General features: G+C 38.3%; 3 protein-coding genes and 4 long non-coding RNA genes across 25 annotated transcripts; all 7 read right to left on the reverse strand.

Annotated features, from left to right (window-relative positions):
* Positions 1 to 14777: 14777 nt before the first annotated feature.
* LOC110938089 lies at positions 14778 to 24673 on the reverse strand. Of its 4 annotated transcripts, none has more exons than XM_035988816.1 (12): positions 24550 to 24673; positions 24352 to 24442; positions 22708 to 22756; positions 22588 to 22634; positions 17359 to 17518; positions 17001 to 17268; positions 16840 to 16924; positions 16582 to 16773; positions 16380 to 16473; positions 16056 to 16210; positions 15675 to 15979; positions 14778 to 15101 (listed from the first exon to the last, which is right to left on the reverse strand). In XM_035988816.1, the coding sequence occupies exons 1-12, from the start codon at positions 24665 to 24667 to the stop codon at positions 15070 to 15072; spliced, it is 1596 nt and encodes a 531-aa protein (XP_035844709.1). In that variant the 5' UTR covers positions 24668 to 24673; the 3' UTR covers positions 14778 to 15069. The 4 variants fall into 4 exon arrangements, with proteins under 4 accessions (XP_035844709.1, XP_035844708.1, XP_035844710.1 ...); XM_035988815.1 differs by having other exon boundaries at positions 16056 to 16213; XM_035988817.1 differs by having other exon boundaries at positions 16056 to 16213; positions 24393 to 24442; positions 24550 to 24615.
* Positions 24674 to 28624: 3951 nt separating this feature from the next.
* Positions 28625 to 32993, reverse strand: LOC110938090 (germacrene A acid 8-beta-hydroxylase-like). Its single transcript, XM_022180562.2, has 2 exons — positions 32085 to 32993; positions 28625 to 29483 (listed from the first exon to the last, which is right to left on the reverse strand). The coding sequence occupies exons 1-2, from the start codon at positions 32952 to 32954 to the stop codon at positions 28872 to 28874; spliced, it is 1482 nt and encodes a 493-aa protein (XP_022036254.1). The 5' UTR covers positions 32955 to 32993; the 3' UTR covers positions 28625 to 28871.
* Positions 32994 to 44728: 11735 nt separating this feature from the next.
* On the reverse strand, positions 44729 to 49588 carry LOC118491231. Of its 16 annotated transcripts, XR_004890905.1 has the most exons (12): positions 49343 to 49588; positions 49184 to 49268; positions 48920 to 49089; positions 47760 to 47827; positions 47611 to 47654; positions 47404 to 47460; positions 47222 to 47322; positions 46796 to 47137; positions 46539 to 46614; positions 45508 to 46474; positions 45338 to 45424; positions 44729 to 44958 (listed from the first exon to the last, which is right to left on the reverse strand). It is a non-coding gene; the product is annotated as an uncharacterized LOC118491231 (long non-coding RNA). The 16 variants fall into 16 exon arrangements; XR_004890898.1 differs by having other exon boundaries at positions 48920 to 49268; XR_004890895.1 differs by having other exon boundaries at positions 49184 to 49588.
* A 12728-nt stretch (positions 49589 to 62316) lies between these two features.
* LOC110934208 lies at positions 62317 to 79889 on the reverse strand. Its single transcript, XM_035989535.1, has 6 exons — positions 79393 to 79889; positions 74713 to 75723; positions 73341 to 73502; positions 64385 to 65395; positions 63013 to 63174; positions 62317 to 62356 (listed from the first exon to the last, which is right to left on the reverse strand). The coding sequence occupies exons 1-6, from the start codon at positions 79887 to 79889 to the stop codon at positions 62317 to 62319; spliced, it is 2883 nt and encodes a 960-aa protein (XP_035845428.1).
* Positions 79890 to 93935: 14046 nt separating this feature from the next.
* LOC118491232 lies at positions 93936 to 95090 on the reverse strand. Its single transcript, XR_004890906.1, has 3 exons — positions 94733 to 95090; positions 94531 to 94652; positions 93936 to 93999 (listed from the first exon to the last, which is right to left on the reverse strand). It is a non-coding gene; the product is annotated as an uncharacterized LOC118491232 (long non-coding RNA).
* A 5855-nt stretch (positions 95091 to 100945) lies between these two features.
* LOC118491233 lies at positions 100946 to 102104 on the reverse strand. The gene is made up of 3 exons (XR_004890907.1): positions 101748 to 102104; positions 101546 to 101667; positions 100946 to 101009 (listed from the first exon to the last, which is right to left on the reverse strand). It is a non-coding gene; the product is annotated as an uncharacterized LOC118491233 (long non-coding RNA).
* Positions 102105 to 107959: 5855 nt separating this feature from the next.
* LOC118491234 lies at positions 107960 to 109361 on the reverse strand. The gene is made up of 4 exons (XR_004890908.1): positions 109113 to 109361; positions 108762 to 109026; positions 108560 to 108681; positions 107960 to 108023 (listed from the first exon to the last, which is right to left on the reverse strand). It is a non-coding gene; the product is annotated as an uncharacterized LOC118491234 (long non-coding RNA).
* Between the last annotated feature and the right edge of the window lie 34818 nt (positions 109362 to 144179).

The raw sequence follows: 144179 nt of genomic DNA on the forward strand, positions 1-144179 counted from the left end.
AACGCTTTGTTTAATTAAAGCGTCAATTATTATATTATATACTAATAAAAACAAAACTCAATGAACAGTAATTGAGTAAATTATATATATATTAATTAAATAAATAGTTATTTCAATTAATTAAAACAAACTAAATCAATAGTGATCTAGGAAATATAAGAATATGGGGTATAGGGCGGGGTTGTGATGTGGGTTGAGTACAAACGCCCAAGTCACCATCCCGGGTGGGCTTGTGTTTCGGCGTAGCCCTTTGAGCAGGGGTTTCAGCCAGGGTGATGGGCGGGGCTATCAAGATGACATGGCGGGATCTCATTGGCCAAGACAAGACAAGTAGCCGTTTGGGCTAGCCATTGGCCAACGGCTATGTGTTAAAAAAAAAGATCTAGGAAATATTATAATATGGGGTATGGGGCGGAGGTTGTGGCGTGGGTTTCGGCGTGGCCCCTTGGGCGGGGGTTTCAGCCCGGGCGTTGGGCGGGGCTATCAAGATGACATGGCGGGATCTCATTGGCCAAGACAAGTAGCCGTTTGGGCTAGCCGTTGGCCAACGGCTATGTGTTAAAAAAGATCTAAGAATTATTAGAATATGGGGTATGGGGCGGGGGTTGTGGCGTGGGTTGGGTATAAACGTCCAAATAACCACCCCGGGTGGGCTTGGGTTTCGGCGTGGCCTCTTGGGCGGGGGTTTTAGCCCGGGCGTTGGGCGGGGCTATCAAGATGACATGACGGGATCTCATTGGCCAAGACAAGTAGCCGTTTGGGCTAGCCGTTGGCCAACGGCTATGTGTTAAAAAAAAGATCTAGGAAATATTAGAATATGGGGTATGGGGCGGGGGTTGTGGCGTGGGTTGGGTACAGACGCCCAAATCACCACCCCGGGTGGGCTTGGGTTTCGGCGTGGCCTCTTGGGCGGGGTTTTCAGCCCGGGCGTTGGGCGGGGCTATCAAGATGACATGGTGGGATCTCATTGGCCAAGACAAGTAGCCGTTTGGGCTAGCCGTTGGCCAACGGCTATGTGTTTAAAAAAATATCTATTCACTATAAATACTCACACTTCTATTCATTTTTTACCACAACTACTCCACCTCTTCTATAGTGATCTCTATCTTATTTTTAAAAAAAATTCTCATCCAACCACAATACGAAAAAATGAATCCTCATAATCGAGGTTTTGACCCGAAAAATCCGTGGGCATTCCAAGAAACACCTAGCCCAGCATCCAATCGTCCAATTGCTCCCTTTTTAATGCACTCCACGATGCCGGATATGACTGGTTACGCATCGTTTATCTCGAATCGTTTGAAGAATGATGTCAGTCAGTTTACTTACTGTGTGTATAAAAGGTAATCTAAACTGTGCAATTACTTGTATTGCTACGTTGTTACAGGATTTTATGAGCTCGGTACCAATCGGTACCGAAAATACCGTTACCGAAATCCCCAAAAGTATGTATCGGTACCGAATATACCTGGTACGGTACGGTTCGGTACCGGTTGGTACTGGTACAACACCGGTATTTGAGGGTAAAAATCGGTGAACACCGGTACCGAAAATACGTTACGTTTTAGTTCGAGCTACTTTTTGTTATTTGACATGTTTTGTCATTCTTATAGAACGATTTGGTTTAGCGCGCCGCAACGCACGCGCATGGTAAACAACTAGTTACTAATAAAATATATAAATCTATGACCAAACCCCACCAAATTTATCATATAGTTCCAAATAATACACTACATAGGACACACACATCATTAAATTTGTCAAGGACCGATAACTGAATGATGGATATTGATTTGGACTGGGAACTGAATGACCGTCTCATATATAATTTTTTTTTTAATAGCAAACGGGACTTTATTCCAACCAAAATAAAATCGAAAATTTTCAGCTAAGAACTGAGAGCCACCAATTATTAATAAAGAACAAAGGAAAACAAAACAAAACAAATTACATCAAGAGTACTATGCAATAAAATTGAAATCCCACCACTGTTGTCGCGAAATAGCTTTAAAACTTGATCTTTCTTTCACATATTGGTATGATTCTTCCTTTATACCTTCTATCACATTTTGAATTTCGCCCGATTTGCCATTGAATATCTTATCTTTTCTAACTTTCCATAATCTCCATATTGTTTGTAAAACGACTGCGTGAATTATTTTCCTTTAGTTTCGGCCCCTTTGTAAATCGTTTACTCCGTGTAACATTTGCTTCAGAGATTCTCCCAAGTTTAAATCACTGCACTTCACCCACTCGAGGACTGCTTCCCATATCTGTTTTGCGAACCTGCACAGCAGCAACACATGGTCGGCCGTTTCTTCCTCTGTATCACACATTCTGCATCTATTATTCTGTAAATTCAGCCCCCTTCCCCCTAAAGCTGTCGCTGTCGGTATATTGTTGTCGATTGCGCTCCATGTAAACATATTGCTTTTGCTGGACGCCCAATTATTCCAAACAAAGTCGCCACCTTGTATATTTAAGTCCAATTGTTGTGCTAACGTTTCTCTTACCGCTTTTAACCGTAAAAGACAGTTGGTCCACATCCTTCCAATACCACATGTCGCTTATTTCCCGTATCGGATACTGCCTAAGATGATCGTTCAGCCCCTCCATCTCCAATTTTTCGCTCTCGGTTTCTGGTGCTCTCAACCATGCCCATTCCCACATATGGCCTCCATTATGTACCTTATAACATTCCTTTACGAGTGCCCCTTTTTCTACAGCTAGTTGGTATATCTCCTGGTATTGAGTCTTCAGTGGTTCGTTTCCCAGCCATGTATCTTCCCAGAACATAGTCTTATCCCCGATTCCCACTTTGCTTTTTAAGCATGAATTTATGTTAATGTTGTTTTTTGCAAACTCGGTATCGATCTCCCCAATATTCTTCCATACCCCCGTGTGTGTTTTTTTTCACCGGAATTGACATAATCTTTCTTCTACTCCAATGTATTGCTTTTACAACTCTTACCCATATTTGATTTGGCTCCATTTTAAGTCGCCACCACCATTTTAATAATAATGCCAAGTTTAAGTCTTTGATGTTTCCAATCCCGAGCCCCCCGAAGTCCTTTGATGCTACTATTCTTTCCCATCTAACCCATCTGATTTTGTTCTTCATGTTGCTTCCCCCCCCCCACACACAAAAACTTCCTTCTGATTCCTTCCAGGGTTTTTATTACTGCTTTCGGACATTTATACAATGACAAGTAGTAATTTGGTAGGCTACCCAAAACTGAATTTATTAGTATTACCCGACCCGCAAATGATAGGTTTTTTGCTTTCCAATTAGATAATCTTCTATTGAATGTATCGATCACTTCTTTCCAATTTGCTATTCTGTTCATGTTCGCACCTACTTTTAACCCAAGATAAGTAAATGGAAACTTACTTGGTTTGCACTTGAAAATCCCGACCATATTCTCCACTTCTATTTCAGAACAGCGTACTCCAAACAATTGACTCTTTCTTGGATTAACTTTCAAACCCGAAGCCAAATAGAAGATTCTAAGTATCCTTTTCAGATTCTTTATATTCTCCTCTTTCCATTCCCTAATAAAAACTGAATCGTCTGCAAATAGCATATGAGTTACGATTGGACCATTACCTGGTAATTTCACACCCGAGAATATACTTGCATTCTTTGCCCTCTCCATCAGAATATGTAAACCTTCCATTGCTATTATGAACAGAAACGGTGACAACGGATCGCCCTGTCGTAATCCTCTTTTGTATTGAAACTCCCCCGTTGGAGATCCGTTTACTAGTACCGAGCCTCTTCCTGCAAATAAGATCCCCATAACCCAGTTCCTCCATTTTGCTGGAAATCCCATGTATGTTAATATGGAAATTAAGAATTTCCAATTAAGCGTATCGTATGCCTTTTCTATGTCCGCTTTAAACACAAAGATGCTTTTTTTAGTTTTGTTCGCCCATGCTACGATTTCATTTATAACCAATGGTCCATCCACAATATTTCTATCAGAGACAAAAGCTAATTGTGCATTCGATATTACACTTTTTATAACCCATTTAATCATGTTTGCATGTACCTTCGAAATGATCTTGTTTACCACACCAATAAGTGAAATGGGTCTAAATTCAGAGAGTGTCATGGGATCGTTCACCTTGGGTATTAAAGCAATAAAGGATGCACTGCACGTATGATGAATCGAACCATGAGTGTAGAATTGATTCATAACTTCCATTACTATCTCCTTGAAATCCTCCCAATATGATTTAATTAGTTTGAAAGTTATGCCATCCGGGCCAGGTGCTTTAGAGACTCCACAATCACACACTGCTATACGTACTTCGTCATATGAGAATGGTACTACTAACCCCTCCGCTTGGCCTTGTGTTAGCTTCGAAAATCCTTCCGAACCGATACAGGGCCTAGATCTTTCTGGTTCATCAAACTTCTCCTTGAAAGCATTCTGAAAGTGGCTTTTAATCATTATGGGGTCCGAGATCCACTGTCCCTTAATCTAGAGACCGTTGACCTTATTCCTTACTATGTGACTATTGACGATTGCATGGAAATAACTTGTGTTCTCATCTCCCAAGCCAAGCCAACCCATCTCATTCTTGCCTTTTGTTGAAGATCCAACAGTTGTGCCTAATGCCAGTCTCTCATCTTCGCCTTGAACCCTTGCTAGGTTCTTATTTCCTCCTCCGTGAGTCTCTTGTTTTCTACTAAATTATCAAGGGTTATAATTTTGTTTCGTGCCTCCGTAAGGTCTTTCTCCCCCTCCTCTTTTTTTTCTTTCGCTATAACTTTAGTTCATCTTTCATCATTTTCAATTTATGTGCCAGAATTTCGTCTTTGAACGTAGAATCATGTGTTTTGGCCAACCCTTTTTTAATAGCCTCCTCAAAACCCTGCATCTCAAACCAACTGTTGAACAGTCTGAATGGGGACGGACCGAAGTTGTTATCTGTCGTTATGAGAATAAGTGGACTGTGATCAGAAATATCCCTATTTAGAGCCAGCAGCGTCGCATTTGGCCATTTGGTCATGAATTCATCACACACTAAGACCCGGTCAATCTTGCTTAGATTTGCCCCATCCCCTGACATGAAAGTAAATTTCTTACCCCCCATATTGTATTCTTGAAGCCCGGCACTGCTTATGAAATTATTAAAATACAATTCACCGTTCACATCGAAATGTGATCTTTTGCTTCCCTTACTTCATTAAAGTCTCCAAGTAGTATCCAATGGCCATCAAAACTACTCCTTACGGCTAGTAATTCATCCCATAAACGTCTTCTGTTTGCTTGGATTGTTGATCCATACACATTCACAATTACTAGCTCCTCCTCAAGACCCGTTATTTGACCTTTTATCAGTAAGAAATTTTGATTTTTAATTTCTAAATTCTTTTTAAACGTACCTCTATCCCATATTGATAACAATCCACCTAATCTCCCTTTTGCGTCTACCTTCGAATACTCGAAATCAGAGCTATTCCAGAACCTCTTAATAATATTTAATGGCATATCCCGAAATTGTGTCTCTTGAATTGCTAAAAAGGAAATATTGTTTTTTGTTATGAGCTCTCTGATTCTTACCCCCTTCCCGCCCCCCCCCCCCCCCCCCCAGCTCCTTTGATGTTGAACGATCCGTAATTCATGACTGGCCGGCTTCCACCTGATCTTCCGTTACTGCTTCTCTAATCATCGCCTCTTTTTGCACTAGGTCAACTCCCAGCTCCACTCCCACTTTTATTGTTTCATTGATCTCCTTTTGAACCTCTATTGTGTCTTCGTACCTTACGTTCTCATGTGTTTCCGGGACTGTCGTTCCCACATATCCCTCTTGCCCTGAATCTTCCACCCAATCTGATTCATAGTCATCATCGAGCCTAGCACCGAATTGATCAATGTGGTTATTGTCTACTTCAGATATTCTTATTTTGGCCTTCTTTCTTTTTTATATGAACTTTATCCCTCCTACCTACTGCCCTCTTCTTGGTACGTAATCTAGATTCATCGGATAAATCCAAGTTTAGATCTGGAAGTTTCTTCATAGTAATGGTTGTGTCACTTCTACATCATTCTTGCCAGGTGTTAATATTCCAAGATTGACTTCTTTATCCAATAAATTCCCGTTATCCGTTTCCTTTTCTCCCTCCTCATTGAATACCACATTTTCCGGTGCCTCGTTCATATTGTTCGATACTCCTTCTCCAACTGTTGAGCTTCCTTCACTATCCACTTGCATAGTATCATCCTTTTCCGGCACCGGATTCTCGTTTTCCGACACTAGAAGGGTTGTAGCCCAGTGGTATGGTAATATGAAGTGTTGTTTGTTTATGTTTACTTGTCTTACATAACCCGACCCGATCCAACCAACTATGAGTCGATTTTTTTAATATAGCTAGGGGCCTAAAATCTTTACAATTTTCAGCACCCCTCAGGAAAAAGTTTTTGGGTCCGTCACTGATGGTGAGTTAGGTTACATATTGAGTAGATTGATAAATGAAGCAGAAAACATAAGTGAAATAACAATTTCGATAGCCAATATTCCAAAACTAAACAAAAATAAAGAACAAAAACCAACAATTTAAATTAGAAATGAGGCTATTAAAAAGTTGAGTAAACTTCCGTTTTGCTCCCTGTGGTTTGGTCATTTTAACGGTTTTGCTCCAATAGTTTAAAAATAGTCATTTTCCTCCCTGATTTTTCTAACTTATCTACATTTTGCTCCCAGCCTCTAACTCCATTAGGGAGGAAACTGGCGACAAACTCGAAAGATTAGGGAGCAAACTGGCGACAAACTCGAAAGATCAGGGAGGAAATGGCTATTTTTAAACTATTGGAGCAAAACCGTTAGAATGACCACACTTTTGTAGATTGGGTTAAGTAAACTGAATAAGTAGTTAAAGAATAATTATATAAGTTGTGTTATATACTTATATAGGCTTATGTTAACATACAATATCTCTTATCGTACAATATGTACGCGATCATCTCAGCCGTCCGATCCGGTGCGAATTCAATTTTAAACATGCGATTTATGTTGAAAAACCAACATGCGAAATTGCTAAAAAAACAACATGCGATTTCATCAAAAAAAAAAACAACATGCGAAATTGCTACAAAAAAACATGCGATTTCATAAAAAAAAACCAAACATGCGAAATTGCTACAAAAAAAACATGCGATTTTATCAAAAAAACCAACATGCGATTTCCAACATGTTTTTTATAACATGCGCTTTCACTATATCGTACGTATTGTACGTTAAGCGATATTGTATTTTAAACTTTCACTACTTATATATTCATAATAATCGGTGTTAAATTTTTTTTTATAAATTCATAATATTTTTTTTCTAAGAATGGCGGTTGAAAAGTTTCAACGAGTGCAGTTGAGATTAATGGTCCTATGTGGAAATAATGTTTCAATCCATGACCCCCACACCCCATAGCCTAAGCAATTCATTTCACCCTCAAACTCATTCCACTTCTGCTCTAACCTGTCCAGCCTTTTCCAAGCAAAAAAAAAACATAAGGTATCTTAGCCTTTTTCAAGATAATTTTATGCCCTTTTTATATTCACAAGTGTTTATAACAAAAAAGTGTTTTGATCCATAAACCTCTAAACTTTAAGCCATGAAGGCTGTTTAAACTACTATTATGTATAACAAATGGGTTCATTATGTTTGATGGTGCAAAACTTTGGATTATGGATCAAAAAAACTAAAGATTCGGCAAAAACACAAGTTTATAACCCTAACCGAAAAAGATAATTTACAAGGCTTGATATGTGATGTTGTACACATGTTTGTTGTGAATATGGTTTATAGGTGTTGTACCTAGACTCACGCAGGATCTGGAAGTGTAGAAAGTGCATAAACAAGCGAGAAACGGAAGGTATAACATTCAAAAACCGAATCTAAGTGCTCTAAAATTTTGTTTGAGCATAAACTGTGTCGTGGGAATTGTTAGTACATAACATTTTATAGGGTGATCCAATACAATAAAAATAGATTCTCTGCAAAATTTGATAATTTTTGGAATATCTGAGAATGTTTGGTGAAATTAATGGTATTTGATAGCGTTAATTCAGGAAAAATAGCAAACGAATTCATTAAATCCCCAAATTTTGCAAGGAGTCCGTATTTCGCATGAGAATTTCCCTAAATACTGTTACATTGAATAAACCTCTGTTGCTTTGTTTCAGACATTTGTTTGGCCAAAACAGATGTTTGGTCTTCGTGATCAGTGCACTGCTTCAACAGGGCTTTGGCCATTGATCAGTGGCTTCTTCATTTTCAACAGTGGTTCCAATGCTCTGAACAAATCTTTAAATGTCTTCAACAGATGTTCTGATTAGTGTTCAACATTCACTATCTGGGGGGGGGGGATAAGTTCAATCTAGTATTTATTTCTTGATATGACTGGCATGTTTTGGCTTTCAGAAATCATCTGTTTTTTTGTAGGTCAAACAGAAAATTACTTCCCAATTCAAATCTAAAACGGGATAAAAAGGGTCACCCTCATTCAACAAGGCTACGAAATGGAATGGACATCAAAGAAGACAAAAAACTAACCTTTATTGAATTTGTAGACAACGTGGTCATAATCCAGGAAGATGTCCCTTTAAGCCTAAAAGAATGGATGCCTAAATAGGTCGAGATGTCCCTCTAACCTTTATTTTTGTTTGTATTTGACATAAACGGGTCAAGTTTTAAATATTGTTTTTGCTTTTTTAGACTAAATTGTATAAATCAACCTTTATGTTATACCTAAACTGCATTTCATACCTTTCACTATGAAATCGGTGAAACCCAACCTTTATGTTCATGTTTTGTTACATCTTATAACCTTTAGGTATTGTTGTCATTTAATCATTTTCTTTATTTTCACTTTCCTTTTAAATTAAAACAATTCAATTTTTTATTTATAAAAACCCACCTACGACCCCACCCCAACCTTCTCTCCCTTTCTCTTCCTCTCTCGCTCTCTCTCTGCCTAAAGAGAACCACCCACTTCTACCTCCACCCACAGACAACCATCACCTCCTGTTACCGCGAAAAAAGAACAAGGTGACAATGACGGTGGTGCGGGGGTCCACATTCCACCGACATTCGGCGACCAGCACCGCAATAGTTGTCCCCAACATCATCGTCAACCTCCGCCGAAGGTGATGTCGTTGATGTTATTGAGGAAGAAGACGGCGACGAACTTGCTGATCGGTATTGGTGGATCTGACAGGGACCTAGATGTGGTGCTATGGGGAGGCTATGGTGGTGGATTTCATATCTCTGATTTGTGAATATATGGCTCTTGATTTTTTCTACATGATAATTTCAAACTTGAATTGAAGTTTCGGCAGGTTATGTAGCAATGCTGCCGCTAACTGTCCTCGGTGCCGCCTGTCACACCCTGACTTTTGCGGAATCGTGATTTGGTGTGACTTGCTTAATATCATTGCATTCAACCATAACAAACAACTATGTGATGAAACCGTGATGTCATCCATAAATTAAATTTTTAAAACATAACATCAACATTGTCTAGAAATCCAACATAGACATCAAATCCAAATGACAAACCATGATAGGATACACACTCTAAACCATTCGACACCGGATGACATCTTTTATTCCAAACAACACTTGTAACTTCAACGCCCGCCAGATCCATACCTAGTTTCCTGAAATACATGTAGTTTGAAAACATCAACAAAAGTTGAGCGAGTTCATGTGATTTGTATGAGTGCACGAATCATCCTTGATAACATTTGTAAGTATGTGTGTGTGTATTTGTAAACTTGGTATGACGCAACAAGGAACAAATCAATTAATGTGTAGCTAATACATTAACATGTGCGAAACGGCGTAAGAAGGCTCAAACCTAGCAGATTTTGCACCTGGCCTCCGGCGGTAAGACATAGTCACCTCATGGGCCACCCTGGTCCACATGGGTGTGGGCTTGCTACACCCAAATAGATCTATCATTCATGTCCCTCGGTCCTAACACGAGGATTAATGGTCTTAAGAGTGCGCCTACCCATTCACATGATCTAACAGTATTTTCCTTAGCTAACCATACCATTTGTAATTGTTTGTAAGCATTTAGTAACATGTACTTCATCCTCGAAGTTATAAAACCGAAAATAGTTAAAGAAAAGGGGGACATGAACTCACAGTTTTGCATTCTTCGAATCCAATGTAACTCAAAGCTTCCTCTAGAACGCACGACTACCTGTATGCGTACTACGGTTCATTAGCTGGGTGGGTCGTGCCTTGATTTAGTATTAGTTAGGCTGGCGTTTGTTTTTTGCTAGAAGCACTTCAGAACCTCTTATGTCTGCGCCGCGCAGACCACGCGCAGACATAAGGCTCTGCAGCTTGTTTGTTTTCTCGCAGACCTTTCATTAAAATAGGTCTGCGAGACCTCTTCTTCATACAGACATGAATCAATGTCTTCTAAGGTCTGCACAACCTCTTCTCCTCCACATTTTGAAAACACAGAGAACCCTTCTCCTCCTCCACCCTTCTCCTGCTCCACAGATCGCCGCCACCTCCACAGACCGCCGCCACCTCCGACGTCTCCCGCACATCTCCAGCCGCACCCTCACCACCTCGAGAACTCCACCGTCTCCCGCACATCTCCAGGTATGAATTTAGGGTTTTTTTAGAGAGAGACCATAGAGAGAGAGGGGCAGCAGGAGAGAGAAAGAGAGGGAAAGAAGAGAGAGGGATCGGCAGTGGTGTTGGGTTTTGATGGCGGTGGTGGTTGGTTTGATGGCGGTGGTGGAACGAAGAGAGATACAGGGGGGGGGGGGGCGACAGGAGAGAGAGAGGGCGGGCGACAGGAGAGAGAGGGAAAGAAGAGAGAGAGAGATCGGTGGTGGTGGTGGGTTTTGATGGCGGTGTTGGTGGCGGCGGTGGTAGCCGACGTGGTGGTGGCGGATGGTTGTGGTTGTGGTTGTGGTGGTGGTAGATGAAGGCAGAGAGAGAGAGAGACAAGAGAGAGGAGAAGGTCTGCAGTGTGTGTTGTATGTGTGTTGAAGAGGTTTTTATGTAAAAAACAAACGCTCTTCTCCTTGCAGACTGCAGACATCTGGTCCACCTCTTCTCCTGCAGATGCCTGCAGATGTGGTCCGCAGACTGCAGACCTTTACCTCTTTAAAAACAAACACCACCTTAGTGTCTTTGAGTACGTTCTTTGTGTCTTCAATATTATTCCAAGTTATATAATTATTTGTTAAAATATTAAATATTTTAACTTAAATTATATTTATTAAATTTTGGGATAATTGTTAAAACAATATATATTAACTTGATACTTTTCACGTATTTATACATGTATTTCCTTCCCAAGGATGGGTGTATTTGCATTCTATTCTTAAACTTGTATATTTTTGCCATGTATTGGGGTCGTATTCTGGTGTGTATTTGTACGTATGAGAATACGTATTTTTATTGTATTCATTAAGTATTCTTATACTTAATTTCGTATTAATTTTTTCGGAATATTATCTTTAATAAAAATATATCAATATATACTTCCAAAATATATATTTTGAGAAATATTACTTAGAAAATTTATTTATAATTTTCCTTTGGCAAAAATATTTGTATTTTCATATAAGTTCCAAAAATAATATATTTTCAAGTCTAACTTAGAAAATATATATAAACTTATTTTTCCCCATAAATAATATACTTCATATTTATTTGAGAAAATATATATTTCTTCCAAAAGTAATATACCTTCTAATAATTCCAAGAAAATATATATATTTTTATTCACCCAAAATAATATATTTTCTTCTTGTAAAAAATATGATATAAATTTGTAATAATTGGAAAAATCATATTTTTATTCACTTGGTGTCCAAAATACTATTTATCAAAATATACTTGCGAATAAATTTTCCGGAATATTTAGTAAGTTACATTCTTTTGTTCGGTTTCACCAATATTTTGTGTATTCTTTGTATATTTATTCCTTAGAATTTTGGTAACATTTTGGATTGAAATTTTTGGTATTTTGATGAGTTATATTATTTCAAGTCCTAAAATAATATAACTAATACACATAAAATACAATTAATCACACACATGGTGTCATCTAAATATATATTTCCCAAATACATATTTAGTCACTTTTATTTATAAAAACCAACCTCCAATATTTGTAATTTTGTTAGCAAAAATTATGACAAACTTTATGTAAAAATTCATGGTTTAAAATACACTTGTAAATATTTATTCAAAAATATTTTTCTAAGGGTTTAATTTTTATAAAAATTTTTGCCATAGTTTCTCCTAAAAATGGAGGTTTCCATGCCTTGAAGGCATATCATTTTCTTTTGTAAATCAACACAATCAATCCACAATCAACATTAAACAATCTACACTTACCAATTTTGCCGAAAGCAAGCATAAACTACCACTTCATGAACTTGAAAATTTATAAAAATTTGTAGTAACTTACTAGTGTATTTAGTAAGCCTTGTTACCCTTTAAAGTGTGGTTGATTCTTTAAAAACACAATTTTTAAAGAAAATAGATCTTTACAACTTGTAGTCACATTTTCTAAAAATGTTTCTGTGTGAATTTTTCTTGTTACACATATGTTTCTACACTTGTTTATCCTCTAAAAATAAGGTTTATTTATTTAAAATCCAAGATTAAGTAAAACTTGTATTTTTAACTTGGTTTCTTGGAAAATCACCCTTGAAGTTTTAGATCTACAAGACTTACATTTGATTTTAATCATCATTTCACAAGAAAACATTATATTCTTTCAAGTTCATGCTTTATGTGAGGATGATTCATTAAACTCTAACATGTTCATCCCCTAATCTTGCTATATTATGTTTTTAATCATGATCTAACAAGATCATATGATGATCTACATCATTTTCTTAAGTAACCAACAATCAACAAGTAAATCACACATAAATAACATAGTTTCTTCATAATTTAAGCTTATGTTCAAGTTTCATTCTCTTGATTCTTAGTGTTCTTCAAGTTAATCATCATGTATCATCTTTTAACCACTTAGATATGATGTAAAATGGAAAGATTAGTGTTCTTACCACTAGCTCAAGGCTAGGGATGATCAAGAGAAGAAAAGAGATGGATAAAAGCAAATAGAGAAGGTCCTTGAACTTCCGAAAGCTCCTAGTTTCCTTATGCAACCTCTAACACCATTGGATGTGCTTGGAATTAGTTGAAGATGAGTGAAAGATGGTGGTGGTTGTGTTGTTGTTCACGGCCGAAGCCAAGAGGAGAGGGAGAGAAAGAAATGGTGTGTTGTTGTGAATGAGAAATGAAACTTATGTCTTAATAGTTCTACTTATAATCCACGTCTTGAGTTTTACCCATGTATAATGTGTTCATAAAGCACCAACATAATCTATTATTAAATTGAAAGAAAATCTATTGGTGGGGGCCATGTTGGGCCGTCCATGGGTGGGGGTGGTAGTAGACTAGGTTTAAACCATGTAGTTAGTTATTAGATGAAATTCAAGTGTATAGTTAGGGATTTAGTTATAAGATATTTATATAGGGTGTTATGATTTTCGGGGACCATAACTAGCTTGGTAATGTTGAAACAGTGCTTCTAGTGAAAATTTGGTGCTTCGGGTAGTGTCCGGTTGTTCGGTTGGTTACTGGTTCGTTAAGGTGCTAAACTATGCAGTTTAGTGTGCTTTATGTTACCTTTTATGACAGTTTTGATTCCCGACACTTAGAAAAGTATTCAGGACCATTTAACCACATTTATGCATGATATTAGTGTGTTTAAATGCTGAATTTGCTGATTTTCTGCAGAATTCTACAGTTTAGATGAGTTTTAGGCACTTTCCGGCACTTAAACTATATGACATTAAACAATATGTGATGCACATGTATGTATAAACCAATAATCAAAAAGCAATTCAAACAATTAATTGTAATTCAGCACATTCATTAAGCTCTAATCATCATTTAATAATTGTACGGATACCTAGAATTTTGACAGTTGTCACACCGGCACTAACTGCCCTCGCCCTCCTTGCTGTTTTGTGCACTATTTATCTCTATTTTGCTATTATTTAGGGGCCGGTGGTGATTTGTGTTCAGACAGTAGCCAAAGGAAAACTGGAATTCATTTAGTGTTTAAAGAACTTATAATGGAATACTGATGATTTGTATTACTTTAGGGGCTGGTGATGGTTTATGTATAAGAAACTAGCTTGTGTCCAAACTAAGCGTTAATTTTTGTGTTGTCATTTTTTCAATCCTTTAGGTGCAGTGGTGGTGGTGGATGGATGGGGATGGTGGTTGGAGTTCGGAGAAGTGGCGTTGGTCCATGGTGGCTCCAGTGAAAGTGGGTTGTTGGGTTTGTGTAGTTTTATAATTGAGTAAATTACAAGTTTTGTCCTTTATGTTTGCATCAAATTTCAGGCGCTGTCCTTTAGCGCAAAAGTTGACAGGCGGTGTCCTTTACCTTTCAAAATCTTGCACGTTTTGTCCTTTAGGCCAAACCCAGTTAGCTTTTTTAGTTAAATCTAGTCATGTGCAAGGCACATGAGGGCACTATTGTAATTTCAGCATTCAAGGGGTTATTGTGTAGGATAAATTATATCAAGGGGCTATTATGTAAAACTAAAACAAAATAATTTAAGATATTATTTTTATAACCATATATACTAGGGTGATGCGAGATGCCGCGCGTTGCGGCGGCAATCTCTAGGTTGCCTATAGTTGGCCGAATTACGGTTGTATAGGGTCTTAATGCATTTACGGTCTTAAAGTAAGCAAGAGAATTAAAAAGCTACATGCTGGCGTTATACTAACTTCATTAGTCGGCGGTAAAGTTGTTACAAAAGGCTGTCTTTGTGTTGTATTTTCCTCGTATGAGGCATTACCTAACAGCTACAAAGCGGAGCTATACTACATACGTTAGTCGACATTGAAGTTTTTACAAAAGGCAAGCTTGTTGTCTTGTTTTCCCCATATAAGGCAGGCCTTGGATTACTGTACTTTAGGACCTGCGCATAGGCTTTTCACTTTTACAAAAGGTTGTGCCAAAAGTTTGTTGTTCTTTATATGTGTTGGTTATGCTTGATGTTTTGCCTTCCTGTCAGACTCTGTGAAAGAAATAATACCCTATTGATTAGTAGCAGTTAAAACATAATAATTGGAAATGTTAATAGTTAGTTATAGGCATAACAAATGTCAGACGTATAGTTTAATAATCATAACTATTTTAATCTCAAATGATAACTTCTAGTTTAATCTCAAATGATTGTGAAGATAAAAAAAAATAGAGAATTGTGAATTCAAAATCTATATATTACATTTACTTTTCACTGAATATGCAGGGAATTAATTAAAGTGGCTTGGTGATGGAATTAAAGAGAGCAGCAATTAGTGGGCTGAGTTAATGTTCAGTAGTTTTTGGTCCATGTGATTTGGTGGCCCAGTAACAATTCGAGATTTTAAGGCTGGATTAATTTACTTTGGGAAATTGGTATCTATGTATGGTTTAACTGAATATAAATAACATAGTTAACATTAGATATCAAGATTCTGCAAGATTTCAGCTGGGTATATCTGACATGTTCGTTTCTTGTTGATTGTGTTATAGCTAAATGTTAATTCTTGCTGCTTATGTATGGTCTGTTGGATTTATAGCGATAATTATATGTCTAGTAGTTTACCTGACAACTGTGGTAAAGGTCTCTTGGTTGCTGTTTTCTTGGGGTCTGGTGTTGCAGGTTGGATTGTTCTTGGGTTTTCTGCTTTGTTCACGGCAATGCTATTATCATTTCTCACAGCGATGTGCAGTAGCTTTGGTATCCCCTTTGCTGAAGTTATTTTGTCTCGAAACACCTTTGGGTTTCTGTTTCCCAGATTGATAACCATGTCACGACAGCTTACCTTGACAATGCCATTAAGTGCTTCGTTGTAGAAGACTACCTCTGTAGAGTCTGTGTTGTCTGTTATTTTTGCGTTGAGGCAGTACCTGTAGATGTAAGGCAACATGCGAGTATTAGTGTTTTATTCTGTATGACATATTATGTGTTATGTGTGAGGCTTACATGAAAATCGGTTCTTCTTCTATATCATCGTCCAAGCATACGAATCGGTCTTTTTCCGGATATGCTCTTTTGCCACATTTGGGACATTTCACATAGAACCAGGTGCGGAGGTTGTCGATTTCTGTTATTGTTGCAGTGCACGTGTAGTGTCCTTGCTGCTGCATTATGATTAAGAGGGATTCAGTTAACATATTTTTCAGTTGATTATTAAAAGCAAGGTTGGAATAAAACAATAAGTTCAGCATAAAACTATTTCGTCATTCTATATAAACTTAAAGGACATAATTCATAAATAGAGTATATGAGGGGAAAAAAGTAGTTTACTGCTGTCTTGTTGTAAATTTTCTTCTTCAGGTCAGCAATGGTGATGTGGTTTAATGATGCACGTTGTTCTGCAAGTGGCATTAATTCTTGAAATCTGTAACAACATATAAGTGGAAGAGTTGTTAAGTTCTTATTTATAAATAATAATTCAGGCTTAAGGGTTGAATGTCTTATAAACATTGCTTAGTGTTTCTTTGTATACCTGTTCACGTATGTCTGAAGATCTGGAATTGGTGGATTGATATCAATTGTAGTTGATGTTGTGGACTCGAGTTGTAGTTTGTTGAAATAAGTTACTGTGGTAGCAGTTATTGCGAATACTTTGCCAATGATGTCCTCTGTTTGAATCATGTCAGCCTTCTCATCCCAGAGAGTTACTTCGATTTCATTGCGCCTGCAACAAATGTCTATTTATTGGTAACGTTGCGATACTACTTTTAGGTTTAGGTTGACACATTACCTTTCATCTTGAATGACGATCTTTCGTAGCTTTTTTCCACTTCTGTACATGATGGGGGAAACCTCCTCTATACGGCCTATGTAGTCTGGTTATTGATAATAAACTTGTTAGTAACTAACATTGATTGCTTTATTAATTATTTCTTTTTTTTATATTTTTACATGTAAGCAACTTTGGTGGCTTCATTCTTGGCGCAAGATCATCATAGGTTGCAAAGTTATAATGGTAATTGGGGATGTCTTTGTCAAGTAAAGGTGTAAAAGTAGCCCTTTTCCCAATTTTCAGTGATGCGACATGTGGTACCGATGGCATGTATTGACGTGATGGAGATGAGACGTACTTGTCAACCGTGTAGCAATGTTGTACTTTGATAAGTGAGTCAAAGTATTCTGCTTTCGTAACATCTGCCACTGCTTCAATTGCATCTCCCTGTAATAGACGATGTTAATTTCTGGTTAGTAAAAACGTAAGTTAATTGACATTATAGAAGGTACCATAATTTGAGGTTTAGTAACTTACATGTAGATCAACTAATAGGTAACATAGGTCGAGCATTTTCTCCTTGTTTTTAAAGTATGGGATCCACCTTTTTAAAACTCTAACTTCAAGAGGTTCTGGTGGGTCTTCTGGCTTGACCTGAGACACTCTTTTTGGAGGCATAGTAACTGCGGCTTGGATGCTAATTTACGGGTCAACAAAAAGAAAATAAGTAATTAATGCAATGTAAAAATGGGAGGTTATGGCATTTATTATATTGGACTTTAGACAGTAGTAGACGTTTGTAAAAGGTTGCAAGATGTGAAGATGAGTCACTACTATAAAAATCGGAAAGACAAAAGATATGTCATATCTCATTAATAATTGCACCTATAATGAATGGCTAACTAAAAGAATGATACTTTTTTTTAGAAGTGGGGTTGCTTGTGAAGCTTACTGATATCTGTGAAGAGTTCATCCTATTAGATTACCAGTTAGTTGTGGTCTTTTTGGTAAATGTAAATTAATATAAAACATAAGAGTTATTGTACGGACAGAAGAACTATGTAGTGTTCATGCTTTTAAAATAGTGGGTTGGCCATCATAGACTACATAACTTGTACCTGAAAGGGTCGTTGGTAGAATGGCTATTAAGAGAGACAGATGCCTCAAACGACATAATTAACCTTAAGATTGGTTAATGTCTATCTGATGTAGAAAATCAGAGTAGACTATGTTCTTCGTAACATTCAATGGCATATCCCTCATTGGGGTTGTTAGTATTTTTAAAGAGTCTGGGGATGTTGCCCTTGATAATGCCACATATAGTTGACCATGGCTGAATACTGGCTCAGGAAGGTATACTCCGATCTTGTTAAGTGATTGGCCTTGGCTTTTGTTAATTGTCATCGCTTAGCATAGTTTTATCGGAAATTGCTTTCTTTTGAAAGTGAAAGGTAGTTCATTGTCCGTGTGTGTCAGAGATATACGTGGTATGTAGACACGGTGGCCAATTGCAGTACCAGTCATTATTTGTGCCTCAATCACCCTTGGAAGCAATTGTGTAATTATTAATCTTGTGCCATTGCACAAACCAGCTGTTTGATTGATGTTACGTATCAGCATAACTGGTGTATTTACTTTTAGCTCTAACTGATGTGGCGGTAGTTCACTAAAATTCAGCAAGTTCAAATACTCTGTCGGGTAAAGCATTTCAATATCACCATGGCTTCCTAATTTGGGTATTATTGTGTCAGTGCTGAGATAAGTCTTACTATTCCCAGGGTTGCATGCAAGAACCATGTTATTAATCTCTTGTGCAGTTTCATTTTTAGGACAAACAATTGCTTTGTTGTAAAGAATCTCAGTTGTCGGATTTTTCAAAGTGGTGTCGTCATAGATGAACTGAATAAGTTGTTGAAGCGCATTATCACTATAAGGTATAACATAGTCTAACGGGATCTCGATGTTTCTAGTGTTTTGGGGATCATCAACGTCTGGTGTTCCCAATTTCCCATCACCTACAGCAAGCAACCATGATGAGAACGTTGCAATCTTGGCTCTGTGATGTGCGTCTAGATTCGTACTTTGCAAGCGCATGTTTTCTGTCAACTTGCACACTTTAAAATGTCTCCATAGATATGATCTTGGAAGAGACGATGATAAAATAACATTTTTTGAAGCCTTTGGTATTACTGGTAAAGTTTGTCGGAAGTCACCCCCAAGTAATATGGACTGACCTCCGAAAGGTTCATTAGGTCTGTTCAGTAAGTCTCTAAGTGTTCTGTCAAGTGACTCAAAGCATCTTCGATCATTCATAGGTGCTTCGTCCCATATTATGAGTGTTGTTTCCGTTAGCAGCTGAGCTAGATGAGTGTTTTTCTTTATGTAACATGTTGACTGATCAGTTAGATCGAGCGGTATCTGAAATCGCGAGTGAGCCGTTCTTCCAGCAGGGAGTAACAAAGACGCAATACCGGATGCAGCCACTGCAAGTACAATTTTACCTTCAGAGCATAAGGCCGAGATAATAGTAGTCCATAGGAATGTCTTACCTGTTCCACCATAGCCATAAACAAAGGCCATTACTTGCTCCTTTCGCTCTAATGTGGACAAAACATAATCGTGTATGCTCTTTTGTTGTGGATTGAGAACAGACCGTGATGACATATGTTCAATTGCAAGTTGTTGCCTATTGTAATTTCTTTCTTCCATGAGTAGTCTATTTGTCACTGATGCAACAACTGTTGGATTTGGCATTGGCAACCCTAACTCGCACAACGATGAAGACGATCCAGTGCGCAATAATAGTTCAAGCTCATACAAAACATGTTGCATTTTATCATCATCGTTTAATAGACGATGTCTATGCACAACGTCATCAGCCATTCGATGCCAATGCATGTCCCACAATTGTTTAGGGTTTGACACCTCACAATATAAAAGCATATGTATGAATAGGTGTCGTAACTCAGAAGCAGTAGCCCAAGCAGCAGCCTCAACGAAAGTATATGACCATTCCCTGTCATCACCTAGTAATCCAAGCCTTTCACATGCAGTACGGTATGTTGAGCATACCTCTCCAGAAACTGTGCGAATGTCTGCGAAGGATCGACAACCTTTCTGGTGTGCCAGCAATAGACGCAGGTAGAACGTTTCACCACATGTTGGGTGTACGTAGATAAGTCTCCCAATCGCTGGTGTCCTGTTTGTTATTCTACGTAGCCACGTCTTACTTGAGGCATCCCATCTATACTCCGATAAAAAGTCGACGTAAGTCAAATGTCGTCCACTCTCATCAATACAATTGTTGTAAAGCCATTCTGTTAAGGTAGTACGCCTTGATAACGGGTTTCTAACAATGTTTTCTAATTGATCATTATCCCTGAAAGTTACACCTTGCATTCCTTCCAAGTGAACAGCTAAAACTTGTACTGCAGGATTCCTCTGATGAATGTGGAAATCAAGAATTCTCCAAGCTGACTCATGTGGACATATGAATCTTCCGTCAACATAGTTTTTAATCTCGTCGATTTCAAACGTAGTATCACTTTCAGTATCAGCAGAAGAAGGACCTTTACTAATGTTAAAACGAATACGATCAGAGCCCTTTGATATGTACTTAAAGAGGTACTTTATCAGCATGCTCCACCCGCAGTACTCGACATTTATGTGTGCTTGGAAGTGTAACAGTAGATCGCGGTTGTATGGGACAACGTACCTGTTATCAAGAGCAACGCCACCTTTGAGAACAGTATTCCCAGTCATCCATCTTTTATAATGTGCATATCCATTCTCGTCAATCATACTACTCTGTTGATAAGCCTTGGGAAAGTTCTTAGAGCACATACCGAATGACATGCATGACGCATTGGGTCTAACGGTACCGCATGGTCCATGTATCATGAAGTCGGTAACAATCCTATGCAGTTCTGGGACGATTAAAGGATCTGGAATTTCTGCTGAAATATACCTATCAACATGAGTAGCATCAGTTATCTTATTAGTTTCGGCTACCCATAACAATAAATGACAGTGTGGTAGACCCCTTTTCTGAAATTCAATGGTGTATAAATCTGCGGTGACATTCCCAAATGGCCTGTTATTACGAAGAAAGTTCACAAATGAGGCAACTTTCATATGGAAAACGCGAGCTATGATATCCGGACGATCCTGCTTTTTAAGCACCAGATACATAGTCAAATATCTACGAATTTCAGGCCAGTTGACGTTGCACGTAAAAGTGATGAAGTATTGAGGGTTTCCATGTACTCTACAAATCGCTAACGCATCCTGATAGTGCTTGTACATGTATCGTGGACCCCCCGTAAATGATGAAGGTAGAATAGTACGTTTCCCTATATCACGTCCCTCAGTATCACCACGGCGAATAGCATCATGTATGCCTTTCAATACGTCACTTCTTAAAGAACTTTGATTACGTCTGTAATATTCTAGCCTATTCTGCTCTATACACACGTAGGCATCAACCAGATATTGTTGGAATAGACGACCGCCTCGTAGCAACAATGTGTAGACGTTAAGACGATCGTGAAGTTGATAACTATAGAACATATTCATAGACAAATTTTTGTCCTCTTTTCCGGAAACACCCGAAAGACGTAGGTTAGGAGACCAACCACTCTCACCGTAAATAAACAACAAAGGATATTGCAAAGCCATGTATAACGGATGAAGATTGCTTATTCGTTGAGGACCAGTAGCCTTATGCCGAATAACAATGTCATATCCATCAGAATTGGGGTCTTGGTCAGTGACAATCGCACCAATGCAGTCAGGACCAGGTCTATCATAAGACAAAGAATTATATGAATTGTACAAACGAATTGAAAACGAAGGCAAGTCAGACGAAAGAGTCAAATCTCTAGCGTTTCTGAAAAGCCTCACCAATTTATTACATCGCTCAAGGGCTGTAAGAATTGTAGAAACAACATCAACACTTAATCGTGAACGTGTAGCGCCGTCAAAGAATCGAAGCCTGTTCACAACTTCGTTATCAGTATCATAGATATACAGCTGTAAAAATCTTGGGGGTTCATTATCTATGGGACACAATGAACCCAACGAATGATAAACCTGGCCCTCAACCTTAAACACATATGGCGCAGACCCAGTATTAATAGATTCGTCTACTTTGCCACCAAAAGAAGTCATTGAGAACATAGAGTTATAAGCACGTATATTTGCTAGAAAGTCTGGTCGATCAAACAAATCAACGAAAACCGACAAAGGATGGTTAGAAGCGATAGCTTCACACGTCCACTTTTACAACATTGGTTATATCGAAGATGACGTGTCGTAGACGTTGCAACTATACGTTCATCAAACCAAAAAAAAGCACCACAATGCTCACAAACATTAGTACAGTCTCCATTGTCCAAGTATAAGGAACGACCAGAAGAAGAAGAAACGTCAACCGACAAAGAGACCCTAGTACGTTTACGTGATGATGACATCTTAAAATATAACTAAAAATATCATAACAGTAACATCACAATAGTATTAACCTTTAAGATGCATGCATAAACAGACGGGTGACCAGAATAATAAGTATTAGCCTAAGAAAAAAGCCTAGTATGCTTGACATTTTAGAAGACGACTAAAGTTAGCATAACAGCAAAAAAACGATAATAGTATTAGTGTCTAACATGTATGCATATACAGACGGAAAGTGAAGAAAAATTTTAGTAAACCACAAAAGAAACAAAGAAAACTTCAAGAAGGCGTAAAACATAAGTTGTTAACACCTACCTTAAAAGTAGAGTAACAAACTTTAGAGAATCTTCAAACGATCCAAGCTACCTAAAAAAAAAGAAAAGGTTAAAAAGTTGTCCTAATCCGAGAACCTAGAATTTCAAAAACTGTTTGTACATTGCAACCTATATGCAGCCCAAGCATTCCTATATGCAGCCCAAGCATTCTGAAAGAAAACATAATTACAGGTTTCGGAAACATAATTACAGGCAACCTATAAATAGAATTAGATTACTATTAAAAACTCATGTTCATTACACTGATATGGTCGAAATACGTAGTCTATTCTTCATATAATTTATGATAACGATATTCCAAATCAATTGTTACCAATTTATGATAACGATATTCTTTTAACGTTTGGAAAAGAACAACAAAGTTTCGTACTTTAACATATTCCAAAATCATAGAAACCACAAATTTAAGTATAGGCATAAATTTTTAATCTTCTGCACATAACTTTGAACGCTTTAAGCAATCTCAGAAGTAAAAATCTCTAAACTATTTAATCTTCTAAACGGCTGCATATAACTTTGAACGGTTTAAGCAACCTCAAAAGTAAAAATCTCTAAACTATCTAATCTTCTAAAGGGGAAAAAACATGTACTTTACACCGACAAAATTTTTTGCGCATTCAAAAACTATGAGGTACAAATTTTTCAATTTAGGAAGCCCACATTAGAAACCTGGCATTTTTTTGTTAAGAAAACCCAGCTTTGTATTACCCACGCAGCCATTTACGAATTTTCTCTCCGGCCTATCTTCTTTTAAATTAAAAAGATCTAAAAAGGGCCAAAGACAATACAAATTCCAATGGCCCAATATTGATGAATTTTCGGCCGAAACTTTGTGCCCATGGAGTTTGGACCTGAAGGCGAATTGAAGTCCTTGTTATCACAGCCCTTAACTTATATTTGTGATCTGAATTTTATAGAATTTGTTTAGGATTTATAATAAAACCATCATTAATATTGCTAAAGACTAACCGTTTTTCACCCGAATAAATAACCAAAAACTTGTTGAAACACAATTTTGACTATGTTTTTGTTACAAAATTTAATGACAAATACAACCCATGCTAGTCATATTGTTAAACAGTCTAATAAAACTATCAACATCTTCCCAAGACCCTATCATTTGAGTGGGTACGTTTTTTGTTTGTAAGCTATTATCAACATCTTCTTGAAGTGGATTTACAGCTTTTAAACAAAATGACTAAACCACCCTTAGGATCGATGTGATTCTTTGAAGTGGATTTACCCCAAACAGTGTTTAACATATATTTTTTGCATTTATAGATTGTATTTAGTATAAATGAAAGAGCCTAACATAACATGTGACAAAAAGACAACCACTACAATTTCAATTAGTACCAAATAAAAGCATTACATTCGGTAAAAAAAAAAGTGAATAGAACATGGCCAACAAAGCGAATAGGAGACCGCGACATTGGATTGCTAGCCCGCCCCACGATCGGCTTCAAACTCCCGTCCTTTGGGCCACGCCCCAACCCAAGCATTTTCAGCCAACACACGCCCCAACCAAAGCCCCAAGCCCCATACCCCATAGTCTAAACAAATAGAAGAAAGAAATAATGATTTTCTATTCAGTTTCATCGAAGCACATGTTTAGCAGTAATGCTTTTGCATAAAGATGAACATTCTTATATCATTTGTCCCATTTTACTCAGTATACCTTTTCTTACTTTTTGGTCATTAAAAGATGGTATATTCAGTTGTTTTACTACTGAAATTAGCGTACCCGTGAAAAATGGCAACAAATAGAGATGACAGCAAGCAAACCTTGAAAACGATGTTGAGTCGATTGTCAGCTACGGAAGCAAATTCCAAACCTAGGGTTTTCAGAAGAAATAAGACACAAAAGAGAATAAATTGATAAAAGATGAAACCTAGGGTTTTGAGGAAAATAAAACACAAAAAAGAAGGAATTGAGACAAACCTATGGCAGCAACAATGATCGGTGAGAGTAAGAAGCAGAAGGTTCTGGATGGGCCTAAAAGAAAAAGGGTGAACACACGTGTGGTAAAGAGGTTATAAAAGAGAAAGGTAGGTGGCATATGCCACCGACCTTTCTCTTTAATATGTATATAATATGTCTATATATTTCTGAAATTAGAAACCATTTATCACCACCATCCTCCACCACCACCACCCTTCACCGCCACCACTACCACTACCACCTTTCATCATCTACAACCACCATACAATCAGACCAAATTTGCCCATAAAACAAGTACCAGATTCAGCCTATAAACTTGTGCAGATCAAAACCCCAAAACAAAACAAAATATATTTCAAAAATCATATGATAAATCAAAACAGATGCCTGGATTTTAATTACACATATATTCAAGAAAATCTTGAAAAGACACAATCATTTTTATCTCATATATCTTTGATTCGCTTGTGCAGATTCAATAGATCAAGTCCACGGCATCGGAGATTGTGGAATAGTGAAAAATCACATCCTTCCACCTCCACCTCCCACCACCAACACCCACCGCCGCCACATCCCAGATCGAATATTCAACGGAACAACGTGTGTTTCCGGCGAAAGAGAAAGGGGTTGTCGGCCTACTTCCGGCGAACTTCGATCGATGATGGCAAACCCAGAACGAAGATTCAACAGAACAACGTGGTTTGGTGACGTTCACATTATTTGTCCGGATCTTGTTGCTGATCAGAATTCAGTTGGGCGCTGAATTTAGAGATGTTTAGAACTCAATTCACCTCTAGGATCTTGTTGCAGTTCCGTTATCAACCATGAAGTGCTTATTCATATCTCCCACTGTGTAAACATGCTTCCCGGATTGTTGTTGGTTGTCTGCAGTGGTGCGGTGGTTAACGATGGCTTGGAATCAAAAATATGGTGAAGGATAGTTGCAGGTGTTCTTTTGATTTTGTGTTTTGAGTTGATAACATAGAGAGAGTGAAGAGAGCAGGGGTGACGGCTGCAAATCAAACAATTAGGGTTTCATATCTTTTAGCAGGTGTGTGTGAGAGAGATAAGAGAGAGTGCTGAGTTTTGTTTTTTTAGATATCTTTTTATTATTTACACAATAGTCCTTTGATATAAGTTGTGTTACACAATAGTCCTTGAGGAGGTGAAAAGACAAGAAAGCCCTCATGTGCCTTACACATGACCAAACTTAACCAAAAAAATTAACTGGGTTCGGCTCAAAGGGCATAACGTGCATGATTTTGATACGTTAAGGACAAAACTCGTCAACTTTTGCGCTAAAGGACAACGCCTGTAATTTGGTGTAAACATAAAGGACAAAACTTGTAATTTACTCTTTATAATTTCTTACTTTTATGTAATAAAAACACATTTTGTTTTATAAAATAAGTAAAGAAGGTATAAAAAGGAAAGTGAAAATAAGGAAAATGATGAAATGAAAATAATACCCTCACATGCTTTGCATGTGAGGGTGTTTAACTGAGTTTTTAGACGATATTAGTCCTAAAGGTTATAGGATGTAACAAAACATGAAAATAAAGGTTGGGTTTCGCCGATTTTATGGTGAAAAGTATGAAGTGCAGTTTACCTATAACATAAAAATTGATTTGTGCAATTTAGTCTTTTTTTATTGAGTAAATTGTCAAAAACGTCCCTGAGGTTTAGGCCTGTTTGCCAGTTTCATCCAAAATGATTTTTTTTTTGTGTCAAACAGGCCTTCACCTTTGGCATTTTTTGCCATTTTCATCCAAACCACTAACTTAGTTTACGTTTTATGTTAAGTTGAAGGATATTTGGATGAAACTGGCAAATATAAAATCTCAGGGATAATTTTGGCAATTTACTTAAACTCTTTTTAATTTCTTTAATTTAATTAATTTTGTCACATATATATAAAACAGAATATACATGCAGTTTTTATAAAAAAAAAATTAATAGTTTTGTCACATATTTTTTATAAATTTTCATCCAAACCACTAACTCGGTCTATTTTTATGTTAAGGTGAAGGATGTTTTAAATTTTATAAATTAAGACAGAAATTAATATCCAGTTTTTTTATATAGATCAGTTTTTATAAAGAGAAAACGATATATAAAATAAACATCAATGGTGTGCAGCACATAACAATCGATTACAACTTTTAGTATTTAATCAAGTGTAGAGATAGGAAAAAAAATTGTAAAACATTATATATATATTTAGATGTGTTTGAGCCCCTAAGAAATATGTTAACAGAAATAAAATATTTATCTAATTAAGATTATAAGGGTAACTAACCAATATTTATTCCGAGTGGTTTGAATAAAGAAACTTTTGGTTGAGGACATTATACTTACTATTTACTAGGTAATTTTAAGGTTTGGTAATGATACGTTGTTTTGATAAGAGGGGGGGGGGGGGAGGGCAATGACTTCTTTTTTTTGTTAGGAGCGAATTTAAAAGAGTAGAAGATGAATTACAAACTTGGTACATATGATAAGATTTGTTTATTTGACCTATTTCTATAAGGTAACTAGCATTTTAGTTTTATAAAATTTAGAGACTGAAGTAGATTTTATTTTTATAAAATTGATGTATATAAAAAATTGGAAATTAATTTTTGTCTTACTTTATAAAATTTAAAAGATTCTTCACCTTAATAGATTTAACTGAGTTAGTTGTTGGATGAAAATTTATAAAAATTATATGACAAAACTATTATTTTTTATAAGAACTGCATATATATTCTGTTTTATATATGTGTGATAAAATTAATTAAATAAAAGAAATTAAGAAGAATTTAAGTAAATTGCCAAAATCATCCTGAGGTTTTATATTTGACAGTTTAATCCAAATATTTTTCAACTTAATAGAAAAAGTAAACTAAGTTAGTGGTTTGGATGAAAATGACAAAAATGGCAAAGGTGAAGGGCTATTTGGCACAAAAAGTCATTTTGGATGAAACTGACAAATAAACCTAAACCTTAGGAACCATTGTGGCAATTTACCCTTTTTATTATTATTCTTAGCTAGGTCACTTGTTTTAATTTAGTTTTAGATGTTTGTTGACTTGCTTTTTTGCTTTTAAGAGACGATCGAGTTTTAGATGATTGTTCTAGTTGTATAAAATAGAGGACTTCAAAGTTTGTTGAACCATAAAGAAAATAAATTATAGTGAGTCAATTGAAGAAGAAAAATGATAACTGGTTGAACAATTGTTAAATTAAAGGGAAATTTATGAAAATGTCTTTTGATCAACGCACTTTACGAAAATGTCACGTTCATGCGTCTGTGGACGGACTCCTCCACATAGGATGCGTCCAGATGCAAGGGATGCATCGAGGAGGCAAGGGATGCGTCGGGGAGGCATGGGATGCGTCTGGGAGGGCATGGGATGCGTCGGGGAGGCATGAGATGCGCCTGGGAGGGCATGGGATGCGTCGGGGAGGCATGGGATGCATCGGGGGAGGCATGGGATGCGTCGGGGATGGACTCTTCAACATTTGAAAGGACACGTGTCAGCTCCTCGTTCATGGACTCTTCAAGGTGACACACAGACTCCTCCCATGTGGAGGAGTCCGTCCACGGACGCATGAACGTGACATTTTCATAAAGTGCGTTGGTCAAAAGACATTTTCGTAATTTTCCCTAAATAAAAAGTAAAGAGTTACAAGTTACAATAAGTTGATAAGAAAAACACCTATTTTTGGTAATTATTTTTAAATTACCCATTTTGGTAAATATTTTTTCCAACTTCACCCATTTAAGAAAAAAAACTCATAAATTGTGAATGTGTTTAAAAGTTATGATCCACACAATCGGGGTCTCGAACGTCAACGCATTTACACAATGTGAACGTATTTAAAACTGTTGATAAATTATAAGTGTAGGGTTTTGAAGCGATGTTAACAATAGTCTAAATGGGACAAAATGCCACTCATCTGAGAGGCACACGTGTTATTTTAACAATAATTGTAGACGGAGTTAGGGGCGAGAAGCAAAATGGCTACAACACATGGATCTTTTTGTCCATTTTTAAACTATTGTAACAAAAGCGTTAAAAGTGTCAATGAGGAGAAAACACATGTTTTCACATATTGCTTTCACATGTTTTACAAGCAAAGAAGTTAACATTCTAAAATTTCCTTTTCATCCCTTTGTCTTAGACTTATTGTATATAACTGCATGTAGTAACACACCATGCAACATAGTACAAGAGACTTATTGTATATAACTGCATGTAGTTACACACCATGCAACATAGTACAAGGATGAATAAAAGGCATAGAATGATAGAATCCATATTACCAATGGTTTCTTTCTAGTTTGGTTTTGCCATAGAGATTGGGACAATCTGCAAGGGTTGTATAGGTAATGTCGATATTCGAGTAATTTCTCTCATATCCATATCATGATGTTTTACACCATCCGGAAGCTTCCAGTCGTAACGATGCAGCAAACTAGCAATGGCATATTCAACCGTAGCCAGGCCAAAGTTCAGACCAGGGCACATTCTCCTACCAGCTCCAAATGGAAGGAACTCAAAGTGCGTACCCGAATAGCTAATCAAACTGTTTTCAAATCTTTCCGGAATGAAACTTTCGGGACTTTCCCAACTATCAGGATCTGTTGCACATGCCCAAGCATTTATAAGTACTGTCGTCTTTGCGGGTATATCGTATCCATCGACAACACAATCCTTTGGATTCACTCTGGGAAGCAAAATAGGGACACAGTGTAACCTCATTGTTTCCTTTACTACCAACTTCATGTAGTGCATTCTTTGTATGTCAGCCTCTGTGATTGTTTTTCCCTTCACTACTGCTCTCACTTCGGATTGTGCTTTCTTCATTATCTTTGGGTTCCTCATCATTTCACAAAATGCCCATTCAATTGTCATTGATGACGAACTTGTCCCAGCCATCAACATTTCCTAAAATGAACACAAAATAAATATAAGGATATTAATTTTGCGTTATTATTATCTTTTTTTGTTTATAGGTGGTCCCTAGGAAATTTATAAAAGTTTTATAGGAGGTATTTGAAACAATATATTTGAAAATAGGTGGTCCTAGGAAATTTATAAGAGTTTTATGGGAAGTATTCACTAACATACATCGTCCTAGGATTGAAAATCGGTGGTCCTAGGAAATTTGTAGGAAGTATTAACTAACATACATCGTCCTAGGATTGAAAATAGGTTGTCCTAGGAAATTTATAAAAGTTTTATAGGAAGTATTAACTAACATACATCGTCCTAGGATTGAAAATAGGTGGTCCTAGGAAATTTATACATCGTCTTAGGATTGAAAATAAGTGGTCCTAGGAATTTTATAAGAATTTTATAGGAAGTATTAACTAACATACATCATCCTAGGATTGAAAATAGGTGGTCCTAGTAAATTTTGTAAGAGTTTTATAGGAAGTATTAACTAACATACATCATCCTAGTAAATTTATAAGAGTTTTATAGGAAGTAATAACTAACATACATCATCCTAGGATTGAAAATAGGTGGTCCTAGTAAATTTATAAGGCTATAGGGTGTGGTCATGACCCTCATGGTCACCATGATCCTCCACATCGGCGCCATGTCACTCACTTCTAATCCATCATCCAAAACCACTACCCTAAGGGTGTGGTTATGACCCAAACCACTATTTTCTTATTTTAGTTTACTTTTGTGGAAAAGGAAAATGAAATATTGAAAAAGGAAAGTAGGCTCATGGTTGTCATGGTTTAATCCATGCCAACCATGGTGGATGAAGCAAGGGGATGGTGTAGCAATCCATTGATGGTCCTATGTAGCATTAATAACCCAACCCATGCTCCCCATACCCTTTAGCCTAAGAGTTTTATAGGAAGTATTAACTAACATACAACATCCTAGAATTGAAAATAGGTGGTCCTAGTAAATTTATAAGTGTTTTATAGGAATTATTAACTAACATACATCGTCCTAGGAAATTTATAAGAGTTTTATAGAAAGTATTAACTAACATACATCCTCCTAGGATTGAAAATAGGTGGTCCTAGGAAATTTATTATAGGAAGTATTAACTAACATACATCGTCCTAGGATTGAAAATTGGTGGTCCTAGGAATTTTATAAGAGTTTACAGAAAGTATTAACTAACATACATCATCCTAGGATTGAAAATAGGTGGTCCTAGTAAATTTATAAGAGTTTTATAGGAAGTATTAACTAACATACATCGTCGTAGTAAATTTATAAGAGTTTTATAAGAAGTAATAACTAACATACATCGTCCTATGATTGAAAATAGGTGGTCCTACGGAATTTATAAGAGTTTTATATAGGATGTATTAACTAACATACATCGTCCTAAGAATTTTATAAGAGTTTTACAGGAAGTATTAACTAACATACATTGCCATAGGATTGAAAATAGGCGGTCCTAGAAAATTTATAAGAATTTTATAGGAAATATTAACTAACTTAAATCGTCCTAGGAAATTTATAAGAGTTTTACAGGAAGTATTAACTACCATACATCGTCCTAGGATTGAAAATAGGTGGTCCTAGAAAATTTATAAGAGTTTTTCTAGGAAGTATTAACTAATAATTTATAAGAGTTTTATAGGAAGTATTAACTAACATACATCGTCCTAGGATTGAAAATATGTGGTCCTAAGAAATTTATAAGAGTTTTATAGGAAATATTAACTAACACGCATCTATCAACTTGTGTCACATTAAGCTACAAAGCTTAAAGTGACACAAGTTTTGATGTGATTTTACTAATCTTGTGAAAATAACGTTAAAAGAGAAGGATGGTTAATCATGTATCATGTGAGGGCGTTAATAGCCGAAAAACAAGGTGGTACATGCACTAATCGGTTTTTGTCTCAATTGCTGAGTGTTGTGGACTTTATGTCAAAGACTTGATGCAAAACTACTATCAAGTCGGGGGTCTCACTGGAAAGCAGTCTCTCTATTTCTACAGGGTAGAGGCAAGGCTGTCTATATCTTACCCTTATCAGACCATATCTTAACTTTGCTATTGGTGGGATTTAGTAAGATGATGATGAAATTAATAGACAATAAAAAGTGGTTTTAGCGTAAAAGAGCTTTTCCTAGATCACCTCATCATCATCATACTCAGTAAATCCCACCAATAGCAAAGATAAGGTAGGGTCTGAGGAGAGTAAGATGTAGACAATCTTACCTCTACCCCGTAGGAATAGAGAGGCTGTTTCCAGTGAAACCCCCGGCTCGATAGTAGTTTTGTACCAAGCCTTGGACATAAGGCACATAACACTCAACAAGCGAGACAAAGGTCGATTAGTGCATGTACCCTTTTGTCTTTTGGCTATCAACGCTACCACATGATGCATGATTAACCGTCCGTCGCTTTTAACGTTATTTTCATAATATTAGTAAAATAACGTTAAAATTAGTGCAATTTCACCTTTGCCCCCAAGGCCCACACATATATACATTATATGCGCACACCGCAGCGGGGCGTTGATATTACGTGAACTAATAGAATTTCAATTTCCATGTACTTACAAGAATGATAGCTTTGATATTGTCATCAGTGATGGGGAAATCAAGATCACCAGTGTCTTTGACCCGTATAAGAACATCAACAAGATCTTCATGATCCTGGCTGCTACGTTGTCTACTTCTGTGTTCCTCCAAGATTTTCTTCAGGATTATATCAAGCTCATTATGCATCTTCAACCACTGAGCTTTCTTCCCAGTAATGACATTAAGGAAATCCAAACGAGGGTAATAATTAAACAGATTAAAAGCACTAAATGTTTTCAACATGAAAAATGCAGCATCTACTAAGTACTCTCTATCTTTGCACACATCTCCTAAGGTAGCTCTGCTAACAATGTTATTAACCATCTGTACAGTCATTTCCCTAAAGTTTATAACTGTCCCACAACAAGAATCAAGAAACTTAAACACACGAGTAAGCTCACTCTCTCGAATATAGGAAAATGATCGGACTTTTATCGTGCTAAATAGTTCTAAGGTAGCAATCTTCTTCATCTCTCTCAAGTAATTCCCATAACATGACCATCCGATACTCGTAGAGTTATAAAAAAATATCTGTGGGGTTGTAGCTGTGGGTCTGTCTGCAAAGCTGAGATCCTGGATCTTCAAGATATCATGGGCTAATCGGGGCGAGGATATGACAACGGTAGAAACTTGCCCAAGTTGTAAATGCATGATGGGACCATATTTTCGGGCCAAGTTTCTAAGGTTTCGATGAGGCGTTTGTTTTTCGAGTTGGTGTATGTTTCCAATAATTGGGAGCTTTGGTGGTCCTGGTGGCATGTTTTTTCTGGTCTTGGGAGTTATGAGTGCCCAACAAGTGAAGAGCACTAGAGAAGAAGCAACAATGGAGAAGATGATGAAAGGCTCCATGACTTGAGGTTTTTGTGGTTGGTTGTATGTAATGTTGAAAGATCCCTGCTATAAATAAACAGGGAAATAAAAGACGATACCCACCCAGCTTGGCTTGTATTAATTTAATGAGCCGCTATGAGGAGATCGAGGAATGTTTGGTCAATTTTTGTTTAAAGAGGGGCTTTATACCACACCCTGCAAGTTAAACGAATGGGCTTTAAAGCCCCTGTGTGACGTGACGCTAAGATGACGTGATAAAGCCCCTAGGGGCTTTATACCACACCTTGTAGCCTTAGTGAACACTAAAAAAAGTGGGAAATCGGGCATTTAACACGTTAAAAATTCAACTTAACATATTAAAAGCCAATTTTATAAAAAAAAACATTTCCAGCACTTTTTCTTATAAACACATGTAGAAGCATTTTAATAAAAAAATTCAAAAACTAAAAACATAATAAAATGTTTAAAAATAGTTCAAATAATGTTAAAAAAAAAATTTACAAAAATGTTTTTTTATTAGATTAGCTTCTACACATTTTTATATACAAAAGCGCCAAAAAAAATTTTAAAAAAAATGATTTTTAACACGTTAAGTTGAAATAATTTTTTATTTGCTTGTGATTTATATCGAATCATAAAAACAGAGACGATTTCAGACTAATGGCAGGTAGATTAATGGCACGTTAAGTTGGTTTTATAAAATATATTCAACATGTTAAATACAATGTTCCATGTTAAATACACTATTCCCTGGTTCCCTACTTTTTAGTGTTCTACAGTGAATATATATATATATATATATATATATAGGGGACCGCTAGAATGAGAACCACCTCGAGTTGTAAGAACCGCGAGAACTACACCCCACGGAGGGGCGTTCGGCGCGATTTTTTTTTTACAAGTAGATGTGTGCATTATAAACACGGCCGTAAAAAATCACGGCGAACGCCCCTCCGTGGGGTGTAGTTTTTTACACCTCAAGTTTGGTGTTTTTTAATTTTTTTTTCTTTTTTCTTTTTTTTTTCACCAAACTTGAGGTGTAAAAAACTACACCCCACGGAGGGGCGTTCGCCGTGATTTTTTACGGCCGTGTTTATAATGCACACATCTACTTGTAAAAAAAAAATCGCGGCGAACGCCCCTCCGTGGGGTGTAGTTCTCGCGGTTCTTACAACTCGAGGTGGTTCTCATTCTAGCGGCTCCCTATATATATATATATATGAAGGTTAACATACAATAGCTCTTAACGTACGATAGGTACGACATATAATTACGCACGTTCATTTGAAAATCATGCACGTTATAAACTCAAGAACCCTAATCACGCATGTTGAAAACATTAATCACGCACGTTATATACCCATAATCACGTATGCCCCTAACTCCTAGTTCAAAATCGCATCCCCTGTTCTACGATCTGATACCATTGTTACTGACCGTTGACTCCAACCGAATCAAAGCTTGGTCATGTTCCTGCATCCTCTGTTCTATGGTCTGAATCAAAGCTTGGTCATGTTCCTTCATTCTTTGTTCTGCTGTTTTGATTTCGAGTCGTCATTTTGATGAAACTTTTCAAAATCAACGATGAATTTGAACTCAATTCGTTGAAATTGACCGAACAATGGCCAATTTGAACTTAAATGAAAAGAAAATCAAACCCAATTGGAACCCGATTCGAGTCGTGATTTTGATGAAACTTTTCAAAAATCACGCATGTTATAGAACAAAATCACGCACGTTGGTCGTACGTTAACCCTTATTGTATTTTACACTTTCTCTCTGTATATATATAGGGGCAGGATTTAGAGAAAACGCCTATAACTGTGAGAACGCCCCTCATCCGTTGGGTCAAAACAATCTATGAATTAGATTAGCGCGGTAGCGTTTTCGTAATTAACATCAACTTTATTACGTAGATGCGATTCATAAAGGGTAAAAGGGTCTTTTGACTGATCTAGTACAAAACGCCAAATTCATAAGTAAAACGCCATTAAAATACGTGCCTTAAACTACGAGCCATACACATCAGTCCCTTCTAGATGAAACGCCATCTTTATCTAAAATGTCATTCATACAAAATGCCAAACTTAATCATGAAACGCATTACAGCTTTAACAGATAAAGCTGAACAAACAGTAAGTGAAATTCCGGAAACTTTATTACTAACATTTATAGTAAAAAAATCTTGCCTAAACTACATGCCAAAAACATCTTATATAAACAACGTCGCAGACCCTTCCATTGATCACACCAAAAACAAACGTCATATTTTATTAATTGAATAATTGTTAATAAAACATATTAATGAAAACGTCATTAGTTGAATAATAAACAATATGAAGAACTGATGTTACTGTCTTCCTAAAACACGTTATGAAAACGCCATAAGTTGAATAATTAACAATAGTAAGAACTGATGTTTAGAAATTAACGCCAATATTCACAACTAATCAGATATATGTAACCAGGTAAAAAACGCCATTGATCATAAACAAAAAGCATATATTAGATCCCAAACGACAATTAACATTAATAATGAAAACGCCAAATATTGAATAAAGGAAGAACACCATTGAAACATAAACGTTATTTTCAAATATTACTTTGAAAAAAAATGTCATTGAAACAAGCATAAAGAACAAAATGCCATATCTGTTGCATGATTTGCTTGAACACATATGAAAACGCCATCAAATATTACTTTGTAGAACGGAATCCATGTTAGACGCCATAGAACTCAGAAGCTTGGAGAGGAGGTAACTACTAATACGAAATTTTTGGAGTTTTGTTTGAAACGGAATTATAACACCGTTTATTTAGGGGAACATGGACAATGACAATCGTCCCCTGCATATCATTTAGCGCCCCTGCCACGTGTTCGACCAGGATTCGTTCTCACATTTTTCATACTTCCAACCATTTTCTCTTGATCCCGTGTTTATATACATATATATATATATATATATATATATATATATATATATATATATATATATATATATGTGTGTGTGTGTGTGTGTATATAGGGGACCGCTAAAATGAAAACCACCTCCAGTTGTAAGAACCATGAGAACTACACCGTACGGGGCGAGTTGGACCAAAATTTTTTTCCATAAACGTAGATGCGTGTGTTATAAACACATTTGTAAAAAAATTCAAAAAAAAAAGTCGTGTGTGTAGTTTTGAGCACCACAAGTTTGTGTTTACGGGTACCGTAAATTTTAAATAAAATAAAAATTACGGTACCCGTAAACACAAACTTGTGGTGCTCAAAACTACACACACGACTTTTCTTTTTGAATTTTTTTTACAAATGTGTTTATAATACACGCATCTATGTTTATGAAAAAAAAAATTTGGTCCAACTCGTCCCGGCTCAAAAAGTTCTCATGGTTCTTACAACTGGAGGTGGTTTTCATTTTAGCGGTCCCATATATATATATATATATATATATATATATATATATATATATATATGGTTAGGTTCATTTGTGAACAAGCCTCTTGACTGTGAATACTAGTGAACTAATCCTAGCCCTTGATTATCAATACTCAAGTGTATACACAAGTGTAAATCAATGGCTAGGATTTGATGATGAAAATACAGTAGTGTATTTTACGATTTGTTGATGTAAATCAATGAACAGGATTTGTTCACTAAGTTCACAAATACACTAGTGTTTATTTCAGAACTTTAAATAATTGCAGAACTTTTAGAACTCTTACTAAACAATATTTTTATGTATAATTTTTGTATTCAGGGTACTTTTATCATTTGTTATATGTATTTTTATGATTACATACATGTTAAGAGTAATTTTATCATGTTTTTATATGTAATTTTATAATTACACAAATGTAAACTAGTTCTTTTACATATATGTAACTAGTTATTAGACATATATATAATTTGGTTGTTATACATTTGTAACCTACTCTTAACATATATGAAATCAAAAAAATACATATAATAAATGATAAAAGTACCTTAAATATATCTATAAAATGATTATTTGTTAGGAGTTCTGAAAGTTCTGCAATTATTTAGAATTCTGAAATGATCCTTACCCTATATATATATATATATATATATATATATATATATATATATATATATATATATATATGTATATATAGTGAAAGTGTATTGTACAATTTGCCTTAACGTACGATCGTACGCGATGTGAAGTCTGCACGTTATAACACTCATAAAAGAAACTCGCATGTTGTAAAAACCAAAGGCCGCATGTTGAAAAAATAGCATGTTGAAAAAAAAGTAGCATGTGAAAAAAAAGTCGCATATTGTTAAAAAACAAAAACCGCATGTTATGAACCATTATCCGCATGTTGAAACTGCATCTCGTATGCATCGTACGTTAATGCAATTTGTACGTTAACCAACCTCTATAAATATATACTAGTAGGGGACCCGCGCGATGCCATTGACACATGAATTGTTAATTCATTCTGTTATATGTATTCTAAACCTATGTTTACTCACCAACTTTTTAGTTGACTCTTTATTTTTATACATGTTACAGGAAATGTAGTTTGAGTTTCTTCCGAGTTTGATACTACACATATAATGCTATGGACCTAGTCTAAATAAATCAAACAATATTTTATGTTCATGTTTTGTTTGTAAACTATTTGATTCTTTTATGATTATGGAATTTTCTTGGATTAAATATAGAAACTTTGATTAGTGTCATGAGGAATGTTACACATGTGACCCTCCAGATGTTGAGCAGGATCATGGTTATGTTTGTCATTCCTCACCTGTAACTTCCAAGAACCAGGTTAATTTTTTTGCCACAGAATATCTAATCATCGGGTTATTGTTATACCCGGGACCACGATTTCATCCTAACCATATCTTCATGATCATTGTTGACAGCACTTTGCCATCCTTCTTCATTGAATGCGTAACAATGACGTAACCATACGTAAGTGCTCTTCCGGCAACCCAACCTTGCACACTTTAAGACACATGAAATTCTTAAATGTTTAATTACCATATTATATGAATATATACATATTATATACTAATACAATTACCAACTTGGGTCACACCTTTTTAGTTTAAACATCATGTCTACAAAGGCACCATTTAATATATTATACCCATACATAACCTTAAAGAAACGGTTACCAAACAATTATAATGTACCCATCCATTGCCTTTAACGCGACGTTTCCGCCCAAACACCGTAACGGTTTATCAATAACCCCCTTGCTCAAACATCAACAAATAACCACCGTCAACATCGCGTACAAACATCACCAAATCCTTTCTTCCCCACATTCTGTTCTCAAATCTACTTGGTCCTCAAACACCCACCCATGTCCTAACATCTCCACCTTCATGGCTGGTCTCAATCACCGTTCGATTTGATGTCGGATCTTACTTCCCAAATGTCACCATCGCCGCTTGAATGGCGGCGGTAAGGTTTTCAACCCGTCGTCTAACGCTCTTCGAAATGTGTATGTGCGGATGAGCGACGAATGGATGGGCGCCCTGATGGTTTGCACAAAAGGAGAGATAGTTTGGACCCTTTTGGGTTTCCGGCGAGATAACAGGCAATATTTGTTTATAATTGATCGATGATTGAAAATTTGTTTATTATTGACCGTTGAATGAAATTTGTTTATTATTGATTGATGATTGAAAAAAATTAATTCAATTTAGGGTACTGCAGAACGAACTTGATTTATGGATACCGGTTGTTTAAGGGTTTGTTTATGTAACTATTAGGATAAACTGGAAATTAAAAATGCCGAAAACCAAACAAACAAAGTTGTGATTAAAGCCAAAATTAGAGAAATAAGTAGAAATGAGGAGTTTATACTTCAGAATTTCTTTCTTTCTCCCAAAATAATTTTATGTTCTCCTTAACTTGAATTGATTATACCATTTAACAGGTTCCGATCAACAACCCTCATAAGAATATGTTCTTAATTAGTGTAGCCCCAATTTCTTTAATTTGGCTTCAATCATTCATTAAATTTTAATTTTAAGTATTTATAGTAGTACATTTCAAAAGCTTCAACTTGATTGTTCAGACATACATCGTTCATCATTGCTTTGCTTGGGGAATACGGTTTTTTGTTTCCTTAGATTTAGAATGTGTTGATGATTGTCTTTGTGTAAGCGCTGTTTTTTGCTCAATTTGGTTACTAATCTGGAGTTCGTTAATGATAAAAAATGTTCAAATTCTATATAACTTTTGTTATATTTTAGTTTTGCAAAGTGGTTTTTGTATGGAAATTATGCTGTTTGTTGGGATTTTTATGGAAAATTTGTGGGGGTGGACATAAGTTGTTTGAAATACATGGAGATATAATTTAATGAAATTATAAACCCCATTAAATGCATATTGTTTTCACAAGTTACTAATTTCAAGATACGGTGTTTTTTAAAGGTTTGATTGCAAGGAAAAGTTTAGAAAAGTTGATGAAAAGGGTTGACTAAATTTAGGGTGTCCGGGGCGTAGTCGGGGAGTGGCTTCGGTGAGGGGTTTCCCCGATCGGGAACACCGCCGCCATCACTGCGGGGTCCCGATTCGGGGTTGAACTTGGGCATGGATTCACCGATGGAGGAGGGGGGAAAGTTGGTGGGCCAGCTGAGCATCAACCAATCAAAGCTTTTGTTTTTTTTTTTTTTGAATAAAAAAATAAGGGGAGTTAAGAGGGGAGTGGCGCCATCAAATTGGGGTGTTAGGGGAGTTTAAGAGGGGACTTGACGTGGCACATGGGGATTGGTTTGGCGTAAGAGAGGGGACTCACCTATTAGGTGAGCACCCCCTTCACCCTAAAGGGATTGACCATGCACCGTTATCCATGCGTTGTTCTAAATTGAGTATCTAATGGGGGCCGCGCTTTAGTCAAGTCAACCTGGCAGGCAACTCTGGGCGCATATAAGGACAGTTGGGCTTGGGATCTGGACGGGTTAGGGTTGTTTGCATTTCAGTTGAAATATGAAGAGTGACATTTATTCGCTGAAATTTATTCCTCCATAGTATGTATTCTCTTGGAATAACTGGGTTCCAAAGAAGGTTTCTATCCTTGCATGGAGAGCAAGTAGGAATACACTCCTGACTAAGGATGCATTGTTGCTAAGGAACATTTTCGTTAACTCTAATCATTGCCTTTTCTGTGGAGACTATCCGGAAACCTGCAAACATCTATTCCTTTCATGTGCATTCTCTTAATCAGTTTGGCATGCCATCTCTTAGGTGCAAGGTGAAGGTCCCACCCATTTATGCATTTTGCCTTGGAGATTTGTTGGATTTACATTGATACATTCAAGGCTCAAAGAAAAAGCAGAAGGCAATTAAAGCAGTGGTGTTGACGGCTTTATGGAGTGTGTGGAGACTTAGGAATGACGTGGTGTTTAAAGGGAGCCATGCTTCCATATTCAAAGTAATAGAAGAAATAAAGTCGCTGGCGTTTTTTTTGGGTTAAGTACCGGTCTAAAGAGCTTTCTATAAGCTCGAACTGTTGGTGGTCTTTTAGTGTTTCTTTGCTGATTGATCGTTGTTTATGTTATTTGGTTACGGGTTGCGTGAGTTTTGTTTGTTGACTTGGTGATTGTACGGGTACGTATACCGTTTTGCTAGGCGTTTGTTACTTTTAATAAAGTTTTGTTGGTCGTTAAAAAAAAATCTGCCAAAACAATATTTAAGTTTCCGTAAGGGTGTAAGCGGCGCTCCACCCGTTTGAGTAGTTTCCCCTCTACCCCAGCCAATCATACTTTGTCATGTTAACTCCCCTCTCCACTCCCTATTTTGCACTCAAACATTGGCATCACTCCACACAAACATTTTTTTCTTTAAAAAATATAGAAAATAAAGATAAAAGTGTGATTGGGTGGAAAAGAGTGGGGCCCACCATTAACCCCCTCTCTCCCCTCTTTTTTGAACTTACAGGGTGGTGAAAGGGGTAGGCGGCGGTGTTCCCGCGAGGGGAGTTGTCCCCTCTTTCCTTTTCACCGCATTCGCCCGGTACACACTAAGAATATTACATATAAATGGAAAATAACTTTGCATAAGAAAGGAATAACCATTACATATTTTTTCATGAGCATTAAAAGCTTTATGAAAAAGCATCAAATAAGTTTAATTGCTATCATGTTGCGTTATTGTCCAAATTCATTAGAAGAAGAGACAATAAGAAATTAATAACCCTATGAACACATAGTTTACCATATGAACACAAAGTCGAGATGATGCATAAAAAAAATAAACTATTAAACTAATTAGTTGGCAAATCAATATGCAAATTGGACTTCTTCTTTAGTGGTCAAGACAAAACTCAAAATACTCATTTCATCCAAATTGTTTAAATTTTCTTTAAGGTATCTTTAAAAAAAATAGGCGTTTATGTTTCTTAACCCATCTTCAGTCATGGTTAAGCTATACATTGTCTTCTCTAGAGCCATCTCTTCCGAAGCCTTAAAGTACTCATGGTTCCACAAGAAAATTCCCTCCTAACATGACAAAAAATATTGTTTACACTATATAAAGGTCTATTATATTTAATGAAATATAACCTTTTTTTCACCCAACACCATTTGAGTCCAAGATAACCATTATCGAAAACCTTACCATCACAATTTTCAAGTAACCATTCTACTTACAAACTATATCAACATGTTCAATAAAAAAATTGGGCCACCAAATTCGGGCCTTTCCTTAAAACACTAAGGTGGTGTTTGTTTTTTCAGATGCAAAACGTCTGCAGTTTGCGGACCACATCTGCAAGCGTCTGCACGAGAAGAGGTGGACCAAATGTCTGCGAAGTGTAATAAAAAGGGTGTTTGTTTTTTTCCCTTTCCCTTCTCCAAACCCCTTTTGACAAACAACAAATTCAGCAAACCCCTGTTGAACAAACAGACCCTTTAATCCACGATTCCTTTTGACAAACAACAAAAATCCATCCATTTTCTTCATTTTGTGCAATCCACATCCCTTTTTAATCAGTTTATGTTTAACACTTCACCGGCACAATGGAGAATCGAGAAGATCTAAACTCCATGCTGGAGTTTCTGCCGGTGGTTTTCCGGTCATCGGCACTGTTCTGGCCGTCAAAAGTGGTGGAGGCACTGGAAGCACTCTCTAAAGGCCCCGAACACAGCAAGGTTGACTCCGGCGAAGTCCTGTTTTTCGCAATTTCTGATCTCCGTCACCTGTGTTGTCTGAGATGGTTGAACGGTTGGAGAGGGTGAACGACGGAAAAGGTTGAACAGCTGGAGAGGGTGAACGACGGAGAAGGTTGAACGGTTGGAGGGGTGAACGACGGTGGAGGGGTGGCGGAGGTGGAGGGGGTGGCGGAGGAGAAGTGAGATGGGTGCTAGGGTTTTGAGGTTTGAAGGAGAGAAGTGTTTTGAAGAGTTTTGAAGAGGCTGGTCCAAATCTGCACGAGGAAGACCTCTAGAAGAGGTTTTTTAGTGAAATCTCTTCCAAAAAACAAACACCCTGCAGACCCAAAGGTCTGCGCGTGGTCTGCGCGGCGCAGACATAAGAGGTCAAGAAGTACTTTTTGCAAAAAACAAACACCCCCTAAATGTTTTAGTGTTCTATGCCTCTATGGTATGCTATTAATAAACCAAAGGACAAAAAACGTTTTACATAAACTCGAGAATAGTCGCATCTCATATGGCGCTATTAAAGTATTCATAACCAATATCCCGCCGCAACGCGCGGGTTGACGTCAACTCGTATATATATAATTTTCAAACATTTGTTAGTATTTACATTAATAATAATAACAATAATAACAACAACAACAACAAAAACGACGACATGTAACAAAACAATTTTATGATACATAACCAACTAAACATACTAAAATTAACGGAACCTTAGATTTATATATATCAACGAAGAAGTAAGTGACGAAATGTCATGCTACGTTAGTTTCGAACAAAAACTATAAGATATTCCTTTACCCCTACTTGTTTTCTTCCCCCTATGAAGGTTGACGCTCGTATTCGTACTCCTGCTTGTTTTCTTTCACGTACGAAGGTTGACGCGCATATTCGTACTCTGGATTTCTTTGTTCAAAAGACGAAGATTGGACCCCGTATGCGTACTCTGAGTTGTTTTGTTCAAGCAGAGGTTGAATCCTATATTCATACTCCGGGTTGATTTGTTTAAAATGCAACTATTGAACCTCGTATATGTACTTTGGGTTGCTTTGTTCAAAATACTAATGTTGACCACCAAAGACGAACTCATTATGGGTTGCGGCACATAAGAGGCTTCATCGACAAAGACGAGCTCGTTATTAAGTTGTGTGACGTAAGAGGATTCATTACCAATAAGGAACTCGTTATTAGGTTGTGGCTCGTTCAGATCTGGCAGCAGCATTCTATCATGACGCAACCCAACAACGACCTCCGCCTCGTTATTTGGTTATGGCACATAAGAAATTTCATTGCCAAAGACGAACTCCCAATACGACATCATTCCAAAGAAGGGAATTCATTGAAAATTGAATGCTTTGCAAATTTGGAGATTGTGAATGTTTGAGGATGATGAAATGGGGATTCATCCATCCTCTGCATATATAAGCATTTTGCAATTGCCGGATATGCTATTTTGAAACCTATATGCCACATATAGGTATATATGTGCGGTATAGGGTACCACTTCTTCTCTTCTCAAAGTAGACAAGACAAGACAAAAACTATTATTTGTATCTTTATACGCCACGTATAAAGTATACATGGCGTATAGATATGATGTGCTATTCTATAGGCCTAGTTAGTCAAGACAACAACCCTCAATCATATCCTTAAACACCACGTATAGTGCTATATGTGGCATATAAAGTACAATGTATGGTATGTATACAATATTGATGGTCTTAGGCCAGTCAATCACACCTTATACCCTAAGTATAGTGTTATACGTGGCGTATAGGGTTTGTAATTGAATGGTCTGACACGAGTTAGCTGGCCAAAGAGTTTATGCATAACCGTATACGACACGTATAGAGGTACGCATGTCATATGGAGGGTGTCAACTTGATAATTTTGGAAGTTTCTTTAACACGACTCAATGTTAATTGTGCTAGAATTTACATATAGGCTAAGTAGCCTAATTTTATTATTTTTACACATTTTTATTGTATAGTAATTATCTATTAGATAGTGTATTGATTATAACAAATAATGCATTAATCATAACAAATAGTGTACTATTCTTGATTACGAAAATGCCATCATGACTTGTTTTTTACTTCACTTCATACACTTCGCATGCTAAATTTTATATTACAGGATTCCAACCGTTTATGTGTACATGGGTGTTTATATATAGTTACAAAATTTTACAACGATTATATATATATATATATATATATATATACTAGTCTAAGATCCCGCGAGTATCACGGGTGGCTTAACACAAACATTTTATGATTTAATAGTGTTATAAATTTATTATGTTTATAATCTAAAAAACAAAATTAAATTAAAATAATTGATTTATTAATTATGACATGGGTTTTATCCCACATCACAGTTAATAATGAGCCCCTTATGCAATGGGCATTGACGTGGCGTGCTAATAATGTATAACCTTTATATCTAGTTTCTAATATTAACTTACATGGAAACGGAGTGGGAGATGTGGAAATCTAAAATACTTGACGTGGCATGTCAATCGTATAAAATTTCTGGTAAGCTTTTTTTTTTACAACGTGCGAGCCTTTTTAAAATATGCAACATGTAATATAGGTTGCACTTCGCAAAATTGTGTTAAATTTAAGTGGTTAAACGTAGCGAATTGTACAACCTTATAAATACTAATAACTAAAGCACTTACAAATCATTGTACTACAGCTATATAAAAATATCAAAATATATACTAAAAAGAATGACAAAAATAGTCATAATCAACGACCCCTGACATGCATAATAACAGCCTTTTTAGAGCTCTTGATCGATAAACCTGTATTCATGCATAACCCAGTTTGTCCTCTCACCTTTCGGATTCTTCCGGTTCCAAAGTCCATACTGAAATAAGAAAACAAAAGATAGGTAAAGTGTGAACCCCGTTGATAACTGCTCAAAGAAGCATAAGGTCCAAATAGTTAGCGACTCATGTGTTAAATATTGATTATATGATGTGTATTATTGCTATTATTAAAAGTTGGAAAACCTCATATGGGTTGCAAGGTTGAAAGTCTGTTGTAGTATATTTGAATGCATATGGCCTTTAGTTGATATAGTTGAAGACTTATATTATATTTAATTCTTTACCTATGTATATTACAAAAGTTCAACAAAGTGAATTTGGTCAACACAACACAACCCAATCCAATGAACCGTTGCTAAAAAACGCCTTGTTTAACCCATTTCACCGGGAACAGGACCAAAAAGTTCAATATCTTACCTCGAGAGGGAAACATGCTTCCGTTCTGAAAGCACAATAGGCCGTTTTCCACTGTGTTCCTCTAAATATGCAAACTGACCCATAACACTGCATGGTAACAGCATATGTTAAATCCTAGATAAATAAAAACACCATACATAAAAGAACTGATGGTGATAAGTGATATAAACCTAGAATAGAGAAAGATGGTGCTTTCGTTTACAACCATGTCATCTTTTAAAAGCTGAGGATGGTATTCGACAATTTCCCAAAATATCAGTTCTCAAATATCATCTTTTGTAGTCCTACGCCTCTAGAATCAAATATTAATTTCTCGCAATTAGTTGTGAACTTATAGCTGTGTCATTAATTATTGATTCTAACACCCTTCAAAGTCCAATAATAATCCAGATTATCTTCATTTGCAACCATGTGCAATGTGGGCCAACAATTCAAACATAATATCTCTCTACCAAATCGCTATTGCCCAATTAATGGGATTAGAAACAAATTAATTCAGGGCATTAATAATTCACAGCCCATCAAAGACTTGACATGTTGGTTATTAAATGCATCTAGCAAGTCAAGAAATGGACATGTACGAAAAAGCCTGACCAGAAGTTCGATCGCCACCAAAACCCGAGTCTAAGAGCATTCACATCCTAACCATCAAATTATGTGAGGAGGGGTTTTTATATTATAAAGGGTATAAAAAGTGGTTGTGAGTAGAGGAGAGAGAAAATGTTACTGTTCATCTGTATATTTGGGGGGACACTGTTCACCCGTTATAATTTTTTAATATGTTTTAAAAGTGGTTGTGGGTGAAAGTGAGAGAAAAAGGTAATGATAATATTATTTAATTGAAAGGAGAGAGAAAAAGTATTTGTTTTTAGTGGAAATATATTGATATAGGAATTGTTTTTTAGTGAAATGTATGTATAATTTGATGGATTGGATGTGAATGCTCTAAGTACCCGGCTCCATTCAAATGACTAACATCCCCCCATGATTTGATCACCCATTTTTCGGGATCCGATAAGTGTAATACATTGACTGAAACATTCAGTATCCTTCCTGCTCGGTGTCCTGTACCTAAAGAAGCCCGCTCGTGAAGTGCTCTGATCACACCACCATGAGTCACCACCCCAACCCGCTCCCCTGTCATCTCAACAATCATTAATCTAAGTGAAAACTAAAAAAGGATGGTAAGACAAAATTTTACCTTGGTATTTACTGCCAATCGCTTGCAATGAATTTGTTCAACGTTTATAGAGTTGATTCAGGCTTTCACCACCACCCTATATAAACAATAAACTGGTGAATGATCTTTTTTCTTTTCTTTATAAACAAAGAAAACACACCAAGTATTGAAATCAGTAGATTTCTTTTGTTATAAAGTCATTCCAGATATAATGGAACGTGTTAACTATTTATAAAACCAACTGTTAATAAACATGACCGAACCAGAAACTTACTTACCAGACATTGAACTATTACTTGCAGCAACAACTAATTAACTCATTTTTCTTATCAATAGCAAGTAGACATATAGCCTCACATGAAAACAAACCCCTGTTCCTCCTGACTGGTAAACCTTATTTGCACTCAACCGCCACTAACATTGCCATCCGTACATCTTTGACCTCCTTTAAATTTAAACCAACAATGGAAGTTGATGTCAAACTCCTGTTTTCCCTTTTTTTCTTCTTCTCTTGGCGGTTTACCTCCACCACAACCGCCGCTACCTCACACGTTGTCGTTGCTCGAGTTTTGATGTAATTACCGGCCAAATCCTTCGATCAGTGGTCTGACCATGGTGTTCTGTATCAATCGATTAACATGTTATTTTAAACACGTACTATATAACTAACGCCAAGATCGGCTAAAATGCTTTTATGCACCCACCCTTGTACTGTACCAAACAAAGTTGACCTAAGTCGACTACTTTTTGACACCAGACACCCAAAATCACCCAGATTCGTCTCTATAAAATAGAGCATGTTCAACTGCAAGAAGCATAGCCAAAAAAATTAGACATGTCAAGAAAATATCATGTGCCCAAGAAGATGAACCAGCTCATGTGCTACCTCACTAAAGTATTAGAAGCGCTTTAAATCACCAGGTTATCCATAGGTTTTTCATCTCTACAAAAAAATTGTAGGGTGAAGAGGCTAAATAAAGTAAATGAGAAGCCTTATATAAAAATTTTTAAAGACATAGTTGAATTTTACACAAAAAAAATGTTTGCAGGCCAGATTTTATTTTTGAACTGGCCATGAAAATATGACTCTTACCACTAAATCTAAAACATGTACCATTGCGATAAGAGATTTTCCATCTAGAAGACATCAACACAATTTTTATTAGTTGTTATCAAAAGCTATTATTAAAAATAAAAATTACATGATTAATTATAGCATTATAAACAACTGATTGAACATACCTTAGTAAATCGAATGAAAATCCCTAATATGTGAAGCGATCTGAAACGGCTTACGTATCAATCACCTGCTGTTAAAAGGAAAACGTGAAAGTTATAGGAATTTAAGTAAGAACTGGTTATAACTTCATCATACTTTATAGCAAGTTTTACAAAGAAACAATGAAAAGGGAGTCTTGTTTATCACAGTTAACGCCTGAACGTTAAACTAACTAATGCATACTTCATAATTTCAATCTTATAATCATCACAAACAAACCTATGCAAAATGCCCTAATTTAACTTAAGGTAACATATGTGATATGACTTTGAAAAAAGTCACTTAACACTGAAAAGTAACCAACTTTCATAATTGTATCATTTATGTCACTCGGTTTAAACCAATTATGAATAAATTCACAGTAATAAAACAATATGGAAACTTGAGTGATTTTTTCTGTTAAAACAATATTGAAACTTGTGTGGTTTTTTCTGTTAAAAATGCACGCCTGATGTTCATGAAACGATATTAAAATCTCGTTACTTTTCAATGATTTTCACCGAAAGGTTATATACTTATATCAAACCTGGTTTTTCTTTTCCTTTGAGTGAGGACTGAGAGCCTTTTTAATTGAAGAAAAACAGCTTCCTTTTTCCCCATTATATTATCATATCCAAAAACTCATTTCTGTAATAATATTAAAAGAAGTTATTATGATACAAATATGCAATGCAAAACTTCACTGCATAGAAAGACATGAACTTTGACATTTGAAAGTCAAACTCATTGTTATAATATTCAAAATTCGTTACGAATTACCAGTTCAACCCAAATTTTTTCCTGTTATTGGTGATAAACACGTTATAACTTCAAGAAAACCTTCAAGATTCAAGAAATTAAGCAACACCCAGATGAAAGCCAACACCAAGTTCAATCAAACTAAATAAATAAATAAACAACAAACATGCAAAACCACATTATAACTTGAAGAAAACCATCAAGATTCAAGCAATTAACCAACACCCAGACGATAACCAACACCCAGACGAAAACCAACACAAACAACAACAACAACAAATTCAGTCAAATTACAAAAAAAAACCAGTAAGCATCTAAATCCACATTATAACTTCAAGATTAAAGCCACAATCAATGGAATTAAATTTATTTATGACAAACATACCATTTAAAAAAGAAACCGCCATCAACAACAACATTGGAACCGCCACCGCTGAATACTAAGAAACCGGTATCCCTATCGCAGACACCGGTTGTCGGAGAAGATGACCTTCATATCCCTCTGCGTCCCTCATTTGCTTCCTCTCTCTCTCTCTCTCTCTCTCTCTTGTTTTTCTTTTACAAAATCGAATATAAAGAAATCATAGAGATTAGACAGAGGCAAAGGTAGAAATTTAGGGTTCTTTTGATAGGACGGCCAGACAGAGACCTTGAACGGCATCCATTACTCCACCACTCTCTGTCTCTTCTTTTTTACCATCTCCCATGGCCTCAAGGGTCGATGTGTTAAGAATCTGAGACGGGAAATCGAGAAAGAAGCAGGATAGAAACATCAAGATATGAAATCAAACCCTAAACGAAAACTTACCAGGTAGAGAGTAGAGAGATGAGATCTAGGTTCTTTCAATTAGGAGGCAAATGATGAAAGGAAACACTGGATTTAGGGTTTTTGATTGTAACGGAGAGATGGAACGATGGAACAGGCAAGATATATGAATTTTTATGAGGTTTTAAAGATTGATTGAAGAGTATTGGAGAAGATTTCAATTGATTGAGAAATTATTGGAGTTTCCATATTGAAGAACATAATACCGCTTAACAAAATGGCTAAGGAATGAGGAAAAGGATTTGCCCGCTCAAATATAGAATTCTCTGCATAAGTAGCATTGCCACATCAGCAGGTGATGTGACAAAGTTATTTTGCTTTAGTATAATAGATAGATATTGCTGATGAAGAACGATGAATAGTAACTTTATTTTTATAATAATATACAGCTTTTTATTATTTTTTATTTAATATATTATAATAGTTTATTATTACATTTACTTTTAATAACATATTTTTATTTTTTTTCTTTTTTAAAACCATATCTTTTCTTTACCATTTTTTAATAATTCTTTTTTTTCTTTTTTAGAACATATATTAATTTATCGATTGATTAATTTGATACTTCTTTAATAATCTATGTTTATAATTTTTTTTCTAAAAACTTAAGTACGTTGTTGTACTTAATTTTTTTTCCTTGACATTCCGTTATAAGTTTTGTTAAAAACGAAGTTGTACTCAAAATAAAATATGTATTAGATATCATAAAATGATACGATGATAAACTAAAGGGGTAGCGGCGCAGCTTGTTGCCCGTTTACCAACTATCTCGATGTAAATTACCTGTAAACACTTTACGGTTTATATTTAATTATCAATGATATTGAAACAACATGATCTATTTTTAAATCATGTTTGTTTTACATTATCATTTGCTCGGTTTCGCCGCAACATGAACGTAAAAAATAAAACTAGTAATAATTATTTTATATATTGTTGATGTTAATGTAGTCGGCAGTTCTAACAACAGTTATTTGTGGCATTTAGAAGGCAACGTGGAACATAATTATTCATACATCAAATTAAAATGGAATACATGTGCACTACTTTGAACATGCAAGTTGTCAACTGTAGTTATGGCATAGATAGTGATATCAATAGGCTACCAATAGATAATAAGGTAATGTTTGGATTAGCTTATTTTACTTCCTTATGACTTATTGACTTCTTGTAAAAGGAGTTTTTGTGAAATGGTATTTAGGTAATAAGATGAAAATGAGTTTTTTAGACGTTGAAAATGAGAAATGAAAAAGTCACTTGGTTGTGACTTTTCCAAAAAGGAGATAAGAAGGTTAAAAAGTCAATAAGGAAAATAAAAAAGCTCATCCAAACATGCCCTAAGGCACTCATATAAATTGCTTACGACTTTTATGCAAAAGTTTATAATCACGTTTATAAATATAGGGTAGGAGTTGGCTACAAAGCCTACTTTTCCTACAAATTGTAAGAAGTGATCTTGGCCATTAGATGAGTTTGTTTAATGGTTGAGATCATCTTAGTGGCATTTTGGTAATATGTGTGAGTTTAAAATAGGTTGACTTAATTGATTGGGGGTAAAGGTGTCATTTAACTTATTTTAAATATAGAAATAAGTTATCATATCATATCATGTAACCTCATGTTAATACTCGCGATTCTCCTTCTCTCTACCTTCTCTCATCTGATACACTATATCTAACCAAATCAAGTGCAAATTATGGAGTTTTATTTTGGGTTTTTATGTAGGAACAAGAAAGAAGAAACAATGGAACCACAAAAATACAACAGAGAGCCAAAAAAGAGGATCAAAGTGGAAAATCAATGAGTAAGTTGTGTTTTTTTGTCGTATTTTAACTACTGAGCTATTTTGGTTAGAGTAAATTACAATTTGCCCCCCTGTGGTTTAGCTTAGGTTGCTTATTGACACCCTATCTTACAGATCTTGCCTAGTGCCACTCCCAGATGTCCACACGTAACTGGCTGCCACCCTCTAGTTATTTGACCGTTTGTTCTCCCTTCAAGAAACTATGAAAAGACTATACGACCCTTTCAAATCTCTCTAGTTGTTTTTATACTCCGACTCTTCGCAATCCGACAAGTTGCACTCCGACTCTTCACCTGACTCAGGAGGAGTGATTGATGACTTGATTATTACTGCGACTCAGGCAACGATTCAACTTTTAAAAAAAAACATAGCCGGATACTCACTACCACATACAAGACAATTAACGCTTGAAAAAGATCGAGAGGTTTCTCATGGGCGTTTGGTGAATCATTATTATTTCTGCAAATCCGTTTTTGGATGAGTCACCGGCTTTTTTATGACTTGTCGGTGACTTAGAACATGAGTATAGATATTTTAAACAAAAAGAGGATACTACACGTAAATATGGATTCTCTACTTTATAAAAGTGTACGGACGTAATTCATCAACTAGCATACGACATGATGACCAATCTTGGGATAAGTATTTAGTAAAATAAAATTTAGTGTGTTAATTTCTTTTTGTTTATTGTTTAATTTAAATTTATAATTTTTTGAATCAAACAGTGAATTAACGTTAAAATGAAACTAAATTAAATAATGATTGGAGGGCTATAAACAACATGGTTGTTAAGGGCCGTCCTAGTTAACACCCTATTGTTTATGTAGCACTGATGTGACGCTTTAAGTACATCACCCTTTATATATTTTTAGCACGAGGTTCTTACAACAGGTTTTTTTAAAGGTGTACTTCACAACAGACGGTTAATATATACCCGCAAGACGCAGGTCCGCCCTATTTCTGTCCCAAGGACTATGTTGTCTTAACGGGGCCTACGCCTCGGTAGAAATGGGACATAGCTTTCCCTGAGAAAATTTTCGACCCCCTGCCACTTGACAGGAGTTGCACCCTCCACACGAATCGACCGCCTGTTGTGACAGAGCGACCCGCTGGAGTAAAGGCGCCGTAATAGAAAACTCGGGTTCCTCAGGCTTGAACCGGAGTCCTTGCCATCCTTGGGTTGGGAATAACTTTTGATGGAGGTGGGGATCGAACCTAAGACTACTCACGTGGCCCAAGTCCTTTTCACCACTCCTTACAACAGGTTATTTGTGAGATTTAGATGGCAACATGGAACATAATTATTCATAGAAAAAATTAAATTGAAATAAATGTGGACTACTTTGAACATGCAAGTTGTCAAGCCCAGTTATGCCACGGACAGTCATATCAATAGGCCATCAAGAGATAATTAGACACTAATATAACTTGCTTAAGACTTTTATGCAAAAAGTTTATAATCACATTTATAATTATAATAGTGCTGAGCTATTTTGGTTAAAGTAAATTACAATTTGCTTCCCTATGGTTTAGCTCGGGTTACTTATTGACACTCTATCTTAAGATGTTGCCTAATGCCACTCACAGATTTCGAAACGTAACTGCCTACCACCTTCCGATTAGTTATTTGACCGTTTGTTGAGCCTTCAAAAACCTGTGAAAAGACTATACTACCCTTTCCTTATTGCAGTATGTAACACTCATATTGAATCTCTATTATTTTAATCATAAAATACGGATATTTTTAAAACAAATTTCATACTTAGCAAAACTTAGTTCATAAGTTAGGAGTTACATTGTTTTAGCGAAACATCAAACCAACTATCTAGTTTTAAACATTCACATCTACTAGTGTTTACAAAATATCATTTTCAAGACATGTTTAGATTAGCACGGAAGCTTCAAAAATGGAGTTCGGTTCCTTATTTCACGCTTGATCGGCATCCGAAACTAACGAGCATCACCTGAGGTCAAAACCATGTAAATAATTAGTTTTGACGATATTAACCGAGCCTAGATAAGCCCTAATGACAAATACATGACAAAAATAATAAAAATTTGATTTCATGTCTGTCGCGCCACGCATACCTTTGATTTCACATATTGGACATGGCTTATCTTTAAACCGGCACTCACCCTTGTGCCCTTTCCCGCATACCTTGCAGCTTGGCGACCCGCTTTTTCCCTCTTGTTTCTTCGACGACTCAGTCGTGTGTGCCTTTTTCGTAGGGCTTGGGTTAACCACTTGCGCCCTTTTTCACCCCTTTCAATCTGTTTCTTTAGCTCTATCTCCCTCTCTCGAGCAGTGTTAATGATTTCGATGAGAGTCTCATATTTTGAAGGAGTCATGAACTCCCGATACTCTGCGCTTAGCATATTATAATAATAATACACCTTCTGTTCTTCGGATGTCACCAACTCATCACAAAACCTCAGTTTGTCGAGAAAGATCTCCGTGATCTTATCAATAGATTCGCCTTTCTGCCTAAGCTGAATGAATTCTTCTTTGATTCGATTGATAACCGCTTTGGGACTGTGGTGTTTAAGGAGTGGTACCTTAAACTCGTCCCATGTCAGCGCATTCGTCGCTTCACTTCCTATCTCCTTTTTCTTATTATCCCACCAGTCTTTTGCTTGACCTCTCAGCTGACTTGTGCCATAAGCCATGAAATCATTCGTGTCACAGTGGGTTCTCTCAAACACCCCTTCGATATCACTCAACCATCTTTGGCATACTATTGGATCCACCTCTCCGTTGTAGAGTCGCGGTTTACATGCCATAAAATCTTTGTACGAGCAACCCTTGTGCTCTCCAGATTTCTCCTTAGCTACGTTGGCACTATCTTCCAATTTCTTGATTCTCTCATCAACAACCGATAGTACCGTATTTTGGATCTTATCAATAAAACTGGATAAGCTATTTTTGATTGCCTTTCCTACCTCCTCGGGAATCACCTCTCTCATTTGCTCGGTGACTCTCGGCACCGCATCATCATTACCTTTATCTGCCATCTTTAAAACTGAAACGTTCAAATCAAGCATTAAACATTTCATCTATAACATATGGTTTATTTATTTCGGTTTAGTCAAGTTCATAACTTGTTTTAACCGTTCTTATTTAATGCACTTTCCGGGTTTGAGTGTGTTAATACACTCTTCCCGTGCACATCAATTCATGTTTCCTTTCTATATTCAATAAATCTATTTAAAACAATTAACTCTTACCGGATGCTTGATCAAGCTTGAACCAAACACACTTTGTTAACAACTTTAAACTCTGATTACCAACTTGTAACACTCATCTTGAATCTCTATTATTTTAATCATAAAATACGGATATTTTTAAAACAAACTTCATACTTAGCAAAACTTAGTTCATAAGTTAGGATTTACATTGTTTTAGCGAAACATCACAACCAACTATCTAGTTTTAAACATTCACATCTACTAGTGTTTACAAAATATCATTTTCAAGACATGTTTAGATTAGCGCGGAAGCTTCAAAAATGGTGTTCGGTTCCTGATTTCACGCTTGATCGGCATCCGAAACTAACGAGCATCACCTGAGGTCAAAACCATGTAAATAATTAGTTTTGACGATATTAACCGAGCCTAGATAAGCCCTAATGACAAATACATGACAAAAATAATAAAATTTTGATTTCATGTCTATCGCGCCACACGCCAGCTTGGCCAGACTTGATTATATCCTTCGCGTGCCGCGGGCGGCCCCGCATGCCGCGTTAGTTCCCTATGCCCCCGTCGCGTGGCGCAGGGGAGAGCGTTTTCCAGCAGGTCCAGTTTCTGGACCTACATTTTTGCCCAGCTCCGAAAATTTCAAAAATTCTAACTTTAAACCATCATAACTTTTTACTCGGTTGTCCGTTTAAGCCCGTTCTTTTTCCTGTGAGTCCGTAATAAAATTACGGAACCAACCATGTAAATTTCACATCACGGAAACCGAGTTACGAACAAATGATTCATAAAATCCGTGTTTTGATTATCCAACCCATTAGCAATAAGTGCAATATTTCAATTTTTCAGTTCTAAGACCTTTTGGACATAATGTCACACCCCGATTTCCACGTGTATCACCGGTGGGCCCGGTGGGGGATTACCGTGACGATGTTGGCAACAATATAGTCAAACCACACAATTATATAAATGCACAGCGGAAGCTTAAAGATAAATATATAACTTCAACCTCTGGTTGTAATATCAAATGTATTACAGAAGTCGAATATATCCACAGCGGATCAAATAATAAAATGTTGTTCATTCAGACGCAGCATCGAGTTTGCGAGACTATTTATGATGCTTAGGAAGCCAATACCAGCCCATTTCGTATAGTACCTGCACTTAATCTTTTTGGGGAAAATACGTCAGTTTACACTGGTAAATACGTTCAACTGACACATTTGAAAATGTTTAATAAAATTGATTTGAATGCACAAGGCACAAACTCCTTTATAACTTGGGAAAATCATAATGATCTTGTGAACGTTTTACATGTTCTTTTATGCGTTCAGTAGCCCGGGTCGTGCCGGGTTAAAGATTAATAGACACACCACAGTGCGTAAAACCGTAGTATACAAACCAACGGCTACGTCTTTTAATTTAATGTCGACAATATATACAGGGTGTACGCCTACACCGGGATGTCGATGGTTGTGGCCATTTCGTAAAATGATGCCAAGGATATCCGGGACAACGGTCATTAACCCCCCAAAGGCTTTTAAGAAACAAAACTGTTTAAATGAGCCGATCATATTATTCAATTAACCACCTAAGCGATGGAAAAACATAATGCTCAATCAAGCGGTATTAACATACCGTAACCCAAGCCCGTATAGGGGAAATAAGTTAAAGTATTTACCTTTGCAAGTATTATTCCTTAATTTGATTAAATCACCGATAGCTTTTACTGGGGCTCCTAATCTGGAACGAAGGTTTTAATTAACCTCTTAGAATCCTAACGGGTCTTTATATTGGCCGTAGCCTAGACCGGTTGGTTCCGGAATATATATATATATGGTTTAATCGCGCGAAAAGGCGGAAACCGAGAATGGAGTGTGATTCTGACCCAACAAGTTCAGAGACTTGTTTTATATGGGTTTATGGTTCACACTCTGGATTTTGGGGTTCAAATAATATAATTTGACCCGTATCGGCTAATTTATGAAAACTAGTTTCATAAGCCGAACCGTGCGCGCAATAGGCGAAACGGTTAACCATGAGAGTCCTACGCTTATTTCCTAAGTCAATATGCCTTAAAGAGGTTGTGGTATCTGTAGGATACCTTCCGTGATACCCGTAACGAGTTTTAGTTAATATATCGCCCCGTAGGGGTTTTTCGGTCTTTTTAAAGACTTTTAAAGAGCTTTTCGAGTTCTACAGGAAATCTGGGTTTTCCGAACAGTTTATAAAGTTAAAATACTTTATTTATTATTTAAAATCAGTAGCAATTGGAATCGGGTCAAAAGACCTTGTAGAACTCAAGTTTTGGTCGAAAAGGGCATATTCGGTATTCACCGAACCGTAGCCATAACCGCAGGTTATGAGCAGGGTAAAAATTATTAAAAATCTTTAAAATTCCCAAAATATTAATTTATAACAGTGGGTAAAAGTTTTGGTGACGAAATCTTGGTTTAGATAGGCGTTATGCTAATTGCGCTGTTTATTACAAAAGTTTATTTTAATTGCGCTAATTAGCATAACTCTCATTCTAGACCTCGGATTGACGTGAAACTTTAAGGACATGCTTATAATTTAATAAGCAAGGTTCTGGTCCGTTCACGTGTCCGAAATACTCGTTTTATTTTCAAAATGGCGTTACGGTCAACTTTTAGGCGATTAACGGAAACGCGCAAAAGACTCGGATAACTCATGAACCGATCACAGAGGTTTATACCACCATGTGACCTGGTCCTAAGAGAGTCCTAAGGCATATCTATACCTCACTAAAACGGGTCAGAACTGAAGTCAAAGCAAAAGTCAAACTTTTGCGACATTCGGCTCCGAACCGGTTCAATATAGCAAATGGTCGATTCAAACGAGCGCAAACAAGTTTATATACTTAATATCATGTTTTACAAGTGTCTAAACAGGTTTCATAGCATATACATTACAGATTATGCATAAATCGCAAAAATAGCTTTCTGTTGACTTTTTAACCGCACGTTTGACTCGATATTTGACATAGTTAGAGTGGTGATCAGAGGGAACCCTTTTAGAGGTTTATTACCCACATTAATACCAACTCATAGCTACCTTTGATTCGTCATAAGACAGAACCATCACGGATTTATTTAATAGTCAAACCGTATTTACGACGGTTTGATTTTTAGCTATATATTAAGCATAATTCAAACCACAAAGGATCTAAGCAACTTACTGAAGTTAAGACTTGGTTATAGAGCAGAGGAGAATGCTTGAAAGCTTCCAAGGATGACCAGAGAATGTGTTTTGAGTTGTGATGAAGGTTATGAGCACAATGGTCCTATTTATAGCCAAGGACATGGTCTAAGATCATCACAACACACTCTACTAGTGCCCATGGATGAATGGCAGGTGGCCTAGGGAGTTATGGGTCGGATAGGGGGCGCCCATGACCCTGGAAAACCCATACATTCATGTTCTACCGCTTTGGACAGCCAACAGCCAACTTTCTGTCGCTGGGCATTGCTTACGGACCGTATGGCTTCGGCCTTGCGGTCCGTAAGCCATAGGCGGATCTCAGCAATCATTCCCCCCTCCTTACGGTCCGTAAGGCATACCCTTTACGGTCCGTAAGGGGTTAGAAATAAATCTTTTTCAAATCTTTATGTAATGATTAAAAATCTTTGTAATTAATTACCTGACCTTTCGGGTTTGAAGGGGTAACTTTGCGATAAGGCCCTCGATTAATTACGATTAGGGACCTCGCGTTATTTACCCATATTGTCAAGCCCCTGGTTAATTTATTTATTATTCAGAAGGCCTAAATTTATATTATTGACGCTTTTAACCCTTCTCGTACGGATCCGATTGTAACTTTCTCGTTTCATAACGAAACTTCGCGAAATTTATATATTATATCTAGTGAGTGTATAATACCGTTACAACGCCTTGGGAACGTTAAAGGGTCACTCAGAGGTATAATTTAAACATGTTGACACAGTTAACCCCTGTAGCTTGTAATCTCTCACTTTCTTTCGTGTTTCGCTTACGTACGATCTATGATTTATTCGTTTGAAGGTTCAAGCATTATTTAGGGTTACTATACAGTATATTTACCCTTGTTGACATTTATAACCCTCGAATTTACATACTTTCAAGGTTTGTCAAAATTAGTCCCTTATTTATTATAGATGCCACGTGTAATCTAATGACACGTGTTAACACATTATTGGACACAAAAATTCGAGGTGTTACATCCTCACCCCCTTAAAATAAATCTCGACCCGAGATTTACTCAAATAAATAGGGGTACTTTTCTTTCATTGTAGCTTCGACTTCCCACGTATATTCAGGACCTCTACGAGCATCCCATTTGACCTTTACAATTGGTACGTGCTTTCTGCGAAGCTTCTTTACCTGTCGATCCTCAATCGACAAAGGTTTTTCTATAAACTTTAAGCTCTCATCTATATGCACATCTGTATGTGGGATCACCAATGATTCATCGGCGAAGCACTTCTTGAGATTGCAGATGTGGAACACATTATGGATTCCATTGAGCTCTTCAGGCAAATTTAATTTATAGGCAACTGATCCGACACGTTCAATAACCTCAAAAGGTCCTATGTACCTCGGACTCAGTTTACCTTTCTTGCCAAAACGCATCACCCCCTTCCAGGGTGACACCTTAAGCAACACCTTTTCACCTACTTCGAAGTGAAGATCCTTACGTTTTGGATCGGCGTAGCTTTTCTGCCTATCTCGGGCAGCCTTGAGACGTTCCCGTATTTGGACAATCTTGTCCGTTGTCTGGAAACCTATCTCTGGTCCCGATAATTGGACCTCTCCCACTTCCGCCCAACAAACAGGCGATCTACATTTTCTACCGTATAATGCATCGAAAGGCGCAGCCTTTATGCTGGTATGGTAGCTGTTATTGTAGGAGAATTCGATTAGGGGTAGGTTCTTATCCCAGTTACCACCTAAATCGATCGCACATGCACGAAGCATGTCTTCTAGCGTTTGGATAGTACGCTCACTTTGACCGTCTGTCTGTGGATGGTAAGCCGTACTGAAGTTTAAACGCGTGCCCAAAGATTGCTGGAAACTCTTCCAGAAATGAGATGTGTACCTGGTATCTCGGTCGGAGATAATAGTCACAGGTATGCCGTGTAAGGCTACAATCTTATCAACATAAAGTTGGGCTAACATGTCAGAGCTATACGTCTCCTTGATGGGTAAGAAATGAGCTGATTTAGTCAGCCTATCGACTATGACCCATATCGTATCGTTCCCTTTCCTGGTTTTTTGTAACTTGGTTATAAAATCCATAGTTACACATTCCCACTTCCACTCGGGAAGCTCAGGCTGTTGTAGCAAGCCAGACGGCTTTTGGTGCTCAGCTTTGACTTGAGCACAAGTCAAGCACTTTGCTACGTGGGCGGCCACAGACTTTTTCAAGCCTATCCACCAATAATTTGCCCTTAAGTCTTGATACATTTTGTCAGCACCAGGATGGACTGAGTATTTGGAACTATGGGCTTCCTGGAGGATAACATCTCGTAGTCCTCCATAAATCGGAACCCATATACGTCCGTTCAGCCTCAAGATTCCATCCTTGCTAAGAGTCAACTGCTCCTCCGTTACTCCTAGCTTTTCATTTGGATAGTTAGCTTCCAACACAGCCTCTCGCTGCGCAGCTAGTATCCTTTCTATCAAATTGTTCTTGACCTCAATGATCTTGGCATTGATTCGAATAGGTTTTACCCTTTCTTTCCTGCTCAGGGCATCAGCGACTACATTCGCCTTGCCGGGATGGTACCTGATCTCGCAGTCATAATCATTCAGGGTTTCCATCCAACGGCGCTGCCTCATGTTCAGCTCCTTCTGGTTGAACAGGTGTTGGAGACTTTTATGATCAGAATAAATCACAAATTTGATGCCATAAAGGTAATGTCTCCACAACTTTAGTGCGAATACAACGGCACCCAACTCCAAATCATGGGTGGTGTAATTCTTTTCATGCACCTTTAGTTGTCTTGAAGCATAGGCAATCACCTTGCCTTTCTGCATAAGCACACATCCCATGCCTGTGTGTGATGCGTCGCAGTAAACCACGAACTCATCAGTACCTTCTGGTAATGTCAACACAGGTGCGTTGCTTAGCTTTTGTTTCAGGATTTCGAAGGACTCCTGCTGCTTTGGGCCCCAAATGAATTTTTCCTTCTTTTTGGTCAGGGAGGTTAAGGGCGCAGCAATCCTCAAAAAATTCTCTATAAACCTCCTGTAGTATCCTGCCAATCCCAGGAAACTACGAATCTCGGTAGGCGTCTTTGGCTCCTGCCAGTTCATGACCGCCTCTACCTTAGTGGGATCCACCTGGATACCACGCTCACTCACAACGTGACCCAAAAACTGAACCTCTCTTAGCCAGAATTCGCATTTCGAGAATTTGGCGTAGAGTTTCTCACGTTGTAATAATTCGAGAATGCAACGGAGATGCTTCTCGTGGTCAGCTTGGCTTTTAGAATATATCAGGATATCGTCAATGAAGACAATGACAAATTTGTCCAAGTACGGCTTGCAAACGCGATTCATGAGATCCATGAACGCAGCCGGTGCATTTGTGAGCCCAAAAGGCATCACTAGGAACTCGTAGTGACCATAGCGAGTCCTAAATGCTGTCTTGTGTACATCTTCATCTCTGACCCTTAGCTGATGATAGCCCGACCTTAAGTCGATTTTCGAGAAATAGCTTGCTCCTTGCAGCTGGTCGAATAGATCATCTATCCTTGGTAAAGGACATCTATTCTTTATGGTAACTTTGTTTAGTTCTCGATAATCGATGCACAACCGCATCGACCCGTCCTTCTTCTTTACAAATAGGACCGGTGCTCCCCAGGGAGATGAACTAGGTCTGATAAAGCCTTTCGCCAGCAGTTCATCCAACTGGGTCCTCAGTTCCTTCATTTCCGTCGGAGCTAGTCTGTAAGGTGCTCTTGCTACTGGAGCTGCTCCAGGGATGATATCAATTCTGAACTCCACTTGTCTATCTGGTGGCAAACCAGGTAGTTCTTCAGGAAAGACCTCGGGATATTCAGAGATGACAGGGAGATCTTCGATCTTCGGCTTAGGTTCTTCTATAATCACCTGAGCCATGTAAATTACGCAGCCTATGTTCAAACACCTTGAAGCTTTGAGCATAGATACGTCCTCGGGCAACCCGTACTGCGTATCTCCTCGAATGGTAAGCGATTCACCACTCGGAGTCTTCAGCACTATGTGCCTTTTGCCGCAAATGATTTGGGCCTGATTACGGGATAACCAGTCCATGCCTAGGACTATGTCAAAACCCGCTAATTTGAAGGGAAGTAGAGATAGAGGAAAAGAATGGTTCTTAATGGACATTTCACATCCCTCTAAAACAGTGGAGACGGTTTCTATCGTGCCGTCTGCTAACTCTACCTCGTATTTCACATCTAGGGTTTTGATTGGCATATTTAACAGTTGGCAAAATTTCTGGTCCACAAAGGATTTATCAGCGCCAGAATCGAATAGTACTCTTGCAAATATATTATTTACGAGAAAAGTACCTGTAAGCACATTGTCGTTCTGAACCGCTTCCTTTGCATCCATGCGAAAAACTCTCGCATTTGACTTCTTGGTCTCCTCCGCCTTTCTGGCGTTCTTAGGGCAGTTACTCTTGATGTGCCCCTTTTCATTACAACCATAGCAGGTTGCATCCTTGATCTTCTTGCACTCCACAGTCTTATGATCCTTGGACTTGCATAGTCCACAGGAAGGAGTCTTTGATTGCGACTGTGAGTTCGATGTAAATCTACATTTCCCAGAGTGGGGTTTCTTGCAGATTTTGCAGTGGGGTCTTTCACCTGCTTGCCCATCCTTCTTCGCCTCAGCCCCTCTCTTGCCGTCACCGTTTCCACGGTGCTTCTTTCCAGACCGCCGTGAGGTATCATCCTCACGTTTCCTTTTCTCAGCTTCCTTGTTCTTTAGGGCCCTCAGACGGACCGCATCTAATGTTAGAGACAAGGAGAGGTCAGTAACTGACCTGAAGGTCGTCGGCCGAGATGCCTTCACGCTAGCCTTTATCGCAGGCTCTAATCCCCCAATGAATCGGGCGATCCTTCTAGACTCTGGTGTCACGAGGTATGGGACCAGGCGAGACATCGTATTGAAGCTCGTCAAATATGCCTGGCAGTCCAGGTTCGTCATAACCAGTGACACAAAGTCAGCCTCTATCTTTTCTACCTCATGCTGAGGGCAGTAGTTTTCCTTTATGAGAGCAATAAATTCCTCCCAGGTCATTTTATATAAACCAGACTTACCTGAAGCCTGCACCAAAGCCCTCCACCATGCCAGGGCCTCGCCCTTAAATGACTGGGACACAAACTTCACCACGTCTTTCTCGGCGCACCCACTGATGTCCACGATAGTGTCCATCTCATCTAGCCAGGTGATACAATCAACAGCACCTTTCTCCCCTGTAAATTCCCGGGGCTTACAAGATACAAAGTATTTGTAGGTGCAACCCTTGGCACCAGATGCATCAGTATACTCGCGTTCTCGATGAACGCTGTGCTCAGTAGACGAATGATTGTCGTCATCTTTCTTGGGTTGAGAAGGTGGTTTGGAGTGTGTCTTTGGTTTGGAGAGTGGTTTTGTTACAGACCTGCTGTTAGACTCAGTGTATTGACGGTCAAGAGCCGCCTGAACAGCATTATCAATTAGAGCTTTTAGCTGCGCGCCGGTTAGATGCACCTGCGCATTATCGTAATCATCCTCGCTTGTATGGCTGTTTACTCCGTTAGGATCCGCCATTTGTAACTTGAATCTGTTACAGAAGATAACAAAATTTTATTTAGAAGCTTATTATGGAATTGTCTTTTATGACAATTCGTTAACCATGGTAACAGAGACCATATCCGGTTAATTTATTACTCATTTAATGTTAGGATTTGAATATATCCTATTGTAGCTATAACAATAATATTGGCGGCATAAAGCCTAATCATGAGTATGTTTTATAATTTTAGCCGAGATTTCAGAGAATCAAAGGCATAGAGATTTGAACCGTAGTTCGTTTACCTCTTTCTGGCAGGGAGTCATAGACCACCACTGTCTTTTGTCTTTATAAGACAATTATTTCGGCCCATAGGCACTACACCACTAATGGATGTTTCAATATGGTTGGCCCGTAGGCACTACATCACTAATGGATGTTTTAATATGATTGGCCCGTAGGCACTACATCACTAATGGATGTTTTAATAAGATTGGCCCGTAGGCACTGCATCACTAATGGATGTGTTATATTTTGATCACCTTTATTGTGATCTAGCCCATGATTTATAAATCATTTAGTTGGGTCTTTGGAATCCTTTAAAGGATTATTATATAAGAATCACGTGTGCGATTTTAACGAATCACATCTGCCATGATCGTCAACATGCTTGCAGAGGTTAACAGGGAATCTGAATCTTTTAATTAGGTCTTACCATCTTGACCGGATCTTAAAAGACACCAGGCTAGGTTTCACCTTTTAAGATTCTTTATTTAGGCAGATCAATGTAAAAGGAATGGTTTTGATTTATTTCGTCTATGTTAAAAACAAAACTCATAACATACTTTTCATATAATTCAAATATTATCACATATTGCCCTAAACGGATCTTTAAAACAATACATACCTTTATAAAGGTAAAATGAAAGATAGGTCCATACAGGGACTAGTACATGACATGTGTCCTTGTAGGATTTTAACGAATAAGTCCATGTAAGGACTAAAATACGATAAGTGTCCACGCAGGGACTTATTTTAAAAGTAGAAATTACATTAATATAACCATAAGGGCTAATGGTCACGCTTCTTCTTTTTGCCCTTTAGTAGGTTCGCCAAGCCTTTGAGAAATCCTCGGTGGCTCTTTTTCTCTTCCTCAAACTCTCTCTCCACACGATCTAGTCGTTGGAGTATCTCTTCCTGCTCAGGAGGAGAGAAACGTGGTTGTGGTTGAGGAACTGGAGGTCTTGGTGGTGCTGGATACCCATGAGCTGAGTAATCCGGTATGCCTCTATTCCCGTCTGGATAGCGGGCGTTATACCTCGCCGCTACCACATATGGGTCGCGCTCATAATTGTAGTTGTAGTGAGCTTGCGACGTTGGCTCAAACGGGTTATAGTTCGTTGCGTACGGAGGTAACGGGCGGTCGTCCCCAAATGGTGGCGAGGACGGCGCAACTGGTGCGGAGTTTGCCTCTTGAACTGGGCTTGAAGGCCCTTCCTCCGGTACGGATGGATAATGGCTACCACTTGAATGTCGAGGGGTGCTAAAGTGGAATTCCCCTCCACGGGTAGACATTCTTGCGCCTGATCTTCTTCGCCTTGGCGGATCGGGCATTACTGGCTGAGTAGCTGGGGGAGGCGGTGGCGTCACTGCCTCGAAGTGGGGATCCTCGGAGGGATCTCGCGGATGTTGCTGCTGCTGCTGCGAAGCTTGATGAGATGGTGTATAATACCACTCATGTTGATCAAACAAGGCCATGAAGCTGTCTGGGCCTTGGTATTGCGGACCATGATATGATGATCCATCGGAGATCTCGATCGGGTGCGTGGGCGTACCACGAGCTGGTTCGGTCGGGTCCGTGTCTTCGTCCATGTGATCTTCAGAAAAGTGGTCTTGAGGACCAAGCGGAACAAATCCAGCGGGTTTCTGTATGTAGTCAGCCGGATTGAACTGACCTCGAAAGTATGGGGTTGGATCACCAAAAGCACGGTGAGACACCGAGCACTGCAGAGGTATGTAGGATGGCTGGGGGTTGTTTGGATCGTTCTCGGAATCTGGTCCGAATGAGTGCCGATAAGATGGCGTCGAACTATGCGAGGTCGAATGCCTTGCTGGTTCATACAGGTCTCTTCGTCGTTGGGGTTCTTCACTCCTCGTCATTGATGGAGGTCGTGTACCTGACGGTCCAGCTTCATGATCGTTATGGGTAACGATCTCTCCTCGGCCTCGTCTTCCCCTTCCTCGTCCGCGAAAGATAACAGGTGGCATTTTCCTGCTTCAAAACTTATTAAAAATCATACGAAAATAAAGACAAAAAGGAGTATTAATCCGAATTTGTCCTAAGTTATTGTCTAGACTCAAGTATGTGCAATTGTGTTATTGAGATTAAACACATCAGGATAGTGTTTAATTCACTCAATGTTGGCTCTGATACCAACCTGTCACACCCCGATTTCCACGTGTATCACCGGTGGGCCCGGTGGGGGATTACCGTGACGATGTTGGCAACAATATAGTCAAACCACACAATTATATAAATGCACAGCGGAAGCTTAAAGATAAATATATAACTTCAACCTCTGGTTGTAATATCAAATGTATTACAGAAGTCGAATATATCCACAGCGGATCAAATAATAAAATATTGTTCATTCAGACGCAGCATCGAGTTTGCGAGACTATTTATGATGCTTAGGAAGCCAATACCAGCCCATTTCGTATAGTACCTGCACTTAATCTTTTTGGGGAAAATACGTCAGTTTACACTGGTAAATACGTTCAACTGACACATTTGAAAATGTTTATTAAAATTGATTTGAATGCACAAGGCACAAACTCCTTTATAACTTGGGAAAATCATAATGATCTTGTGAACGTTTTACATGTTCTTTTATGCGTTCAGTAGCCCGGGTCGTGCCGGGTTAAAGATTAATAGACACACCACAGTGCGTAAAACCATAGTATAAAAACCAACGGCTACGTCTTTTAATTTAATGTCGACAATATATACCGGGTGTACGCCTACACCGGGATGTCGATGGTCGTGGCCATTTCGTAAAATGATGCCAAGGATATCTGGGACAACGGTCATTAACCCCACAAAGGCTTTTAAGAAACAAAACTGTTTAAATGAGCCGATCATATTATTCAATTAACCACCTAAGCGATGGAAAAATATAATGCTCAATCAAGCGGTATTAACATACCGTAACCCAAGCCCGTATAGGGGAAATAAGTTAAAGTATTTACCTTTGCAAGTATTATTCCTTAATTTGATTAAATCACCGATAGCTTTTACTGGGGCTCCTAATCTGGAACGAAGGTTTTAATTAACCTCTTAGAATCCTAACGGGTCTTTATATTGGCCGTAGCCTAGACCGGTTGGTTCCGGAATATATATATATGGTTTAATCGCGCGAAAAGGCGGAAACCGAGAATGGAGTGTGATTCTGACCCAACAAGTTCAGAGACTTGTTTTATATGGGTTTATGGTTCACACTCTGGATTTTGGGGTTTAAATAATATAATTTGACCCGTATCGGCTAATTTATGAAAACTAGTTTCATAAGCCGAACCGTGCGCGCAATAGGCGAAACGGTTAACCATGAGAGTCCTACGCTTATTTCCTAAGTCAATATGCCTTAAAGAGGTTGTGGTATCAGTAGGATACCTTCCGTGATGCCCGTAACGAGTTTTAGTTAATATATCGCCCCGTAGGGGTTTTTCGGTCTTTTTAAAATTTTTAAAGAGCTTTTCGAGTTCTACAGGAAATCTGGGTTTTCCGAACAGTTTATAAAGTTAAAATACTTTATTTATTATTTAAAATCAGTAGCAATTGGAATCGGGTCAAAAGACCTTGTAGAACTCAAGTTTTGGTCGAAAAGGGCATATTAGGTATTCACCGAACCGTAGCCATAACCGCAGGTTATGAGCAGGGTAAAAATTATTAAAAATCTTTAAAATTCCCAAAATATTAATTTATAACAGTGGGTAAAAGTTTTGGTGACGAAATCTTGGTTTAGATAGGCGTTATGCTAATTGCGCTGTTTATTACAAAAGTTTATTTTAATTGCGCTAATTAGCATAACTCTCATTCTAGACCTCGGATAGACGTGAAACTTTAAGGACATGCTTATAATTTAATAAGCAAGGTTCTGGTCCGTTCACGTGTCCGAAATACTCGTTTTATTTTCAAAATGGCGTTACGGTCAACTTTTAGGCGATTAACGGAAACGCGCAAAAGACTCGGATAACTCATGAACCGATCACAGAGGTTTATACTACCATGTGACCTGGTCCTAAGAGAGTCCTAAGGCATATCTATACCTCACTAAAACGGGTCAGAACTGAAGTCAAAGCAAAAGTCAAACTTTTGCGACATTCGGCTCCGAACCGGTTCAATATAGCAAATGGTCGATTCAAACGAGCGCAAACAAGTTTATATACTTAATATCATGTTTTACAAGTGTCTAAACAGGTTTCATAGCATATACATTACAGATTATGCATAAATCGCAAAAATAGCTTTCTGTTGACTTTTTAACCGCACGTTTGACTCGATATTTGACATAGTTAGAGTGGTGATCAGAGGGAACCCTTTTAGAGGTTTATTACCCACATTAATACCAACTCATAGCTACCTTTGATTCGTCATAAGACAGAACCATCACGGATTTATTTAATAGTCAAACCGTATTTACGACGGTTTGATTTTTAGCTATATATTAAGCATAATTCAAACCACAAAGGATCTAAGCAACTTACTGAAGTTAAGACTTGGTTATAGAGCAGAGGAGAATGCTTGAAAGCTTCCAAGGATGACCAGAGAATGTGTTTTGAGTTGTGATGAAGGTTATGAGCACAATGGTCCTATTTATAGCCAAGGACATGGTCTAAGATCATCACAACACACTCTACTAGTGCCCATGGATGAATGGCAGGTGGCCTAGGGAGTTATGGGTCGGATAGGGGGCGCCCATGACCCTGGAAAACCCATACATTCATGTTCTACCGCTTTGGACAACCAACAGCCAACTTTCTGTCGCTGGGCATTGCTTACGGACCGTATGGCTTCGGCCTTGCGGTCCGTAAGCCATAGGCGGATCTCAGCAATCATTCCCCCCTCCTTACGGTCCGTAAGGCATACCCTTTACGGTCCGTAAGGGGTTAGAAATAAATCTTTTTCAAATCTTTATGTAATGATTAAAAATCTTTGTAATTAATTACCTGACCTTTCGGGTTTGAAGGGGTAACTTTGCGATAAGGCCCTCGATTAATTACGATTAGGGACCTCGCGTTATTTACCCGTATCGTCAAGCCCCTGGTTAATTTATTTATTATTCAGAAGGCCTAAATTTATATTATTGACGCTTTTAACCCTTCTCGTACGGATCCGATTGTAACTTTCTCGTTTCATAACGAAACTTCGCGAAATTTATATATTATATCTAGTGAGTGTATAATACCGTTACAACGCCTTGGGAACGTTAAAGGGTCACTCAGAGGTATAATTTAAACATGTTGACACAGTTAACCCCTGTAGCTTGTAATCTCTCACTTTCTTTCGTGTTTCGCTTACGTACGATCTATGATTTATTCGTTTGAAGGTTCAAGCATTATTTAGGGTTACTATACAGTATATTTACCCTTGTTGACATTTATAACCCTCGAATTTACATACTTTCAAGGTTTGTCAAAATTAGTCCCTTATTTATTATAGATGCCACGTGTAATCTAATGACACGTGTTAACACATTATTGGACACAAAAATTCGAGGTGTTACATCCTCACCCCCTTAAAATAAATCTCGACCCGAGATTTACTCAAATAAATAGGGGTACTTTTCTTTCATTGTAGCTTCGACTTCCCACGTATATTCAGGACCTCTACGAGCATCCCATTTGACCTTTACAATTGGTACGTGCTTTCTGCGAAGCTTCTTTACCTGTCGATCCTCAATCGACAAAGGTTTTTCTATAAACTTTAAGCTCTCATCTATATGCACATCTGTATGTGGGATCACCAATGATTCATCGGCGAAGCACTTCTTGAGATTGCAGATGTGGAACACATTATGGATTCCATTGAGCTCTTCAGGCAAATTTAATTTATAGGCAACTGATCCGACACGTTCAATAACCTCAAAAGGTCCTATGTACCTCGGACTCAGTTTACCTTTCTTGCCAAAACGCATCACCCCCTTCCAGGGTGACACCTTAAGCAACACCTTTTCACCTACTTCGAAGTGAAGATCCTTACGTTTTGGATCGGCGTAGCTTTTCTGCCTATCTCGGGCAGCCTTGAGACGTTCCCGTATTTGGACAATCTTGTCCGTTGTCTGGAAACCTATCTCTGGTCCCGATAATTGGACCTCTCCCACTTCCGCCCAACAAACAGGCGATCTACATTTTCTACCGTATAATGCATCGAAAGGCGCAGCCTTTATGCTGGTATGGTAGCTGTTATTGTAGGAGAATTCGATTAGGGGTAGGTTCTTATCCCAGTTACCACCTAAATCGATCGCACATGCACGAAGCATGTCTTCTAGCGTTTGGATAGTACGCTCACTTTGACCGTCTGTCTGTGGATGGTAAGCCGTACTGAAGTTTAAACGCGTGCCCAAAGATTGCTGGAAACTCTTCCAGAAATGAGATGTGTACCTGGTATCTCGGTCGGAGATAATAGTCACAGGTATGCCGTGTAAGGCTACAATCTTATCAACATAAAGTTGGGCTAACATGTCGGAGCTATACGTCTCCTTGATGGGTAAGAAATGAGCTGATTTAGTCAGCCTATCGACTATGACCCATATCGTATCGTTCCCTTTCCTGGTTTTTGGTAACTTGGTTATAAAATCCATAGTTACACATTCCCACTTCCACTCGGGAAGCTTAGGCTGTTGTAGCAAGCCAGACGGCTTTTGGTGCTCAGCTTTGACTTGAGCACAAGTCAAGCACTTTGCTACGTGGGCGGCCACAGACTTTTTCAAGCCTATCCACCAATAATTTGCCCTTAAGTCTTGATACATTTTGTCAGCACCAGGATGGACTGAGTATTTGGAACTATGGGCTTCCTGGAGGATAACATCTCGTAGTCCTCCATAAATCGGAACCCATATACGTCCGTTCAGCCTCAAGATTCCATCCTTGCTAAGAGTCAACTGCTCCTCCGTTACTCCTAGCTTTTCATTTGGATAGTTAGCTTCCAACACAGCCTCTCGCTGCGCAGCTAGTATCCTTTCTATCAAATTGTTCTTGACCTCAATGATCTTGGCATTGATTCGAATAGGTTTTACCCTTTCTTTCCTGCTCAGGGCATCAGCGACTACATTCGCCTTGCCGGGATGGTACCTGATCTCGCAGTCATAATCATTCAGGGTTTCCATCCAACGGCGCTGCCTCATGTTCAGCTCCTTCTGGTTGAACAGGTGTTGGAGACTTTTATGATCAGAATAAATCACAAATTTGATGCCATAAAGGTAATGTCTCCACAACTTTAGTGCAAATACAACGACACCCAACTCCAAATCATGGGTGGTGTAATTCTTTTCATGCACCTTTAGTTGTCTTGAAGCATAGGCAATCACCTTGCCTTTCTGCATAAGCACACATCCCATGCCTGTGTGTGATGCGTCGCAGTAAACCACGAACTCATCAGTACCTTCTGGTAATGTCAACACAGGTGCGTTGCTTAGCTTTTGTTTCAGGATTTCAAAGGACTCCTGCTGCTTTGGGCCCCAAATGAATTTTTCCTTCTTTTTGGTCAGGGAGGTTAAGGGCGCAGCAATCCTCGAAAAATTCTCTATAAACCTCCTGTAGTATCCTGCCAATCCCAGGAAACTACGAATCTCGGTAGGCGTCTTTGGCTCCTGCCAGTTCATGACCGCCTCTACCTTAGTGGGATCCACCTGGATACCACGCTCACTCACAACGTGACCCAAAAACTGAACCTCTCTTAGCCAGAATTCGCATTTCGAGAATTTGGCGTAGAGTTTCTCACGTTGTAATAATTCGAGAATGCAACGGAGATGCTTCTCGTGGTCAGCTTGGCTTTTAGAATATATCAGGATATCGTCGATGAAGACAATGACAAATTTGTCCAAGTACGGCTTGCAAACGCGATTCATGAGATCCATGAACGCAGCCGGTGCATTTGTGAGCCCAAAAGGCATCACTAGGAACTCGTAGTGACCATAGCGAGTCCTAAATGCTGTCTTGTGTACATCTTCATCTCTGACCCTTAGCTGATGATAGCCCGACCTTAAGTCGATTTTCGAGAAATAGCTTGCTCCTTGCAGCTGGTCGAATAGATCATCTATCCTTGGTAAAGGACATCTATTCTTTATGGTAACTTTGTTTAGTTCTCGATAATCGATGCACAACCGCATCGACCCGTCCTTCTTCTTTACAAATAGGACCGGTGCTCCCCAGGGAGATGAACTAGGTCTGATAAAGCCTTTCGCCAGCAGTTCATCCAACTGGGTCCTCAGTTCCTTCATTTCCGTCGGAGCTAGTCTGTAAGGTGCTCTTGCTACTGGAGCTGCTCCAGGGATGATATCAATTCTGAACTCCACTTGTCTATCTGGTGGCAAACCAGGTAGTTCTTCAGGAAAGACCTCGGGATATTCAGAGATGACAGGGAGATCTTCGATCTTCGGCTTAGGTTCTTCTATAATCACCTGAGCCATGTAAATTACGCAGCCTCTGTTCAAATACCTTGAAGCTTTGAGCATAGATACGTCCTCGGGCAACCCGTACTGCGTATCTCCTCGAATGGTACGCGATTCACCACTCGGAGTCTTCAGCACTATGTGCCTTTTGCCGCAAATGATTTGGGCCTGATTACGGGATAACCAGTCCATGCCTAGGACTATGTCAAAACCCGCTAATTTGAAGGGAAGTAGAGATAGAGGAAAAGAATGGTTCTTAATGGACATTTCACATCCCTCTAAAACAGTGGAGACGGTTTCTATCGTGCCGTCTGCTAACTCTACCTCGTATTTCACATCTAGGGTTTGATTGGCATATTTAACAGTTGGCAAAATTTCTGGTCCACAAAGGATTTATCAGCGCCAGAATCGAATAGTACTCTTGCTAATATATTATTTACGAGAAAAGTACCTGTAAGCACATTGTCGTTCTGAACCGCTTCCTTTGCATCCATGCGAAAAACTCTCGCATTTGACTTCTTGGTCTCCTCCGCCTTTCTGGCGTTCTTAGGGCAGTTACTCTTGATGTGCCCCTTTTCATTACAACCATAGCAGGTTGCATCCTTGATCTTCTTGCACTCCACAGTCTTATGATCCTTGGACTTGCATAGTCCACAGGAAGGAGTCTTTGATTGCGACTGTGAGTTCGATGTAAATCTACATTTCCCAGAGTGGGGTTTCTTGCAGATTTTGCAGTGGGGTCTTTCACCTGCTTGCCCATCCTTCTTCGCCTCAGCCCCTCTCTTGCCGTCACCGTTTCCACGGTGCTTCTTTCCAGACCGCCGTGAGGTATCATCCTCACGTTTCCTTTTCTCAGCTTCCTTGTTCTTTAGGGCCCTCAGACGGACCGCATCTAATGTTAGAGACAAGGAGAGGTCAGTAACTGACCTGAAGGTCGTCGGCCGAGATGCCTTCACGCTAGCCTTTATCGCAGGCTCTAATCCCCCAATGAATCGGGCGATCCTTCTAGACTCTGGTGTCACGAGGTATGGGACCAGGCGAGACATCGTATTGAAGCTCGTCAAATATGCCTGGCAGTCCAGGTTCGTCATAACCAGTGACACAAAGTCAGCCTCTATCTTTTCTACCTCATGCTGAGGGCAGTAGTTTTCCTTTATGAGAGCAATAAATTCCTCCCAGGTCATTTTATATAAACCAGACTTACCTGAAGCCTGCACCAAAGCCCTCCACCATGCCAGGGCCTCGCCCTTAAATGACTGGGACACAAACTTCACCACGTCTTTCTCGGCGCACCCACTGATGTCCACGATAGTGTCCATCTCATCTAGCCAGGTGATACAATCAACAGCACCTTTCTCCCCTGTAAATTCCCGGGGCTTACAAGATACAAAGTATTTGTAGGTGCAACCCTTGGCACCAGATGCATCAGTATACTCGCGTTCTCGATGAACGCTGTGCTCAGTAGACGAATGATTGTCGTCATCTTTCTTGGGTTGAGAAGGTGGTTTGGAGTGTGTCTTTGGTTTGGAGAGTGGTTTTGTTACAGACCTGCTGTTAGACTCAGTGTATTGACGGTCAAGAGCCGCCTGAACAGCATTATCAATTAGAGCTTTTAGCTGCGCGCCGGTTAGATGCACCTGCGCATTATCGTAATCATCCTCGCTTGTATGGCTGTTTACTCCGTTAGGATCCGCCATTTGTAACTTGAATCTGTTACAGAAGATAACAAAATTTTATTTAGAAGCTTATTATGGAATTGTCTTTTATGACAATTCGTTAACCATGGTAACAGAGACCATATCCGGTTAATTTATTACTCATTTAATGTTAGGATTTGAATATATCCTATTGTAGCTATAACAATAATATTGGCGGCATAAAGCCTAATCATGAGTATGTTTTATAATTTTAGCCGAGATTTCAGAGAATCAAAGGCATAGAGATTTGAACCGTAGTTCGTTTACCTCTTTCTGGCAGGGAGTCATAGACCACCACTGTCTTTTGTCTTTATAAGACAATTATTTCGGCCCATAGGCACTACACCACTAATGGATGTTTCAATATGGTTGGCCCGTAGGCACTACATCACTAATGGATGTTTTAATATGATTGGCCCGTAGGCACTACATCACTAATGGATGTTTTAATAAGATTGGCCCGTAGGCACTGCATCACTAATGGATGTGTTATATTTTGATCACCTTTATTGTGATCTAGCCCATGATTTATAAATCATTTAGTTGGGTCTTTGGAATCCTTTAAAGGATTATTATATAAGAATCACGTGTGCGATTTTAACGAATCACATCTGCCATGATCGTCAACATGCTTGCAGAGGTTAACAGGGAATCTGAATCTTTTAATTAGGTCTTACCATCTTGACCGGATCTTAAAAGACACCAGGCTAGGTTTCACCTTTTAAGATTCTTTATTTAGGCAGATCAATGTAAAAGGAATGGTTTTGATTTATTTCGTCTATGTTAAAAACAAAACTCATAACATACTTTTCATATAATTCAAATATTATCACATATTGCCCTAAACGGATCTTTAAAACAATACATACCTTTATAAAGGTAAAATGAAAGATAGGTCCATACAGGGACTAGTACATGACATGTGTCCTTGTAGGATTTTAACGAATAAGTCCATGTAAGGACTAAAATACGATAAGTGTCTACGCAGGGACTTATTTTAAAAGTAGAAATTACATTAATATAACCATAAGGGCTAATGGTCACGCTTCTTCTTTTTGCCCTTTAGTAGGTTCGCCAAGCCTTTGAGAAATCCTCGGTGGCTCTTTTTCTCTTCCTCAAACTCTCTCTCCACACGATCTAGTCGTTGGAGTATCTCTTCCTGCTCAGGAGGAGAGAAACGTGGTTGTGGTTGAGGAACTGGAGGTCTTGGTGGTGCTGGATACCCATGAGCTGAGTAATCCGGTATGCCTCTATTCCCGTCTGGATAGCGGGCGTTATACCTCGCCGCTACCACATATGGGTCGCGCTCATAATTGTAGTTGTAGTGAGCTTGCGACGTTGGCTCAAACGGGTTATAGTTCGTTGCGTACGGAGGTAACGGGCGGTCGTCCCCAAATGGTGGCGAGGACGGCGCAACTGGTGCGGAGTTTGCCTCTTGAACTGGGCTTGAAGGCCCTTCCTCCGGTACGGATGGATAATGGCTACCACTTGAATGTCGAGGGGTGCTAAAGTGGAATTCCCCTCCACGGGTAGACATTCTTGCGCCTGATCTTCTTCGCCTTGGCGGATCGGGCATTACTGGCTGAGTAGCTGGGGGAGGCGGTGGCGTCACTGCCTCGAAGTGGGGATCCTCGGAGGGATCTCGCGGATGTTGTTGCTGCTGCTGCGAAGCTTGATGAGATGGTGTATAATACCACTCATGTTGATCAAACAAGGCCATGAAGCTGTCTGGGCCTTGGTATTGCGGACCATGATATGATGATCCATCGGAGATCTCGATCGGGTGCGTGGGCGTACCACGAGCTGGTTCGGTCGGGTCCGTGTCTTCGTCCATGTGATCTTCAGAAAAGTGGTCTTGAGGACCAAGCGGAACAAATCCAGCGGGTTTCTGTATGTAGTCAGCCGGATTGAACTGACCTCGAAAGTATGGGGTTGGATCACCAAAAGCACGGTGAGACACCGAGCGCTGCAGAGGTATGTAGGATGGCTGGGGGTTGTTTGGATCGTTCTCGGAATCTGGTCCGAATGAGTGCCGATAAGATGGCGTCGAACTATGCGAGGTCGAATGCCTTGCTGGTTCATACAGGTCTCTTCGTCGTTGGGGTTCTTCACTCCTCGTCATTGATGGAGGTCGTGTACCTGACGGTCCAGCTTCATGATCGTTATGGGTAACGATCTCTCCTCGGCCTCGTCTTCCCCTTCCTCGTCCGCGAAAGATAACAGGTGGCATTTTCCTGCTTCAAAACTTATTAAAAATCATACGAAAATAAAGACAAAAAGGAGTATTAATCCGAATTTGTCCTAAGTTATTGTCTAGACTCAAGTATGTGCAATTGTGTTATTGAGATTAAACACATCAGGATAGTGTTTAATTCACTCAATGTTGGCTCTGATACCAACCTGTCACACCCCGATTTCCACGTGTATCACCGGTGGGCCCGGTGGGGGATTACCGTGACGATGTTGGCAACAATATAGTCAAACCACACAATTATATAAATGCACAGCGGAAGCTTAAAGATAAATATATAACTTCAACCTCTGGTTGTAATATCAAATGTATTACAGAAGTCGAATATATCCACAGCGGATCAAATAATAAAATATTGTTCATTCAGACGCAGCATCGAGTTTGCGAGACTATTTATGATGCTTAGGAAGCCAATACCAGCCCATTTCGTATAGTACATGCACTTAATCTTTTTGGGGAAAATACGTCAGTTTACACTGGTAAATACGTTCAACTGACACATTTGAAAATGTTTATTAAAATTGATTTGAATGCACAAGGCACAAACTCCTTTATAACTTGGGAAAATCATAATGATCTTGTGAACGTTTTACATGTTCTTTTATGCGTTCAGTAGCCCGGGTCGTGCCGGGTTAAAGATTAATAGACACACCACAGTGCGTAAAACCGTAGTATAAAAACCAACGGCTACGTCTTTTAATTTAATGTCGACAATATATACCGGGTGTACGCCTACACCAGGATGTCGATGGTCGTGGCCATTTCGTAAAATGATGCCAAGGATATCTGGGACAACGGTCATTAACCCCACAAAGGCTTTTAAGAAACAAAACTATTTAAATGAGCCGATCATATTATTCAATTAACCACCTAAGCGATGGAAAAATATAATGCTCAATCAAGCGGTATTAACATACCGTAACCCAAGCCCGTATAGGGGAAATAAGTTAAAGTATTTACCTTTGCAAGTATTATTCCTTAATTTGATTAAATCACCGATAGCTTTTACTGGGGCTCCTAATCTGGAACGAAGGTTTTAATTAACCTCTTAGAATCCTAACGGGTCTTTATATTGACCGTAGCCTAGACCGGTTGGTTCCGGAATATATATATATATGGTTTAATCGCGCGAAAAGGCGGAAACCGAGAATGGAGTGTGATTCTGACCCAACAAGTTCAGAGACTTGTTTTATATGGGTTTATGGTTCACACTCTGGATTTTGGGGTTCAAATAATATAATTTGACCCGTATCGGCTAATTTATGAAAACTAGTTTCATAAGCCGAACCGTGCGCGCAATAGGCGAAACGGTTAACCATGAGAGTCCTACGCTTATTTCCTAAGTCAATATGCCTTAAAGAGGTTGTGGTATCAGTAGGATACCTTCTGTGATGCCCGTAACGAGTTTTAGTTAATATATCGCCCCGTAGGGGTTTTTCGGTCTTTTTAAAATTTTTAAAGAGCTTTTCGAGTTCTACAGGAAATCTGGGTTTTCCGAACAGTTTATAAAGTTAAAATACTTTATTTATTATTTAAAATCAGTAGCAATTGGAATCGGGTCAAAAGACCTTGTAGAACTCAAGTTTTGGTCGAAAAGGGCATATTCGGTATTCACCGAACCGTAGCCATAACCGCAGGTTATGAGCAGGGTAAAAATTATTAAAAATCTTTAAAATTCCCAAAATATTAATTTATAACAGTGGGTAAAAGTTTTGGTGACGAAATCTTGGTTTAGATAGGCGTTATGCTAATTGCGCTGTTTATTACAAAAGTTTATTTTAATTGCGCTAATTAGCATAACTCTCATTCTAGACCTCGGATAGACGTGAAACTTTAAGGACATGCTTATAATTTAATAAGCAAGGTTCTGGTCCGTTCACGTGTCCGAAATACTCGTTTTATTTTCAAAATGGCGTTACGGTCAACTTTTAGGCGATTAACGGAAACGCGCAAAAGACTCGGATAACTCATGAACCGATCACAGAGGTTTATACTACCATGTGACCTGGTCCTAAGAGAGTCCTAAGGCATATCTATACCTCACTAAAACGGGTCAGAACTGAAGTCAAAGCAAAAGTCAAACTTTTGCGACATTCGGCTCCGAACCGGTTCAATATAGCAAATGGTCGATTCAAACGAGCGCAAACAAGTTTATATACTTAATATCATGTTTTACAAGTGTCTAAACAGGTTTCATAGCATATACATTACAGATTATGCATAAATCGCAAAAATAGCTTTCTGTTGACTTTTTAACCGCACGTTTGACTCGATATTTGACATAGTTAGAGTGGTGATCAGTGGGAACCCTTTTAGAGGTTTATTACCCACATTAATACCAACTCATAGCTACCTTTGATTCGTCATAAGACAGAACCATCACGGATTTATTTAATAGTCAAACCGTATTTACGACGGTTTGATTTTTAGCTATATATTAAGCATAATTCAAACCACAAAGGATCTAAGCAACTTACTGAAGTTAAGACTTGGTTATAGAGCAGAGGAGAATGCTTGAAAGCTTCCAAGGATGACCAGAGAATGTGTTTTGAGTTGTGATGAAGGTTATGAGCACAATGGTCCTATTTATAGCCAAGGACATGGTCTAAGATCATCACAACACACTCTACTAGTGCCCATGGATGAATGGCAGGTGGCCTAGGGAGTTATGGGTCGGATAGGGGGCGCCCATGACCCTGGAAAACCCATACATTCATGTTCTACCGCTTTGGACAGCCAACAGCCAACTTTCTGTCGCTGGGCATTGCTTACGGACCGTATGGCTTCGGCCTTGCGGTCCGTAAGCCATAGGCGGATCTCAGCAATCATTCCCCCCTCCTTACGGTCCGTAAGGCATACCCTTTACGGTCCGTAAGGGGTTAGAAATAAATCTTTTTCAAATCTTTATGTAATGATTAAAAATCTTTGTAATTAATTACCTGACCTTTCGGGTTTGAAGGGGTAACTTTGCGATAAGGCCCTCGATTAATTACGATTAGGGACCTCGCGTTATTTACCCGTATCGTCAAGCCCCTGGTTAATTTATTTATTATTCAGAAGGCCTAAATTTATATTATTGACGCTTTTAACCCTTCTCGTACGGATCCGATTGTAACTTTCTCGTTTCATAACGAAACTTCGCGAAATTTATATATTATATCTAGTGAGTGTATAATACCGTTACAACGCCTTGGGAACGTTAAAGGGTCACTCAGAGGTATAATTTAAACATGTTGACACAGTTAACCCATGTAGCTTGTAATCTCTCACTTTCTTTCGTGTTTCGCTTACGTACGATCTATGATTTATTCGTTTGAAGGTTCAAGCATTATTTAGGGTTACTATACAGTATATTTACCCTTGTTGACATTTATAACCCTCGAATTTACATACTTTCAAGGTTTGTCAAAATTAGTCCCTTATTTATTATAGATGCCACGTGTAATCTAATGACACGTGTTAACACATATCGTCTTCCCCTTCCTCGTCCGCGAAAGATAACAGGTAGCCTTTGAGAAATCCTCGGTGGCTCTTTTTCTCTTCCTCAAACTCTCTCTCCACACGATCTAGTCGTTGGAGTATCTCTTCCTGCTCAGGAGGAGAGAAACGTGGTTGTGGTTGAGGAACTGGAGGTCTTGGTGGTGCTGGATACCCATGAGCTGAGTAATCCGGTATGCCTCTATTCCCGTCTGGATAGCGGGCGTTATACCTCGCCGCTACCACATATGGGTCGCGCTCATAATTGTAGTTGTAGTGAGCTTGCGACGTTGGCTCAAACGGGTTATAGTTCGTTGCGTACGGAGGTAACGGGCGGTCGTCCCCAAATGGTGGCGAGGACGGCGCAACTGGTGCGGAGTTTGCCTCTTGAACTGGGATTGAAGGCCCTTCCTCCGGTACGGATGGATAATGGCTACCACTTGAATGTCGAGGGGTGCTAAAGTGGAATTCCCCTCCACGGGTAGACATTCTTGCGCCTGATCTTCTTCGCCTTGGCGGATCGGGCATTACTGGCTGAGTAGCTGGGGGAGGCGGTGGCGTCACTGCCTCGAAGTGGGGATCCTCGGAGGGATCTCGCGGATGTTGCTGCCGCTGCTGCGAAGCTTGATGAGATGGTGTATAATACCACTCATGTTGATCAAACAAGGCCATGAAGCTGTCTGGGCCTTAGTATTGCAGACCATGATATGATGATCCATCGGAGATCTCGATCGGGTGCGTGGGCGTACCACGAGCTGGTTCGGTCGGGTCCGTGTCTTCGTCCATGTGATCTTCAGAAAAGTAGTCTTGAGGACCAAGCGGAACAAATCCAGCGGGTTTCTGTATGTAGTCAGCCGGATTGAACTGACCTCGAAAGTATGGGGTTGGATCACCAAAAGCACGGTGAGACACCGAGCGCTGCAGAGGTATGTAGGATGGCTGGGGGTTGTTTGGATCGTTCTCGGAATCTGGTCCGAATGAGTGCCGATAAGATGGCGTCGAACTATGCGAGGTCGAATGCCTTGCTGGTTCATACAGGTCTCTTCGTCGTTGGGGTTCTTCACTCCTCGTCATTGATGGAGGTCGTGTACCTGACGGTCCAGCTTCATGATCGTTATGGGTAACGATCTCTCCTCGGCCTCGTCTTCCCCTTCCTCGTCCGCGAAAGATAACAGGTGGCATTTTCCTGCTTCAAAACTTATTAAAAATCATACGAAAATAAAGACAAAAAGGAGTATTAATCCGAATTTGTCCTAAGTTATTGTCTAGACTCAAGTATGTGCAATTGTGTTATTGAGATTAAACACATCAGGATAGTGTTTAATTCACTCAATGTTGGCTCTGATACCAACCTGTCACACCCCGATTTCCACGTGTATCACCGGTGGGCCCGGTGGGGGATTACCGTGACGATGTTGGCAACAATATAGTCAAACCACACAATTATATAAATGCACAGCGGAAGCTTAAAGATAAATATATAACTTCAACCTCTGGTTGTAATATCAAATGTATTACAGAAGTCGAATATATCCACAGCGGATCAAATAATAAAATATTGTTCATTCAGACGCAGCATCGAGTTTGCGAGACTATTTATGATGCTTAGGAAGCCAATACCAGCCCATTTCGTATAGTACCTGCACTTAATCTTTTTGGGGAAAATACGTCAGTTTACACTGGTAAATACGTTCAACTGACACATTTGAAAATGTTTATTAAAATTGATTTGAATGCACAAGGCACAAACTCCTTTATAACTTGGGAAAATCATAATGATCTTGTGAACGTTTTACATGTTCTTTTATGCGTTCAGTAGCCCGGGTCGTGCCGGGTTAAAGATTAATAGACACACCACAGTGCGTAAAACCGTAGTATAAAAACCAACGGCTACGTCTTTTAATTTAATGTCGACAATATATACCGGGTGTACGCCTACACCAGGATGTCGATGGTCGTGGCCATTTCGTAAAATGATGCCAAGGATATCTGGGACAACGGTCATTAACCCCACAAAGGCTTTTAAGAAACAAAACTGTTTAAATGAGCCGATCATATTATTCAATTAACCACCTAAGCGATGGAAAAATATAATGCTCAATCAAGCGGTATTAACATACCGTAACCCAAGCCCGTATAGGGGAAATAAGTTAAAGTATTTACCTTTGCAAGTATTATTCCTTAATTTGATTAAATCACCGATAGCTTTTACTGGGGCTCCTAATCTGGAACGAAGGTTTTAATTAACCTCTTAGAATCCTAACGGGTCTTTATATTGGCCGTAGCCTAGACCGGTTGGTTCCGGAATATATATATATATATTTTAATCGCGCGAAAAGGCGGAAACCGAGAATGGAGTGTGATTCTGACCCAACAAGTTCAGAGACTTGTTTTATATGGGTTTATGGTTCACACTCTGGATTTTGGGGTTCAAATAATATAATTTGACCCGTATCGGCTAATTTATGAAAACTAGTTTCATAAGCCGAACCGTGCGCGCAATAGGCGAAACGGTTAACCATGAGAGTCCTACGCTTATTTCCTAAGTCAATATGCCTTAAAGAGGTTGTGGTATCAGTAGGATACCTTCCGTGATGCCCGTAACGAGTTTTAGTTAATATATCGCCCCGTAGGGGTTTTTCGGTCTTTTTAAAATTTTTAAAGAGCTTTTCGAGTTCTACAGGAAATCTAGGTTTTCCGAACAGTTTATAAAGTTAAAATACTTTATTTATTATTTAAAATCAGTAGCAATTGGAATCGGGTCAAAAGACCTTGTAGAACTCAAGTTTTGGTCGAAAAGGGCATATTCGGTATTCACCGAACCGTAGCCATAACCGCAGGTTATGAGCAGGGTAAAAATTATTAAAAATCTTTAAAATTCCCAAAATATTAATTTATAACAGTGGGTAAAAGTTTTGGTGACGAAATATTGGTTTAGATAGGCGTTATGCTAATTGCGCTGTTTATTACAAAAGTTTATTTTAATTGCGCTAATTAGCATAACTCTCATTCTAGACCTCGGATAGACGTGAAACTTTAAGGACATGCTTATAATTTAATAAGCAAGGTTCTGGTCCGTTCACGTGTCCGAAATACTCGTTTTATTTTCAAAATGGCGTTACGGTCAACTTTTAGGCGATTAACGGAAACGCGCAAAAGACTCGGATAACTCATGAACCGATCACAGAGGTTTATACTACCATGTGACCTGGTCCTAAGAGAGTCCTAAGGCATATCTATACCTCACTAAAACGGGTCAGAACTGAAGTCAAAGCAAAAGTCAAACTTTTGCGACATTCGGCTCCGAACCGGTTCAATATAGCAAATGGTCGATTCAAACGAGCGCAAACAAGTTTATATACTTAATATCATGTTTTACAAGTGTCTAAACAGGTTTCATAGCATATACATTACAGATTATGCATAAATCGCAAAAATAGCTTTCTGTTGACTTTTTAACCGCACGTTTGACTCGATATTTGACATAGTTAGAGTGGTGATCAGAGGGAACCCTTTTAGAGGTTTATTACCCACATTAATACCAACTCATAGCTACCTTTGATTCGTCATAAGACAGAACCATCACGGATTTATTTAATAGTCAAACCGTATTTACGACGGTTTGATTTTTAGCTATATATTAAGCATAATTCAAACCACAAAGGATCTAAGCAACTTACTGAAGTTAAGACTTGGTTATAGAGCAGAGGAGAATGCTTGAAAGCTTCCAAGGATGACCAGAGAATGTGTTTTGAGTTGTGATGAAGGTTATGAGCACAATGGTCCTATTTATAGCCAAGGACATGGTCTAAGATCATCACAACACACTCTACTAGTGCCCATGGATGAATGGCAGGTGGCCTAGGGAGTTATGGGTCGGATAGGGGGCGCCCATGACCCTGGAAAACCCATACATTCATGTTCTACCGCTTTGGACAGCCAACAGCCAACTTTCTGTCGTTGGGCATTGCTTACGGACCGTATGGCTTCGGCCTTGCGGTCCGTAAGCCATAGGCGGATCTCAGCAATCATTCCCCCCTCCTTACGGTCCGTAAGGCATACCCTTTACGGTCCGTAAGGGGTTAGAAATAAATCTTTTTCAAATCTTTATGTAATGATTAAAAATCTTTGTAATTAATTACCTGACCTTTCGGGTTTGAAGGGGTAACTTTGCGATAAGGCCCTCGATTAATTACGATTAGGGACCTCGCGTTATTTACCCGTATCGTCAAGCCCCTGGTTAATTTATTTATTATTCAGAAGGCCTAAATTTATATTATTGACGCTTTTAACCCTTCTCGTACGGATCCGATTGTAACTTTCTCGTTTCATAACGAAACTTCGCGAAATTTATATATTATATCTAGTGAGTGTATAATACCGTTACAACGCCTTGGGAACGTTAAAGGGTCACTCAGAGGTATAATTTAAACATGTTGACACAGTTAACCCCTGTAGCTTGTAATCTCTCACTTTCTTTCGTGTTTCGCTTACGTACGATCTATGATTTATTCGTTTGAAGGTTCAAGCATTATTTAGGGTTACTATACAGTATATTTACCCTTGTTGACATTTATAACCCTCGAATTTACATACTTTCAAGGTTTGTCAAAATTAGTCCCTTATTTATTATAGATGCCACGTGTAATCTAATTACACGTGTTAACACATATCGTCTTCCCCTTCCTCGTCCGCGAAAGATAACAGGTAGCCTTTGAGAAATCCTCGGTGGCTCTTTTTCTCTTCCTCAAACTCTCTCTCCACACGATCTAGTCGTTGGAGTATCTCTTCCTGCTCAGGAGGAGAGAAACGTGGTTGTGGTTGAGGAACTGGAGGTCTTGGTGGTGCTGGATACCCATGAGCTGAGTAATCCGGTATACCTCTATTCCCGTCTGGATAGCGGGCGTTATACCTCGCCGCTACCACATATGGGTCGCGCTCATAATTGTAGTTGTAGTGAGCTTGCGACGTTGGCTCAAACGGGTTATAGTTCGTTGCGTACGGAGGTAACGGGCGGTCGTCCCCAAATGGTGGCGAGGACGGCGCAACTGGTGCGGAGTTTGCCTCTTGAACTGGGCTTGAAGGCCCTTCCTCCGGTACGGATGGATAATGGCTACCACTTGAATGTCGATGGGTGCTAAAGTGGAATTCCCCTCCACGGGTAGACATTCTTGCGCCTGATCTTCTTCGCCTTGGCGGATCGGGCATTACTGGCTGAGTAGCTGGGGGAGGCGGTGGCGTCACTGCCTCGAAGTGGGGATCCTCGGAGGGATCTCGCGGATGTTGCTGCCGCTGCTGCGAAGCTTGATGAGATGGTGTATAATACCACTCATGTTGATCAAACAAGGCCATGAAGCTGTCTGGGCCTTAGTATTGCAGACCATGATATGATGATCCATCGGAGATCTCGATCGGGTGCGTGGGGGTACCACGAGCTGGTTCGGTCGGGTCCGTGTCTTCGTCCATGTGATCTTCAGAAAAGTGGTCTTGAGGACCAAGCGGAACAAATCCAGCGGGTTTCTGTATGTAGTCAGCCGGATTGAACTGACCTCGAAAGTATGGGGTTGGATCACCAAAAGCACGGTGAGACACCGAGCGCTGCAGAGGTATGTAGGATGGCTGGGGGTTGTTTGGATCGTTCTCGGAATCTGGTCCGAATGAGTGCCGATAAGATGGCGTCGAACTATGCGAGGTCGAATGCCTTGCTGGTTCATACAGGTCTCTTCGTCGTTGGGGTTCTTCACTCCTCGTCATTGATGGAGGTCGTGTACCTGACGGTCCAGCTTCATGATCGTTATGGGTAACGATCTCTCCTCGGCCTCGTCTTCCCCTTCCTCGTCCGCGAAAGATAACAGGTGGCATTTTCCTGCTTCAAAACTTATTAAAAATCATACGAAAATAAAGACAAAAAGGAGTATTAATCCGAATTTGTCCTAAGTTATTGTCTAGACTCAAGTATGTGCAATTGTGTTATTGAGATTAAACACATCAGGATAGTGTTTAATTCACTCAATGTTGGCTCTGATACCAACCTGTCACACCCCGATTTCCACGTGTATCACCGGTGGGCCCGGTGGGGGATTACCGTGACGATGTTGGCAACAATATAGTCAAACCACACAATTATATAAATGCACAGCGGAAGCTTAAAGATAAATATATAACTTCAACCTCTGGTTGTAATATCAAATGTATTACAGAAGTCGAATATATCCACAGCGGATCAAATAATAAAATATTGTTCATTCAGACGCAGCATCGAGTTTGCGAGACTATTTATGATGCTTAGGAAGCCAATACCAGCCCATTTCGTATAGTACCTGCACTTAATCTTTTTGGGGAAAATACGTCAGTTTACACTGGTAAATACGTTCAACTGACACATTTGAAAATGTTTATTAAAATTGATTTGAATGCACAAGGCACAAACTCCTTTATAACTTGGGAAAATCATAATGATCTTGTGAACGTTTTACATGTTCTTTTATGCGTTCAGTAGCCCGGGTCGTGCCGGGTTAAAGATTAATAGACACACCACAGTGCGTAAAACCGTAGTATAAAAACCAACGGCTACATCTTTTAATTTAATGTCGACAATATATACCGGGTGTACGCCTACACCGGGATGTCGATGGTCGTGGCCATTTCGTAAAATGATGCCAAGGATATCCGGGACAACGGTCATTAACCCCCCAAAGGCTTTTAAGAAACAAAACTGTTTAAATGAGCCGATCATATTATTCAATTAACCACCTAAGCGATGGAAAAATATAATGCTCAATCAAGCGGTATTAACATACCGTAACCCAAGCCCGTATAGGGGAAATAAGTTAAAGTATTTACCTTTGCAAGTATTATTCCTTAATTTGATTAAATCACCGATAGCTTTTACTGGGGCTCCTAATCTGGAACGAAGGTTTTAATTAACCTCTTAGAATCCTAACGGGTCTTTATATTGGCCGTAGCCTAGACCGGTTGGTTCCGGAATATATATATATGGTTTAATCGCGCGAAAAGGCGGAAACCGAGAATGGAGTGTGATTCTGACCCAACAAGTTCAGAGACTTGTTTTATATGGGTTTATGGTTCACACTCTAGATTTTGGGGTTCAAATAATATAATTTGACCCGTATCGGCTAATTTATGAAAACTAGTTTCATAAGCCGAACCGTGCGCGCAATAGGCGAAACGGTTAACCATGAGAGTCCTACGCTTATTTCCTAAGTCAATATGCCTTAAAGAGGTTGTGGTATCAGTAGGATACCTTCCGTGATGCCCGTAACGAGTTTTAGTTAATATATCGCCTCGTAGGGGTTTTTCGGTCTTTTTAAAATTTTTAAAGAGCTTTTCGAGTTCTACAGGAAATCTGGGTTTTCCGAACAGTTTATAAAGTTAAAATACTTTACTTATTATTTAAAATCAGTAGCAATTGGAATCGGGTCAAAAGACCTTGTAGAACTCAAGTTTTGGTCGAAAAGGGCATATTCGGTATTCACCGAACCGTAGCCATAACTGCAGGTTATGAGCAGGGTAAAAATTATTAAAAATCTTTAAAATTCCCAAAATATTAATTTATAACAGTGGGTAAAAGTTTTGGTGACGAAATCGTGGTTTAGATAGGCGTTATGCTAATTGCGCTGTTTATTACAAAAGTTTATTTTAAATGCGCTAATTAGCATAACTCTCATTCTAGACCTCGGATAGACGTGAAACTTTAAGGACATGCTTATAATTTAATAAGCAAGGTTCTGGTCTGTTCACGTGTCCGAAATACTCGTTTTATTTTCAAAATGGCGTTACGGTCAACTTTTAGGCGATTAACGGAAACGCGCAAAAGACTCGGATAACTCATGAACCGATCACAGAGGTTTATACTACCATGTGACCTGGTCCTAAGAGAGTCCTAAGGCATATCTATACCTCACTAAAACGGGTCAGAACTGAAGTCAAAGCAAAAGTCAAACTTTTGCGACATTCGGCTCCGAACCGGTTCAATATAGCAAATGGTCGATTCAAACGAGCGCAAACAAGTTTATATACTTAATATCATGTTTTACAAGTGTCTAAACAGGTTTCATAGTATATACATTACAGATTATGCATAAATCGCAAAAATAGCTTTCTGTTGACTTTTTAACCGCACGTTTGACTCGATATTTGACATAGTTAGAGTGGTGATCAGAGGGAACCCTTTTAGAGGTTTATTACCCACATTAATACCAACTCATAGCTACCTTTGATTCGTCATAAGACAGAACCATCACGGATTTATTTAATAGTCAAACCGTATTTACGACGGTTTGATTTTTAGCTATATATTAAGCATAATTCAAACCACAAAGGATCTAAGCAACTTACTGAAGTTAAGACTTGGTTATAGAGCAGAGGAGAATGCTTGAAAGCTTCCAAGGATGACCAGAGAATGTGTTTTGAGTTGTGATGAAGGTTATGAGCACAATGGTCCTATTTATAGCCAAGGACATGGTCTAAGATCATCACAACACACTCTACTAGTGCCCATGGATGAATGGCAGGTGGCCTAGGGAGTTATGGGTCGGATAGGGGGCGCCCATGACCCTGGAAAACCCATACATTCATGTTCTACCGCTTTGGACAGCCAACAACCAACTTTCTGTCGCTGGGCATTGCTTACGGACCGTATGGCTTCGGCCTTGCGGTCCGTAAGCCATAGGCGGATCTCAGCAATCATTCCCCCCTCCTTACGGTCCGTAAGGCATACCCTTTACGGTCCGTAAGGGGTTAGAAATAAATATTTTTCAAATCTTTATGTAATGATTAAAAATCTTTGTAATTAATTACCTGACCTTTCGGGTTTGAAGGGGTAACTTTGCGATAAGGCCCTCGATTAATTACGATTAGGGACCTCGCGTTATTTACCCGTATCGTCAAGCCCCTGGTTAATTTATTTATTATTCAGAAGGCCTAAATTTATATTATTGACGCTTTTAACCCTTCTCGTACGGATCCGATTGTAACTTTCTCGTTTCATAACGAAACTTCGCGAAATTTATATATTATATCTAGTGAGTGTATAATACCGTTACAACGCCTTGGGAACGTTAAAGGGTCACTCAGAGGTATAATTTAAACATGTTGACACAGTTAACCCCTGTAGCTTGTAATCTCTCTCTTTCTTACGTGTTTCGCTTACGTACGATCTATGATTTATTCGTTTGAAGGTTCAAGCATTATTTAGGGTTACTATACAGTATATTTACCCTTGTTGACATTTATAACCCTCGAATTTACATACTTTCAAGGTTTGTCAAAATTAGTCCCTTATTTATTATAGATGCCACGTGTAATCTAATGACACGTGTTAACACATTATTGGACACAAAAATTCGAGGTGTTACACATAACTACCCAATTCCCCGGGCTTATAAACCTTGGCTTACTCGTGCCATTCCATGGCTTTACGCTCACGTTAGAACTAAATGCTTGGTCCTCAAAATTTAGGCATTCCGCTTCAAGCGACATTTACAATTTATCATTATTGTTTGACCCGATATCTCGGATTCATAAACTTAACTTAACGTGACCAAATTCATTGGTGTAGTACTATTCAACACATAACGCAATGTGAGGCTTTCAAGTCTCTACGCATATGATTCTCTTTAAAAGCATCATTTTGATTCGTTCGGTTGTCGTGTGAAAACCATCACTTGATGACAAGCCAAACCTTTTCCAAAACCATTTCCAACCATTATTTTGACCCGTTTGATATGTCGAGTGAGCTTCGTCACTTCAAGGACACACCAAACGCGTACATTAGACATCGACACCATTTATACACTAAAACCAAACATTTATGCATAATGTAACGGAACTAAGGTCACGTACCTTTAGAGCACACCCTTCAAACGCATATCTCCTCCGGCGTGTCCGCTTGACGATCCGGATTCTTCGCCTAAAGAGTTCAATTCACAATAAGTTTAGAACTCTTTCATAAGCCTTAACGCATAATTCTCTATAATAATCAAATCTGCGTTTTCACCCAACTTTTAACATTTTAATCCTCACTTAGGCGTTTTAACAAACACCTAGCGGGTCAGATTTTTACATAATCAAAACCAAGTTCATGACTTGTAATTTTCATCTAAACCAACTTCAATTAGGCATATTTACACATGTTTTAACTTCTATATTTCAGAAATTACCTCTTAGAACTCAGATTATACTAGAACAAGAATCATAATCCTAGTGTTTATCAAGTTTCTACAAACTTATTAGCCACCTACATTGGTGATTATAAACCCTACAAGCCTCATGCAAGATTTTGACAAGAAATCATCTAGGGTTTATCCGTAGACATCATATCACTCCTAATTTCATCCATGCAAGACATAATCAAGCTCAATTTCAGTTTTTCACAATTAACCTAGAATTTAAGATGAATCAAATCATCAAGATTTTGCATACCTTATGATCCCTTCAACTAGGTGATCACTAATTTTTGCTTGAAAATCGATTTGGACTTGATTAAGACCTTCAATTGATCAATTTTGTGGAAGCTAGGGTTTGGTGAGGAGCTTTTGTCGCCCCCTGCGTTTTCTGATTGACCAGACACACCTCTTGTGTGTGTTTGGTGTGTTTTAGTTTGTTTTAATTAAATTAAATTTTGAATTTAACACTTTCAGTCCCTTAGCTATTGTTTAGTTCACACTTTAGGGGATTTAAACCTTTTACTTATTTCTACAAGGCTCACGACTAACCGGGTTATTTATTCGTAGTTAGTTTATTCCCGTTTATTTTAAACTTTATAAATTTTTAATATAGAGTTTTATATTTTCGTGGTGTTACACAGTATGCCTGCCCATGGTTTTATTTATTTAACAAACACTTTCTCCCTCCAAATTGAAAACCCACCACTATGCAGTTTGACTTTTTGCGGTCAAACATTATACCATCACTTCTACTTAGACTTTATGTAGTCAAACAACACACCTTTAAATCAAATCATCATGTAATCAAACAGCACACAATGATCATACAATTTGATACTGCAGTTGTGACGTTTGTAAAAATCCAGGTAAACCTTTAACCAAAACGTAATGTTTACAAGACTAACGAAACACGATCGCATGTGCCGCAAACGAACTAGGGGATACAAATTGGTGTAAACATGATCTCTAGACAATAACATAGGGACATTGAGGCCTTAACTAGTAGCGTACATGTAAAACGGAGCAGTTTCCAGTTAACGGAACATCTTCGATTAAAACGTGCACGGTATCATCCAAACATGCATTACGTCTTCTATTAAGCCTAAAAAGACTTATAAGCAAAAATGTAAAAACGTTTGGGTTTTTGTTAACGTATGATTCATTTTTTAACGCGAAAAATTGTTCTTTTCGCAACCGTTTACCAAACAGAAGGGGCGTTTAAACCCGATAATTATCTAAACCCTAAATATCTAGTAAGACTTAATAAAAATATTGATATTTGGGAAGTCAAAGGTCAATCAAAGACACTTGGACCCGTACACATCACCTTTCTTGATTTCTAAGCAATTCATTTCACCCTCAAACTCATTCCACTTCTGCTCTAACCTATTCAACCCTTTTCCAAGCAAAAAAAAAAGGTTTTTAAGCCTTTTTCAAGAGAATTTTATGCCCTTTTTATGTTAACAAGTGTTTATAACAAAAAGAAAGTGTATTAATCCATAAACCCCTAAACATTTAGCCATGATGGTTGCTTAAACTTATATTATGTATAACAAGTTGGTTCATAATGTTTGATGGTGCAAAACTTTGGATTATGGATCAAAAACACTAAAGATTCGACAAGAAATGCATGTTTATAACCCTAACTGAAAAAATATAATTTACAAGGCTTGAAATGTGATGTTGTACACATGTTTGTGTTAAATATGTTGTGTAGGTGTTGTACTAGACTCACACAGGATATGGAAGTGTAGAAAGTGCTTAAACAAGCGAGAAACGAAAGGTATTACATCTGAAAACCGAATATAAGTGATCTTAATTTTGTTTGAGCATTAATTGTGGCGCGGGTAGTGTTAGTGCATGATATTTTACAAAGTGATTCAATACAGTAAAGATAGAGTCTTTGCAAAATTTGAGAATTTTTGGAATATCTGAGATTTTTTGGTGAATTTATTGGTATTTAATAGCGTTAATTCGGGAAAAATAACAAACGGATTCAATAAATCCCCAAATATTGTAGGGAGTCTGTATTTGACATGAAAATATTCCATACAAAATTCGGGGTTCATTGGTTAATCCTAGATATGGTTTCTATTTTCGGGTTTCATAGAGTTTTTGGTAAAAAAAATCTTAGTAAGCGAGATACTATAGCTAGACAATGATTGTGAACTTGAAATTTTTACAGGAAATTTATGGGCATATTTAAGCCATTTAGTAAAAATTTTGGAAATAGTTGATTTTGGGATATGTAAATCGCCAAATTAAGGGTTAATCTGATTTTTAAAAACTAAATTATTAAATTTAATATTTTTCAAAAATAATATTCCAAAAATTTATATATCAATAGTATTAATTATAAAATTTTTGGAATTTAATAAAATTTGGATGTGTAGTTATGAAAATTACTCGTTAAAAACACTATTTTTAACATAACCGGCAAACCAATCACTTAACAAACATGTGAGGACTATTAAGTGTTTTAATGACTAATTGACGATAGTTGGAAAGACTCGAGTGAATTCGGACTTTTCTAGGGTAGCTCGGGTAATTTGGGTAAGTTACACCCTTGTTTCGCGAGTTCCAAACTTCTAAAACTGAAAGTGTCGTTTAGGCAAATCTGACTGTTCTAATACCCAAACTTTCTTTACTTAACAATCTCTTATCCCCCATCATGTGCCTGGAGCAGCCACTATCTACATACCATAATAAAATTAGCCTCCTTAGCAACTTCTACACAAACCAAAACAAATTTAGTTAGATAGAGGGATCCAAGCCTTGATGGTCTTGGGTCGTCCAGATTCATCAACTAAAGTTAAATTGTAATAACCATAAATTAATTTAGCAATTTTCGTAAATAATCACAATTTACTGAGTATTTATATTTAAACATTCATGCTAAAATACGGGTTTATTAAAACTTTTCTAAACTTGAAGCAAAATAACATAGTGTAATTTAATTCATCGTTTTAGAATAACGACGAAACAACTTGCGGAAGCTTCATTTAAAGTGTGTTCGGTTCTTGCTCGACGCTTAATCTTCATCCGGGACTCTCGACATTCACCTACGATCAATACCAGCTTAAATGTTAGTATTGATAGTTTAAATAACGGTACAAGACAAGATATTGATAATGGAAGGGAATCCAAACGTTAATTTCTTGATAAAAAAACAAGGTCTACAAACTGGCCTCCACCGTAACTTACGGTGGGCACCGTAAGTTACGGTGGCTCCTGTATGAAAATTCCCCCACCGTAACTCAGTAGGCAACTACCGTAACAATTTCAGCCCCACCGTAACTTACGGTGGGCACAGTAAGTTACGGTGGCCCCTGTATCAGTCCCTTTCCTTTTTTGCCATTTTTGACACAAAAACTTTCGTATCTTTCAATCCGCGTATCCGTTTGATCTCCCGTTTCTTTCTACATGATCGTAATTTGATTCTCCATCTCATGGAGTTTATATCCGACATTCAAACTAATAAAATTCTGTATTTTTAAGCATTCGGCTTATTATTAAAAATCCACATTTTGACCCGTTTGTATTTAAGACCTCCAAACTTGATTCTAGTTAATCAAAATTCTTAGACCAAGGTTGTAACACCCCAGCCCGAAAGGGGCTGACGTGTCACCCAATACAGTAATCAGAGACATTTTAAAACTTAACTTCAATAAAACACTAACTCCAAAGGTTTAAAAATCTAAAACCACACAACGGTCTTAACGACAATAAAGATGTCTAAAATTTTAATAGCAATTTATTTAAACTCCTTATTTCCAACCCTAGTCATTTAGTTTTCTCTCTTCGCACTTTTCCCCACGTTCCCCTGAGCACCTGTTTAAGAAACAAGAGAACACAACAAAAGAAACACGGCTGAGCCAAAAATTGCCCAGTAACAGAAAAACAATAGCAATAACGGTAACAATCAATAGGGTGTTCGATCAATGGTGAAACGATAACAATAACAATGTAACGACACAGTCAACACTAATCAATGGTCAATCAATACGATAAGAATCTATGTGGAAATACCCATGTGAGCCAATGGCAAAAAACAATAAGCAATGTGTACATTAGCTGCAGTTCCAATGTACCAATATGTAGAGGGGATGTGGGCACACACACCTATCCCAATACCAATAAGTAACAATAATATCCTAGGATCGATCCATACGCCTCTCAATAATCAATAAACAATAAATTCTAATATAGAGACGCCGTGAACTAATCGCACCGTCACGGATGGTGCACGTCACCGGTGCCGATGATGACGCCCTATGTCCCCATAGGTGGATGTGCTCGGTATTGAGGTCAATAAAACGGTACACTTAAGTCAACTAGTACAATAATGACTTCTATGGCAATGATCAATGATTAATAAGAACATACGATAATGAGCTTAAGGAATTAATCTATCGCATGTGAATCAATGGAAACAATTCAATTCAATACTTAGGAAACAATGATAACGGTCCGATAGCTAGACACTAAAATAACGATATAAAACGCTAAGAGAAAAGACCACAGAATTCGTACCTTAAGCGATCTTCTATGATAACATCACAAAACTCAGTGGCGTCCTTAACTATCACCAAAGCCTACATAACCATTATATTTTAAATTAGATTTGTAGTACATAGTTAACATGTACATTTTGTTATCTTAAATTTTTAATAGAGAACTAATTCTTTACAATGTATAGGTTAGATTTACCACTGTTGCATTTGAGAAAAATATTAGTTCAGAAGCTACCATAATTATAATTATACTTATGTCCAATAAATTATATTATTACTAAAATACTCATATGGTGATATGGGTAAAATCATACTTTTATATAGTATTATTAGTTTTCATTATAAAATTATTTATTAAAATTCCTAACAACCCAATCACTTCAAAGCTAAAAAAATAAAACAATGATCCAATACCAAAAGTAGGAATTTGTGTGAACTGTACCCTACTCGTACTACAATAAATATGATAATGTTATATTATTATTTTTGGCCAGAATTCACTTCATCTTCTTCTTTACATGCACAGAAATATGTTATTTATCTCATATCTAGTTGTTATTTAGCTTACAAACAGGGATAAGAACAACATGTTGGAACAACTGTAATTGATACCTTGGGTCGAGGAGCGGAGTCAATGGAATGCGTCGCGGCGTTTTGGACGTCTGGTCACGTAGAGACGAGTAACTCAACTACGGCAGCGGCCCCGATCTATCGAATAAGAGGGTGTACGCTGGCTGCCATTGTTTCCGAAATAACTTAACAAACCAGACTAAAAGAAAACTATGTACAAATCAGTCTGGGTTTCACATGATACCTTAATCGCGAAACTGATCGGAGCGAAACCGACGATTTTGAGCTTCCGGGTGATCAAACAGAGATAAACAAGGTGATCAGAAACAAATGTTGCAAACCGGTGGGTCGTCAATCGGAGGGAACTTGAAAGAGTCGTAAATTCCCAACTGATGATGCTACGGTGGCGATTCGTTGCTGCTAAAAAAAACGAACAAACTGGCTAAGAGTTTCAAACGGACATGCTATGAACAGAGGCGAACAACTAAGTTTGTACCGTTGTCTCGAGACCTTGCAATGGAGCATTAAGGCTATCATTTGATGGATTTAGAAATATGGAACAAGGATATCGAAATAAAACAGAAAATCACTGATACCTTGATTCAAAGGGTCATCAAAAGCTCTTTCGCAACGTCACCGGAGTTCCCTTACGGCTGAGGTTCGGTGGCGAAATCCCACAGGAACGGAGGAGTTGAACGAGGAGGGTGTTGCAGTGTGGTTTATGTGGTAACTGAATGAGGTTATGGGTTGTTTAAAAACTAGCGATCTCAGAGATATACACCGATTCTTTTGCTATTTAGTTGAAGTTGAAGTTGAACGTGGTAACGGGATTTGGCAACGTGATATTTGAACTACAATAGATTACAAAGTCAAAGCCATTATTTGTTGTTTTTATTATTACTATTAGCAATATTTCTTTAATTATTTAGGCTTTAAATTAATAAAACTTGATCACAACTCATATAATATATGGTAATGTGTCATGATAGTCATTAGATTTTTATTTTTAAAATTTTGTATTATTACAATTCTACCTACCTAAAAAGAAATTTCGTCCTCGAAATTACTGTCACTAAGCAAAACACACTGATATTACGGGTATTTCAACCCTCTACCCCTTAAAATAATTTCGCCCTCGAAATTTAAGAGGCCTTAGACACGAATATAAACACGTTGTATAACTAAAAATGATAAGTCGATAATTAAAAATCAAATACGTACCATAGTGAAGTAGGGATAGGAGTTCACAATATAGATGAATGAACTAGGTTTCGAATAGCCTCGGATATTGAGAACTGAAGGGGTAAGGTACCAAAAACCTCATAAAAAGGATTTGAGACCATACCACAAACTGGCCTTTCAACCTTTTAACCTTGCGCGGCCGCGCATTGGTCTTACAAAAGGGAGAAGGTAATCAACAATTTATAGTCGCGCGCCCAAAGGAAAGCATAAAATCTTTGCGCCTTCTTCCATTGGCAAAGGATTGAAATCCTGAAGATCAATACTTCCGCCCAAATATCCAAACTTGGATATTATTTTGCCCAGACTTGGGATTTACACATCTGTGTCCACACAGTAAGGTGTCACACTAGATTACAGCAGCAATCTTCTAGAAAGAATATGATCGTACACCACCCAGACGGTTACAACCGTCTGGACACGTGTCATTACCACAGGCATCCCTGAAACCACAACGAAAGCATGCAATTGGAGAATGATCTCCACTTAATCACTTTCCAAGTGGCAATTCCCCAGCCTTAGATCAAACCACGATCCGTGTGCATTCACATCGGATCGAGGCAACTTGACGTGGGATCAAAGAATTTAACGGAAGAAAATATAACCGCTACGGCGTTAGCATCTTCCGTCATCTTTTCAATAACAGGTTTTCCCTCCCAAACTCCCGGTTATAAATACGAGAACTGTTCAGGTAAAAACTCAGATCACACTCACTTCTCAAATACTATCTCTTCTCCATTACCAATACTTATTCTCACACCGGAGTCGGGTCAAGGAGAGAACCCTCTTCTCCCCTTGGCGAGGCTAACGGTGCTCTTTTTTGCAGAATCACCGGAGAAGAAGTTCGGTAGCAACTGAATCAACCGAGAGAGAGAGCTAACCCTTTTATGCGGATTCAAACCCCCTAGATATTTCGGTTCCGACCATTTATCTAGTGTTTCTTCAAGAACGGATCACATCCTCCGATTCCCAAGTGGCCTCACGTTCCGGGTGGTTTTTCCATAAGATTTTGACAAACGATTTGGATTTATTACGCATAACACGTTCATGTCGCTCCAAAATAGCTTCGGCTTCCTCTTCGTATGATAAGTCCTCATGAATCTCGTGTAGAGGATAATTCACAACATGAAGAGGATGGTAATTATACCCGCGTAACAACGATATGTGAAAAACATTATGCACATGTGATAGCTGTGGTGGTAGAGCTAAACGATATGAAACTTCGCCGATTTTCTCCAATATCTCAAACGGTCCGATAAAACGAGGACTCAATTTCCCTCTTATGCCAAAACGTTGAACACCTCTGCATGGTGATACTTTTAGAAACACTTTTTCACCAACATTAAATTCCAAAGTTCGTCGGTGACGATCTGCATAACTTTTCTGTCTACTCTGAGCTTCCTTGAGTTTTTCACGAGTAATAACAACCTTTTCATTTGTGATCTGCACCAGTTCGGGCCCCTCAATCAACTTTTCACCAACCTCCTCCCAACATATGGGAGCTCGACACTTACGCCCATATAATAACTCAAACGGTGCCATGTCGATACTAGCTTGCCAACTACTGTTGTAAGCAAACTCTACCAAGCATAAGTACTCATCCCAATTGCCAGTCCACTCCAATGCACATGCCCTAAGCATGTCTTCCAAGGTCTGAATAGTACGCTCAGACTGCCCATCAGTTTGTGGATGGAAAGCCGTGCTAAACCGTATCTTGGTATCCCAAGCATTTTGGAATCCTTTCCAAAACCGTGATGTGTACCGAGGATCCCTATCACATACTATAGAAGATGGTGTTCCATGCAATCGAATAATATCACGAAGGAATATCTCTGATAGCTTACTCACTGGATACCGCTTTTGAATAGGCAAGAAATGAGCAGACTTTGTGAGCCTATCAACTATAACCCAAATAGCGTCATTCTTCTTAAGGGTTCTTGGAAGACCCGTTACGAAGTCTATAGAAATATCATCCCACTTCCAAACCGGAATGTCCAAAGGCTGCAACAATCCACTAGCTCTTTGATGTTCAATCTTCACTTGCTGGCAAATCAGGCACTGGCCAACATATCTAGCTACATCTTCTTTCATACCACTCCACCAAAATGTTGCCTTAGATCTCTGTACATCTTTGTGGATCCAGGGTGAATAGAAAACGGTGAACTATGTGCCTCAGCTAATAACTGTTCGCGTAGAGTGGAATCATCTGGCACACATAAACGTTTCCCACACCATATTGTCCCATGCTCATCGAATCGAAATTCAGATTGCTTCCCCACCTCCATGTTTTGCAAGATTGCCCAAAGCTCACCATCCTATTGTTGAGCTTCCTTTATCTGCGTGATAAGGTTTTGTTCAATCTTCAGTCTCGCCAAATAACCAACAGACTCACCAAACTGTAGACCAATCTCTGAGCGGTTCAAATCTGATAGAATATGAGGTTGAAGAGTTAAACAAGCTAAGCCTCCTGAACTCTTCCTACTTAATGCATCTGCCACAACATTAGCATTACCACGGTGGTATTGAATGTTGGCGTCGTAATCTTTAAGTAGTTCTAACCATCTCCTCTGCCTCATGTTAATCTCCTTCTGAGTGAAAATATACTTAAGGCTCTTATGGTCGGTATATATGTTACATGTTTCCCCATAGAGATAGTGCCTCCAAATCTTGAGCGCAAAAACCACTGCTGCAAGCTCTAAATCATGTGTAGGGTAATTCACCTCATAAGGCTTAAGTTGCCGCGAAGCATATGCAATGACCTTTCCGTGCTGCATGAGAACACAACCAAGCCCTTTCTTCGATGCATCACTGTATATATCAAATCCACCAGAGCCAGAACGGAGAGTAAGAATAGGAGCAGATACAAGCCTTTGCTTTAGCGTCTCAAAGCTCTTTTCCCGATCGTCATTCCAAGAAAATTTTATCCCCTTTCTTAAAAGTTGAGTGAGTGGTAGAGCTATAATAGAAATTCTTCCACAAAATGTCGGTAATAACCCGCTAGCCCAATGAAACTACGAACTTCAGAAACTGAGGTCGGTCTGGGCCATTTAGTGATAGCCTCTACCTTAGAAGGGTCCATAGTGATACCGTCAGCCGAAACAATATGGCCTAGGAATGCCACTTTCTCAAGCCAAAAGTCGCACTTAGAAAACTTTGCATATAACTTCTTCTGGCGAAAGGTCTCAAGAACAGTGCGAAGGTGGTTTTCATGTTCTTCTCGGCTCTTAGAAAATACCAGAATATCGTCAATGAACACAATAACAAAGCGATCCAAATACTCGTGAAATACTCGGTTCATGAGATCCATAAATACGGCGGGAGCATTTGTCAATCCAAAAGGCATGACTAGAAACTCATAATGACCATACCGGGTACGAAACGCTGTCTTAGAAACATCTTGATCTCGGACTTTCAATTGATGGTACCCTGATCTGAGATCGATTTTTGAGAAAAACTTCGCCCCTTGGAGCTGATCGAAAAGGTCATCAATACGCGGTAAAGGATAACGATTACGAATGGTGATTTTATTAAGCTCTCGGTAGTCAATGCATAATCGCATGCTACCATCCTTCTTTTTCACAAATAATATTGGTGCTCCCCATGGTGAAACACTCGGTCTAAGGAATCCACGTTCCAGAAGTTCTTGCAATTGCTCCTTCAACTCCTTCAATTCCAAAGGGGCCATACGATACGGTGCCTTAGAAATAGGTTCAGCCCCGGGAACTAGATCAATAGTGAACTCTATCTCACGATCAGGTGGTAACCCTGGAAGTTCTTCTGGAAAGACGTCCGAATAATCTCGAACAACGGGAAAGTTTTCAATACCGGGTGCATCCACAGACGTATCTTTAATAGTAGCTAAAAATCCTTCACACCCGTGTGATATTAGCTTTTGAGCTTTAAGAGCAGAAATGATTTTGATAGATTTTCGAGGTTGAGTCCCTTGAAAAATAGAATCAGGATAACGGAGGTCACCAAAAATAACTCGCTTAGAGTGACAATCAATGGTTGCTCGATGCATAGCCAACCAATCCATGCCTAAAATGACATCAAAATCTCCCATTTGCATGGGATAAAGATTCGCTTTACGAACAATATTCCCGACCACAAGCGGGCAATCTCTATAAACGTGAGTAATAATAGTAGGATTTCCCATAGGTGTGGAAATAACTAAGGCATGATCCAAAAGAGAAGGCACGATTTTAAGATGTCGGGCAAATACTTGTGAGACTATCGAATGGGTGACCCCAGTATCAAATAACACATAAATGTCGCAACCAGCAAGATAAATAATACCCGAAACAGTACCTAGTGCAATGATCACTAATGAGATACAAAATTTGTACGAAACGAGAACTAATGAAACAAGTAGATCACAATCATCAAAAGAAAAGAAATATAGGAATCAATACCTGGGGTATTAGCAGCTTCCCCTGCAGTCAGTGTGAATACTCGTCCTCCAGTATTAGGTGGCACATTAGCTCCCCTATTAGTATCAGCTGCTCGGTTCCTAGCCTTAGGGCACTGTTTGACCAGATGCCCCATCTCCCCACAACTAAGACAAGCTCCAGTAAGTCGGCGACAAATTCCTGGGTGATGTTTGTTGCAATGATTACACAATGGATGTTGGGTGGGATTTTGATTTCCCCTCTGATTCAGTGGTTGAGCCTGGATCGGTTGTTGGTATTGTTGGATCTGACCCTGATTTCGGTTTCTACCCTGCCATGGCCTAGTATTTTTCCCTGTCGTCCTGTTTCTCGAATTGTTACGATAAGTAACAATAATATCCTAGGATCGATCCATACGCCTATCCCAATACCAATAAGTAACAATAATATCCTAGGATCGATCCATACGCCTCTCAATAATCAATAAACAATAAATTCTAATATAGAGACGCCGTGAACTAATCGCACCGTCATGGATGGTGCACGTCACCGGTGCCGATGATGACGCCCTATGTCCCCATAGGTGGATGTGCTCGGGTATTGAGGTCAATAAAACGGTACACTTAAGTCAACTAGTACAATAATGACTTCTATGGAAATGATCAATGATTAATAGGAACATACGATAATGAGCTTAAGGAATTAATCTATCGCATGTGAATCAATGGAAACAATTCAATTCAATACTTGATGAAACAATGATAACGGTCCGATAGCTAGACACTAAAATAACGATATAAAACGCTAAGAGAAAAGACCACAGAATCCGTACCTTAAGCGATCTTCTATGATAACATCACAAAACTCAGTGGCGTCCTTAACTATCACCAAAGCCTACATAACCATTATATTTTAAATTAGATTTGTAGTACATAGTTAACATGTACATTTTGTTATCTTAAATTTTTAATAGAGAACTAATTCTTTACAATGTATAGGTTAGATTTACCACTGTTGCATTTGAGAAAAATATTAGTTCAGAAGCTACCATAATTATAATTATACTTATGTCCAATAAATTATATTATTACTAAAATACTCATAGTTATGGTGATATGGGTAAAATCATACATTTATATAGTATTATTAGTTTTCATTATAAAATTATTTATTAAAATTCCTAACAACCCAATCACTTCAAAGCTAAAAAAAATAAAACAATGATCCAATACCAAAAGTAGGAATTTGTGTGAACTGTACCCTACTCGTACTACAATAAATATGATAATGTTATATTATTATTTTTGGCCAGAATTCACTTCATCTTCTTCTTTACATGCACAGAAATATGTTATTTATCTCATATCTAGTTGTTATTTAGCTTACAAACAGGGATAAGAACAACATGTTGGAACAACTGTAATTGATACCTTGGGTCGAGGAGCGGAGTCAATGGAATGCGTCGCGGCGTTTTGGACGTCTGGTCACGTAGAGACGAGTAACTCAACTACGGCAGCGGCCCCGATCTACCGAATAAGAGGGTGTACGCTGGCTGCCATTGTTTCCGAAATAACTTAACAAACCAGACTAAAAGAAAACTATGTACAAATCAGTCTGGGTTTCACATGATACCTTAATCGCGAAACTGATCGGAGCGAAACCGACGATTTTGAGCTTCCGGGTGATCAAACAGAGATAAACAAGGTGATCAGAAACAAATGTTGCAAACCGGTGGGTCGTCAATCGGAGGGAACTTGAAAGAGTCGTAAATTCCCAACTGATGATGCTACGGTGGCGATTCGTTGCTGCTAAAAAAACGAACAAACTGGCTAAGAGTTTCAAACGGACATGCTATGAACAGAGGCGAACAACTAAGTTTGTACCGTTGTCTCGAGACCTTGCAATGGAGCATTAAGGCTATCATTTGATGGATTTAGAAATATGGAACAAGGATATCGAAATAAAACAGAAAATCACTGATACCTTGATTCAAAGGGTCATCAAAAGCTCTTTCGCAACGTCACCGGAGTTCCCTTACGGCTGAGGTTCGGTGGCGAAATCCCACAGGAACGGAGGAGTTGAACGAGGAGGGTGTTGCAGTGTGGTTTATGTGGTAACTGAATGAGGTTATGGGTTGTTTAAAAACTAGCGATCTCAGAGATATACACCGATTCTTTTGCTATTTAGTTGAAGTTGAAGTTGAACGTGGTAACGGGATTTGGCAACGTGATATTTGAACTACAATAGATTACAAAGTCAAAGCCATTATTTGTTGTTTTTATTATTACTATTAGCAATATTTCTTTAATTATTTAGGCTTTAAATTAATAAAACTTGATCACAACTCATATAATATATGGTAATGTGTCATGATAGTCATTAGATTTTTATTTTTAAAATTTTGTATTATTACAATTCTACCTACCTAAAAAGAAATTTCGTCCTCGAAATTACTGTCACTAAGCAAAACACACTGATATTACGGGTATTTCAACCCTCTACCCCTTAAAATAATTTCGCCCTCGAAATTTAAGAGGCCTTAGACACGAATATAAACACGTTGTATAACTAAAAATGATAAGTCGATAATTAAAAATCAAATACGTACCATAGTGAAGTAGGGATAGGAGTTCACAATATAGATGAATGAACTAGGTTTCGAATAGCCTCGGATATTGAGAACTGAAGGGGTAAGGTACCAAAAACCTCATAAAAAGGATTTGAGACCATACCACAAACTGGCCTTTCAACCTTTTAACCTTGCGCGGCCGCGCATTGGTCTTACAAAAGGGAGAAGGTAATCAACAATTTATAGTCGCGCGCCCAAAGGAAAGCATAAAATCTTTGCGCCTTCTTCCATTGGCAAAGGATTGAAATCCTGAAGATCAATACTTCCGCCCAAATATCCAAACTTGGATATTATTTTGCCCAGACTTGGGATTTACACATCTGTGTCCACACAGTAAGGTGTCACACTAGATTACAGCAGCAATCTTCTAGAAAGAATATGATCGTACACCACCCAGACGGTTACAACCGTCTGGACACGTGTCATTACCACAGGCATCCCTGAAACCACAACGAAAGCATGCAATTGGAGAATGATCTCCACTTAATCACTTTCCAAGTGGCAATTCCCCAGCCTTAGATCAAACCACGATCCGTGTGCATTCACATCGGATCGAGGCAACTTGACGTGGGATCAAAGAATTTAACGGAAGAAAATATAACCGCTACGGCGTTAGCATCTTCCGTCATCTTTTCAATAACAGGTTTTCCCTCCCAAACTCCCGGTTATAAATACGAGAACTGTTCAGGTAAAAACTCAGATCACACTCACTTCTCAAATACTATCTCTTCTCCATTACCAATACTTATTCTCACACCGGAGTCGGGTCAAGGAGAGAACCCTCTTCTCCCCTTGGCGAGGCTAACGGTGCTCTTTTTTGCAGAATCACCGGAGAAGAAGTTCGGTAGCAACTGAATCAACCGAGAGAGAGAGCTAACCCTTTTATGCGGATTCAAACCCCCTAGATATTTCGGTTCCGACCATTTATCTAGTGTTTCTTCAAGAACGGATCACATCCTCCGATTCCCAAGTGGCCTCACGTTCCGGGTGGTTTTTCCATAAGATTTTGACAAACGATTTGGATTTATTACGCATAACACGTTCATGTCGCTCCAAAATAGCTTCGGCTTCCTCTTCGTATGATAAGTCCTCATGAATCTCGTGTAGAGGATAATTCACAACATGAAGAGGATGGTAATTATACCCGCGTAACAACGATATGTGAAAAACATTATGCACATGTGATAGCTGTGGTGGTAGAGCTAAACGATATGAAACTTCGCCGATTTTCTCCAATATCTCAAACGGTCCGATAAAACGAGGACTCAATTTCCCTCTTATGCCAAAACGTTGAACACCTCTGCATGGTGATACTTTTAGAAACACTTTTTCACCAACATTAAATTCCAAAGTTCGTCGGTGACGATCTGCATAACTTTTCTGTCTACTCTGAGCTTCCTTGAGTTTTTCACGAGTAATAACAACCTTTTCATTTGTGATCTGCACCAGTTCGGGCCCCTCAATCAACTTTTCACCAACCTCCTCCCAACATATGGGAGCTCGACACTTACGCCCATATAATAACTCAAACGGTGCCATGTCGATACTAGCTTGCCAACTACTGTTGTAAGCAAACTCTACCAAGCATAAGTACTCATCCCAATTGCCAGTCCACTCCAATGCACATGCCCTAAGCATGTCTTCCAAGGTCTGAATAGTACGCTCAGACTGCCCATCAGTTTGTGGATGGAAAGCCGTGCTAAACCGTATCTTGGTATCCCAAGCATTTTGGAATCCTTTCCAAAACCGTGATGTGTACCGAGGATCCCTATCACATACTATAGAAGATGGTGTTCCATGCAATCGAATAATATCACGAAGGAATATCTCTGATAGCTTACTCACTGGATACCGCTTTTGAATAGGCAAGAAATGAGCAGACTTTGTGAGCCTATCAACTATAACCCAAATAGCGTCATTCTTCTTAAGGGTTCTTGGAAGACCCGTTACGAAGTCTATAGAAATATCATCCCACTTCCAAACCGGAATGTCCAAAGGCTGCAACAATCCACTAGCTCTTTGATGTTCAATCTTCACTTGCTGGCAAATCAGGCACTGGCCAACATATCTAGCTACATCTTCTTTCATACCACTCCACCAAAATGTTGCCTTAGATCTCTGTACATCTTTGTGGATCCAGGGTGAATAGAAAACGGTGAACTATGTGCCTCAGCTAATAACTGTTCGCGTAGAGTGGAATCATCTGGCACACATAAACGTTTCCCACACCATATTGTCCCATGCTCATCGAATCGAAATTCAGATTGCTTCCCCACCTCCATGTTTTGCAAGATTGCCCAAAGCTCACCATCCTATTGTTGAGCTTCCTTTATCTGCGTGATAAGGTTTTGTTCAATCTTCAGTCTCGCCAAATAACCAACAGACTCACCAAACTGTAGACCAATCTCTGAGCGGTTCAAATCTGATAGAATATGAGGTTGAAGAGTTAAACAAGCTAAGCCTCCTGAACTCTTCCTACTTAATGCATCTGCCACAACATTAGCATTACCACGGTGGTATTGAATGTTGGCGTCGTAATCTTTAAGTAGTTCTAACCATCTCCTCTGCCTCATGTTAATCTCCTTCTGAGTGAAAATATACTTAAGGCTCTTATGGTCGGTATATATGTTACATGTTTCCCCATAGAGATAGTGCCTCCAAATCTTGAGCGCAAAAACCACTGCTGCAAGCTCTAAATCATGTGTAGGGTAATTCACCTCATAAGGCTTAAGTTGCCGCGAAGCATATGCAATGACCTTTCCGTGCTGCATGAGAACACAACCAAGCCCTTTCTTCGATGCATCACTGTATATATCAAATCCACCAGAGCCAGAACGGAGAGTAAGAATAGGAGCAGATACAAGCCTTTGCTTTAGCGTCTCAAAGCTCTTTTCCCGATCGTCATTCCAAGAAAATTTTATCCCCTTTCTTAAAAGTTGAGTGAGTGGTAGAGCTATAATAGAAATTCTTCCACAAAATGTCGGTAATAACCCGCTAGCCCAATGAAACTACGAACTTCAGAAACTGAGGTCGGTCTGGGCCATTTAGTGATAGCCTCTACCTTAGAAGGGTCCATAGTGATACCGTCAGCCGAAACAATATGGCCTAGGAATGCCACTTTCTCAAGCCAAAAGTCGCACTTAGAAAACTTTGCATATAACTTCTTCTGGCGAAAGGTCTCAAGAACAGTGCGAAGGTGGTTTTCATGTTCTTCTCGGCTCTTAGAAAATACCAGAATATCGTCAATGAACACAATAACAAAGCGATCCAAATACTCGTGAAATACTCGGTTCATGAGATCCATAAATACGGCGGGAGCATTTGTCAATCCAAAAGGCATGACTAGAAACTCATAATGACCATACCGGGTACGAAACGCTGTCTTAGAAACATCTTGATCTCGGACTTTCAATTGATGGTACCCTGATCTGAGATCGATTTTTGAGAAAAACTTCGCCCCTTGGAGCTGATCGAAAAGGTCATCAATACGCGGTAAAGGATAACGATTACGAATGGTGATTTTATTAAGCTCTCGGTAGTCAATGCATAATCGCATGCTACCATCCTTCTTTTTCACAAATAATATTGGTGCTCCCCATGGTGAAACACTCGGTCTAAGGAATCCACGTTCCAGAAGTTCTTGCAATTGCTCCTTCAACTCCTTCAATTCCAAAGGGGCCATACGATACGGTGCCTTAGAAATAGGTTCAGCCCCGGGAACTAGATCAATAGTGAACTCTATCTCACGATCAGGTGGTAACCCTGGAAGTTCTTCTGGAAAGACGTCCGAATAATCTCGAACAACGGGAAAGTTTTCAATACCGGGTGCATCCACAGACGTATCTTTAATAGTAGCTAAAAATCCTTCACACCCGTGTGATATTAGCTTTTGAGCTTTAAGAGCAGAAATGATTTTGATAGATTTTCGAGGTTGAGTCCCTTGAAAAATAGAATCAGGATAACGGAGGTCACCAAAAATAACTCGCTTAGAGTGACAATCAATGGTTGCTCGATGCATAGCCAACCAATCCATGCCTAAAATGACATCAAAATCTCCCATTTGCATGGGATAAAGATTCGCTTTACGAACAATATTCCCGACCACAAGCGGGCAATCTCTATAAACGTGAGTAATAATAGTAGGATTTCCCATAGGTGTGGAAATAACTAAGGCATGATCCAAAAGAGAAGGCACGATTTTAAGATGTCGGGCAAATACTTGTGAGACTATCGAATGGGTGACCCCAGTATCAAATAACACATAAATGTCGCAACCAGCAAGATAAATAATACCCGAAACAGTACCTAGTGCAATGATCACTAATGAGATACAAAATTTGTACGAAACGAGAACTAATGAAACAAGTAGATCACAATCATCAAAAGAAAAGAAATATAGGAATCAATACCTGGGGTATTAGCAGCTTCCCCTGCAGTCAGTGTGAATACTCGTCCTCCAGTATTAGGTGGCACATTAGCTCCCCTATTAGTATCAGCTGCTCGGTTCCTAGCCTTAGGGCACTGTTTGACCAGATGCCCCATCTCCCCACAACTAAGACAAGCTCCAGTAAGTCGGCGACAAATTCCTGGGTGATGTTTGTTGCAATGATTACACAATGGATGTTGGGTGGGATTTTGATTTCCCCTCTGATTCAGTGGTTGAGCCTGGATCGGTTGTTGGTATTGTTGGATCTGACCCTGATTTCGGTTTCTACCCTGCCATGGCCTAGTATTTTTCCCTGTCGTCCTGTTTCTCGAATTGTTACGATAAGTAACAATAATATCCTAGGATCGATCCATACGCCTATCCCAATACCAATAAGTAACAATAATATCCTAGGATCGATCCATACGCCTCTCAATAATCAATAAACAATAAATTCTAATATAGAGACGCCGTGAACTAATCGCACCGTCATGGATGGTGCACGTCACCGGTGCCGATGATGACGCCCTATGTCCCCATAGGTGGATGTGCTCGGGTATTGAGGTCAATAAAACGGTACACTTAAGTCAACTAGTACAATAATGACTTCTATGGAAATGATCAATGATTAATAGGAACATACGATAATGAGCTTAAGGAATTAATCTATCGCATGTGAATCAATGGAAACAATTCAATTCAATACTTGATGAAACAATGATAACGGTCCGATAGCTAGACACTAAAATAACGATATAAAACGCTAAGAGAAAAGACCACAGAATCCGTACCTTAAGCGATCTTCTATGATAACATCACAAAACTCAGTGGCGTCCTTAACTATCACCAAAGCCTACATAACCATTATATTTTAAATTAGATTTGTAGTACATAGTTAACATGTACATTTTGTTATCTTAAATTTTTAATAGAGAACTAATTCTTTACAATGTATAGGTTAGATTTACCACTGTTGCATTTGAGAAAAATATTAGTTCAGAAGCTACCATAATTATAATTATACTTATGTCCAATAAATTATATTATTACTAAAATACTCATAGTTATGGTGATATGGGTAAAATCATACATTTATATAGTATTATTAGTTTTCATTATAAAATTATTTATTAAAATTCCTAACAACCCAATCACTTCAAAGCTAAAAAAAATAAAACAATGATCCAATACCAAAAGTAGGAATTTGTGTGAACTGTACCCTACTCGTACTACAATAAATATGATAATGTTATATTATTATTTTTGGCCAGAATTCACTTCATCTTCTTCTTTACATGCACAGAAATATGTTATTTATCTCATATCTAGTTGTTATTTAGCTTACAAACAGGGATAAGAACAACATGTTGGAACAACTGTAATTGATACCTTGGGTCGAGGAGCGGAGTCAATGGAATGCGTCGCGGCGTTTTGGACGTCAGGTCACGTAGAGACGAGTAACTCAACTACGGCAGCGGCCCCGATCTACCGAATAAGAGGGTGTACGCTGGCTGCCATTGTTTCCGAAATAACTTAACAAACCAGACTAAAAGAAAACTATGTACAAATCAGTCTGGGTTTCACATGATACCTTAATCGCGAAACTGATCGGAGCGAAACCGACGATTTTGAGCTTCCGGGTGATCAAACAGAGATAAACAAGGTGATCAGAAACAAATGTTGCAAACCGGTGGGTCGTCAATCGGAGGGAACTTGAAAGAGTCGTAAATTCCCAACTGATGATGCTACGGTGGCGATTCGTTGCTGCTAAAAAAACGAACAAACTGGCTAAGAGTTTCAAACGGACATGCTATGAACAGAGGCGAACAACTAAGTTTGTACCGTTGTCTCGAGACCTTGCAATGGAGCATTAAGGCTATCATTTGATGGATTTAGAAATATGGAACAAGGATATCGAAATAAAACAGAAAATCACTGATACCTTGATTCAAAGGGTCGTCAAAAGCTCTTTCGCAACGTCACCGGAGTTCCCTTACGGCTGAGGTTCGGTGGCGAAATCCCACAGGAACGGAGGAGTTGAACGAGGAGGGTGTTGCAGTGTGGTTTATGTGGTAACTGAATGAGGTTATGGGTTGTTTAAAAACTAGCGATCTCGGAGATATACACCGATTCTTTTGCTATTTAGTTGAAGTTGAAGTTGAACGTGGTAACGGGATTTGGCAACGTGATATTTGAACTACAATAGATTACAAAGTCAAAGCCATTATTTGTTGTTTTTGTTATTACTATTAGCAATATTTCTTTAATTATTTAGGCTTTAAATTAATAAAACTTGATCATAACTCATTTAATATATGGTAATGTGTCATGATAGTCATTAGATTTTTATTTTTAAAATTTTGTATTATTACAAAGGTATTTAACTCAAAATATCTATCTTGGATTCATAAGTTTTGTGAATTACGCGGCAAACACCCAAGCTACGCGCGTAATTCATTTTGACCTGTTTAGCGGATCTTTTATGCATTTTGGTCTAAAACTAGCTCTTTTCTTCTCAATACTTCGTAATGTCACAACTAAATGTCTGCTTATGTTCCACCACAATTATTTTTGTGGTGGATTTAACATAACCAGCCTATTATCCCAAATTTACTCATCGGTTGGTCATTTTACACAAATGACCATTTTTTGCATTTAACCTGCAAATGTGTATTCCTATAACTTTTATTCCTATTTAAAGATTCTATAATCTTAATGCAAGTTCCAAAATAACCCCTATGTGTCGTTTGCCCCATCATACCCTTCAAGGGTGTTTTGGTCAACTTTAGTCCCTCACTTTGCGACGAAGGACTTTCGCTAAATATTTGACCAAGATTTGTATGCTTAACTAAAAGCTTATTTATGCGTACCTGGCTCGGGTCAAGGTATAGACCCGTTTACATAACTTTTGCTTTAAATCTTTCTAGTTAAAGCAACGCATACTTATGTTATTTCCTGTGATTACAAAACTCAACAAGCGATTGTCAAATGTAATTGTCAAATGGTGTTAACAACACCATTTGACCCATTTAGTCTAATTTGGCCATTTATCCATATGAGATGGTATTTAATTACCATTTCATCCCTTTAAACCTATCCCGGTTTTCCTTTAAACTTGTTTTACTTAAAACCGTTTTTATTTGTTCGTCATTACATGACTAATTTACCTTTTTACCCCTTTTACCATAATTCATGAATTCTTACCATTTTCCCTTGTTCCGACTCTCATTGAATCGTGTCGGAACATCGTATACCAACCACTTAGTAGCATTCATATACAATACTTGAAATTAAGTAATTTTGCAAATAATGTAAAGGGGTGTAAGCTCTACTTACCTCGCATCCGAATACGCTTTTCTTCTCGTGCTTGATTCGTTTGACCGCTTCTTTCCCAAGCCTCCACCTAGCTCGTTAGGCGACAAACTATCATCATTCACAAGGTGGTTAGATTAGTCATTTCAATTCACGACTATTCCACCTTACGTATTTTCTATGTCGAAACCACTATTCGACTTTATCATTGGTTAGTTTGACTTTTAAAGGTCAACTATCTTAAATCATACAATAGGCACAATTAAGTTAAATCAACATTATGATTAGAACCCGTTTTAACCCATATTTCACGTAATTCGTCAAACAAGGCAATTACGCGTTTCTTTCGTAATTTCAACATATAAACATTCACTTAGGCATTTTAACAAACACCTTGTGGGCATATTCTATAAAATCAACAATCAATTTTCATAACTAGTTATTTACCCAAGTTTTAACATCATTCACAAGTTCTTATGTCTAGCATGCATAACCACACCTAGACTTACTTTATGGAAATCGAATAACATCAAATTGATGATCATAAATCTAGTGTTCATCATCTTCCCACAAAACCCATTTCAATTCTTGTATGAACATACATTATATCTTACAATTTTTTGTTCAAGTACTTTGCTTCTACTATCTAATATGATGATTTTAAGTATGTGTATATCATCATCTTCACTACATAATCGAAACCCACTTGTCTAAGTGTAGCAAATCATCAAATTATTCAAATCATAGCAACCTATGTAAACTTTTCACTTAGGGTTTTGTTTCTAAGCAATCATACAACACTCATTTAGCCATAGCCTCTCTAATCCATACATAATTCGCGATTATGAAGATTACTCAAATTTTACAACTTCACAAATCATCAAATTTTTACATACCTTATGATCCCCTAGCTCGGGTGATCATTAATCCGTGTTCATGCATTGATTTAGGACTGAAATCGACCTTCAATTTGCTGAATTGGATTGAGTTAGGGTTTTGGCTCCTTGGAGCTTCTCCTGGCTTCTCACGTACGCACACACCATTTGTGTGTGTGTGTTTGATTTTTTTTTTATAAATCTATTTTCAAGATATCCAATTTGGTCCCTCATGTTTGGTTAGTTATTAAGTAGACCACAACCTAACTATTTCTAACACTATTCCCACTTATTAACTAGGTTAAATATTCCTAGTTAATTTAGTGGGTTCGGGGAAATTTACGACTGAGTTTGTTTTAGGTCCCGTTAATTCGGGCCTTTTATAAACTTTATTTATCCATAAGCCTTTATTTAACTTTTTGTTAAATATTAGGTTTATTTATTTAAAATCCTAATTACTCACCGGGTAAATTTTACCACCAACGGTACTTTACCCGTCTTTTAGTATTAACGGAGTTTGATTACCAAACCCGTTTTCGGGGTGTTACAAGTCTACCCCCCTTAAAGAGGTTTCGTCCCCGAAACCTTTTCTTATATAATTCATCGAGTTTAAACCCAATGCATTTGTTCTGATAAATCTTTTGAACATTACTTATACTTTTAACCAATTGTTAGTACTACCAGAAAAGTATGGTAACATCTTTTTGGTTACTAATTGTCTACGTATCTCATGTGTCATTGTGCAAATTGAAATAACGTAATCTCGTTATTTCCACTAGTTTAGTTAACTTAGCGATATTCATCGCTTTCATATACTATCAAATTCTTTATGAATCCGTTACTTTGACCCGTTTAAAGGTCTTTAGTGAAATCCTTCACTTTTAACAACAATTTTTTTTGTTTTCAAATTCATTTAGTTGACCTTAACCGGTCTCACTAACTAGACTTATTAGTCTAGTTACTTTTTACCGCTCACTTGGTTGTAATGTGATTTTACTTCACATTGCATTTCTTGACCGTGATCGTGTCGCATCATGTTTAATTTATATCAATCTTTCATTTTCGAAAATATCACTTTTCGAATATATCGTCTTGCGCCTATCAGTGTCAAGACTTGTATCTTTCATGCTTACCATTTAAATTCCTATCAGAATTTATATTTGTAAAAACGTTATTTCTTACTAAAACCGAAGTTTTAGTTTAGCGTCTTCTCTTTAACTTTTGTCAAGTATCCATACCGGGATATTTACAGTTCAAAATTTATTCCCTTACAGTCTTTGTTTTTTTTTATGCGAGGATTCTCAATTTATTCCCTCGCTTTGTCTAATTCACCCGTAGGTTTTATCACTTAGCCTTATGGGCTATTTTATGAGGCTTTCACCCCTTTAAGGCGAGGTTTTTATAATCTATTTCTTTCTAGTCATGACCCGTGGGTCGTTTTAGTCTCGTAGACCTTTCCATTGTTTATAACCCCAGAGGTTATGTTGATCCCGTAGATCGTTCTTTACTCATGTCATTCTTAAATTACATGTTTTGTGTCAAGGCATCATGTTTTCATTTAAAATCATTTATTTTCGCCTTGGTATTTTCTTTGACCTTGACCGTAGTCTAAGGCTACATTCGTTTCCTTTTGGACAAATTTTCCGACTTTTTGACTTCTCACGTCATTTATGCGTCGGTTTATCTTATGCTCACCCTTATCCAGTTCATATACATTCGAATTTGATTGTGTCCCATTATCGGGCTCACTATTCTTTTGCTTTTAACGCTACCATTATCCCGCTTGCGTTTACTCATGCTATCCAGCATGATACTATATTCGACCCGTTCAACTTTAAAATAGTTGAACATAATTTATTCAAAATTTCTAATTAAATCGTCTCGTCGTCTTTTAGTTATGACTCAAAACCCGAGTCTTTTAACTTCCCATCCGCGTTCCCGTTTCTCGGTCTACGCTTGTGTTTAATTCTTACCCATCAACTGGGTGTTTTACCGAAGTCGTTATTATTGCAACCCTCCCGGTATGCATTAAGACCTCGCTTCATTTTTTTTATAATCTGACTTTGTCCTCAAGTTTAACGTTTTACAAAAACGGCCCGTTAAGAGGCACATTTGTATTTTCCGGGTTCGAGTGTAAGTACACCCCCTCCCAGTGTATACCTTAATCGTTTTTACATGTTTTCATTTTCCGGGATCGAGTGTAAGTACACCCCCTCCCAATGCATACCTTAGTCGTTTTACATGTTTCTTTTTCCCTTCTCTCGGGCTCATTATCCTAATATAATACGCTTCCATCACTCGGCTGTGCGTTTACATTATGATCAAATATTTTGCTTATCTGATTCATTTGGGTACTTTTTAATTTGTCCCACTCACCCCGTCCTTACTACATCGGGTGTAAGCGTGTCCATCATAAAAAGTTCATGGTATCATGTGTTCACTACCTACTTGGCCAGAGTAGGCGATCAACACATGACATACATGACCCTTTTTATAACTTTCACATCATGCCCCTGTAAGTAACACTTCTATTTATTTCTCTTGGAAACAATATGCCGGATAGATTTTCTATCCAGGTTTTTCCAAGTTTTTAATCTACATATGCAACTTTCAATCTCTACGTATTTGTTGCATATTACTATTTGTGCAATTAAATTTAAAATGTGCACCTGGTAATGCTTGCCCTAACGGCCTTCTCTTGCCATTAGCCTTGTTCGCGATCGCTACGTGATTTAGGTCCTTGGTGAGTATGTTCTACTTGTCGTACTTTGGACCGTTCCTCCGTCATGTCCGCAATTTGTTAGACTCCCACTATCTTTAGATTCGAGTGTCCTTCAACTAAAACATTTACAAGAGTTAATAATATCAACTTCAATAATCGCCCGTATTATAATACAAGGCTTTTTCTACTATACGCGTCAATGCGCATATTTTCATCAACTATATCAATCATTTTAATTAGGGTAACGTGTATTACACGATAACCCTATGTGTTGTTTACAACACTTTAACATGCTAAACCATTAACATACTTGTACTTACCGGATTTGCGATCAAGCCTCGAACCGAACACCGATCTTTGTCAAGAGCATAAGGTTTAAGTCCAAGCATGGTTTTCCCCACCATACTTGAATCTCTTAAACCAAAGCTCTGATACCAACTTGTAACAACCATAAATTAATTTAGCGATTTTCGTAAATAATCACAATTTACTGAGTATTTATATTTAAACATTCATGCTAAAATACGGTTTTATTAAAACTTTTCTAAACTTGAAGCAAAATAACATAGTGTAATTTAATTCATCGTTTTAGAATAATGACGAAACAACTTGCGGAAGCTTCATTTAACGTGTGTTCGGTTCTTGCTCGACGCTTAATCTTCATCCGGGACTCTCGACATTCACCTACGATCAATACCAGCTTAAATGTTAGTATTGATAGTTTAAATAAGGTACAAGACAAGATATTGATAATGGAAGGAAATCCAAACGTTAATTTCTTGATAAAAAAACAAGGTCTACAAACTGGCCTCCACCGTAACTTACGGTGGGCACCGTAAGTTACGGTGGCTCCTGTATGAAAATTCCCCCACCGTAACTCAGTAGGAAACTACCGTAACAATTTCAGCCCCACCGTAACTTACGGTGGGCACCGTAAGTTACGGTGGCCCCTGTATCAGTCCCTTTCCATTTTTGCCGTTTTTGACACGAAAACTTTCGTATCTTTCAATCCGCGTATCCGTTTGATCTCCCGTTTCTTCCTACATGATCGTAATTTGATTCTCCATCTCATGGAGTTTATATCCGACATTCAAACTAATAAAATTCTGTATTTTTAAGCATTCGGCTAATTATTAAAAATCCACTTTTTGACCCGTTTGTATTTAAGACCTCCAAACTTGATTCTAGTTAATCAAAATTCTTAGACCAAGGTATTTAACTCAAAATATCTATCTTGGATTCATAATTTTTGTGAATTACGCGGCAAACACCCAAGCTACGCGCGTAATTCATTTTGACCTGTTTAGCGGATCTTTTATGCATTTTGGTCTAAAACTAGCTCTTTTCTTCTCAATACTTCGTAATGTCACAACTAAATGTCTGCTTATGTTCCACCACAATTATTTTTGTGGTGGATTTAACATAACCAGCCTATTATCCCAAATTTACTCATCGGTTGGTCATTTTACACAAATGACCATTTTTTGCATTTGACCTGCAAATGTGTATTCCTATAACTTTTATTCCTATTTAATGATTCTATAATCTTAATGCAAGTTCCAAAATAACCCCTATGTGTCGTTTGCCCCATCATACCTTCAAGGGTGTTTTGGTCAACTTTAGTCCCTCACTTTGCGACGAAGGACTTTCGCTAAATATTTGACCAAGATTTGTATGCTTAACTAAAAGCTTATTTATGCGTACCTGGCTCGGGTCAAGGTATAGACCCGTTTACATAACTTTTGCTTTAAATCTTTCTAGTTAAAGCAACGCATACTTATGTTATTTCCTGTGATTACAAAACTCAACAAGCGATTGTCAAATGTAATTGTCAAATGGTGTTAACAACACCATTTGACCCATTTAGTCTAATTTGGCCATTTATCCATATGAGATGGTATTTAATTACCATTTCATCCCTTTAAACCTATCCCGGTTTTCCTTTAAACTTGTTTTACTTAAAACCGTTTTTATTTGTTCGTCATTACATGACTAATTTACCTTTTTACCCCTTTTACCATAATTCATGATTTCTTACCATTTTCCCTTGTTCCGACTCTCATTGAATCGTGTCGGAACATCGTATACCAACCACTTAGTAGCATTCATATACAATACTTGAAATTAAGTAATTTTGCAAATAATGTAAAGGGGGGTGTAAGCTCTACTTACCTCGCATCCGAATACGCTTTTCTTCTCGTGCTTGATTCGTTTGACCGCTTCTTTCCCAAGCCTCCACCTAGCTCGTTAGGCGACAAACTATCATCATTCACAAGGTGGTTAGATTAGTCATTTCAATTCACGACTATTCCACCTTACGTATTTTCTATGTCGAAACCACTATTCGACTTTATCAATGGTTAGTTTGACTTTTAAAGGTCAACTATCTTAAATCATACAATAGGCACAATTAAGTTAAATCAACATTATGATTAGAACCCGTTTTAACCCATATTTCACGTAATTCGTCAAACAAGGCAATTACGCGTTTCTTTCGTAATTTCAACATATAAACATTCACTTAGGCATTTTAACAAACACCTTGTGGGCATATTCTATAAAATCAACAATCAATTTTCATAACTAGTTATTTACCCAAGTTTTAACATCATTCACAAGTTCTTATGTCTAGCATGCATAACCACACCTAGACTTAGTGTCAGAACTTCAAAGATTAAACCCCAATACAAAATATAATGCAACTTTATTGAAGAACTTCTCAGAATCACAATACAAGAACACTAGCCAGTCATCACAGATTGACAGGCTTTCTAAATGAATCAAATGATTAAAACAAGAACAAAGGATTCCTCACGAATGTACGTGTGAGGAATCAAAAAGATGATTTAGGGTTTGAGAAGGAGAAGACAAAAGAAAGTCGGTGCAATCATCCCAAGACAGCCCCCTCTTTTATATATGAGAAATACATGAAACCCTTAGCCCAATATAAGGAGTAGCCCAGCATCAAACACGAACACAGGCCCAGCACATGTGACCAACGGTAACAAGCATCCCACCATCAAGGGATCACACCTCAAAAGGAAACAAGATAAAATATTAGAAAACGTTAAAACTGAATATATAGAATATTTTTAACACCCCCCTCAGTTTTAATGTTTAAAAAGATTTGTGAGACCAAGAAACTTACACATTTCTTCATGATGTCTTGGTAATAACCCTTTTGTGAACACATCCGCAAGCTGGAATTCAGACTTTATACCAGATGTTTTGATGATACCTGCTGCTATTTTTTTCCCAAAGGAAAAATAAGTCGACCTCAAAGTGTTTTGTTTTGTCATGAAACACAGGGTTTGCAGCGATGGAAATGGCTGCACTGTTGTCACAATTCAGTGTCACTGGTAAGGCAACATTGATCCTTAGTTCCCTTAGAACATTTATCAGCCACAAGATTTCGCAAGAGGCACTGCACATGGATCTATATTCTGCTTCAGCAGATGAACGAGAGACAACGCTTTGTTTCTTGCTTTTCCACGAAACTAGAGAGTTTCCGAGAAAGATACAGTACCCAGTGACAGACCTTCTGCTGTCAACACACTTGGCCCAATCTGAGTCAGCATAGGCTGATAACTGGAAGGAATCGCTCTGTTTAAACATAATGCCATAGCCAGGAGCACTTTTTAAATACCTCAGCAGCCTAAAGGCTATCTGAGAATGAGCTTCTGTTGGTTTATGCATATATTGGGACAAATAGTGAACGGCATAGGCAATATCAGGTGGAGTGTGAGAGAGATAAATAAGTTTGCCCACAAGTTTTTGATATTCAGTGATACTGACATCATTTAATTTCTAATTTCTAATTTTTACTCATTTTTGTCAAAATGTGGTTTTGCTCTATGGGATAGTTAACAGGCTTACACCCGCTCATCCCATATTCATTTAAAAGATCCATACAATATTTTCTTTGGGTGAGGCAAGTACCCTCACTGCTTTTGATGACTTCAATACCAAGAAAGTATTTTAAGAAACCAAGGTCTTTAATTTGAAACTCCTTTTTTAAACAGGATTTCACTTTATTAATTTCATCAACATTGTTTCCTGTTAGTATAATGTCATCAACATAGACTAACAAGGAAATAAACACAGAATTATCAGATTTAACAAACATAGAATGGTCACACTTAGACTGAACAAAACCAATTTTAACAATAACTTGGACAAGTTTTTCATTCCACATACGAGGGGCCTGGTTTAAGCTATAGAGGGACCTTTTTAACTTGCAAACTTTGTTTTTGTTATTTACATTTAGACCATTAGGAGGGATCATATAGACTTCCTCCCTTAGATTTCCATAAAGGAAGGCATTATTTACATCAAGTTGATATATGGGCCAGTTATTTTGAACGGACAGACTGATGATGCATCTGACCGTGACCATCTTGACAACGGGAGAAAAGGTCTCCTCAAAATCAATACCCTTAACCTGACTAAAGCCTTTGGCAACAAGTCTGGCCTTAAATCTATCTATTTCACCATTAGATTTGTATTTGACTTTGTAAACCCATTTACTCCCAATGGGTTTCTTCCCATGTGGAAGATCAACTATATCCCAAGTGTCATTACTATATAAGGCAGACAGTTCATCATTCATGGCATCTATCCACCTTTTATCTTTGCATGCTTCTTTATAGTTAACAGGTTCAACAGTTTTGTTTAAGTTAGCAGCAAAGCACATATTTTCACTAGATAGATTAGCATAGTTAACAACTTTATCATAACTATATTTAGCATTTCCAACAATGAAGTCACTAAATCTCTTAGGAGCAGACACATGTCTAGTGGACTTTCTAAGACTAGGTTGGTTACCCTTAGGAAGGACTGATTCATCATTTGTACCACTTGACTCAACCCTCACAGACTCACTTTGAGACTCATCATGATGCTGAGCATTAGCCATGTCACCTGAAGCAAATGACTGCTGAGTGTCAGCAACATCAACTGGCTCATTTGAGCTACTGTGTTGCTGTGTCTCAGGTACAGAATCAGGAGACTCCTTCTCTTCATCATTGGGATTTGTATCACTTGAAGGTTCATAGATATCAAAAAAATTGGAATGATTTAAAGTATTTGTTTTGTCAAGATCGAGTTCAGAAAAGAGTTTGGTTTTAAAAGGAAAAATGGTTTCATAAAAACTGACATCTCGAGAGAAGGAGAATGTCCTTTGATCCAAACTCCAAAGTTTGTATCCTTTTTTAAAGTTTGAATATCCCATAAAGACACATCGCTCAGCTCTTTCTTCAAGTTTATCGGTATTAGTTAAGACAGTAAAATAACATAGACATCCAAAAACTTTCAAGTGATCGAGAGAAGGTTCAAAGCCATAAAGCAACTCATAAGGGGTTCTACCACCTAACACAGACGAGGGTGTCCTGTTAATCAAATAAGCAGCAGTGAGAACACATTCAGACCAGAATCTTAAGGGAATACCAGATTGAAATAATAAAGCTCTTGTAACATTCAGGAGATGCCTATGTTTCCTTTCAGCAATCCTGTTTTGTTGGGGGGTGTAAGTGCAAGAGGTTTGGTGAAGTATGCCATGTGTTTTAACAAAATTTTCCATTTGAGTGTTGATAAATTCGGACCCATTATCACTTCTGAAAATTTTGACTTTTGTTTCAAATTGAGTGAGGATCAGGTCATAGAAGTTTTTAATATTTTCAAACACTTCAGTTTTGGACTTCATTAGGTAGACCTAGACAGATCTGGAGTAGTCATCAACGATGGTGAGAAAAAATTTATACCCATCAAGACTGGGTCATTTATATGGACCCCAAACATCAAGATGAACAAGGTCACCAATATTTTTGGATTTATGGTCACTTAAGGGAAAGGGAACTCTATGTTGTTTGGCCTTGTGACACGTGTCACACGGCTCAACTTGTCCTGTTTCATTTTTAAGTTTTAGAACATGTAGGACTTGGTCTGCTGGATGACCAAGTCTGGAATGCCAGAGCTTTATTGTTTCAGTTTTATTAAAGCAAGCAATCACAGGTTTACTAGAATTACCACAGAAATAAAGACCATCCATTTGCCTACCAATCACCAGGTTTCTCTTTAAGGAAACATCCTGAATATAACAGTTATGCTCGTCAAAAACTACTTTAAGTTTGTTATCTTTAGCAAGTTTGTGAACAGAGATAAGATTCACACAATATTCAGGGACAACAAAAACATCTTTCAGGATCACATCTTCAGAGAGTTTAAAACACCCTATTTTTTTTAACTTTAGCATCAGTTCCATTTGGATGTTTGATAGTAATATCATACTCAGATACATCAACTAGATTAAACATGTTGTCATTGTTCATGACCATATGTTGATTAGCCCCTGAATCAACGATCCATTTTAGTTTATTTTGATGAAAAAAGCTAGAGTTAAAACAATAGGTGTTTTTATAAGACCCTAAAGGAGTTAAGGCACTAAAGCACTCACCACCCATGTCAGATTTGGCAGAATCTTCCAGCTTATTTTCATTTAACAGACCTAGCAGCTTGGAAAATTGATCAGCAGTTAAAGCATTCAAGGAAGAATTAGCAGATTGATCATTATTGGCAACAGAACTATTAGCAGACACATTTGCTTAAGACCATTGAGAATTGTTTTGATTTGGTTTATTTCTATAGTTTAGAGGATAACCATGAATCTCAAAACATTTCTCAATCACATGACCAACCTTATTGCAGTGAGTACATTTTAAGTTAGGATTAGGACCTTTGTTAAAACGCTTTTTATTATCATTAAATTGTGTTGCCTTGGCAACAAAACCAACATTTGGAATTTTAGAGGATTTATTTGAATCTCTGTGTGATTCTTCTCTAGAAATGATAGAAAAAGCAGTTTTGACAATAGGTAAAGGATCCCTAGTTAACAGATTTATTCTAACAGGTTGATAAATATCATCTAATCCCATTAAGAACTACATAAGTTTGATCAGTTGGCTGAATTCATTGTATTTAGTAGAGGCATCACAAGTACAGGAAGGTAGTTGAACCATGGCATCAAATTGTTTCCACATAGTATTGAGTTTATGATAATATTCTGAAACACTAGCCCCATTTTGATTAACAAGAATTGATTTTTTGGTATAACCCAAACACAACTAACCCATCAACCCTGTCATAAGTGTCCTTTAAATCACTCCAAACTTCACTAGCAAGCCTAGAATAAACTTGACCAACATATAATTCTTCAGAAACTGAATTGAGAATCCAGGTTAAAACAACAGAATTGCATCTATCCCATTGACTTGCAAGAACATCATCTTTAGTTGATTTGGTACAGGTACCATTAATAAATCCTAGCTTATTTTTAGCAGTTAAAGCAAGTTTCATAGCATTTGACCATACCACATAATTCTCAGTTCCTTTCAACTTAACATTAACAATAGTAAGACTACTAGAGTCACTAGCATGTAGGTATAACGGGTCACTTGCATCTAATTTACTAATCAAGGTGACAGAGGATTCCCCTTGATTTTCTGTATCAGGCATAGTAACACACAGTCACAGAGAAGCAGATAAACACCGAATCAGAACAGCACACCAGAGAAACAGCAAAAAATAAGGGACAAGAGGTCAGGGACGAAGCGAAGCCTGAACAGAGGTCCGATCAGAGGTTCATCACTCAAAAGGTGCCTCCGCAGACAATATTCAAGGAGCTAAAAGACACAAACAAATGCAACAGAGTGGACCCTCTCCGTATCCCAAATCAAGCCGGTCTCACCTAAAAACCCGGTATCAATATGCCTAGACACAAACAATAAAGGATGATGCAAAACTAAACAAAGAAAAAAGGAAAGATCTCACAGTGGGTGCGGATGAAGTCCAAGGGATCAAGACTTGTAACCTTCACTTAGGGTTACAAGAGCTTGATCAGAAGACAGAAGACCAAAAAAAACTGTTGGTTTGCCCTAAACGGGACCAACAGGAAGTACTTCAAGCAATCCGACGAGAAAACCCTAAAATTAGGGTTTCATATATCCAATAGCGGCACAGCAACCACGATCAACAAGGATCCAGGAAGGACACGGCGGACCACAGATCTGCCAAGAAGCCACCACAAGAATCAACCTTTAATTTAAAGCCCTTGGATAGAAACCTCCGGAGAAACAGGCAACGGAAAGTGCAGCGGAAGATCACCAGAGCACCAAATTAACCTTGGGGCTCTGATACCATGTCAGAACTTCAAAGATTAAACCCCAATACAAAATATAATGCAACTTTATTGAAGAACTTCTCAGAATCACAATACAAGAACACTAGCCAGTCATCACAGATTGACAGGCTTTCTAAATGAATCAAATGATTAAAACAAGAACAAAGGATTCCTCACGAATGTACGTGTGAGGAATCAAAAAGATGATTTAGGGTTTCAGAAGGAGAAGACAAAAGAAAGTCGGTGCAATCATCCCGAGAAAGCCCCCTCTTTTATATATGAGAAAGACATGAAACCCTTAGCCCAATATAAGGAGCAGCCCATCATCAAACACGAACACAGGCCCAGCACATGTGACCAACGGTAACAAGCAGCCCACCATCAAGGGATCACACCTCAAAAGGAAACAAGATAAAATATTAGAAAACGTTAAAACTGAATATATAGAATATTTTTAACACTTCGTTTATGGAAATCGAATAACATCAAATTGATGATCATAAATCTAGTGTTCATCATCTTCCCACAAAACCCATTTCAATTCTTGTATGAACATACACTAAATCTTACAATTTTTTGTTCAAGTACTTTGCTTCTACTATCCAATATGATGATTTTAAGTATGTGTATATCATCATCTTCACTACATAATCGAAACCCACTTGTCTAAGTGTAGCAAATCATCAAATTATTCAAATCATAGCAACTTATGTAAACTTTTCACTTAGGGTTTTGTTTCTAAGCAATCATACAACACTCATTTAGCCATAGCCTCTCTAATCCATACATAATTCGCGATTATGAAGATTACTCAAATTTTACAACTTCACAAATCATCAAATTTTTACATACCTTATGATCCCCTAGCTCGGGTGATCATTAATCCATGTTCATGCATTGATTTAGGACTGAAATCGACCTTCAATTTGCTGAATTGGATTGAGTTAGGGTTTTGGCTCCTTGGAGCTTCTCTTGGCTTCTCACGTACGCACACACCATTTGTGTGTGTGTGTTTTTTTTTTTTATAAATCTATTTTCAAGATATCCAATTTGGTCCCTCATGTTTGGTTATTTATTAAGTAGACCACAACCTAACTATTTCTAACACTATTCTCACTTATTAACTAGGTTAAATATTCCTAGTTAACTTAGTGGGTTCGGGGAAATTTACGAATGAGTTTGCTTTAGGTCCCGTTAATTCGGGCCTTTTATAAACTTTATTTATCCATAAGCCTTTATTTAACTTTTTGTTAAATATTAGGTTTATTTATTTAAAAATCCTAATTACTCACCGGGTAAATTTTACCACCAACAGTACTTTACCCGTCTTTTAGTATTAACGGGTTTGATTACCAAACCCGTTTTCGGGGTGTTACATAAATCTACCCAATATCGATCACTCCTTACTGGAATATTGGATCTCGGGCCTGTTGATGGAAATGGTTTTTGATTTCCACTAGGTCTCTGGTCCTGGGGATTTTTGGTTAGTCAGAGGGGTGTTCGGAGGGTCAACGGACCCTCGAGTTTGGTTCGTTGGCAACTATGTTAATTACTTTTTCAACATTAAGATATAAATTTTATTGAAAATGTTTATTTTTATTGTTTTTGTTTTTCATAAACCGACATTGTACAATCATTGTACCGTACAGAACAACAAGGTACCGGTACCTATATCATTTTATGGTTTTCCGGTTTTGATAATATTTTATTTATACAACTCTGTCTTTGACGATACATAAATATCAATTGTATCGTGATAATCTGAACTGATCGATATCATCGTTGTGGGTAACGGTGTTCATATTTATCGTTTTTTGTCGATGAAAAACACGTGTTGATTTCTATATCGAGTGTATCTATCGTAACAGTATTGTAACGAACCAAACTGATACCCATCGAATGTCTGCAATAATATACCACCACAACGCACGAGCAAATACCCTAGTTGTATTTAATACTGAAAAAATCATACAGAATTGCTATTTTTTAAATAAAGATACTTCATGATTTCTTTTATTTTAGAAATTAATGTGGGACTCGCCACCCAACCCACCCTCTTCATTTTCCACAATCTTCATCACTTCCTTCTTTCACCGCCACCACCACCACCTCACCCCTCCCACCATGTCACACCCCCAAAATCCACACGCGGAGTACCACCGCTTGGAGGCGTGACATGACCAGGATCAAGCCATCAATCATATTGAACATAGCATAATATAAATAAGATAGTTTGTAAAACCCAATTCAATACAATTGATGTTCTAAACCAAACACAGTATCAATAGCGGAAGCGTAATAATGAAAATCCAAAGTATGTAAATGTAAACCAAAGTAATGTTAAGTTTGATTGTTTAAACGTTTTAACATGGCATCCACGATCCATGCTCCACAACGACCCGCTCCTCCTTGTGCAAGCTCCATAAGTACCTAAGGTCCTGCAAGGCATGCAGCAGAGGGTCAACAACTAGTTGAGCGAGTTCACAGTTAATAGTTCAATAATAGTATAGTGTGAGTAGTAGTATGTTCGTTCGTTATGTCATGTATCGTATTAGTTTCCATCGCGGCCTCCCAGGCAGGTATGCGAAGATATTAGGGGATGTTTTTCCCAAGTATTCTAGACTAGGTTTATTCGTATCGCGGCCTCCCAGGCAGGTTTGCGAAGATTAGTAGATTTAGTTCGCGGCCTTCCTAAGGCAGGTGTGCGAAGTCAGTTATAATATCGCGGCCAACCCTTGGCAGGTGTGCGAAGATCAGTTCAATAAGTGTTACTAGTCTAGCTGTATCGTATCGTTAGGTTCTATCATCTGAGTATATACAATAAGTCATCCAATCCCATTCCCACCCGGGAATCCCATGCCTTGGCTATGTGAACTCACCTTGGTTTGCTCGGTATGCTAAGTTATGTGCTCACAAACAACCAGTCAAGTCCTATAGTGCACGTATACTCAATCAGTTCACGTTCGTAATGTTTCACATGTAACTAGCATCACAGTAATATTACAGAGTGTGTTTGGCAGTTAATCATCATGCAACACAAACAGTTAATTGCATCCGTACAGTTCATGTACCACATCAAGGTCTTTTGCAGTTTATTCTAACGTAATTGTCCAATAACACTCTTAACCGAGTTAGTGACGTAACATAGTTAACGAGTTTGACAGGGTACATAAACTAACCAGAGTTAATAGATTTAACTGAGTTTACATTCTTAGCATGCATAACAGAGTTAACAAGTTTAACTAAATTAATACATATAATATGGTTAATCAAGTAAATAGCTTAACTGTGTCACTGACTTAATAAAGTTAACAACTAACAGTATTCAACAAACTAACAGGGTTTAAGTAATTAACAAGGTTAACTAGCTAACAACGTTACTGTGCAGAAAGCTAGGCGAAATCCCATAGTGGCGAAATCACTAATGCCGAAATCCCCATTGTGGCGAAAACATTAGTTGGACGAAAACCCTATTGAACGAAATCACTATTGGCGAAATCCCTAGGGTTTTCGTTGAATTTGAGGTGTGACGAAAACACAAAGGGATTTCGTCTGACCCTTGTGTTTTCGTGGTGTCTGTGTCTTCGTGGTCACGGCATCATCATCAATCAACAGTTACAAACAACACAGCAACCGAATTCAATTATCATTGATCATCCTTTACTATTAACCGTATAGTTGTTAATCAATCATGACACTCACAAGTACTACTAACCATTGTAACAGGAGCATCACAGAGACATATATAACATCTAACCTGAACCCTAGTTTACATACATAATCAATCGGTTAACATGGCTATCACGTAAACGAACCATTTCAAATTACTTGCATGCCCCCGCACCACGATCCCATCAATATGATTCAAGATTACACATCCAATCATAAATCCTAGAACCCTAAATCCATATCATGTTCCGCATACAATTACATAACCAATTAACCAAGCATATCAAAATCAAGAACTAAGCAACTAAACGTATAAATCACTAACCGAAACCAAGAGTGAAACGTATAAATCACTAACCGAAACCAAGAGTGATTGAGTAAAGAGAGTCAGGCTTCGAAGGAGAGAGGATAGCCGTCGGGTTCAAAGCAGATGAGAGAGAGGAGATGTGATTAGGGTTTGCCAATTATCGATTTCGTGCACGAAGTTAAAACAAATTCTTTTATTCAATCCTTACTGGGCCGAAGCCCACTGTTGATTTCGTTGGCTTCATGGTGGACGAAAACACATGAAGTGTTTTCGTGAGGTGTGTTTTCGTGAGTAAAGGGTTTTCAGCCAAAGGTTTCATTCTAATAATTATACAATCATATATTATGTAATACACATACACCCACATAATATACACATCACGAATAACACGTATATTGCATCTCAAATAGATATATAAGGCACACTTTGCAAATTAAGTAAGTACAAGGTTAAGTCGAATAACGAACTTGAAAACTCGGGTTGTCACATTATCCCCAACTTAAAAGAAATTTCGTCCCGAAATTTAGTACGTACCCACTGAGGAAGCTAGATAGGTTGCATCGTTCACTGGTTTTCCTGGGGTGTCACATCCTCCCCCCGTTGATCTGGAATTTCGTCCCGAAATTCCGTGGTAGTAGCTTCAGCCTCAGCAGTGGTTGTATTGGTTTCGAATAACTGGGGATACTTTTCTGTCATCTGGTCTTCGCGTTCCCAGGTGTACTCTGGGCCACGACGGGAGTTCCAACGAACTCGAACAAGAGGGATTCTCTTGTTTTTGAGGACCTTAACATCCCGGTCCGTGATTTCAACTGGCTCCTCGACGAACTGCAACCGCTCGTCGATAGTGAGTTCCTTAAAAGGAACTATGAGGGTCTCATCTGACAGGCACTTCTTCAGATTCGACACGTGAAATACATTGTGAACTGCACCGAGTTCAGCTGGTAGGTTTAGCTTGTAGGCCACTTTGCCTATTTTCTCAATGATTTCAAATGGTCCGACGTACCGCGGATTTAGTTTGCCCCGTTTGCCAAAACGTACCACACCCTTCCAGGGTGAGACTTTAAGTAAAACCCGGTCCCCGACCTGAAATTTCATTGGCTTCCTACGCTTATCCGCGTAGGCTTTCTGACGGTCGCGTGCTGCCGCCATGCGTTGTCGTATTTGTGCAATCTTTTCCGTGGCGTCCACTACAATCTCTGGACCCGTGATCTGACTATCCCCCACCTCTGCCCAACAGAGAGGTGACCGGCATTTACGCCCGTACAATGCCTCGAATGGAGCGGCTTGTATGCTGGTGTGATAACTGTTATTGTATGAGAACTCCACCAAAGGGAGGTGCTTTTCCCAGCCGTTACCGAAATCAATAACACATGCCCGAAGCATGTCTTCAAGAGTCTGGATCGTTCGCTCAGACTGTCCATCCGTCTGAGGATGATATGTTGTGCTCATGTCTAACCGTGAGCCGAAAGATTTATGCATCGCTTGCCATAGCTCTGACGTAAATCGTGCATCCCGATCCGAAATGATGGAGGTGGGCACCCCGTGCCTCGAAACAACTTCTTTGAGATAAACGTCTGCGAGAGTGGAGAACTTATCCGTTTCCTTTATGGCCAGGAAGTGTGCAGACTTGGTGAGTCGATCCATGATCACCCATATGGTGTCATTCCCACGCTGGGATCTGGGTAGGCCTGTAACAAAATCCATGGAAATTTCTTCCCATTTCCATTGCGGTATCTTAGGTTGCTGAAGTAGGCCCGCTGGTTTCTGATATTCCACCTTGACCTTTGCACATGTCAAACACTTGCCGACGTAAGTAGCGATGTGGGCCTTCATGCTAGGCCACCAATATGTGGTTCTGATGTCATGGTACATTTTATCCGAACCTGGATGTATCGAGTAGCGAGACTTGTGTGCTTCGTCCATCACAAGCTCTCGTAAACCACCATAAAGTGGGACCCAAATACGCCCCGTTACATAGTAGGCGCCGTCTTCCTTTTGTTCCATTCGTTGCCTTGATGTAACGACTCTCACTAAAATTAATATTTAGTATGATAATTATCCAATAAGGAAACCCTAATTAAGACACCCAATTGATTCTGCACTAACCCTAAAATTTTCAGAACAATCAGAATCAGGATCAGGGCCCCTAAAACTCAAGGGGGGCAAACCCTAGTTGGACGTTTATCTAAATAAAACGTTGGTTTAATCTGATTGGTCCAATTCATTGACTCAGCAAGCCTAGTCCCAACCTTGGCCGACCTTTAGCATATAGGTACCCCTTACGGACCGTAAGGGGTATAGCTTACGGTGCGTAAGCCTGATCAAAATCGGGTATAAATATCAGGACATTGGCACTTGATTTTGGGCGCTTGATCGACGAACAAAGTCGAAAATCACACAGAGTTATGCTCTGTTTACCTCAATTCACACACACGGATCACTAATCGACGCCGCAATCAGGGTATTAACTCAATCACTGTTCAATTCTTCTCTTTCCGTCAGCTTTTATTTTTGTAAATAATAGCTCGGGATTTTACCCTCTAAATCCCTAAATTCTGCTCGTTATTAAGGTAATAACTCTAATCACTGGTCATTAAAGTTGAATTGAGTTAATACAATAATACGAGTTCTTGTGTCTAGAAATTAGAATTCATAATCAGTAAGCTGTTAAACTAGTATATCAAACTTAGCAGTTAAGTTAACTGAGTAGATTAATTCATTTGTTATTTAAGTTTAGTATGATTAATTAATCAGTTAATCAATATTAATTAAGCTAATTAAGATTAATTAAGCTAAGTAAGTTATTTAGTTAAATGGTTAAGGAAACTTAATAGTTAAGGAAACTTAATAGTTAAGGAAACTTAATGGTTAAGTAAAACATAATAGTTAAGCAAACTTAATAGTTAAGATAAAATTTAATAAATAAAAGTAAAACTTAATAACTAAGAAATCTTCCTAGCTAAGTAATAAATCTACCTATAAATAGGAAGCTTAGGATTCATTTTTCTTTGCTCATTTCTTTTCTTCTTCTCTCTATACGTTGGTGTTCTAACCAATAATCACTCGATCGCTATTACGATTCAATTTCCGGGATCAATATATCCAAAGAATGTCTAAGTGCCGCCCACATTGGGTTATGCTTTGTCGTTTGTCGTTTCGATAAATGAGTTGAAGTATTATACTTTGTCGTTTGTCATTTCGATAAATGAGTTGAAGTATTATACTTTGTCGTTTGTCGTCAATTCGATAAATGAGTTGAAGTATTGCACTTTGTCGTTCATTGTGAGAATTTGATCTCGTGAGTTATCGTAAAAGCTGTATTGATCATTAACCCGGTTTTTGTGAAATTCGTTAAGGTTCGAATCTCATGACTACCGTTAAGGTTTGATTTGGATTCTACACCAATACGTATTCCATTCTGTTAAACTATGTATTTAACTACCAAGAATACTCCCAACTATACCCTTACAATCAAACAAACTATAAAATCATCAGAAGATCCAGAATAATAAAGTGCATGCCTAATTATCGGAAGAAGTAGAATCAGGAAGTTTGTTAACTTAATCCTGCATGCTGATTTGTGAGTTATTCTTCTTTTTATAAACTCTTTTCTCACAGTTTGTGAGCTATTAACTGTTTTACAATACTCCAAATTATTTTCAGAATTATAACTTACAGTGATTAAGTTGTAATCACCAAATTACAGCCGCCGGTATGTGGGGTATTGTGCACATTACTTGATAATCTTCACCATTGGGGCAGCCATTGGGTGATATGACCATAATCACAGACACCATTGGACGTATGGGCCAATGGGTCGAGTGGTAAAGTACTGTGGGTAGTTGGTTGATATCAGAAACATCGTAAAAGATCTTAACACTGTGAATTATAACAAATGTGTCGTTTTCAGTAAAATGAATAATTCACTCAGTATTTCCCGCTGACAAAATCTTCTTAAAACGCGTTTCAGGTAATTACAATAGATTGGAGTAAGGATTGGATCCGACACTGAAGGACTTCAAGAAGTGGCTTATTTTCAAATTAAGAAATATTGTTTTTATTAAAAGCTACCTTTGTAAAACATGGAATTTATTCCATCTTTTTAAATAAAATCCGGTGTTTCTAAACTCTGATATTTTTCCTAACTCACGGTCCTGATGAAATTTCCGCTGCAATGTTTTTCAAAATAATCACCGGTACCACTGGACTGCTCACGGCACCGATTCCGGCCAGGATGGGGTCGGGGGTCGTGACAGAAGGTGGTATCAGAGCCAAGCCACTACTTTAAGCCTATAAAGTGTTGTGATAACAATACTTAAGCTTAAATAAAAGAGTTAGGAGATTGCTATTAACTTAACTGGTAGCACATCTGATAGCATTTAGACTTGAACATAAGAAAAGATGTCTTAGTATAAGCTAAGCCACTTGTTCACGCAAATAGGTGTTATAATAATACCTAAGCTTAAACGGAAAATTTGAAACTTAATGTTTTCTGATAGCACTTCGAATGATATTTAGACATGAACTTAAGAATTTTGCTTTAAAATAAACTTTAAGGTAAATTACTTATATAAGTATAATGTAATGGATACTGGCATGTCATAAGAAGGACGGTTAGCAGGCAATAGCACTTAATTGCTATTTATTCTTGCTTATTGATATTATTTGATCTAGAATAAGATATGTTATGGGAATACAAATTTCCTTGATTCTGGATAAAAGTCCTAATAAAAGAGACATTTTTAAAATCTTGAAAAGATACTATTTATGGGAAATAGAAAATTTTCTCCGGCAAAACTGGGTATAGAGTAGCAGACTCTCCAGCTTGTCCGGATATACTGAGGTTACCTCTCCGGCGCGAACCGGGTAAGATGGGGTATATATAAAATGTCAAACAAGTGACAAGATTTCCCTAAATAAGTATCATGGTCTGATATCAGACTTGTTTTTGGAAATAAGAATCTGTTAAATACATTAACCTTATAAAGGGTATGTATATTACAGCATGTGAAATATATGATTATATAGATATGTATATCTATAAGAAATTTCAAAAGCCATAACAATTGATAATTAGGGATAAAGCACAAGTATATGTGTCAATAATAAATTTAGATTCCTTTATCAAGAATCTCTTACCTATATCGATATCAAACATTATTTTGTTTGATCATTTACCTCGTAACTCGAGCAACAATAATAAATGGAAACCCATTAAGTTGGGACACCATCAAAAATATAAGAATTACCAATACGTTACCATAAATTATTAACGCCATAAATTATGAACGCAAGTAAGAAGCATGTCAAGTTGTGCTAATGCACAAGAAAACACATGAAACCTAAAATTATACGTCCACAGACGTCAAAGTTTATCACACACAACTTCCAAGGCAAGACCTTTGAAAAATATAAATTAGGCACGATGACACCAATATTAATTCCGTCGGTAAAAGTACTCCTAATCAAAAAGCGGTACTTTGCCACATGATCTTACAAACAATCAAAATCTCGCTGAGGTGCGTTGGAACAACATTTCACAAACATCGGTACATAGTTTAACCTGAGTCATAATTATTAGTACTACAAAAGAAGTCATATAGTTTTGCACATTCCCTATTCCATTTCACTTCCTTCGACATTCTCTGATAATGTCATTAAACAAATAAGTTATCACACGAAATTCCAGATAAAGCTCTTATATTTCTTTCGTTGCAATTCTGACTTCTGCCTATAAAGAATTGACTTTCGTGTTTTTACTTCCTCTAATAGTCATCATACCATGAGGATTTCTTTCATAGTAGCAAATATTGATCTATTTCATTTCTTGGTAAATCCACACTTTACACATGCACTGTTTGTTGCGCATGTGGTTCGTTGATTTATAAAGACCACTGGAGGGTTTCATTCCAATTTATTATTTTTATCAAAAGTTCAAATATCATATCACTATACTTGATCTTTGCATTTATAAACCACGTTTATTGCAAAACGTTGACTCTTTGATATTGAGTCAATAAGTTTCTTGAAAAACTCAATTTCCTTTAGCATACATGGTTTTTGTTGTAAACATATCCCAAAATTTCTTATTAATACATGAACTCGTTTTGTTTACACCAAGTTCAATTGTTTGAACTTGCTCGCATCATGTATTCAATTCAAAGTCCCATATGATGGATTGAAGCCATCATATTCAAAATAGTCCCGATAAGCACTTCAATTCTCTTGAACCATAACATGCTTGTTTAGTCTTCGAATTCATCAATACATTTATTTGATTACCATCACCTTGTGGTGACATTTTCCACAACATTTGAAAATTTCGCTGATCTCGTTTAAATTATTTATTTTTAGTAAATATTTAAATATTAATAACAGTAGGTATTACTATTATTTTAAGGGTATTATCAAGACAGATATTGGATAGCGTAGCCTTAGTTAGGCATGGACTGATCACCTATGCTTAAACAAGGCGGCACTAACCAATATCCAACAATGATAATAACTATTTAATATATATATATAAATATTTTATATTATATATAAAAATATGTATACTTTGTATTATAAAGGGAAGACATATTTTCATAAAACAATCAAAGGGACGAATAAAATTATCTAAATAATGGTCTAAGTATTCATAAACAAGACATATTATAAAATGTTCATCTTGATTAATATTTCACAACCATTAAATACTTATAAAAATATTCTTTTATAAAATATATCGAATATTATTTACGCAAACCAATATTTAAGTATGCTTGATAAACATTTATTATTCTACTTTTATGATTTAAAATACCCTAATCTTATAGTAAACATATTTGATTTTATAAATAATAATCATGAGTTCTACGATATTGGGTAAACCTATTTATAAAACATATATCATTACGGGTTTTGGTATTTTAAACCTATCTATATTATGATAACATAAAAAGGAAAAGGTATTTAGTAAATCAAAATATCACCTATCTTTAATCAAACATTTTGATTAAAATCATCTAAATATAATTATGTATTAAGATAAAAACATACTAACTTTATTGTCTTTTCATGTATTCTTACAAATTACCCATCTCAGCACATTGATTTTTCTCATATCATAATTCAATATCTGACAAAACATTTTCATGTTTTCATTTGGAACCGGTCAATCTTAAGTCTTCCTTAGGTACCAATCAAGGTAAGTTTTCTTCTGACAAAGAATTTTACTAATTCCAAAAAGTTCTTCACATTCATTTTAAGAATCTATAGATCATATATCTTTTGGCTTAAACATAATCAACTTGGAAATCATATCATTTCATCGGAATATCTCATCTTTTGAAATATCTAGATTCGCTTCCTTGAAACTCACAATTTCGAAAACGGTGAATTTATTCGGTCATCATTATTGAATTCTTTCAAATCATTACAAACGCTTTGTAGCATCCGAATAGAGTTGTAGCCTGTGTTAAACCCTATTCATGAGTCATTCGTTTGATTTGTCATATTCTTGGTACAATTATGTACTCAGATTACAATACACTAAATCCTGTTGTCCAGTACCATATAAGTAAACGATATTGATTTTCGGATAATCATTAACAAATCATTTTTCATACTTCTACTCATAAATAGAATCTTTCTCAATTGATCAAAGTAAGTTCCTTTCTGACATTAAGTCATATTCTCCAAATCATTTCATTTCAAAATTCATGCCTATCAAATATCTTTTGATTCCATCCCATAATATATTGTTCCTATTAAAAGAAGTAACATAACCTCAAGAAAATATCATCGTCCAAATCTCGAGGACGAGATTTTATTAAGGTGGGGAGGATGTAACGACTCTCACTAAAATTAATACTTAGTATGATAATTATCCAATAAGGAAACCCTAATTAAGACACCCAATTGATTCTGCACTAACCCTAAAATTTTCAGAACAATCAGAATCAGGATCAGGGCCCCTAAAACTCAAGGGGGGCAAACCCTAGTTGGACGTTTATCTAAATAAAACGTTGGTTTAATCTGATTGGTCCAATTCATTGACTCAGCAAGCCTAGTCCCAACCTTGGCCGACCTTTAGCATATAGGTACCCCTTACGGACCGTAAGGGGTATAGCTTACGGTCCGTAAGCCTGATCAAAATCGGGTATAAATATCAGGACATTGGCACTTGATTCTGGGCGCTTGATCGACGAACAAAGTCGAAAATCACACAGAGTTATGCTCTGTTTACCTCAATTCACACACACGGATCACTAATCGACGCCGCAATCAGGGTATTAACTCAATCATTGTTCAATTCTTCTCTTTCCGTCAGCTTTTATTTTTGTAAATAATAGCTCGGGATTTTACCCTCTAAATCCCTAAATTCTGCTCGTTATTAAGGTAATAACTCTAATCACTGGTCATTAAAGTTGAATTGAGTTAATACAATAATACGAGTTCTTGTGTCTAGAAATTAGAATTCATAATCAGTAAGCTGTTAAACTAGTATATCAAACTTAGCAGTTAAGTTAACTGAGTAGATTAATTCATTTGTTATTTAAGTTTAGTATGATTAATTAATCAGTTAATCAATATTAATTAAGCTAAGCAAGATTAATTAAGCTAAGTAAGTTATTTAGTTAAATGGTTAAGGAAACTTAATAGTTAAGGAAACTTAATGGTTAAGTAAAACTTAATAGTTAAGCAAACTTAATAGTTAAGATAAAATTTAATAAATAAAAGTAAAACTTAATAACTAAGAAATCTTCCTAGCTAAGTAATAAATCTACCTATAAATAGGAAGCTTAGGATTCATTTTTCTTTGCTCATTTCTTTTCTTCTTCTCTCTATACGTTGGTGTTCTAACCAATATCACTCAATCGCTATTACGATTCAATTTCCGGGATCAATATATCCAAAGAATGTTTAAGTGCCGCCCACATTGGGTTATGCTTTGTCGTTTGTCATTTCGATAAATGAGTTGAAGTATTATACTTTGTCGTTTGTCGTCAATTCGATAAATGAGTTGAAGTATTGCACTTTGTCGTTCATTGTGAGAATTTGATCTCGTGAGTTATCGTAAAAGCTGTATTGATCATTAACCCGGTTTTTGTGAAATTCGTTAAGGTTCGAATCTCATGACTACCGTTAAGGTTTGATTTGGATTCTACACCAATACGTATTCCATTCTGTTAAACTATGTATTTAACTACCAAGAATACTCCCAACTATACCCTTACAATCAAACAAACTATAAAATCATCAGAAGATCCAGAATAATAAAGTGCATGCCTAATTATCGGAAGAAGTAGAATCAGGAAGTTTGTTAACTCAATCCTGCATGCTGATTTGTGAGTTATTCTTCTTTTTATAAACTCTTTTCTCACAGTTTGTGAGCTATTAACTGTTTTACAATACTCCAAATTATTTTCAGAATTATAACTTACAGTGATTAAGTTTATGTAATCACCAAATTACAGCCGGTATGTGGGGTATTGTGCACATTACTTGATAATCTTCACCATTGGGGCAGCCATTGGGTGATATGACCATAATCACAGACACCATTGGACGTATGGGCCAATGGGTCGAGTGGTAAAGTACTGTGGGTAGTTGGTTGATATCAGAAACATTGTAAAAGATCTTAACACTGTGAATTATAACAAATGTGTCGTTTTCAGTAAAATGAATAATTCACTCAGTATTTACCGCTGACAAAATCTTTTTAAAACGCGTTTCAGGTAATTACAATAGATTGGAGTAAGGATTGGATCCGACACTGAAGGACTTCAAGAAGTGGCTTATTTTCAAATTAAGAAATATTGTTTTTATTAAAAGCTACCTTTGTAAAACATGGAATTTATTCCATCTTTTTAAATAAAATCCGGTGTTTCTAAACTCTGATATTTTTCTTAACTCACGGTCCTGATGAAATTTCCGCTGCAATGTTTTTCAAAATAATCACCGGTACCACTGGACTGCTCACGGCACCGATTCCAGCCAGGATGGAGTCGGGGGTCGTGACACTTGAGCCGCGTAAGGCTTCAGCGTTGACGTTTTCGGGTTTCAATGCTTCTATCTGAGCGGTTCGTATCTGTGCAGGAAGACTGGACTGAATGGTGAGTTGCAAAGCTCGTACACGCCTAGGTGTAGTATCTTTCCGACTGATGGCATCAGCCACAACATTGGCCTTGCCTGGATGGTACTTGATGGCGCATTCGTAATCGTTCAGAAGTTCAACCCATCTTCGTTGACGCATGTTCAAATCCTTTTGCTTAAGGATATGCTCGAGACTCCTGTGATCGGTGTAAATTGTGCACTTGGTACCGTACAGGTAGTGTCGCCATATCTTAAGCGCGAAAACAACAGCTCCCAGCTCTAAATCGTGCGTCGTGTAGTTCCGTTCATGAACCTTGAGTTGACGAGAAGCGTAGGCAATAACTTTATCCCGTTGCATCAATACACACCCAAGACCCTGTATCGACGCGTCACAATAAACCACAAAGTCATCCGTGCCCTCTGGCAATGAGAGAATAGGTGTGCTGCAAAGCCTATCCTTTAGGTACTGAAAAGCGGTTTCCTGGGGACCTCCCCAACGGTAGGTGACACCCTTCTGTGTCAGTAGTGTAAGCGGCTGTGCGATCTTGGAGAAGTCTTTGATAAACCGTCTGTAGTAACCCGCCAAACCCAAGAATTGGCGTATTTCCGTTGGTGTACGCGGTGCAGGCCAGTTCCTGATCGAATCTACCTTGGATGGATCGACATGAATCCCATCCCTGTTCACCACATGGCCTAAGAAGTGGACTTCACGAAGCCAGAAGTCGCATTTAGAAAACTTGGCGTACAGTTGTTCCTTTCGAAGAAGTTCCAAGATCAATCGTAGGTGTTGTTCGTGCTCCTCTTGACTCTTGGAGTAAATCAGAATGTCATCGATGAAGACAATTACAAACTTGTCTAAGTATGGCTTGCACACCCTGTTCATCAGATCCATAAACACGGCAGGCGCATTCGTTAACCCAAATGGCATGAGAAGAAACTCGTAGTGACCGTAGCGAGTTCTGAATGCGGTTTTGGAGACGTCCTCATCCCGGACTCTCAGCTGATGATACCCTGACCTCAAGTCTATCTTGGAGTAGTAACTCGACCCCTGCAACTGGTCGAATAAGTCGTCTATACGCGGAAGAGGATAGCGGTTCTTCACCTTCACCTTGTTGAGTTCACTCTATACACATTCTGAAAGTACCGTCCTTCTTTTTCACGAAAAGTACTGGAGCTCCCCAAGGCGATGAGCTTGGACGAATAAAGCCCTTTTCCAAGAGCTCTTGTAACTGCTTCGACAGTTCTTCCAGTTCGGTTGGAGCTAAACGATACGGTGCACGGGCTATTGGTGCTGCTCCAGGAGCTAACTCAATCTAGAATTCGACTTGGCGGTGAGGCGGTAAACCGGGTAAATCTTCAGGAAACACCTGAGGAAAGTCACGTACAACTGGAATATCCTCTAGCTTCTTTTCCTTTGCTGATGCGTCAGTGACAAGTGCCAGAATTGCAGTGTGCCCCTTTCGTAAACATTTCTGCGCCTTTAAGAAAGAGATGATGCCAACCACAGCACCACTCTTGTCGCCTTGAACTTCGAGAGGTTCTTGACTAGAGCGAGGAATACGAATGATCTTTTCCTTGCATAAAATCTCTGCGTGATGTTGGGATAACCAATCCATACCGATGACGACGTCGAAACTACCCAAAACTATGGGTATAAGATCAATCGTGAAAGTCTGAGCAGCTAAAACGATGCTACAACCCTTGATTACATGTGCGGCTTCTACACTTTTACCATTTGCTAACTCTACGACATGTTTGGTGTTTAGGGGTGTTGGTGTACGTTTTAACAATTTATTCATTTTCAAGGACATATAACTTGTATCAGCACCCGAATCAAATAAGACAGTAACATAAATATCGTCGAGAAGAAACTTACCCATGACCACATTGTGATCATTCATTGCGTCGCCCCGACCCAGCACAAAAGCACGACCCCGAGCTTCGTTGCCATTGTTGTTGTTGTTTCCCCCGTTGTTGGTGTTCCCGTTGCCCTGGTTATTGTTGTTGTTGCGATTCTGGTTCTGGTTCAATTGAGGGCAATCACGTTTAAAGTGGCCTTCAGCCCCACACTGGAAACATCCCCGGTTTCCACGCTGTGGCTGTTGCTGCTGGTTCTGTGGAGCTGGCGGTGGGAGTTGCTGGTTCTGGTTTGCTGGCCGTGAGCTTCTAAAACCCTTAGCCTCATGACCCATCTTGAGGCATCTTTGGCAACGTTCCCTGCGACATCTTCCACTGTGGTGTTTGTTGCACCTACTACACCATGGGTGAATTCCTCGATATCCACCCTGTCCCTGACTGCCCGATGATTGCTGATTCGGACTCTGGTAGTCATTTGTCTTGCGCTGCTGTGCTTGAGACTGAACAGAAACTGATCCCTTGCTGGAATCCCCCTCCCATTTTCTCTTGTTGTCACTGGGAGTAGCAGAAGTAGTGACAGCAGTAGTGGTAGCACTGATGCGTTTTGGCAGCTTGTTCTGTTCCACTGCCTGATCGGTGAGTCGATGAGCAAGACGCTAAATGTCTTGGATGTTGTTGAGGTTAGCCGACGTCACGTGGCTCTGAATCTCTGGTGCAAGCCCCTTGAGATACAACTCAATGCGCTTAACTGGAGGGTCCACCATCGTTGGACACAAGATGGCCAGTTCGTTTGACCGTTTCGTATAAGCTTCGATCTCTGACCCCGTCATCTTCAAGTGGTATAACTCATCCTCCAACTTGTGGATGTCGTCTCGCGTGCAGTATTCTCGTTTGATCAGTTCTTTGAAATCTTCCCAGGGTGTGGCGTTAGCAGCTGCCAACCCTAGGATCTGAACTTGCGCGTTCCACCAGGTTAGCGTAATCCCTTCCAACGTGCCAGTGGCGTACTTGACCCTGCGAGCCTCAGGGCATTCACACATCTCAAATACCGACTCGAGCTTCTCAAACCAATGGAGGAGTCCCACTGCCCCCTCGGTGCCACTAAAAGTGCTTGGACGACAGTCCATGAAGTTCTTGAAAGTGCAGACAGGCTGCTGTGCGTGTTGACCTATTGTGTACGAATAGGACAAAGTTAAATACGAGAGTTAATGTAGGATCTAAAGATCCTAGTGTGAGTCTATACTGCAGGGTATACTACCTGCTTGAGCAGCTGCAAGTGCCGCAGCAATTTGTTCATTAACGTAAGCCGTCAACTGGGCTTGAGTCATGTTCACACGTCCAGACATGATCTTCATAGCAAATGCAACGTGAGTTAGAGAGGTTCGCAAATAGGGCGATGACAGAAGAGTGTAAGCACATAGGGGTTCTCATGTAACGACGTATAGTAAGCAATGTAATCTAGCATACTACGAGCAAAGTTCTATGCAGTTCTAGCAAGTAGGCAATAAACATAAACCTTATTACCTAGGATGTTGAGTCTTGCACGTGGAGCGAAGCGTCGTTGTGGATCGTTGAGAGCACTGTTCTGGTTATAGTCTGGTTTTAATAAAAACGTTTTCCCATATTAAAACCAAGTTCTCTATAACCAATGGCTCTGATACCAATCTGTCACACCCCCAAAATCCACACGCGTAGTACCACCGCTTGGAGGCGTGACATGACCAGGATCAAGCCATCAATCATATTGAACATAGCATAATATAAATAAGATAGTTTGTAAAACCCAATTCAATACAATTGATGTTTTAAACCAAACACAGTATCAATAGCGGAAGCGTAATAATGAAAATCCAAAGTATGTAAATGTAAACCAAAGTAATGTTAAGTTTGATTGTTTAAACGTTTTAACATGGCATCCACGATCCATGCTCCACAACGACCCGCTCCTCCTTGTGCAAGCTCCATAAGTACCTAAGGTCCTGCAAGGCATGCAGCAGAGGGTCAACAACTAGTTGAGCGAGTTCACAGTTAATAGTTCAGTAATAGTATAGTGTGAGTAGTAGTATGTTCGTTCGTTATGTCATGTATCGTATTAGTTTCCATCGCGGCCTCCCAGGCAGGTATGCGAAGATATTAGGGGATGTTTTTCCCAAGTATTCTAGACTAGGTTTATTCGTATCGCGGCCTCCCAGGCAGGTTTGCGAAGATTAGTAGATTTAGTTCGCGGCCTTCCTAAGGCAGGTGTGCGAAGTCAGTCATAATATCGCGGCCAACCCTTGGCAGGTGTGCGAAGATCAGTTCAATAAGTGTTACTAGTCTAGCCGTATCGTATCATTAGGTTCTATCATCTGAGTATATACAATAAGTCATCCAATCCCATTCCCACCCGGGAATCCCATGCCTTGGCTATGTGAACTCACCTTGGTTTGCTCGGTATGCTAAGTTATGTGCTCACAAACAACCAGTCAAGTCCTATAGTGCACGTATACTCAATCAGTTCACGTTCGTAATGTTTCACATGTAACTAGCATCACAGTAATATTACAGAGTGTGTTTGGCAGTTAATCATCATGCAACACAAACAGTTAATTGCATCCGTACAGTTCATGTACCACATCAAGGTCTTTTGCAGTTTATTCTAACGTAATTGTCCAATAACACTCTTAACCGAGTTAGTGACGTAACATACTTAACGAGTTTGACAGGGTACATAAACTAACCAGAGTTAATAGATTTAACTGAGTTTACATTCTTAGCATGCATAACAGAGTTAACAAGTTTAACTAAATTAATACATATAATATGGTTAATCAAGTAAATAGCTTAACTGTGTCACTGACTTAATAAAGTTAACAACTAACAGTATTCAACAAACTAACAGGGTTTAAGTAATTAACAAGGTTAACTAGCTAACAACGTTACTGTGCAGAAAGCTAGGCGAAATCCCACAGTGGCGAAATCACTAGTGCCGAAATCCCCATTGTGGCGAAAACACTAGTTGGACGAAAACCCTATTGAACGAAATCACTATTGGCGAAATCCCTAGAGTTTTCGTTGAATTTGAGGTGTGACGAAAACACAAAGGGATTTTGTCTGACCCTTGTGTTTTCGTGGTGTCTGTGTCTTCGTGGTCACGGCATCATCATCAATCAACAGTTACAAACAACACAGCAACCGAATTCAATTATCATTGATCATCCTTTACTATTAACCGTATAGTTGTTAATCAATCATGACACTCACAAGTACTACTAACCATTGTAACAGGAGCATCACAGAGACATATATAACATCTAACCTGAACCCTAGTTTACATACATAATCAATCGGTTAACATGGCTATCACGTAAACGAACCATTTCAAATTACTTGCATGCCCCCGCACCACGATCCCATCAATATGATTCAAGATTACACATCCAATCATAAATCCTAGAACCCTAAATCCATATCATGTTCCGCATACAATTACATAACCAATTAACCAAGCATATCAAAATCAAGAACTAAGCAACTAAACGTATAAATCACTAACCGAAACCAAGAGTGAAACGTATAAATCACTAACCGAAACCAAGAGTGATTGAGCAAAGAGAGTCAGGCTTCGAAGGAGAGAGGATAGCCGTCGGGTTCAAAGCAGATGAGAGAGAGGAGATGTGATTAGGGTTTGCCAATTATCGATTTCGTGCACGAAGTTAAAACAAATTCTTTTATTCAATCCTTACTGGGCCGAAGCCCACTGTTGATTTCGTTGGCTTCATGGTGGACGAAAACACATGAAGTGTTTTCATGAGGTGTGTTTTCGTGAGTAAAGGGTTTTCAGCCAAAGGTTTCATTCTAATAATTATACAATCATATATTATGTAATACACATACACCCACATAATATACACATCACGAATAACACGTATATTGCATCTCAAATAGATATATAAGGCACACTTTGCAAATTAAGTAAGTACAAGGTTAAGTCGAATAACGAACTTGGAAACTCGGGTTGTCACACACCATCATCTTCAACCTCATCCTACAATAAGTATTCATTTCAATGACTGGGATCCAAACTGTTTCAGAGCTGTCTTCTGTTTAGGCATCGAGATTCATAAAAAGGGGCATAGTGAAGTGTATTAAAAAGGGAGCAATTGGACGCTTGGGTGGTGGGCTCTGAAACTTTTATGAATCTCGATGCCTAAGCAGAAGGCAGCTCTGAAACAGTTCGGATCCCAGTCATTGAAATGAATACTTGTTATAGGATGAGGTTGAAGATGATGATGGGAGGGGAGAGGTGGGACGTTTTTCCGACGGGGTGAGGTGGTGGTGAAAGGTGGAGGTGGTGAATATTGGAGAAGACGAGGAGGGTGCGGTGGGTGGTGGGTCCACATAATTTTCAAGTATTAATTATATTTAGGGGAAATGGATTGTATCACCCTAAACTATGCAAAATTGGCCAATACCACACCCAACTTTCAAGTTGGCTCCCACCACCCTCTACTCGACAACTTGGTGTCACTGTCACCCCTTCGTTAAAAAAAACACTAACTGGGTTAGTTTTTAAGCCTATGTGGCATGCAGATGATGACTTGGAAGCATACGTGGCATGCAGATGATAACTCGGTTAGGTTTTTAATCCTACGTGTCATGGGGATGATGAGGTGGACAACCTACGTGGACTCACCCCCTTAACATCTCTGTAAACATGATAAAAACCTAATTCAACACAAACGCATATTCCTTCACTTCGTCTTTATCGATTCATAAACTGCAAATCTACTTCTTTTTCAACTGAATTCAGATCTGAAATGATGCTCGGTTCATGATGTTTCGAAAATGATTCAAAGTTTTTATTCTTTTTAGTACATCAAACAATCTATGAACAAACTGAAATCGAATCGAAATGTATCCAGTTATATCAAAACTTGTTTAAACATATCAACAAACAATCGAAATACTTCTGAACTGTCGGAAACAGATTATCAAAACGACGACACACGATTTTCTACAACTCTAGTTCAGATCTGATTTTTTTCATCAACTGTTCTCTCAATCAAACAAGAATCAGTTCAGATCTGAACTCAAACATAATGCTCAAATAATTTGTAATTCAATTCAAATCTATAGTTGTGATGAGTTATGGACAAAATACTCAGATTTTAATCAATTCAAATCTCCGATTGATTTTGCTCTGCAACAACCTCCAGCGATCACTCCCACCTCGAGCCGCTGCAACAACCTCCAACCTTCACACCTGTAACCGTCACCATTGAAAATCCTCCATCCTTCACATCTAAATCCCAATTAAATGATTCATGTCAACCCAAAAGAAGCCCCAAAAATTGAGTCAGATCTATATGATAAGACAGAAGGTTAAAAGCTCCATCCAACACATAAAAATACCACAGCTGGGGACTGGTGGCGGTGGTGCTCCTGTGGCAGCCGGAGTTGCGGGTGGGGGGGATGTTGTCGTTGCCGTCTCCATCAAGGTAGAGAGAGAATGAGAGTTAGAGAGAGTAGGTTTTATAAAGGACTGTATTACCTCATCCACGGCAGCGTCGATGGATGGTGGAATCGTCGCCATTGATGAAGGATTGGAGGATTAGGGTTTAGCGGCGTAGAAGATGATACAGAACTATAGAAAGTTTTGACTTTTGATCAAGTATAAATGAGTTGTAAGGGGTGAGTCCACGTAGGCATGCCAGGTCACAGCTCTTTTGCCACGTAGGATTAAAAATCTAACTCAGTTACTGTTTTTTTAACGAAGGGGTGACAGTGACACCAACTTGTCGAGTAGAGGGTGGTGGGAGCCAACTTGAAAGTTGGGCGTGGTATTGGCCAATTTTGCATAGTTTAGGGTCATATAGTCCATTTCCCCTTATATTTATTGTAACTTTTTAATTATTAATTTAACAAGTGAGGGTATTTAGGTCATTTCACACACACTTAACTGATAAAACTAATTCTCATCCGCTTCAGGGACTATCTGAGAACAAATATGCAAAAGTTGAGGACTATAGCTG

This window comes from Helianthus annuus, chromosome 4 (genome assembly GCF_002127325.2).
Source record: "Helianthus annuus cultivar XRQ/B chromosome 4, HanXRQr2.0-SUNRISE, whole genome shotgun sequence".
Classification (NCBI taxonomy): domain Eukaryota; kingdom Viridiplantae; phylum Streptophyta; class Magnoliopsida; order Asterales; family Asteraceae; genus Helianthus; species Helianthus annuus.

Excerpts from the sequence above, each read along its gene's own strand:
- LOC110938089 (XM_035988815.1), bottom strand. The coding sequence starts at position 24,667 with ATGCCACCTACCTTTCTCTTTTATAACCTCTTTACCACACGTGTGTTC. Across the intron at positions 17,519-22,587 it reads TTTGTTACTCTACTTTTAAG|CATCCAAGCCGCAGTTACTA; the intron begins GTAGGTGTTAAC and ends CCCGTAAATTAG. Across the intron at positions 16,474-16,581 it reads CTTCAGACATACGTGAACAG|ATTTCAAGAATTAATGCCAC; the intron begins GTATACAAAGAA and ends ATGTTGTTACAG.
- LOC110938090 (XM_022180562.2), bottom strand. The coding sequence starts at position 32,954 with ATGGAGCCTTTCATCATCTTCTCCATTGTTGCTTCTTCTCTAGTGCTC. Across the intron at positions 29,484-32,084 it reads ATATCAAAGCTATCATTCTT|GAAATGTTGATGGCTGGGAC; the intron begins GTAAGTACATGG and ends TGTTCATTTTAG.
- LOC110934208 (XM_035989535.1), bottom strand. The coding sequence starts at position 79,889 with ATGGCCTTGTTTGATCAACATGAGTGGTATTATACACCATCTCATCAA. Across the intron at positions 73,503-74,712 it reads CCGGATTACTCAGCTCATGG|ATTCAAGTTACAAATGGCGG; the intron begins GTATCCAGCACC and ends CTTCTGTAACAG. Across the intron at positions 65,396-73,340 it reads TACACTGAGTCTAACAGCAG|GAAAATGCCACCTGTTATCT; the intron begins GTCTGTAACAAA and ends GTTTTGAAGCAG.